The 144,179-nt window shown below is 42.0% G+C and overlaps 3 protein-coding genes across 3 annotated transcripts in view; 1 reads left to right on the forward strand and 2 right to left on the reverse strand.

The window, feature by feature from the left end:
* Positions 1 to 15,068: 15,068 nt before the first annotated feature.
* NDRG1 (N-myc downstream regulated 1) lies at positions 15,069 to 53,203 on the forward strand. The gene is made up of 16 exons (XM_079302191.1): positions 15,069 to 15,873; positions 27,994 to 28,072; positions 30,681 to 30,716; positions 37,899 to 38,004; positions 38,992 to 39,112; positions 41,320 to 41,382; positions 42,899 to 42,959; positions 43,409 to 43,495; positions 44,656 to 44,712; positions 45,674 to 45,777; positions 46,140 to 46,196; positions 46,952 to 47,003; positions 47,768 to 47,815; positions 49,338 to 49,373; positions 50,674 to 50,725; positions 51,364 to 53,203. The coding sequence occupies exons 2-16, from the start codon at positions 28,010 to 28,012 to the stop codon at positions 51,627 to 51,629; spliced, it is 1,209 nt and encodes a 402-aa protein (XP_079158317.1). The 5' UTR covers positions 15,069 to 15,873; positions 27,994 to 28,009; the 3' UTR covers positions 51,630 to 53,203.
* A 9,080-nt stretch (positions 53,204 to 62,283) lies between these two features.
* CCN4 (cellular communication network factor 4) lies at positions 62,284 to 73,344 on the reverse strand (the record flags this gene model as incomplete). Its single annotated transcript, XM_079299571.1, has 5 exons — positions 62,284 to 62,658; positions 63,498 to 63,691; positions 65,590 to 65,847; positions 69,496 to 69,842; positions 73,253 to 73,344. The coding sequence occupies 5 exons, from the start codon at positions 73,342 to 73,344 to the stop codon at positions 62,359 to 62,361; spliced, it is 1,191 nt and encodes a 396-aa protein (XP_079155697.1). The 3' UTR covers positions 62,284 to 62,358.
* A 56,760-nt stretch (positions 73,345 to 130,104) lies between these two features.
* TG (thyroglobulin) overlaps positions 130,105 to 144,179 on the reverse strand; it is a gene marked incomplete at its 5' end in the record, with an annotated part of 142,514 nt that continues 128,439 nt past the window's right edge. Inside the window, 3 exons of the mRNA XM_079299572.1 lie at positions 130,105 to 130,446; positions 135,088 to 135,278; positions 136,015 to 136,155. Of these exons, the coding sequence (XP_079155698.1) occupies positions 130,334 to 130,446; positions 135,088 to 135,278; positions 136,015 to 136,155 (445 nt within the window). The 3' untranslated portion in view covers positions 130,105 to 130,333. The remainder of the gene's footprint in view (positions 130,447 to 135,087; positions 135,279 to 136,014; positions 136,156 to 144,179) is intronic.

Genomic DNA, 144,179 nt, shown 5'->3' on the forward strand with positions numbered 1-144,179 from the left:
AAAATACATGTTCTGTTCTTTCCACTAAGAGCTTCTGGCAGCATTCTGACTTTAAGGGAAAAAAATAATATTTGGAACTGCTGTGAATTTCTTTCCAACTCTGGTTTCCTGTCAATAGACTAAAGCCTTGATTTTTACTCAAAGCCTAAAGGTTAGTAGCCTCTTTTTCAAATGTTTATACTAAGTCAGTACTTCCAGTATTGTTTCCATCTAGTATCTATTTTAATCCTTTTTTATGCAGAACTACATTGCTTTTGGTACTATTTTTTTTTTTAAGTCTTTTACTGTTTAAATGGTTACAAAAACAAGAAACTGCCTGAGCTTCCCTAATCCTCTTTCTATAGGAAACTGGATGAAAACCTTATTTTGTCCTTTACAGGGTCACATCCCATTTTCCAGCTAGTCTGAGTCTCTCTTCTCCACATGTTCAGGTGATGTTTATGCTCTTTTCCTTCTTGAAACACTTACACCATTAATAAACTGGGCACTATGCAATAATTAAACACTTGCACTGTGAGGAGGTTGAACACAAAGCAATAAGCAGGAAAAATGATATTCAGCTTCCAGAGTTATTTGTGTTTTGTTTACTCAGTGTAGTGATATATGCCCATGTCACCCAAAGCCCTTGCCAGCTGGACTATTCATTTCCTCAGTGGAGTTTCCTCCACTTAAAATCATTTAAATGCATTCAAGTTTCTAAAACCAAGCAGCTATGTCATGTGGTTATCCTGTGAGAAACAGTCTAAAGAAGATGAAGTGACTTTTACCTCAGCTACCAGATCCCTCCCATCCCCTTTTTATTCATGCTTTCTGCTACTACATCCCTCCCTCTTATAACTAGAAAAACAGGAATCCGTTCCCATTCAAAAAAAAAAAAAAAAAAAAAAAAAAAAAATTTAAAAAAAAAAAAAATTTAACAAAGAACATGCCCAAGTTTTTCTTTTAACTGAAAGCACTTTAAGTCTTTGGTCAATCAGTCAGACTGGGATAGATATGTTGTTCCTTTTCCACTTTTATAAACAAACCTCCTATATTAAGGAACTGATTTAAGCATTTAAACAGAAACCCACATCAATGGCAACAATGAATCATTAGTGTTATTTAACTGCAGGAAGGACTTCGGGTGTCATAACATAAGTGAACGTTTATGAGAGAGAGGGTGTTTTAAACTAGTGGTTTATCCTAACCTTAAATGTTTACCAGACCTGCAGACTCAGTACCAGACTCCGTGCCCTGGCTCAGCCTTTCTGCAGTGCCAGGGAACATATGAACTGGGGCCCCTGCAGATATTCCAGGGAGGTTTGACACTTGGCCAGGAAAAGTCTTGAGTACATAACATAACTGCTGGATGTTGGCAATGGGCACACAGACAATGTGGCTCTGAAAACATCTCGTTCAGTACACTTCAGCTGCTGGGGGAAAAAAAGGACACTTCCCCTTTTGGTGGAGAAAGTTCTGTTTTGACAAACTTGTAAGGAGAGGCCAGGCAGCTGCAGAGCCCAGAGCACTTCTGGTCCCAGCAGGTATCACCAGACACTGCTTGGGCTTTCTCCTGCTTTGGGTTTCAGCTGGTTCTGTGTGCTGAGCCAGGCAGAGAACACAAGTTACCCTGCAGCACTGACACAGGCTGGTCCCCAAGAGCTGGAAGCCACCTGGACATAGGTGAGGATCCATTTTCCACAACACCTTCCCTAGACCAGAAATTCTGACAACCTACTCTTGCAAATTTTCATGAAGGAGGGTCCAAACCAAGGATATGGATTGTCTCATCTAGAAAAAGCCCTGAAGGATTTTATCATGAGGCAGATAGGGTTACAAATCTTGTCCTCTGGGGACAAAACCCTCCAGATTCTTCCATCACCTGAGTGTTTATCACTCAACCTTGTCAATACCTGAGCTCTTGCCTGAGGTTATGGAGAGGTGCTAGATCAGACCTGGGTAGGATTACTGCAGGTATCCCAGGAATTCTTTGGGACCTTTCCTGGAAAACCATCATACACCCAGAGAAGGAACAGATGTGGTCTGGTTTTCATGTCTGCATCTGGAGTTTTCAGCATGGCCAAGACCAGGGTTAAGCTGAAACCTGATGAAAGCCAATCAATAATTGGTCTCAGGCAGCTCAGATCTGCTTTCAGCCCTTGTCTTGGGTTTCTGGTAGTGGCAGACAGAAAAGATCTAGAAAGTCTCCTTTCAGCATTGAGAATAAACAGCTGTAAAGCAGCTTCACAGCTGCCCAGGGATGTGGGGCAAGCACTGACCCTTCTCTCAGCCTGCATCAAATGCCACAGAGAGAACAAAAAGATTAAATTTGGCTTCTGTGGGTTTCTCTGTCCTGGAACTAATGACAGTGATAACCCAGCAGGAAGGATCAGATATGGCATATCTGGTTTTGCAGTCAAAAAATCTAGTTAAAGTTTTTTGATTATTTCCATGCTACTTTAAAAGAATTTTAAAACATGTCCCCCATTTTACAGTAATTCCCAGTTTAAAATACTGCTGCAGACAGATCTTCATGGTTTTCAAAATGCATTAATTAGTTATGGTCAAGGTTTCCTTTCTGAGTTAGCAATTGTTTTCAGGACTTATTTAGGTTTCTAACAAGATGGGTTTGAAGTTCTGTCCAAATACAGCCTGAGATAACATGTTTGAAAATTGAAAACAATAAAAACTGTAACAGATTTTTGCCCCCTTTTAAACTCTGATAATTTTTAAAGAGCTTCTTCTGAAAATTAAATAACCTATGATGTGTGGGACAAACAAAGCCATAAATGAATTCCATCAGGGAAAGCATGCTAACAGGACATCTTACATTCAGTAACAAATATTTTTAATGATTCCCTTATCAGCTTGCCCAGGATCTTTCAGAGCTGAAAGGACACCAAGGGTGGTACATGCAGTCTTTTCAGATACAGGGCCTTTAAGCATGAAATGTTTTGTTTCAGTATGTTCACTTTATCTCCCAGGGTGATGCTGTATTAATCATCCTGCTCAGATCTCTGCTCTCATTGCTCAGATGTGTCCAAGCTCCAGGATACATGGTGCTGTTTGCTGGGATGGATTCTCCCTTTTTGCAAGGCTGCCCAGTCCCACAGACCATGTGTGGGTGGATTACAACACTTAGTCCTTCACACAAAGAGTGCCTACGTGCACTCTGCTCATCCCACAACACTAATATTTGTGCTGGCTCCAAAACTTGTAATTAACAAGAACCTCAAAGTATTCAAGTCTTATATTCTGGCTTGGTTTTCAACCAGGAAAGGATAGGGAATTTCCTCACCACTTCAATAGTAATTTTTTTTTTTTTTTTTTTTTTTTTGGCCACAAAATGTCTCTCAAGATAATTTTTAGTAAAATAATCTTAACTTAGAAAATTAGCTTACTAAATTAACCATAATTTACCAAATTAGCCTCAACTTAGTAAACCAACCTTAACCTACCCTCAGTTCTACCCAGCAATGTAATACCAAAATTAATGAACAATAATTACTTTGCAAAGCTTTGCTACACACTATTAAACACCTGTGGCCTTGCACCCATGGATGCTATCTCAGCTCTGTGTGCTGAAAAGCAAATTTTAATCCTCAGCCAGGCTGGCAGACACTTAGAGAGTTCAGTGAAGTAACAGGGAGCAGCAACACTCCATGAAAATCTGCTTTTCCCATTTGGAACCATTGCAGGGGACACAGCAGCAGCAGCAGCCACAGCCTGTGCAGTGTAACTCCCTACAGACTGTGGGAGCTCCTGCCCCCGGGCTGGGACCATGCTGAAATGAGGAGAAATGATGTGTCTGAGCACTGGAACTTCCACCAGGGCCATCTGGGATACAAGCTAATAGGACTGTGCTTTGTAGAAAATAAATACAAGTAGCCCTTTAAGATGCATTTTTTCCAGCTGCTGTTAACACAGCTTTGGTTGTTCCTTCTTACTCTTGACCTCTGCTTTTTGTAAGGAAGGCAGCCCTTAGGATTTTTCTATCTCTGTTCATTGGATACCCTCCCACACAACCCTGAAATTTCCCAGTGGTTGTGACATCCTTGTCCTCAGCATTTTCACCAGAATTCCTTCCTGCTCCAGCTGGTTCTCCACAGTTTGATTTCTCTGAATCAAGTTTTATTTACAGTGAGCTCTTACCTTTACAGTGACAACTGGAACTAGAAAAATTCAGTGCAGCCACCTCCTAACAATAACTTTAATTAATGTTTTCTTATCTAAAGCCCATCCTTAGCAGCAGGTCTGCCAATGTGAACCATCTATTTGTTCAAAAAAGAAATATGTTTACAGGTTTTAAATTATATTGACCTGCTCACATCAACCCTCAGGTGTTTGCTCTATTAGATATTTGTTCTGAACATTTAAAGTGGATCAGAAATAACCATTTTTCTTCCAAAATTAACAGAGATCTTACGCTTCTTTAGTTTTTGCCTTGGGTTTTTAAAACTCTAAGCATTCCTCCCAAATCCAGAGGACATGCTGTACAGTAGAATTTCTGTTCAGAAACTGCTTATTTTTGCAAGTAGGTAGAGCCTCCAGAGTTCACCTTTTTAAGCACTCTTGGCACCCTTCACTGTTCAGTTTTATAGTGGAGATCCCAGCACTGCTGTGATCTACTCTCTGCTCTCCTGTGTTGGCTTTCCTTTGGGCCTGCTCCATCCATTGAGCAGAACTTATTTTGGTTTCCTTTAGCTTTTTGTTACTAGTTTAAAATCAGATTTATCTCAGCCTCCCAAGCCATGCTTTGTATCTGTTGCCCCATCATATCCTCTGCCACTGGCAGGAAGGGTTTGCCTTCCCCATCCTCCAGTTTCCTCTCACACAGATGCAGCTGCTCTCAGACCATCCCTGTGCCTCCTCTTGCAGGACAAACAAGCTCAGCTCCCTGACCTGCTCCTTCAAGATCATCTGCCCTACCTGAACTATCTTTGCAGCCCTTTGCTGAGCTTTCAAGAATCTTGACATCCTGAGGGGAGGAATAGAGGAGGAGTATTCATTTCCCTGAATCTGCTTCTCCTGATGTAACTCCATGTGTTTCCAGCACCTGTAATGAGACAGACTGTTGCCTCCTTACATACTTTGGCATCCAGACTCTCTTTTATAAAGCCTCATCCATTCAGTTCCCAGCCTGTGCTGATGTGTGGGGCTATTCCACCCCAAGCACAGAACCTGACACTTCTCCTTGCTGAATTTCAGGGAGTTCTTGGCACAGTTTTCACATTTCTCAAAGTCCTTCTGGGTTAAAGCTTCATCACTTGGGATCAATCATTTTCCCTTACTAAGCATCATCTGGAACCTGCTGCAGGGTGCACACCCCTTGTCTCACCATCCAAATCACTGATGAAGACATTGATAAATCCTGGACATCCTCAATGCTCCATTTGTCCCTGGCCTTCATCTGGATGTTAAACCACTGATTATGGCACACTTTAGGCCTGGCATCACAACCATTTTTCAAGCACTCATTCTCCAGTACTTTCTCAACTTGAAAATAAGAATGCTGTGGTTGAGATTGTCAAAAATATATTTTTGACAGGATATATTCTCCACTCCCTCTTTATTCACATAGCCAGTCTTTCCACCAGCAGTCCTTTCTCCAAGGACAAATGTCAGGAATTTCCCCTAAATGACATGATGCTTTGCAGGTGGAAGACATTGACCTGGCAATCACTGATCTTTGATGGTTTCACTAGCTGGAGGTTCCTACAACAAAGAACCTCTCTCCTCTTTGCCTTAGGCTGAGGAAAGCTTTCCTAGAGGTGTGATTTGGATTGCAAATATCTCTATTCTGTGGTATCTTGTGACATTCTTCATTTTACTTTTACATTTGTTTTCTGGTAAAAAATGCAGCAGTTATGTTTTATTTATGGAAATGTCTGTACTCTGTTAAAAAAACTTATCATAGTTGCTACTAAGTTAATTGAAAGCTGTTAAACATATCAAAGATTTTAGTTGCTGTGAGAAATAAGACTACTGCCTTCCTTTTGGCACCCAATTTCAGGCAGATAGGAACTAAAATACAGCTGAAATTTCCAAGTGTTCTCCACCTATCCAGAGGCTGTCAGCAGAGGTGGTGCTTCACCTGCTGCAATTCTCATTAGTGAGGAGTTTTTGAGGAGCACTGAGGGCTTGAGAGGTTTGGAGGGGCTCAGTGTTCATCTCCAGGGGATGCATGTGAAAAACCCACAGAGGAGCCTGCTCAGCCCCTCTGGATGTGTGCAGGCTAAAAGGGACAGGGTGTGAGCCTGACACTCAGACCCTTTCCTGCCCACATGCTGAATTTATTTCTGTTTTGCTCCCTGGCTCTGGTCTGTCCTCTTCCCTCCAGGCTGTATGCAGATGACCACAGTCCAGCCTGCTCTCCCATCCTCCTGCAGAGCCCCATGCATACCCTGGGGGAGGCAACACACCCCTTCAGCTTCAGGCCATAAAAACATCACTCTCATGGGTTGCAACACCACCCTTAGATTTCTCCAGGGGCTTTGTACTCAGAAACACAGCACAGAACTAAAGATAAATCTTAGGACTGAAGAGACAGCACTTGAAGCACAGAGGGAGCCAGGGCCAAATGCCACACAGCTTGTGGGGTCAGTCTGACACAGAGGCTTGCCCAAAGCCTGAAGTCAGGCCACATCACTTGGGGTCAGGGCCAGACACTGGGGTCTGGCCATTTGCTATTTAGCAGAATGGACTCAGCATCTGTTTGAGATGCAGCTTGTACAGGCCAAAACTAAACACCAAAGTGGGATTTTTTTTTGTGACTCATTTGCTTTGCTAATCTGAAACAGATTTACCATGCCTTGTTTAATAGGGAACAGCCTCTAAAGCTATTAAATGAATGAATTGCTGGTTTAGAGCTGGCTGTTTAATTCTGAGCAACTGTTTTGTTGACAAAACATCGTGGCAAAAAGAGCATGTCCAGTTTTGCTGCAAGAGCTGCAATCAGCTTACCTATTGCTCTCTTCTCCTGTCCCTACCCCCTCCATTACTTTGTCTTAAGGCTACATCCAGCCTTTGTCAAAAGAAGCCTTTTAAACAGATTACAATCAGAAACTGCTGCTTGTGTCCTATCTATGTCCCTCTCTGGCATCTTTTTTCTTGAAACTTTTGTGAGAAGCCATTCAACCCTTGTCTCCTCTACCTGGACAGAACTCAGGGAAGAAACCTGGAGTATCTGTTTCATAGGTGTTTGTGTTTTATGCCCAGGACTCCAAGAACATGAACATGGTCCCAGTCCTGATGATGTGGTCAGCTCTGAGTATAAATTGGCAACCTACAATATTGCTTTGTGTTTCCTTGATTCTGTGTTCAAAGTTCTAAGACCTGCATTTATGACCAGCAACTTCAGAAAAAAGCAGTAGCCATCTAACTGATCACAAGTGACACATTGTCATTTAGGGTCTTGAAGGACCAGACTTTATTTTAGTGAATTGCTCAGCTCTGTTACTGCTCTGTAAATGTGTTGCTCAGGGCAAAAGGACACACACTTTTCAGTGCACTTTCAAGAAGAGGGCACAAGATATTTCTTTGTGAGGAAGGTTAGACAATGATCAGACCTTTTACCAGATCTTACCAGACATCAGTGAGGACAGAGTTCTGACTTGCACTTGCTTAGCTGCTCCTTAAACCAGTAGGCACCCTTCAGCCTGCTCTGCTTGATTTTGAGCTACCTCAGCCTTGGTGGGTTCAAAAGTTCAGCTGAGATGTGAGTTGGATGTTCCTTCAGTGAGGCTGTGGAAATGGAATGGGAAGGATTCTGGTGCACACAGATGAACCCGTGTTTGTGTACAGCAGTGCCTCAGCCAGACTGAGTGGGAGGAAGGGGTGAGGGGGGAGGGAAGTACTTTCCAGATTTCTAGCCAGTAGAGGAACTTCTTTTAAAATATAACAGCTAAAGATGGGGGCTAAAGGGAGAGGGAGGAGAATTGTACTTCAGTTTTGGAGCAATTTTTTTTTCAAACAAGTAATGACCACAGAGAATCAAAAACATGCCAAATTACATTTGGTGCCTTCTGCCCTGGTCAGTATAGGAATTGCAGGCATCTTAGCCAAAATGACCTGCAGCAAAGTGCTTGAAATCAGATTTCCTGGTGGCTTCCAAATTCTATGATCTCTTGTTTCTAACAGCCTAATATATCAGAGCACAGACTCATACATAACCCCTTCTTGGCCACATTTTCCTGCTACAGGACCAGTTGCTGCAAAGTTTGTTTTACATAAATTACTTTAAAAGTCCCCTTCAAACTGCATGTGCAGCCCCCAAATGAGATGTTTGAACATCCCCAGCACTGTGCCTCCAGGGAGGATGTGAGCAGGGCTCCTGGTGCTCAAGTACATAGAACCCCTCCTTTCTAGTAAGTGAAAGCAGCTTTTAAGAAAAGACAATTACAACTTACAGGCACTTTTTTGAATTTGCTGATGAATTTGCAGCACAGGACAGTGGATGGTCAGTCAGATTCCCACTGAGCAAATCACAGAACCACAGGATACACTGACTTGAAAGGACCCACAAGGATCACTGAGTGAATGGGGATGGAGTCCTGGCACCCTAAGGTTTTGTTCAGGCAGACTCAGGGAGGATTACAGAAGCAAGAAGTTGTAGATGACCAACTGTGGGCATTAGCTGGGCTCTGTTTACACACTGGTCTGTGCAGCTCGTCTTCTTTTAGGTCATTTTGGAAAGAAAAGTTCAAGGGGAAGAAATGTCAAAGGCTAGATGTTCATACTGAAAGCATTACTTTCTAATTGGCTTTCTTCAGGCAGAGGAAACTTTCTGACAAACAAAACTTTCTCATAGGGATGGGCTAGAAAAGCCACCCATCTCTGAGACAGCTGAGAAAAACCTACCCATATTTAAAGCCTTTCAAATTCCTATTCCTCATGCCTCTGACTGCTGTGTAGTGCTAAGGAACTGCCTTTAGCTCACAGTCAAAATAGGTTTCTGTACTTCCTTGCCTGCCCATAATTGACCACAAAAAGAATCAAAATGAAAAAAAAAAAAAAATCTCATGCCAACTTGGTAAAGCTACATTTGTAAGGAACTTTTGTGTATGTCTAGTGTAGATCACTAAAGCAACAAACTCTATACAATTGTCCACACAGGTGTGTACATGTGTGTATAGCAGGTGGACAGGTCTGAAGAGTGTAACATTCCTCCAGCAGGAACAAACAAACTCATGCAAATCCAAATCTCTAATCCCCCAGCACCCCAAACAGTTTTGTTTTGGACAAAACACAGGGTAGGGGAGCAGCTGGCCACCACACACATCCTGCTGGGGCCATCAGCAAGGACAGGGAACTTCATGGCCACAGTGCATGGCACTGGTCAAGCTTCTGCACAGTGACCAGCAGGTGACAAAGAAGGTAACACAAAGAACCCATGTGAGCAGGCAAACTACATCAGTGTGCTACACTTTGGTTGTGGTGACTTCACCTGAACCTCCCAGAATCCCAGAGTCAGGATCCCAGACTGGGAAAGGCTGGAAGGGACCACAGTGGGTGATCTGGTCCAACCTCCCTGTCTGAGCAGGGTCATCCCAGAGCACAGGGCACAGGATTGCTCCAGACAGTTCTTGGATATCCCCAGTGAGGGAGACTCCACACCCTCTCTGGGCAATCTGTGCCAGTGCTCACTCACCCACACATTACACAAGTTCTTCCTCGTGTTTTATTGGAATTTGTTGGGCACAGTTTCTGCCCATTGCCTCTTGTGCTGTGGCTGGGCACCATGAGCAGAGCCTGTCCATGCTCTGACACCCCCCTACAGACACTGACAGACATTGATGAGATCTCCTCTCAGTTTTCTCTTTCCAGGGCTGAACAGGCCCAGCTCCCTCAGCCTTTCCTTGTGAGAGAGAAGCTCCAGTCCCTCAATCATCTTTGTTGTCCTCCACTGGACTCCTCCAGTGGCTCCATGTCTGTGCTGGGGAGCCCAGAACTGCACTCATCACTCCAGGGGAGCCTTGCCAGGGCTGAGCACTGGGGCAGCATCACCTCTCTGACCTGCTGGCAATGCTCCTCCTGATGCACCCCAGGACACCTTTGGCTTTCTTGGTCCCAAGGACAGCTCATTGTCACCAGGACCCCCAGGTCCTTCTCCACAGAGCAGCTTTCCAGCAGGTCAGCCCCTAACCTGAACTGATGCCCAGAGTTTATCCTCCACAGGTGCAGGACCCTGCATTTGCACTTTTAGTCTGACACCTCTAAAACCCTAGCTGGGCTGCCACCAAACCAGGATGTGTGTGAAACCACTGCCACCCTGGGAAAAGGAGTTGCTCTTGATCCTAACTGAAACCCCAGGTGGATTTCTTTCCTTTTGTCTTATCCTGCACAAGTTTCAGTGAATCCCTGCTGGCTTAAGCTTTGAACAATAGATACATCCAAAAATAAAGGCTTTCTTTGTGAGTTCTTGGTGTGAGAGACAGGTTTTCATCTAGATATTGCAACTGGAGCCTTTTCTGTTTGGAGGAGGAGTGAAAGTATGCAGCAAATCCCAATTCCCCTTCCAAGTGTAGCAGGGATATAGAGCTATCTCTCTGCCTTCACAATGACATCTGTGAGCTGCAGAGCCAAATTCTTCCTTTTTCCTGTTTGGCTTGAAGAACTTTCATTATTTTTACCAAATGCATTAACTCCTTCAGGGGGAACTGCAAGCAAAGCATTGTGCAGTGCGTTTACACCCACCCTGCTGTGGTTTTTCTCTGGTTAGCAGAAGAGCTGTGCTCAAACACAGCTGGGTAGGGGTGTGGGTACCTGACTCCAAGTCCCTGGTTTGCTGCATCCTCTCTGGCTTATGGATTCTGAGGCAGTACCAGAGAAAACTCTCAGTGACCATTTCATCTCTGAGGGAACTCACAGTCAAAAACCTTATGTGGAAATAAACATAAAATCTATTTTAGACCTTGTCTCTCTTGGCTTTTCCTCTTGGCCAGCTTTAACACTTACCAGTCATCATGTTGACTTCTCATAAACGTTCTTAGGCACTTATTTGTCCATGTGCACTGGACCAAAAGCCTGAGTGGAGAACGTGGGGCAGGGTGACTGCGTCACTCAGCAGCCAGTCCTGCTGTGACTGTCACTCTCAGACTCCACACCAGCCAACAGAGCTTCCTGCAGAAATGCTCCCCTTGGTAAAACACTCCACCAAAACCTCCTGAAGGCACAAACCCGTTCAAAGCAAAACAGACAAACCCTCCCAGACTCTCCATTCATTACAGATAAATGCAATCTTCTGAAATATATTTTTTAAAAATCCACTTCCTTTGCAAATGGCAGGAAGTTCCTAATGCAAGACCAAATAAATTACTCACCTCCCATCTATGCTTTTGCTGAAGGAGCTAAACCTGCCAAAAGTACTTTCCAAACTGGAAATAAGTACTTAAGTGGGGATATGAATAATACCAGGCAAATCTCTGACAAAGGCATGTGAATCTTCAGCCCCTGGTGTTATTTATTTATATTTTTAATTGAGGTTAATGCCCTTAGTTCAAAGCTGCATTGAATAATTTTTGGAAGGACAACCGATCTGAATGGCTGCATGTCAGCATCATCCAGTGATCTAAAGACAGCAACAAAAGGCTTTAGTAGAATAAAATTCCCAGTGGATGGGGTGTGGTATTTGATGGGTCACACAGGGAATTCTTTTAACATGAACCAGCAAACAGCAAGTATATTTTTCATAAAACATGTAGCTTAATCCAAAATTATCCCTCCTGTATTGTTGGTGAGGAGAAGGGAACACCCAGTTTCTTTTGCAGTGACTAATAATATTACCACTGCTTAAATGTAAACAGTGTGCAGAGATCTTTCTAAACAAACGCATAATATTTTTTTTGCAAAATGTAACACTGTGCTCCCACTTTATTTAACTCTTTTTTCTGTCTTTGTTGCTGCACCACAACCACCCAAATTTCCTGAATTAATGTTGGCATGGCAAGAAATTTAATGCCAAGGGATAGAGGAATAGTCTCATCATTAAAATCCGTTTCCATAGCATTGAAATTGATGGAATTGACACCCTTTGGTGGACTTTGGATCAGGTCTCTACTCTGGTAGTTCTTCATTTGCTCTACACTCTTTTCCCTGGAGCCTTGTTAGCATTGATTAGTTAATGGCTTTAAAGTGCTATTTAAATGCTGAAATATTTCAGGCAGACACTGGAACACATAGGCAGGTTTCTGCTCAGCACAGATGATTACTCTTTCACCAGCATGGAATTATGGTATTTCATTCTTTGGTTGTGTGGATACCTACAACAACCCAATTTAGTAAAATAAAATGAAACAGTAAATCAAGGATTTGTTTACTTTACTCTTAAATAACTTGAAGACCTCTGCTGTGATCTCAAGTGAAAGCACCAGCAGCACTGGAGAGGTTTCAGGCTCATTTGCACAGCCTGTTTGCTGGCAGGAGAATGGAGAGATCTGTGTCAGGGCAGCCACCCCTCCAGAGATGCTCTTCTCGAAAGGACAGGGCATGCCAGCTGCAGAGCTGGTTTATTAAACGAAATAATATTTACAGTAGAAGTACCCATTAGGGTTTCAGAGGGCCCACAGGGGTGGCAGCTTGCATTGTCTCCCCAGCACAGTGGTTCCTAAAGTACACACGTCTGTACACGTACAGCTCCTGCTACAGGAGCCACTCAGCTGCTGTGGGAATGCAGTGAGAGCAGAACTGCAGCCTGAAAACTCACTGAGGCTGTGTTGTTGCACTGTCAGCAGTGACACTGGAAAATTAAGCCTGGAAATTCCTGTTTTTCCAACCTGCCTTCTGTGCAGACTTTCAAACAGAGGGGAGTGATGTTCCCCAAGCTTTCAGCTGTGTTCATTTCTGGCACAGGTTGGAATTTGGATCTCTGAGTACAAACTTTATCAATTACATCTTCACACAGTAAAATACTTCCTGACTTGGATTTTTAGAATTACTTCATTTTCTCTAACAATACACCAATCTCTCAAAAGTGGCTGTAAATCACCATGTTATTCTCTGCCATAGCAAGGAAAATAGCTGGGAAGAGTGCATGAACTAGTGAAGGCTCTGGATGCACAGATTTCCAGGCTTTCCAAGCAAGTACTTCTTGGGACTTCTACCTGCCTGTCTTCAGCATTTTTGAAGGTCCAACACTGCATGTGATCTAAATAACAAACAAACTGCAAGGCCGAAGCAAAAGAAAACATTTCAGTTTTCCAGTCCATTCCAGACTCATGATTTGTTTTTTAACTGCAAAAGTCTGCATCTAGTGAACAGAGAATAGTTTGTTCCATCTGAATCTCTGAAGCTTTCAGCCCCTTCCCCAAAAAAGCAGCCAAGCACAGCACATTGAAAAACTGCTTGAGGATGGGCCAAATCATACAGTTCAGACACTGCCCCAGATCTGTTTTCTGAAAGACTGAAAGTTTTTGAGCTAGGATATTGTTTCATGATCAGATGAAGGAAGGATAAATCTGTTGGAAAATTAGTCAAGCCCATGTTCTCGTTCTAGCTAACATTTGCACTTGTTCCATAACTTTGGTACACTGAGCTAGACAGATCTTCCATAACAAACATAGCATGCCAGGGACCATAATTTTGAACATATGACTTCAAAATAGGCTCAGCTGCAAATTAAATTATTTGTGATGGTTTCATTGGTTTCCTGGCATCATAGTTTAAAATTATTATGAAAAAGATTAGGCCTTTTATCATTCAAAAACCAAAGCAAGCATATACAGAACAGTGCTCTCTTAGGATGACAAATACTCTCTTGTGTTGCTCAGAAATACTTTTCATCCTTGCAGACATTAACCACAGGGAAGAAAGCAAAACATTTTCTTTATTCTACACTTGGTAATACTTCAGAGTTATTGCTTCACAACATGATCTCCCATAATTGTGTGGTGAAAAAAGAACCAGACTTCCAGGGTTTTACTTCCAAAGGCAGCAGTTTCTGACTCAGGTGCAGAAGCTGACTTAGGAGGAGAGAAGCTAATATGCATTTGAACAGAGGCAAGCTTTTGTAGACTCGACTTAATAACCTTATTATATAGCTGAGAAAACAGAGGCTGAGAGTTTAACAGAGCTTCAGTTGGAGGAATTTCTGATTTCCTCTTCTCAAGGGGGAATGACAACATTTTGTGGATTTCATGTGTTTGGGTGACAGTAACACGCCATAAAAGTGAAGTTTGTTAAGTGAAACCACACACTTGGGGGAAGAGTGTTTTACAGAAAAGTCTCAGGAAAAGCAGCTCAGGCCGTGACAGTTTAACCCGCCTCTTGGCGGATGGCTACACACAGAACTGTGTATGCAGAGATACTCTCTGCTCAGCGGGCCAGGGCCTCTTTTTTGGAATAAACGATTAGCTGTGCTTCTTGCCAAAGGGCTGCTCACTGGGAAACTCACCCAGCACTTGCAGCACCCTCTGAACTTCACCAGAAATGTGCAAAGGCATTATTTCCCTCCTGCTACTGCAGTTCCTTCCTAGTGGTCATTTTAATCCGTGAGCACAAGGTTTTGCAACTCTGTAAACAGATTTTATATCTATATAGAAGTACGTCCGCAGGACTTTGACCACCTGTGCCAGGACCCCGCTGTCGCCACCCTCGGCTCAGCCTTTCCCAAACCTGCTGGCGGCCCTGGGCAAGCCCTGGCACACATTCCCTTCTCCTCGGAACCGCTGGAAGCGGCGCACCGGGGAAGCGGCCGCGGGTCCCCGCACCCGCTGCGCTCCAGCCCGCCCGGGAACGCGATCCCAGCGCCGAGCCGGGGCTCAGGAAGGGGACCCGTGTTCGCGGGTGGATATCGGGGCTCCCTGCTCGCACCAGGGTCCCGGCAGGGCCGGCACGGAGCTGTGACCGGCGGGGCGAGCGGGCGGAGCGCGGGGCGAGCGCGGCACCGCCCGAGGGCGGGGCACGGGCTATAAATGAACCGCGGCCGCAGCCGCGCTCCGAGCCAGGGCGGCGGTGCCGAGCGGGACTGCGGAGCGCGGCAGGTAAGGCGGCTCCGTCCATCCATGTATTTATCTATCCATCCATTCACCCATCTCCGCGACCCTCGCAGTCCTTGCATCCCGCTCCTCCCTTTTCTCTCCCCGTGGCTCCGCGCAGCGTTTTGCGGGTGGCTCTCGGCGGGGCAGCGCTCCCCGCTCCCTCCCGGGATCCGCCGCAGCGCTCCCGGGCAGCGCGGGATGGGATGGGATGGAGCGGGCTGGGCTGGAGGACAGCTGTGAAGCCAAGCACGTTCTTTCTCTACGGTGATCACTGGTGATCGCTCGTGTTTCTCTGCTCTCGCAGCTCTGTGCTGGGTTTGGGGCAGAGCTGTCCGCCCGGTTGTTTCAGTGAGGTTGTGTCATCGTGTGTCGCGACAGGCACAGCTCGCCTGCCACCCGTGCTCACAGGCGCTGCTGGGCTCGGAGCACTCGAGGGGAATGTTTGTGCTCTGGGCTTGATGGAATAAGGGATTTCACTTCTGCTGAGGAGGATATTTTGGTTAATGCTTTTCATCGTGGTTCAGTTTTCCTATGAAACACTTGCAAGGTGGCATTGCTCGCTGCATAATCCACTGCTTCACAAAGGCCACAGTGCTCTGTTTAGCACCCTCATACCCAGACAGAAGGATTTATCACCTACCTTATTTTGATAATTTTCTTTCTCTGGTTTAAATAGGAACTGTATTTTGAACCTAGAAAATTGTAATGACATGGAAGACAAAGACAACCTGAAGCTTTCTGTCCATGGTGTTTTGATTGTTTTGCTTTCTTCTGGCTTTTTATCGACTTTTTTTTTTTTTTTTTTTTTTTTTTTTGGTGAATGTGTATCTGTGAGTGTCAGAGATACACAGCTGCTGCAAAGCTCACTGAGGGCAAGCTGTGGAAATAACCTGTAAAGAGGAGCTGTCAAGTGCTCCAGGTAAACATGAGAAGTCTACCTTGCTGTTTTTAGCCTTGGCTGCTACAGGTATAATTTACATCCAAACTTCAGCCAGTGGTATTAAGCAGTGCACTTTGAACTTGACTCTGGGAACGTGTTTGGTGGTTGTTTTTTGTGTTTTGATTTTTTTGGTTTTGTTTGTTTTAGGTTTTTTTGTGGGGGCTTTTTTGTTTTGGTTTGTTTTTTGGTATTTTTGTTAGGGGTTTTCTTGTGTGGATTTTTTTGTAGTTTGTTTTAATTTTCTGGTCTTTTAACCAGAGTCTAATGCAGTTTGACATAGAATGACTGTGTTTTTATCACAAGTACTTGTGTAAACAGCAGGCAGCTAATACTGTATGGTGTTCTGTGCACAGCAAGAATTTAATGACTTTGGATGAAATGCTGAAGTTTGGAGTAGAGGCAGCACAAACAGTGATTCTTAAAGGCTTGTACAGTTCCCAGGGTACTAATGAGTCCCAGGCCCTCAAAGAAGAGTAACTCATTAATGTGTTCAGGAGGAGCTGGTGTTTGTTTAGATATGGAAAACACAGATGCAGTGAAAGCAGGTTTTAATGTAGTAATGATAGAATCTTTGGAGTTTGGTTTTCATACCTAGTATTTTTTCAGTGAAAATTGAACAGATGCCACAGCATAATGGTTTGGGGAACTGGAGTCCTCAGCTTCTGAATCTGAGCTCCTAGTGAAGCAGATAAGTGAATGAGTTTGATTTCAACTTTGAAAACTTTGCACAGGAATTCCTACAGTTGCTGAACTGAGAGATCATAGAATGTTTTGTTGAAAGATAAACTAGTTCAGCTCCCATGCCATGGACAAGGACACCTTCCACTAGACCAGGCTGCTCACAGCCCCATCCAGCCTGGCCTTGTGCACTTTCAGAGATGAAACCTCCACAGCTTCTCTGGATGACCTGTTCCAGTGCCTCAGCACTCTCACAGTGAAGAATTTCTTCCCAATATCTAGTTAAATGGATAAACCTTGGTTCAGTTTAAAGCCATTCCCCCTTGTCCTGTCATGGCATGCTGCTGTAAAAAGATGAGCTCTTCCCCTGAGAATGGGCACTGAAAGGTGACTGACCTTGAACCAGGCTGGGAAGGGTCTAGACAAACCAGGGATTTCATTTCTTTCCCTTAAGAAAGAAGGGTTTGTGTACTTATTTCCTGCATTCATTAGCCTCTTTACCAAGCTGACAGCAAGATAGAGTTGTCAAAGCATCAGGTGTCCACAGAATTAGGCAACAGCCAAAGAAGTGTCACTCTCTGCTGAGGGAGGGCTGCCACATGCACTGCCTGCCTCTGGGAACCAGCACCTGGGATGCCAGAACACAAGCTCTTAAGGTTTGCAGTTTGTGCCTTCCACAATGGCTTTTTTTAAATTCTTGACAAAATAAAAGGAACATTAAAACTGTGACAGACCATCTGGGTAGATGCATGAATGCTCAGTAAACCAGAGGATCCCCCTATTGTCTTTGCTCCAGTGGGAGGAACTCTGCTCTTTGGATATTTCTTTTTGGACTGTGACAACTACATGGGGAGATTACAGGGCACCTTTTGGAACGCTTTGCTAAGGGAACCTGATCCTTAGAGGTAGTTAAGGCAATTAAGTAATTTACCCTTGTATTTCAGGTGAGATTAGCAGTGAAGTGTTGGGAGAAAAAGTCTTTTATTCAGATTTTTAAGCCTAAGTGATTAATTTCTTTGACTGAGATGCAACATAAATCTTCTCATGAGCAGCTTAAGAGATTTTGACAAACTTCTAGCTTCCCACAGAAAATGTTTTTTCACTTAACCTCCTTAGAGCACAAAACATATATGTAATGAGACATTTCCTGCTTTTATTGTCCTAAAATAGACAAAAAGTAAAATAAAAGATACAGAAGGAGTGAAGCTGGCTTGAAGCTCTTCAGAATGGACATGAGCAGAAACAGCGAAACTCTCAAAAATAACACAAATTCTAATTGTGGTGGATCAGCAATGTTTGCATCATGTGCACAGCTGGCAGCTTAAGGCAGCAGAAGCCTGTTTGCTGTCAGGGAGAGCAGAGCCTGGGGAAGCAGTGGCCTGGGTCAGTTCAGACACAGCAATACTCAACAGCAGTGACTTTCTCTAACTGCTCTGGTTCCACCACTTGAAAGGAAAACCTTCCAAAATACAGGAAATGCAACTGCTTAGCATTAACAAGGATGAGATACTGGTTCTAGAGATGAAGCAAGACTTCCAGATGACTTTTTGGATCTAACTTTCATGTTTAGTCACAGCACTTAGAAATACAGAAGTATAGAAGGTGCCAGTTTTTCCTGTCACTGTTTCATTAAAAAGATCACACTGCACTTACAGACTGCCCTTGACTTCAGCTTTAGGTGTGAATTTGAATTTTTACCTAAGCAGGATGGTGCTGTCCCTGAAGCTGCCTCGTGGAGAATTTCCCTGGACAGTTAGGTGGGGGCTGATACCCACTTTCAGCAGCTCATCATAAAGGGTTGGAAGGGACCTTAAAAACCCTCTAGTTTCAACTCCCCTGCCTTGGGCAGGGATGCCACCCACTAGATCAGGTGGCTCAGGTCCAGAGCAGCAGTTACCCCTCTGCCCTCTGTCAAAACCTTTGTCCCAAAAGTTCCCAGTAAATTACTTGCTACTGTGGAAACTTGGGGGCAATATTCTGCAACTGTTTCAAAGACTGAGTTAGGCAAACCCATTTTCAGGTTCAGTGGTGTGTGTGTTCCCATGGATGACTAAAATCTGGGTTAGACATCTTGGAAATCAATGTCTGTGAATATAATGGCTATTGAACTTGGTGTTTGCATCCAATGGTGGAGCTTTTTTCCCCATCTGTGTCACTTCCAGAGCCCTGGGTGACTTCAGTGAGGGACAGCCAGTGGGAGGTAATCCCTGCTGTTAATTTCCTTTGGCTGTGGTTTTTAAGCACAGTAAGGAGCCATGCAGAGCTTTTCCTGAATATGTGTTCATGTATCATTGAAGTGTTATGACATAATAAAACCCAGTACTGCTAGTCCATGTGAATTAATATCATTATTTGGCATTTAATCCAGAACAGCAAGTGTGGAGTACTGAAAAAAAGTAAAGCCTGAAATTGTCCAAGTGTCAAACTTGAGTGTGCAAGCCCCTATGCTGGATGATGAGGATGATGAGTTTAGTTTTATTTTGTCTCAGGGCTGCTGCAGGTTCAGTCCCATTTTTGTTTCCAGTGGCTCAGGAGTGTTGCCCTTGGATAACGGCCAGAAGTTTGTCCTCAGAGGGGGTGCTGTCCATGCAGAGGTGCTTGCTGCTGCACAGCTGGGCTGCCTGTGCTGAGGAGATTTCCACAGCTGTATCTCTTTGTACTAAGCAGGATGTGTGTCAGTTTTGCTGTTCTTATTTTGTGTGGCTGATCACGCTTCCTATGTTTCTTTGGGTTTGGGGCTACTTCCTTTCAGTTAGTTGTCAAAATTTTAATATATCTTTTTTGTCTGACAAGTTGTATTTTTTTTTTTTCTATTGGAAGCTGCAAGTTAGTCAATATAGATCTTCCTTTTCAAGACCTGTTTTTAAAACTGGGTATTCACTACTTTTCCAAGCCATGACTGGCTGCTTCCTGCCTGACCTAAGTATAGCTTCAAAAGTATAGTTTTTTCAGCTTATTTTCTACCATGGATGTGCAGGGCCAGTCTGCTACACTTGCACAGATGATGCAGAAATTAGTGGAAACACCAAACATTAAGACTTAGTGCAGCATGAAAACCCAACTCACTGTGAAACAAAACTTTCCATTTGTTTTCAGTCATTCCTTGTGTTTGGTTTTGGGGTTGGTTTTTTTTTGTGTGTGTGTGTGGTTTTTCTGTCATTGCCATTTCACCACTCTTGCAACCTGACTTTAGGAAATTCTGAATTTCAGGAACCACTAACTAATAGGGATCTTATAATGCCCTCATGAAGCCTCTGTAGGTGGAGGCAATGGTATTCATAATAAAAGAAGTGGTAATATCTGGTAGTGTGTTTCCTGGCAGGCATAAGCTGTAATGGAAAAGCAATCAGCAAAGTAGGATGTAACTTCTAAATGAACTTATTGGTGAACACAGTAAACAGACATCCAGATGGGAAGTGCACTGTTAAAGGAAGGAAGAATTGCTCTTGCTGTGGGTTTTTGGGTTGCTTCCTTCAGGAAGCTTCTGTGCACCTTGTCAAACTAATGATGTAATTTTCCTGCTGCCATGGAGTGCTCTAAACATGCTTTGCATGTGCTGTAACATATCCCTGCTAAATTTTAAGATTTATTTTTATCCTTGGACAAAGTTGTGGCATTTTGGGCTAGGGGACTAATTATGCAACAGAAGCACTGCAGAATTTTATGATGACCTTTTATATTTTCTTTCCTAGATGATGCAGTTTAAGACCATCACATTTTTTTCCCATGTGAAGCATTATGAATTTTATGAATTTTTACATAAAATCCCAATCCTATATAAAAGCTTGGACATGTATAACTCCAACCTCTCTTGTAAACGGCCTGGAAAGTGATAACAAAGTTCTCTGACTGTGATAGGCACTAACCTGGAGTGTAGATGGGTAAGGCTTTGAGAAAAGTCAGCTGAGGATGGTGCATTGCCTTTTGGCCACTTTGAAGGATTTTGAAAGAGCTTGTTTTGAGAAGCAAGGAGTATTTTGGTACTGGATGGTGCTGATTTATACCCTCCCTCACCAGTGCCACCTGTTGTGGTACAGGCTGTGTGCTCAGCTCTTGGGAAAATCATGTTGAATATTTGGGAGCTGATGCTTGCAGGTGGTGAAAGGCTTTTGCCCAGATGTAGTTCCAAGTAATTCAGCTTGTGAAAATACTTAAATTTGAATAATTTTATAAAGGGACTTGCTTGGGGAGAATAAAAGATGTGTCTTAACACAATGGCCATTTGTGCAGAGTTAGAATTCAGATTAAGCTCTAGAAGGCTAAAGTTCATCCTAGAAAAAGGAACTGACCTTGCCTGGGAACAGAATAATATCCATAAATTATACTTTTCTCCTCAACAAACAAGAAAAAATCCTCATGCACTCATCATGGAAAACTTCAGCCCAGACATTTTGGCAGGGGTTGGAAAGAGAACTTGTAATAGCAGTGACCAAGCAATTTTAATAGATGGTAGAACAAGTCATCTATGTACTCAGAAGCTGCAACCTGTATAGTACAACCCTATGAATAAATGTAAATTAAGAAACATCATCAACCTTAGCTGTGATGTTTTGTAACTTAAGTCCTCATCCTTGCAACATCATTGTGAAAATGCAAAACATATAAAAATAATCCAGTATATTCTTGCAAGGATGCAACCTAGAGAGCCAGACAGCATTCCTTATCTCTGAGTACACTGTGAGCCTCTCCCTTCTGGAATAATCTCAGCGTGTTTTTGCCTCTAACTTTGACAGAGCCACCCACTTGTTGAGGCAGCTGCAGCTGGGCAGCAGCTCTGAGCTATTAAAGCATGGCAGATTGAGAATAGGAGGGGGCAGGGAGCATGTCCTGACACTGCTGGGCTGCAGGAACAATGGCTTTTTTCTTGTCTGTTTAGACCATGATCTTTGTGGCAGAAACTGCCTCTTCCATGTTGTGAAATACTCAATCCATCTCTGCCCCCTCCTAACATCTGTTATCTCCTCTGCCCCCCAAAGCCCAGCCCAGCCCCCCAGTGCAGAGCAGGTGTCAGTCCTGTATCAGTGCATCCCCTTTAATCTTGGTTCCAGAGCTTTGTGTGCCCAGGGGAAGGAGCAGGGGATGGCTGCTGGGGCAGTGGATGGAGACAGGTTGGCTGGGGGAGTGGGTGAAGGAAACAAAGCCTGGGAAAGCAGCTGATTGCTGTGCATCCTTTCCACCCTCCAGTGCTGCCACCCATGGCCTGGGGCCCTTTAAAGCTAAAGCACAACACTGGCACCAGTGTGAATGGGCAAATCTGTTTTTTAAAGATCATCTGGTTCCAGCCCTTTTTCCACTAGACCAAAGCTCAAAGCCCCATCCAGCCTGTCCTGAACACACTTACTCTGCATTATCAGTCACAACCACTTGGCACAGGGGTATCAGCTGGGGCAGTTTCAGGTGCCAGATGCTAGAGAAGCATGAAATTGTGAGAACTGCATTAGTGTTTGTAATCTATCCCTCACAGAACTGTGGTGTTACAGTGTAGGTAGTACTAGGGGTCGCTACAATAGGAAAAAGCCCTAAGGCATTGAAATATTTCAATTTCCCTGCCAGCTAGGAAGAGATAGCTGGTGATTATATTGGGAGGGGGTACACAGCAGGGGTGCCCAGCAAAGCAGGCAGTGGGGACAGCAGGCACATCCTTTGGCCAGCTCACCAGCCCTTCCCACAGCCAGCTTCTGCTCCTGTGGAACATGGGAGCAACTCAAGCTTTCTAAGGAACATTCCTCATCCCACAGAGAGAGGGTTGTGCAAGCTGGATTGCAACAGTTCCTTGCTCAACATCAGTAGGGTGGGCAGAGGGGCTGCCTCCAGCTCCCTGTGTGTTGGTGCTGCCATCCCTGAGCACTGCCAGGGTGGTTCCTGTGCGTGGGCAGTGACCAGCCCTGGCCTGAGCTGCCAGCTTCAGGCTCTGTGACCTGGAGTGGGCACAGCTGGGCTCTGGGGCCAGTGGCAGGAGTGAAAACCAGCCAGGGAGGAGGGCTGAGCAGAGCCTGGAGATCTCCCCCCTGTCTGGGAGAGGTGCCAGCTGTGCAGTGGGGCTGGGGGTGATGCTGTGCCCCCCAGCTGTGCCCTGTGCTGGCTCTGTCCCTGCAGCTGTCTCCCTGTGCCTTCACACAGCTGTCACTTGGCACAGGGCTCGAGTTCTTGGCTGAAGGGTTTTGGTTTCCTAATCAGATTGATTAGCACATAGCATAAGTGTAAACTTGAAAATGGTTAAAAACTTAAGGCTCCTCTTGGTTTTGGGCTTGGGAAAAAAAAAAATCACTGTTATGCTCCATTATCCTCCTAACAACCCACATTTGGTTTTCTTTTCTTGGATACCAGCTCTCATTTTCAACTAGAGCCTTCATGAAAACATGCTGGTGGAGCAACTCACAAAGAGGGTTGAAGGAAAATAAAAGTAAAAAGGTTAGAAGAAACTAATGAAATTGAGTATCAGCAATGTGCTGTGCTTGAACAGGGCTGGGTGACAGCAGCTCCCAGGATATCTATCAACTGGAGACCAGCAGGCAGCACAACTGTTTCAATTCCCTGATAATATTTGATTTGCTTTGATTCCTGACCTTTTCTCACATGAAACTTCAGGCTGCTTAAGGGTTCTGCTTTCCTTTGTCTCAGGTTATTAACTTTTAGTTGCAAATTGAGATAATGTGTAACCAGAGGCTAAGGAAAGCTGGAGAGTCCCAGGTAGTTCAGTGTCTTCAACTTTTGACACTTCCTGCTCAAACTGTTTATTCAGATCCTACTTAACTGTCAGAAGTAATTTGCCTTTTTTAAGGGGGAGGATCTGCTGTAAAACCTCTTTCATAATTTATTGTGTGGAACAATGTCAGAGAAAAGCAGTAACTGTACACAAAGGACCTCGTGATACCAATGCCTGTAACAAAGAGTAGTTTAAACAGGGCAGAGTGGGGGCAGATGCTTATGCATGAACTGTTTGGATGATTGCAAATGAATCATTTGGTTCACAAACAGGAAGATTAAATTTGTCAACTTTGTTAGAAAATACCTGAGATGTAAACTGCACTTAGAGATGCATAATGGCCCATAACCTCACATGGGTGCTATGAACTGTCTTGTCTTGATGTCCACTTATCTCTGTTTAGTCTCTGCTTAGTGGAGATGAGTTTTTTTTCAAGCTTCCCTCCAGTTTGCAGTAATCATGTTTATGTTAGGCCAGTCAGACAAGTTTACAGCATTTACTGTTAATGACTGGAAGATGTCTAATTGACTGTGGGAGGCTCAAAAGCTGTTTGAGCATTGCAGTAACTTTCCTTCATTGTTAGAGGCCTGAGATGCTTGTTTTGTTTTGGGGTTTTTTAATGTGGATATTTGCCAATCAACTTTTTCAGAGCTTTTGAGACATTTTTAACTCTCTCCATCCTTGTCTCATCCTTGCATAATTGTTCTGGGAGCTGCTACAGGTGCACAAACCTCTGCCACCCCTGTCCTTCCTATCTCCTTTGGTGACAGTGCTGAAGACACCTGCAGCTCTCAAGGGATAAAGTGCAGAGTGATGTGACTGGCTTGGAAACACTTTTCACCTGTGGTCCTGGGGTACAAGTTTTACATGGTCCCTCCCTCTCCACAGAGAACAACACCAGCTCTTGGGAGCTGGGGCCTCAGTGCCCACAACTGTTTCCCTATTTGCCATTAGATGTCATGAGTATTTAATCCCACATGCAAAATGATTGCTGTCCCTCCTGCCTGCTCAGCCTGCAGAGATGAAAATGCCATCAAGATGCCCTGGTTACCCTTCTGCATATCAGTACTCAAAAGGACAATCTCTGCTGCCCTGTTTAAACAATTTTGAGGAAATTGCCTATATGAAATGCTCAGGCAGGAGCCTTTTGCTGCTCTTTGTTTTCTGTGATAGCACATAAATAAAAAACAGTTGGGTGTGAGGACAGAGAAATCCTGTAGAGCTGGTAGCAGTGCCCCAAGCCCTTTATGGCTGTGAAACCATTGTGCTTGATTATGAACCCCATGGCACAAGCTTGGACAGCCCTGCATGTGCCTTCAGAAATAGGAAGTTTGAAATGGGGCTCTTGGAACTTGTTTTCCTTCTGTGCTGGAAAGAAATTTGGTCATACACGTGCACATTACCAGATGTTTGGAATTTATGATTGCAGCATTGCTGGGGTCTGAGGATGGCCTGGTGGGAGCATTCTTAGCCTCTGATGGGATCTGTTATGCAAAGCCAGGCTTCACATTTATCCTGCACCTCTTGCTACCAAAACAAGGCTGCAGCAATCATTGTCCCTCCATCAATGATACAGAGGGAGAGGTGATTTATTCTGAAATTTTGATATCAAAATGATCAGGCTCCTGGTAGAGATTCCTGTGCTACTAGACTTGGTTATGACAGGTGCTGCAGTGGGATTGGACTGGAAGGGGTACAGAAAAGCCTCTGAATGAAATCAGCACAGTATTGCACAGATGACTTCACCCTTCCCCACACCTTCCTTGTTTCATTGAGTCCAATGCCTTTCCTACTACTTGGCAAAGGCAGATCAGTTTTAAAGCATTTTGCCACCTCAGAAATGTCTTAAGTATTTAGTTTTCTCTCAAAGTATAATTATTTTTAAACCATTGAGCAGCAATTGAAACAGGTATCTGGGTATAGGGTGGTGTGGCCACTGGGTGGAAATGGCTTGTCCTGGAGAGGAGAACTTGGGACCTCTCAGCAGGCTGAACTGGCCAAGCAGAGTGAAAAAAAAAGTTGTTTTTCTCCAAGTTGGCAACTTTACACTACTGCTTGCAGATATAAATGAACTTTGTCTTTGGAAGGCATCTATGAGGCAAGTGCTTTGAAATGTGTATAAAGGGATGCTTGTATGGTTATCTGTTTAGGAGAGTTATGCAGATACATTAGCTTTGAGCTGCCCTGTCACATCACAGAGGGCAGCACAAAGCACCTATTTAGAAAGTATAAAATTTGTGCTGAACAAGGGTGGTACAAAACCACTTCCCCATCTTTCTCCTTGGAAAATAAGATGTTTTTTGCAGTGCTGTCAGATAGCAGGGCTTTGTTTGGCAGCTCTTCTGAACAAGCAGCGCGTTGTTATCCTGCCTTAACGCAAGGTTGCCGCTTGGTGGGAATGTTCCAGGTATTCCTGGTGCACAGAAGGAAAACCCAGAGCTTGGCAAGGTCTGATCTGAAAGCACTGTGGCTCCATGATGTGGTATCTTTCCAAAAGTGTGAACTTGAAGGTGTGGCTTTTGTTCAGCAGACTCGGTGGCAGTCGTGCAATCTGCTGGTCAGCACTTCCTAAAGCGGCTCTTTCGGAAACACAGAGCAACAACTTTGAACTATTGTGAAAACAGGATTGTTTTTAAGGCTATAAAAAGCATCCATCTTGTTCTTTTTTGGCACAGTTTTTTCACTCATTTGTAGTCAATGCTCTGAGTCCCTGAAAATCTGAAAGTACCCCATGTAAACATCTCTATTCCACAAACAGTGGCTGTGGCTTTGTTCCCTGAGCCACTTCTTACTGGAAAACTACAGGAGATCTGGCTTCTTGCTGTCCTCACCTATGGGCAAACCATAGAACTTCTTACCCTATTGCAGAATTAGGTGCAATATTAAGGTATTTGTCTTAACAGAGCTTGCTGAATTAAATAAAAACAAAACTCTTAGTTGCAATTGCATATGGACATTTCAACCTCCAAATATTTCAACAGCATTTATTTTTCCTCTCTGCCATGCCCAATGTTTCACTGAATTAGAGTCACTTGAGTCCCCTGACTATTTAAATACCTCTGATGTCATCTGGTAAAACTGAAGTACAAAGTACTGGCAGTGATGTTAATTTTGGTCCTCTCTTCATGCCTCAACTGGGTGGTGTAAAATACTAATGAAAAATTTCTCTAAACTTAAAATCCACAGTCTAATTTTCACCAAGAATCTCCCCAGTTGCAAGAAGAGGTCCTAAAATCCAAAGCTATTTGAATGTGAATGGACATCCTGTTTTTCCAGCATTAACTCTTCTAGTCTGATTGTATCCCTTTGTAGCTTTCTGCAGCATCCAGCTGTCCTGCAAACTGTCACCTGAGCATCTTTGCCCAGGGACAATGCATTGAGTTAACCCATGGGGCAGAGTGAAAATAATGCTGCTGCCACTGCCTGGATGCTCCTGGGGCTCCACAGCCCTTCCTGAGCCATCAGGTCATTTATGTAGACAGCATGATGGGCTTAAATCAGATTTAAGTCAGACAGGGTAATCATGCTTTAAAGAATCGATGTTTATTTTGTTCTGTAGTTCTATGCTTATCTTCAGAAAATAATTAAAATGTGTTCAGTTATATTTAATCAATAATTCCAAAATATGTTTCATGCTTTTGCCTTGCTTTGGGTACACTTACTGAGACCTAAAATTCTAAAACTTTCTTAAAATTAAATATTTATTTTGTTTCAAAATTTTGTGCATGGACAAAACTGGAAATTTATTAATGATGATCAAACCCCACATGATATGCATTTCTCCAGCAGGCTAAAGGATATGTAATAAAAAGACTTCTGTGTTTGTTGCTGCAGCAGTTCTAGGATCTCTTTTGAAAACTGTTTTTAGTCATTCATTAGATCTTGACAGAGAACAGCCCTCTGACTCTGGTACCTTATCTTCTCAAGGCAATGGGAAGATGCTGTTCTCAGCTCCCAGTGTGGACCAGTGCAAAAGGTGCTCTGCACCTGAGCTGTGACCTGTGACTCTTTGCCTTGGCAAACCTCTCCTAGGCTTTGCTGTGTCTGTTCCCAGTTAAGTTTCCTGCAGCTGAGGGCTGGACATCACAAAGCCAGTCCTGTCCAAGAGCAGGATACAGCAGTCTTGTTCCTTCCTTTGACAGTTTTGAAAATAGCATTGCATGAACCTTGTTGGTGTCCACTTAAAGCAGTATCTGATATTTATCTGTCCTGAAGAATGGAGCACATCAATGTGAAGATCAAGTGTCCAGTTTGATTTCTCACTTAAAAGTCTGGGGGGTAGTGAGGGAGCCTTGTATGCACTGGAAACAAAAAAAAGAAAAAAAGGTTTTCAGAAACAACTGTTCAAGGCAATTTCAGTAGGTAGTTGTGTAGATCTGGCTATGCTTTCTTTCACCCATGGGATGAGAGTTTCCATAGTTCTCTCTGTTGTCCCTGCCCTGTTTCCTTCAGCATTCCCTGCTTTGAAGCTGCCAAACTTCTGTTTGATCTTGCAGCCTTAATATTTCTTTAATCTCATATTGTGCAGGAGTGTGTATATATAAATAAACCAGGGAGGCATTTTACAAGAGATTTATAACCTTCTTGCAGAGGTCTTTTAAACTATAACCTGAAAGAGTGTGTCATTGTGGGGGCTGGGTGGAGCAGGATCTTTACTTGTTCCTGTATTTAGTCTTTGATGCAAGCTGAGAACAAATCTCTTTTCCTCTTTGCAGATATCAGCTACTGACCATGTCAACAGAGTTCCAGGATGCTCACCTTGCAGAGGTGAAGCCTCTGGTGGAGAAGGAGGAGGTAATTATTTTAAAGCTTTTTAGGAATTATGTGTTTTCTGTCAGCACTGCTTTTGGAGCTGCACATGTGTTCTTAGATTATTTTGAATGTATTGTATGGAAGAAGAAAAGAAAAACTGGAGATGGAATAAGAATTGTTAATTTTTTTTTTAATAATGCAAAACTGACCCTAATTATTTGCTCATTTGGTTTTGTTCTTTTAATATGATGGTGACATTTTTTTTTAATAATGGCAACTCTTTAGCTGGACCAAATTATGCCAATTGGGCAATCTCATGTACATGCTTCTATAGGTACACACTTCTCAATGTAAAGACAGACTTTGCTCTGTCAGCTGCCTCTCACAGAGAGCCTCCACATTTCCTTTGGGCACAGCTGGGTCCAGAGGCAGGGCTGAGCCCCTTCTTGTCCTCTCTGAGTGCACTGAGCCATGAGTTTGATCCAGCTGGGTGTGTACAGCCCACAGCCTCTTGCTGGAGTTGCAGCACAGAAACAGCCTAGGTTTTTTAAAAATCTTGTTATACTGCTTTCCACTTTTTATTTGACTTAAAAACAACAACACAAAACAACCTGTCAACAGCATCTGGATTCAGTGGCTATCTGACTCTTCAGTGGTAGCCATACTCTGTCCTTTGGTATGTTTGTGGCAAAAAATTCACTGTAATATGTAAAGAAACATCTCAACATTTTCTTGAAACAAAACTAGGATTTTTCTCCTGTTCTCAATGACATTTTTTCTTGACAATTATGTATATAAATATGCTGGGTTTTTTCTGGTCTTATACACTAGAATGCATTTCTCTATCTGCTACTTTCTATTTTATTCCCTCCCTCTTTTATGTAAACATTTCAGAAAATAATTTCCACTCGTGACTCCAGTGAAATGCCTAGAGAAACTTCAAACACAGCTCCTTTGCCAAGGACATTGTATGAAAGCAGAGCTTGTTTGGATACCACTGAATGCAGCACTCAAACTTTTCAGAAACTAAGCCCCTTTTTTAATGCCCATATTGTTCAGAACTACCAAAGCAAAGGAGATTCTAAGCAGAAGTCCTATTGGTACTGAAAAATCTTTCCTTCAAAGTTAAAAAATATCTTAAAATACTAATTAACTTCCTGGATTTCAGTAGCACATAGGTCAAAAGTTGGAATCTTGACAGTGAGTCCTATATGCTTTTGTTCATGATGTTACCTTAAATTTTGTCTGCATGGGGAAAACTAGGAGTTTGGTTTCCTCTGTGACCATTTTAACATAGATTAAGGATGTTAATGTATTTTGAGAGAGTGGAAAATGTTGCCCTGAGGGATGCTCAGCACATACTGAGATGAGCAGTGGAGCTGGTTTTGAGTGGGTTATTGGGTGAGGCTCTCTGGAATTGTGTCCTGGCTTGCTGTGCTTGGATTTCTTCTGCTACAGCCAAGGCTTTGTTCCTGAGTAGTGGTCACCCTTGTTTCATATGCTGTTGGTTCAGATGCCAAATGCACTTATTCCTTTCAGCTCTGGGTCCCACTGGAACAACAGTGGCTGAAATGCTGTGTTTGAAAGGTCATGAGACCAACAATACAGTAAGAGTAGTTGCACAATTGCACAGCATAGCTAAGGCTTTGCAAAATTATTTCTGCTCAATTAGATCTTAGGTAGTTGTTTGCATGTCCAAGACTGTGCCTAATTGCCTAAAAGTCACAGCTGTGAGAATTATGGGTTGTATTGCAATGCTTTGAGGGTCCCCTAAGAAGCAGCTATGGTGCTTCTGACATCTGTCCTTAATTTACCTGGGCTCCTGAGGCTGAGTGACCTCCTTGCCAGGATTCTAAGCTTCCCTTTCCATCTCAATATTATTTTTCAAGCTTTGGCCTCTTTTGTACTTTCCAGTGTAAAGTGTTTGCTTGGCTGCTCTTCCCTCTGTTTTCAGGACTGCAGTGGAAATAAGATTTGACTTTTCTCCCTTAAAAAAAGGAGGTAACTATAAGATATTTCCTCCCTTGAAGCTGTAAGCCTTGTAGGCTGTTGGAGGTGGGGAGGTTGTCACCTAACTCCTTTCCTGGCGGAGACTCTTGGCAGGTGCAGGAGATTCAGTAGCACCTATGGCAGGTCACAGGTTGGAATGGACCTCTCTGTGTTCAGCCAGCCTCCCAAACACTGAAAACACTAATTTTGGCCAGAATAAGACCCTTCCCACCTTCCACATCCTGTAACCAAGTCCCAATAATGACTGCTTAACTGAGTTGCAAGTGTTCAGTGCATTCTTGAACAGAGAATTCCCATCCTAGGCAGGCTGAGGCTGTCCCATGGACACAATAAGTGATGCAGAAAGTTCAGTTTTCCTGTGCCTTATGACTGTATTGCTCAGAGATTTAACAATAACTGGGGATGCACCAGCTTTTGTCCTTCATTCTGCTGGTCTGTAATCTAGTATTTTACTGCTTTCATTTCTCCATGAAGATTAGTGGGTTTAAAAGCTGTTGGGGGAATTTTTGCTCTCATCAGAAGAGCTTCCATTGAATGGAGAGAGCTCTCAGTTGCAGAACTGGGGGGCTAGAACACATATCCAAGCATAGATTTCCATAGCTGCAAGTTATTCCATTAATGCTTTCAAATCTCTTCACAGGCCATCACTCGCCTCCTTCCAGATTTCGATGTTCAGGCAAGTAAAGCTATTATTCTTTTTTTTTTTTTTTTCTTCTCTTTTTCTTTTTGCTTGAGGGGAGATTGAACTGACATTTGAGAAAACAGCAAGATGTGACCAGAGGGACTGCCTGCTTGCCAGGAATGCTGTTACTGTGGGAGAGGGTCTGAATGGGGCTGTGCTGTAGCCATGGGAAGGGGACCACAGGGGGCCTTTTCAGACTGGACCTGAGAAAGTTTCAGTCAAAGGGGGTGGCTGGTTTGCAAGCAGTTCTATTCTTGCTAAGAGAATGAGAATCTTCAGCAGTGGTAGTGAAAACAATATATTCCCCTCCCACATGGACACACACTTTTCCCAGTTAATTTGCTTCATTAGCAGTGTGCATGCACTTCCTCAGAGGAAATGTTCCTCTGGATGCATCCCATTATGCTGTTGAAGTTTTCCAAAATATTCCTGAAGCCTGTGGGGTGGTGGAAGGTGGTAAACAATCAGTATTGTCAGTAATAGGAGTGATGGTATTTCTATATTTTTGTTTAGACACAGAATATATGAGTTCATAGCACACCAGTAGGTCACTTGGTGGCCCTCCACTTTCCCTGGGTGTCATGCTTTTCAGAGGTGACTTGGTCATTCTCCTGGCTCCCATTATTTTATTGCTGTTTGGGCTTTTGACTGAAGTTGGTCCTTGCTGGTTCTTAGCTGGGACTGAGGGATTGCATGGCTGCAGGAGCCAGGCTGGATGGAATTGGGATGGAGATCAGGAAGGTGCACCTGCCTTGATGAGCAGTGGGAGAGGCTTTCCCACTGCTGAGGACAAGGATTATGTACTGGGAAAAGAGCCTCTGGGTGTCTCACTTTTATCAAAGTGTGTAGAAATGGAAGCAGATTGTGCAGAACTAAGGAAAGTGATTAAATTGTTCTGGTCTCTGTTCTTGAAGGAAATAAAACCCTTCTCCACTTTACTGCATATTTATTAGCACCTGTTTGTATATTTTTATTCAATGTTGTGCCAGTTGCTTAAAAAATCCAGCACAAATTCAAGTCTTTTCCTTGGAAACCAAGTGAGGCAGTATCTTGGATGTTTTTTTCTCATCTTTCAGTGGTACTTTATCCTATAGCAAATCTGTAGTTTACACTAATCCTGCATCTTCCCCCTCATTTTTTCCTAATGCAATCTGCCTGAAGTCTTGGTAAATGTAAGTTAAGATTTGTCACCACACTGATTCTTGCAGGACTGTGCACAGCATGGGAGAAGCTTTCTGTTTGGCTCCAGATTGATCACTTGGTATAAAAAAATTGAATCCCAGATTAAATCTGCTAACAAGAATATTACAGTATTTTGATTAAGAATCCAGAAGTGACCCACATTTAATTTCTATTCTTGGAATAAATTGCTTGGTTTGTAAACCATGTGTATATATAGATTTTTTTTTTTTTTTAACTTGCAAGATCAAATTCTCTAAGCCTTTTTGCTTTTTTTTCTCCATGTTTTGGATTAACTGTCACTAATCCAGACCAGTGGTTCTTGTCATTTAGCCCTGTTCTGCCAGCTCTTACTTTTTTTTAAATGATCTATCTTTGTTAAGAGTTTAATCTTTAGTTGTTCTAGTTCAGGAAAAATATGGAAGAACAGTCTCAGTGTATTTTATTAAGAATTGGAGACTTGGCTTTAGTCCTTAAAGCCACAAGTACCCTCCCTGTGTTTCTTTAAGTTCTTTTGTTATTGTTTTGTGGAAAAAGTGGTTTGGAACTGATATGAGAGATTTGATTGCTTAGTTCATTAGAGAAGTTAATGTGTGGCCCTGGAGCAGCAGGTCAGTCAGGACTGAAGCTGAAGTGTGCTCTTAGTGAGCAAACTCTACCATGAACTGCTTGGGAAGAGGATGGACCTGGCCAGGGAAAGGAGTTTTTGTGCTTGGCAGGATGGGGCTTTTTATTTATTGCCTGTGTATGGATGTGGGTATCCACCATACCCCCTGCAAGTTCCTCCATCCTTCTGGGAACAAGTTAAGCACTGTTCAGTTAATGACTTTGTTTGTGCCACTAGTGAAGAGGTGTGAGGTGTTTTCCTTCCAAGAGTAAATTTTACCTAGCTACTCAGATTTGGAAAAAAAATAGGCTCTTACTTCACATGCAGTTTTAGACAGACTGGAGTTAAACATAGCTTTCCATTTTTAAAATAAGCTACTATATAGTGGTGTATTACCTTTCTGAAGGCACATGTTGCAAGATGTGTGCATGCTTATTCTCTGGAGGAAAATCTTTGTGAAGCTAGGAAGGGATTGCCAAGACAGGAGATGAAAGAATTGAAAGCTCTGAGCTGCCTCTAGTCAGCAATTTGTCTGTTACTGTGTCTGTGGCACCCCCCTGAAAATTGAAGTAAAGGTCTCCTGTGTCTCAAGAAGGGGAGTGTTCCTGGCTGAACCTGTTTTAGGATAATTGATGATAAAGCAGTGCAGGGCTCTGTGCCCTGGGTGGCTTTGCTGACTTTGTGCCAAGCACATTTTAATTGCATTTCCAGGTTGATGTATGTGTGTTCTCTAGCTCGGTAGCTTTGGAGCCAATGAAACCCTGGCTCCTGATCACTGTGCATGTTCATCCTCCCAGCTCTGTGCTTCATCCATCAGGACTCTGCTTGCTCAGTAACTCAGCTGAGTTGGCAGCTACAGAGGGCAGAGATGAGTTTATCCCTTGCAGCTCATGGCTGGTGGCTGTCTCTCCATAGGCAGGAGAGATATTCTTTGCTTCCTTCCCCCTTTCCCTCCTGCTGGGGGAGAACCTGCCCTGCAAGGGAGGTGAATCCCTGGTTCGGGAGGGCTGGGATGCGCCAGCACTGTGGCCGTGGCTTGGGGCGGTGCTGTGAGGATTTCCTCCCCCTTTGGGAGGTGAAGGGAAGGGCTGGGGGTGGCAGTGGCTCTGCATGGGCTGAGCAGGGTGACCCGGTGCTAATCGGACTAGGAAGAATCCCCGGGCAGAGCTGGCGCAAGAGCCTGCGTCAGTTCCTGCAGCAGAGTTCTTCTTCTTGGCCTCCACCTTGGCAGGGTCACTCACATTTACCTCTGAAATCATCATCCTTATTAATGTACCTGTACTCCCAAACTGGTTTGGGGAACCTTTTTCTTAAATTGCTAAATTAGAATAGAAATATTAGGGGGGGAAAAAAAAAGTGGAAATTTGGGTATTGGGGTTTTAGGAAAAAGCAGGTATAAGATAAATTGAAATTCTGTTTTAGAGTAAAAACAGCTAGGGAGAAAATGCTAACGAACTTCAGGGCAAAGGCAGCTTGAAACTCAACATTGAAATAGCACATTAAAAGCTCCAATATTTTTGATCTCCAAGAAATTGAAAAACAAAAGTGAAAAAACAGCTTATGCAGGTATTACTATAATAAAATTCTTAAGTAATGCGAATTTAAAATATACTGTCTCCTGGAAATTTAAAAGCTATTTAAATCTTCTTTAAGAGCTCTGAAGCTTTTCCCTCAGTTCTAAGGAAAGAGAAGGGAGGTGTATCTAACAGTCATAATATTATGAATTAAAATAACAGCATGAGATTGTAATTGAGGATTAAGTATATCTGAAAGCTTTAAAATAATCTTGATGGAATGCAGTATTTTACTTAAAATATAAAACATGACGTATTTAGCACAATGTGCAGTGTGCCTGTGCAGTTTTCCTTTTCAGATATCTGAGATATTTTGGTTACCTATTCTGTACTTCACAAAACAACTTGTTCATAAACATGCTTTTTAATCCTTGTCTTACTTACCCAGTGTAGAGAGGGGAAGGAATAAATGAGCTCTCCTTGTGATAACAAACTGTCTTCCCCTTTTAACCTCATGAAAAAATAAAAAGGTTGCTTGAAGCAAAAGTAAAATTTATTTTAAAATCTATCAGTTCCTCCAAACTGAGACAGCCTCCCTTAAATTGAAAGTATTTTCATGTGTGTTTAGTGCACTGAGATAAGACTGCACCTCTGTTAAAGTGAGAGATGTGAACAGATGGTGTGTTTGTCTTTATCCTTCTATCGGATTAGTGTACCTTGGATTTTTTTTCCAAGATAGTGTTTTAATACAAATCAGTTGGTGAAGAGCCTCTTACTATAATGTTGATGTTGATTGGGATGTGCTGCCATCTGTTTTCAGTGCTCTGCATTTTGAAAACATCCATCCCTACATCACGTAGACAAATCTCTTGATCTTTAATAGGATCAATAGGGATGTGAAGTTGTTGATGTCACCAAACAAACTGGTTTGAATTGATTGTTTTTTAGAACCTTTTGTGCATTTCCCATTAAGAACCTGTGCTACAGGAAAATAGCCCAACCCTGTTGAATTAGGGAGTCTGTGGGATGATAGTGAGGAATTGAGCCAATTGTTAAACTGTGTTATACCAGTTCCTGGGAGCATGGTCACCTGTTGTCTCTGAACTATTTTTAGCTGACACTGAGTTTGAACTGGGCTCAGGTTTCCAGTTCAGGAAGAGTTAGCTGTGCCTATTAGTGGGGTGTGCAGGTTCAAGGGTTTGGTTCTGTCTACCATGAACAGACTTTTTCTTTCATGCATGAAGGAGGATGATCTCAAAGAAAACATGTTCTGGATTTTCACTGTTGTTACTGGAAAGCTCTAGCAATAGAAATCTGATTATATGAAATGCCTATTAGTCTCTAACTGAGGAGAAAATAATTTCAATATTCCACACTCAGCGGGAGGTGTTACACAATAATTCTTACTCTCATTAGAGTGCTGAGGTTGCCAAATTATTATTTTTTAATTGGCTAATAAGTGTAAGAGTAGAATGTGAAAAGTATTAATTGCCATTATTATTAAATTCAGTTATTAATAATTGCTGTGTATTGGCACTGCAAATCTCTTCAGGAGTGTTGTCTAATGACAGTACCCAAATATATATTAATGATATGGAATGTTATTGGGGCCCTGATTTAGTGGGTGGCACCCCTGCCCACAGCAGGGAGCTGGAATTATGATCTTTAGCATCCTTTCCAACCTAAGCCTTTCTATAATAATATTTTAATAGTATATGTTATTGACATACCTAATGTATGATGTAAAATACTGTATTTTCCACCAAAAGCTGAACTTAGTGACATTAATATGGTGATGTAGGAATCCTTTATCTACTTATCTACTTTGGAAATATTGAATATCAAATACTTAAAAGGCTTTCTTGGTGTTTTCTTTCAGAAACATTGTGACTTACACTAAATTTTCAGTCTTTTGCATTTACTGGAAGCTTTAATCCTGGTTTTTAGGAAAGAACTCAATTCTGATTTAATTTAGCATAAGTTTGGGGTGTTTCAGCATTTTTGGATAACAAAACATAAAATTAACCTGAAGTTCTCAAAATCTGGTGGAAACAGCAAAAGGCTGTGCTAAATCCCAGGTTTGAAATTCAGCACTTTGTACATTGTGTGGCAAGGACTTAGCTCATCTTTGATGTCTGGCCTCTGTTGAGCACGTTCTTCCCCTGGTCAAACCTGGCTCAAATCCTATTTAAGAGTGACATCCTCGTGAATTAGTCTGTTTTGGTTTCCCCACTGGGCATTATGGGAGTCATAAGCCTGTGTAGGAGAGCAGCTTGTCTATATAACCCAGTTCCCTGCTGGGACAAAGTGAAGAGCTGCCACCCGTCCTCAGCTTGACTCGCTGGATTTGTCACCCTGTTTTGCCTAAGGATGGTCCTAGATGTGGAAGATACAGCTTACCTGATAAGTAATGCAGTGAGTATGCAGAGGAATGAGTCTCCTAGGAGATAGAGAAGCTGAAAATTAGAGTTTGGGTGGAGTATGGTTCAGAGAGCTTAACTTGCCCTGTGTACAAGGAGGGGGGGTTAGATCTTCATTGACTGCCTCTGCTGTAACTTAAAACTGATGTAATTGTGTAATCAAAAGGAAAATAGATGGAATGTAAAGTGGTATTGCCTAGAATCCTTATTTGTGCAGTGTGTACTAAATGTGCAGTGCATTTCTTGTATAAAATGAAGGAGCTGAGATTTAGGTTGAATTATTACCTCAGATATTGGAACGTAATAAGAGCTTTTTGCTGAGGCTGTACACCTGAGTTCTACAGCATAGTTTTTGATTGATTTGAATTTAACTTGGACTTTGCTTCTGAGTGTTGGGACAAGTTGAGCAAGCCCTGCAGCAGCAGGCAGTGCACTGCACTGAATGGCATGGATCATATCTGTGTCCTGTGCAGTAAATAAAGGATTCTGTGAGATGCAAAGACTGACTACTGCCTATGTCATTCTTTGATTGTTACATGAGTGTAATCATACTGTAAGCAAGTGTCAGAAATAACTGTTGCTTTGTGATTCCTTTGATACATGTTGGCAAAATACCAAATTGTTTATATCTATCTGAAGTTCAAGTGGAAAAGAAACAATACAACTGTTCCATCTTAAGTCACATCTAACTTAGAGATCCAAAAGATGGTGCTCAGGGGGACTTTGGTTTGTTAATGAGGGTGTCCTTGGCATTAAGATCAGTAAGCAGTATAAACTCCTGTATGCCAAAGTGTGGCAGATTAGTTCTTAATGCTGTCTTTCTGATAGCCACCAGAATAACGTTGTGGTTATTTTGTTCTATTAGCAGACTTCAGACAGTTGAGTTTCTGTTCAGGTCTGTACATCACAAGCCATAGAACAAACACATGTGGCTGGTGATTTTATTGGAGAGGACTGCTGTAATCACAAGGCTTCACAGTAATAAATCCTTATGGCAAATAAGCATATACAACCTACTTAATGCTGCTTTCTTTGGGGAATAGTGGTTATTTTCTCAAGCTAGAGTTCTTGTCCTAGAAATCAGAAATATTTTTATCATGGTGACTTGTATTTTTGCAAATATTGAGAGGCATAGTTGTAAGCTGATATTATTCTAGATGTGATTTGAACAAAACTATTTTGTTTTCTTATCCAGCCTTTTAATGTGGCTAAAAGCTGTTTAACTATTCCATCAGTATCTGGTTAAGCTAGCAGTTTGAGTGCCTCTGTAATTCTGTGGACTGGAGGAGGTGACGGTAAAATGTAAAATACCACACAGAGCCCCCACCCTGGAGGGAGCAGGGGGTGTCAGGATGGGCTTGCAGGGCAGACGCTGGGATGGGGCAGGAGCCGTGCTGGTGGTCTGCCGGCTGTGCTGCAGCCCCTGGGCGATGCTGACAGGCAGCTCTCTCCCCAGGAGCAGGACGTGGAGACGGTGCACGGCTCGGTGCGTGTCACCATGTGCGGCACCCCCCGCGGGAACCGCCCGGCCATCCTCACCTACCACGACATCGGCCTCAACCGTGAGTACCGGCCCGGGACACCGATTTTAAACGCATTTTAGCTGTCATTCTATGAGTTAATATCCCGACCTGCTCTAGTTTTTCTTTTGTCGGTCCTATTTGTTGCACACAGTTCGTGGTTTCTTAATCAGTTATCAATTTTTAAAAACGCCTCCTGATCTTTACAGGCTGGATATTGCAAGGGGGTGAAGATTACTATTACGACCAAAAAAAAAAAAGCTTTCTTGCCCATGTTTCATGGAAGTATCTTTAATTTTGATTTCCAGTGAATCAGGGCAGAGAAAATCTGGAACTTAACTCTAAATTATATCTTTTTCTTTCCACAGTGACAAAGTTGTTCTGGACTTACATCTTTGAGCTAAAAGTATTTTATATTCTGCCAAGATTTTGCATGTGTGTGAGGACATTCAGAAATACAGTGTTGGACCATTTTCTAGGCCTCTCAAAGATGTTTTCCATGCCAGAAGGAAAACATGCTAATCCTCTCTCTGTATTAATATTGCTGAAAAATCAGAAATCAAATCCCCTCAAGCCTTCAAGCCTACAGAACTGAGTATCCCAAAAAGATGCTTTTGTCTTGAGCTGTCTGCAGCAGTGGATCACATAATGTTGAACTTGTAATATTTGGGCAAAAGCACAAGTCACAATCTTAACCTTGAGTATTTTTTCCCTTAATTTTTCTTGACTCAATTAAAGAAAAGAAAACAGACAAGGAAATAGATAATTTAATCTAAGGTAAAACCTGGGATGAATACCCTTCACTAAATTTTGTTAGTATTTTAACTTTGCATAAAGAATTTTTTGAGAAATGAGGTATACCAAGCAAATACTTCTAGTAGGTACAAAAATAAGATAGAAAAACTGAGATGACCTGATTTATTCAACTTTTCATTAACCTGCAGGACAGGTTAATAAATTATTTTTGTAGCTACAAACTTACATATTTCCTTCGACATAATTATTTCATATTTTCTTTTCCTTCCCAAGATAAAACTTGCTTCAATCCTCTCTTCAACTTTGAGGACATGCAGGAAATCACCCAGCACTTTGCAGTCTGCCACGTGGATGCCCCTGGTCAGCAGGATGGAGCACCATCCTTCCAGGCTGGGTGAGTTGCCAGGGATACAGCTCATGCTTTCATCTTGCCCTCTCTTTGGAAAAAGTCTTCATCTGCAATTTCATTAAAAAGTACTTGCACCGAGCACAGTAGTTGGCTTTTGAACTTAAATCCTGACATTATTTCTGAAGTACTGAATTTTGGGAGCTCTGTTTTGTTGTGCCAGTTCACAGTAGACTTTGGGGCTGCAATTTTGTGTTTTAGCTCTGATAATTAGATTGCTTGCAAAGCAGTTCCTTGACAGATATCTACATCTTGTAAATTTAAATATTGAGTTAGCTTGTTTTTTTTAATAGCATCCTGAATATAAATGCTAAATGACAACTAGATTTTTATTATAAAAAAGGCAGGCATTAATCTCTATATAATGTCCCTTGTAAGTCTGTGATCTTTATGAAATGGCAGCATGGTAGAGGTTAAGTTGATAACCTGCCTGGAAAATCCAGGTTTTTTGACAGTACCAAGGTGATGAAGCCCCACAGAAGGGTATAAGTAGCTGTGTGCTCCTGACTGTGCTGTAACTCTTGGAAACCTTGTGTGCCATGAGCACTGTCATTGCCAAAATGCTTTGCCTGTTTAGGTCAAGTGAGACAGGTTTACCTTGAGATGCCCCTTGGACAAGAATCAGCTTGGCTGGGGAAGGGAGCAGCCAACATGCCAAGGGGAGGATACAAGGCAAGAAGGACCAGTTGTTCTGTAAGAACTGCCTATTAAGGAGCTTATAAGTACCCTTACTGCATGAGCCAGTCTATTTCCCTGCTTAATTTTTAAGCTGGTCTGATGCTGTTGTTATCTGCAATGGCCCAGTTGTCTTTCAGAGCAGCCTACAAAGCTATTTCAGTCCCCCCTGTCTTTGCATTTGTTTAAATCATGAGCTTTTAAGTGCCTTAGCCCTCATGTCCTGAACAAGTGTTAATGCTTCTGAGTTGTCAGCTGCAGAGGGCAACCATCACAATCTGTGGCCTGATAAAATAATGATGACCATGTAAGAGGCTGTGTTATCTCTGCCTGCCCTTCAACTGGGAGACCAGCATGCCAAATTAAGTCATAGAATTATATTTTGGTTTATAAGGGAAATCTGCAGGTTACCTACTCCAACCCCTCTGCAGTGAGCAGGGACAACTTGATCAGATTGCTCAGAGCCCTGTCCAGCCTGATCTTGAATGTTTGCAGGGATGGGGCATTTACCCTCTCTGGGTTTACCACTCTCATTGTAAAACAACTTCCTCAGGTCTAATTTAAATCTACCCTCTTTTAGTTTAAAATCATTGCCCCTTTTCTTATCACAACTGGCCCTGCTGAAAAGTTTGTCTTCCTCTTTCTTATAGGTCTCCTTTAAGTACTGAAAGGCTGCAATAAGGTCTCCCAGACCAAAGCTCTTGTGGTGATATCAGCTTCTGTCATGTTGAGGTTTAATTTCCCAACAAGACAAACTAAGAAAATGTTTTGTGGTCCTTGGTGTTTTTTGTGTGTTTAGATTATGGAGGCTAAACTAGAGAACAATTAGGTCTAATTCTGATGGAAAACAGAGGTTTAAATACATTCTTAGCAGATGTTTTCTAGCTCTACTCTGGATAGATTTTTTTTTTTCCCCTCGCATGCTATGCAGTTGAGATTTTGCTCAGAATCTCCTCTGTTTTATTCCTGCTTTTAAGAAGACCAGGAGCATTAACAAACAGCTGTATTTGAGCCTTCATGAGCTTCATAGCCTTTCTTATGCCTTCATTTTCCCCATCAATATTAATGGAAAGCTGTTCTCATTTATCCTACAGTTATGTTTGTATCCCTAAAAATACACATTTAAGTTTCTTGCAAATATCTAGCACTCATTTCTGTAGTCTGATTATGCAATACTAGGAAACTTTTTTTTGTGGTGGGCTAGAAATGCAAACATAGTGAATGTGGCTGGAAACTCATCTCTCTTGTTCAAATTTTTTCATGAGTTCTGAATGTTAACTTTCCTTGGGAAAGATTTATTGTGGTCTGTTTTGTTCTTAGTCATCTATTGTTCTGTAACACATAGTATATAGATTATGCTCATATTTTTGCAAAAATGGTTTGTTTTTGCTCCTGATTTAAATTCAGCTCATGCACTGAATGATCTCATGATGACCACATTTGATAAAGTGATCTGTCTCTGAATAGAATATATTGCTGGATGTGGTGTAATAACTCCTCAAAAACATGTTGGTTTTTAGGTATGTGTATCCCTCCATGGATCAGCTGGCTGAAATGATCCCTGGAATCCTCAAACAGTTTGGGTGAGTGCAGAATTGTTTACTTTTTTCTCATTCTCTCTGGCCCACTGAAAGAGCAGGCAGTGGCTTTGGCTTGGCTGTCTGGCATTTTGTTTGCTAGAACTACACTTGAGGTTGTTTTGGATTCTTCTGTTATAGATGGATTACTTTTGCCCTGGTTTCTTAAAGAGCTTATATTTTGGCCCTTTTTGAAATGTCTGTTTATTTTTAAACAGGAAGCAACTTAGGAGAAATCCCATGTGCCTAATTTAGGGGCTTCCTCCAGTATTCTGTGCATCGCCCTCGCAGGGCAGGGCACTGACAATCTGTTCTTCCCACTAGAACAACCCACGTTTTCCTGTGTGGTGAAGCAGGAAAAAAAAAAAAGCACAGTCCCATCTGAAGACATTTACTGCTTTGCTTCTGTGGCTTGAGTGTTCTAGGGGGTCAGTCTGACCTCCCTGAGCCTGTTCTACTACCCAGTGCAGATGCCAGGTTACCAGTGTTGAAATACCTGGTGGCAGTGCTCCTGCCTTGTCTACCTGCACCACATTTGGGGATTTGTCCTGCCTTAAATCTCCAAGTGGAGAGGGAAGGTAGAGACCTCCAAAGGGGTTTAGAGCAAGCAGAGAAAACTTGGCATTCAGGGTTAAGCAGCTTTGGAAAGCTCAAGCTGAACCATCTCCCCAGTTTAGACACTGCACAGTTATAACCAGCTCTTGCACTACTGTGGAGCAGTTTACCTCACTACCCTCCTTGGGGGATGTGTGTTTTTTTGAACTGCCTAATGTCAGGCACAGGGTTTTCAGTTCTGTTGCACTGCACAAAAAAAAAGTGACCAATGACATCAGTACTCTGAAAATAAATGAAACTGGAGTGCATTTACAGTCTTGATTTAATATTGCTAATGAGGATCAAAACTATCCTCAGGTATTATCCTGAAAGGATTGAATATTGTGTTTTTCTCAGTGGTTTTGTCTAGCCTTCCCTTCCATGTATTTTCTACAACTTTGAAGGTGATGCTTTAAACTTGATTTCAGTTAATGCAAATATTTGGTTTGTCTCTGCCCTGTTTGGTTATGAAGTTTAAACTTCATCACCCCAGTGACTGGATAGCAGGAGATCTTTCCCTGCCAGCCTCCTGTCAGAGAGGAACCAGTGTCCCAGTAGGATAGCTGGGATGGGGAGGGCAGGGGGAGCCTGGGGAGGGGGAAATTCTGTATTTAGGCTGCAGGTTTCAGGTCTGTATCTTACAAGATTTTCTGGCAGAGACTAATCATTTCCTCCCAGAATCAGAACAATGCTGTGGTTGCTCAGTATATTTACTTAAAGATAAGTGAGGATAGCTGCTGCCCTGCAGTGCATGAGGACCAGGGTCCTGCAAATATTACTGGGGTCACTGATATTGCTGAGGGTCCACAGCTTGCCCAGGCTGAGCCCTCCCTTCTGCAGATACACACTGGCATGTGAAAGAGGAAGGCTCCTGGTGTCATTTTCAGCACCCTTCCTCATTTGTCTCTTCTGTTTTATTGCTGTGCAGGCTGAAGACCATCATAGGAATGGGAACTGGAGCTGGTGCTTACATTTTAACCAGATTTGCTGTAAGTTTTGTGGAGCTTTCCTAGAGCCTCAAACCTGATTTCCCTTACGTGTTTTTGTCCCCATAGCATGCATGGAGAATTCCTGTGCTGCTGTGCCCAGTATGCAAGCCAGGCTTTTAAGTGAAATACCACAATCTGCAGGATAGCTAATCCAGAAGACCTAGATTTTCCATTTTAAGGCCTGGGCTCTACCCAGTTAATTTGCAGAAGGTTTTTATAATGGGAGTTCTCTATTTGAACTGAGGGTGGAGAAAAAGTTAAATCCTAATGTTCTCCAGCTGCTCAGTTGAATTACTCTAATGATTTTTTTCCATACATATGCTTTTCTGCAAGATAAACCTAGACCTACTACTTTCTTCCCCATGACATAAATTGTTAATTTAATTTTTTTTTGCTGGCTGTTGAGCTGCAAAGGATATCTGATGAATCTTGGGTCTTCTCTTTTGCAGTTAAACCATGCAGAGATGGTGGAGGGATTAGTTCTCATTAATGTAAACCCTTGTGCTGAAGGTTGGATGGACTGGGCAGCAACTAAGGTAAACATCTTTAAGTTAGAAAAATAAATCTTACTGCACTGTGGGACATGAGGAGCTTGGCAGCCTTGTATATCAAGGCATGTAGATACTAAACACCCTGGGCTAATTCCTTTAGGGTTTATTCTTCCATTTGCCAAAAAAAAAAAAACTTCATACAGGGCTTGTGATAAAAATAAGTACTTTGAGAAAACAAGTGACACAATGGAGCTACTGGGACAATGATTAAGAGCTCATAACTGTTGGGGAGAACAGTTTACCTTGACATGGTAGTTTTGGAAGTCTTTCAAGAATACTTTAAGTGTATTGTAGCATTCAGTGCTTTCTTTTCCATGGCTTTGTTTACCAACACAGTCCAAAATATGAAGCAGAGCACAGAAATATGTCCAGAACAGCATCCTCCATGTTTCAATTATCTGTGAGTCTTAAGTGCCAAAAGGACTCGGAAAAGCACATTGGCTACACATTGTTCATACAACCAGAAAATGTTGATATAAAAGAAACTCCTAGCAGAAACTTGCAGTGCCAGGATATAACTTTCTTTAAAGGCTTAGTTACTGAATATAATCCTGTATCAAATTTATCAAAAATAAACTTACACAGAAACTTATTTAAATGAAGTGTAGTAACTTTTCTATGCTGAAGTGAACCTCCTGACCCATTTCAATTCTCACTCAATGCCTCAGTGCATTAAATTCTTCCATATCTGTGCCTCTGCCTTTCACCAACCAAGGTGGGTACTGCTCACCTCAAGAGCACAGCAGGTGCCTTATGTTCTTGTGTCCTTCCAAAGCAAGAGCATTTACTGTGGGACAGTTCCATTGCATTGCCAGGGTGGGTTGTTGGGGAGGAGAGTGGGCATGAGGTTAAATGACACCCACCCATCTGCTTTGCTTGGTGTTCCTGCAGGGAATGATTTCCTGTACACCTATGCCCCTGTATATTCTCTTATGACTGCATTAGTGAAGACATCTGATGAGAATGACTCAAACATTAACCCTTAACAGTGTTCTAGTTGGATTCAGGGGGGAAAATACCAGTTTAGGATATTGTACATGTAGGGAGCAGAAAAACACCCACCGATTTATTTATGGGTAAATGGAAGGTGTCATTTGCTCAGGGGCTGTGTTAATAGCAGATACTTAGGTAATCTTGCTGTTCAGATTTCAGGTTGGACAAATGCTTTGCCAGACATGGTCATTTCACATCTATTTGGAAAGGTAATGTTCAAAAGATTCCTCTGATGTATTCAGTCATCTGTATTTACCTCCTGGGGCTGGGAGGGAGAAGTGGAAGCTTTCAGTTAAACAACAAAAGATAAAATTCAACTGTGAGATAGGATTCATACTTACGTCCCCAAGCATTTTGGGCAGTATTCTGCCATGGGGTTTTCTGTGTCTCAAGTCTTCAAGTGCATCTCAGTTGTGACAACCCTAATAGGGGCAGCTCCCTGTCTAGGCAGCCAACACTTAAACACCAATATAAGGGTTGTATATGCTCATGTTCTGAGCTGAAAAACCCCAGGTTTTTTTATATAATATACTTGTAACTCTGTGACAGCTGGCCATTAGTATTAATGGTGCTCTTCAGTGCAAGCCTAATGCAAAGTGCTGGAATGTTTTCTGAGGCTCCTTTGCTGTGCTTGAAATTATTAGTAAATGCAATGAAAAAGTATTCCAGCAGAACAAGGAGCTAATCTATATTAGATTATTTAGACAATAAGACTTTAGAACCCAGGTGTTTGAAAGTGTTACTGATTGAAGTCCTCGAAGCTTCGTTATTTACTATTGTGAAATTGAGTTCCACATTGCGTGTTTGTAAGCTTTCAACATCTGCTTTACCCTGGAAACATTTATTAGGCTTCTTACCCTGGATCTTCCTTTTTTTTGTTTGTTTTAAAACCTCACACTTGTCTGACTGCAGCCATCTGCACTACAACATGTTTTGCAATTGTGAGATTTTAACATTACAACATATTTCAGTTTTAAAGTGAAAATTGTGTTTTTGCAATCAGAAGCTAATATTAATTCTGGGTGACTTCCCTGGGTGCTGAAAGCTGTCCCTTCCCTCAAGGTGCACTCCTGTTGTGCAGATATGAGTCTGATACACAACAACTGTGCCATGTCTTCAGATCCTTTCAGAAAATAGCCCCTGTTCTGAACAATTCTGTCTCCACTTTAGGAAGAGATTCACAGCAACCATGACCTGATCCATACTTACCGTCAGCATATCATTAATGATATGAATCAAACCAACCTTCATCTCTTTGTCAACTCTTACAACAGGTAAATACATTTACCTGATTTCTAACTGGAAACTTTCAGGAGGCTGTCCAGCTTTTAGAGACACTATTTCTTGTGTGGTGGGATTACATGTGCTCCCCCAGTATGAAGTTCTGCCTTTAGGGATCTCAGGTGGTTTGCTGACTGCAGAAGGACTTTGTGCATTTGTGGGGTGAAAGGTTGTGCACTGGGACTGAACATGATTCCTTCAATCCACGTGTGGCTCTGTCAGTTATGGAGGCCACAACATATGTCAGATTAAATTAACATGTGAGTGTCTGTGCTGTCTCCAAACTAGAAGAATACAGAAATATCTATAAAATTGCAGTTTATCAAAAGCCATTGTCCCCTCTACTGTTTTTTAGTCGGCGAGACCTGGAGATTGAGCGCCCTGTTCCTGGAGTGAATGTTGTCACCCTTCAGTAAGTATTTTATTTGAGAGCTTACTGCAAGTCAGGGACTGCCATTAGGAAAAACTTCTCTATTCAGATCTGGCAAACATACTGAGATTTAAAGTTAAGTACTTCCTGTCACTGTGCATCTGAAAATTTTGGCTTACAAAGTACTTGAAATGTTAGTGTATTTGTGCTATATATGAATTATGAAATATGTTAATGGAAACTATAGCTCTGAAGGCACTTGAACTGTGCTTTGACAACCAAAAAACTCCAGCCTAGAACCTGTTTAGAAAACCAACCAAACAGCAAAAACTTTCAGGAAGATAGAGCAGATTTGAGTGACTGACTGTCAGTTCATCTGCCTTTTGCTTATACTGCAACTTGTGCTATGTGAGTTGTCAAGTTCTTTCTAGCTTAGTTGCTGGTGGTTATACACAGGAGACTCTGTTCCTCTGACAATCTGTTTGGAATTGGGTGGTGGTAGGCATGAGACTTTAATGCTGATGCCCACATTCAATTTCTTATAAAGCAAGGAAGGAATAAGAGCACTGGCAAGGGCTGATTTTCTGCCAGCTGGGGAAAAGAACAGGCAAGGAATCAGAGCATGTCAGTAGATCTGCAGCTAATGCTGGATTTGATGTGTCTTTAAGGTGTCTGGAGTACAAACCAAATCATTTCCCCACACTTAACTGTCTCACCCTTGCAGAGACACAAAATGCAGCTCAGGGCAAGTCAGGGCTGGGTGGCAGAGATAACACCTCTCGTGTGCTTCTTTGCAGGTGTCCTGTCCTCCTGGTGGTTGGTGACAGCTCCCCAGCAGTGGATGCTGTGGTGGGTACCTCGAGCCATCTTTGGCACGCTGCTGAGGGTGGGTGGGCGAGCCAAGGGGCTGCAGGAGGCCAGCAGAGCCCCTGCCACACAGCAGCCCTGCTGCTATCAGCACAGCCCAGGGCTCTCCTCTTGCAGACCACAGGAGAGCTGCCTTCAGTTCCATGCTGTTTGTCCCCTCTGCCTGTGCACTATTGTTTAATAGCTGCCATGTTAGGAACAATCACCACGGCAGTTCCAGTGAACCACAAATATTTTCCCTTGGAGAGGAATCTGCTGCTGGTATTTTAACTTGCTGTGTGGTGCTGGAGCTGTGCCCTGGGTCACTCTGTAAGTGAAGAGCTGCTTTCTGACCATTATAACTCTCCCCAGATGACTGGATGACTTCAAATGTTGTGCCTTAATGGGCATACCCAGTCTGCTGGCCCGTGGCCACATGGCTGCTCACCACTTGGGATGCTACCAGATGACCCCAAATCACAAGATAGACAGCACTTGTTGCCATTGAAGTCCCAGAAACAGATGACAAAAAAAAAAAGTCTCCAGCTCCCAACTATGGGTTTGTACATGGAAAAAATGCAGTTAAAAATGTGAGCTGACTTGCTTGGGTTTAAAGATGTATATATGTCTACATAGAATCTTCACACGTAAGACACTCAGTTTAGTCTGCACTAAGCCAGAAATCAAGGTGTTGGATCTGTTCTGGTACAAGAGTTCATGCTTAAAATCTTGTGTGCAATGCCTTATGCTACTATTCTTTTCTATAGGTTGAATGCAACTCAAAGCTGGACCCAACAAGGACTACACTTCTGAAGGTAATTACAAAAACTGTTCTTTTAAAAATAAACATTCCTGTCACATAAAACCAGCTGGATTAGCTAAAAAAGCAGAACTAGAGTGATGTGTTGCAATACTGATAATACAGTGAGAATCCAGTTCTGATTTAAAAAGACAGTTCCTTCAGGGTGAGAGTATTTTAGTGGGATGAACAAGACTAGGGGCCTCTTGTCAGAGTTGACAGCAGGGAATTTCTCAGCTCTTCCATTTTAGAATAGTAGGGATGAGAGTTGAAATGTTCAGTATTTCACATACCCATAATGAATTTGACTAGAGCTGGCAAAGCTGATCTTGAGATATTTTGGAAGGTTTGAAAAGCTGTGAGCAAAGTAGGAGTGTGAACCAGTTCATTCTGTTCCTGTGCTTGCCTCTCAGCAGCAGTGTCAGGTGAATCAACAACTAATCTCTCAGCCACAGTTTGGTCAACCTACCTTTTATGAGGGTACAGTCCAGGACATTTTACTGCTGTTTTCCAGAAAAAAATTTGCAAAATGCTTTTACATGCAGCAGAACATCTTGCCAAGGCTTTGGCTGATATTTGGCATTCAGAGTATGAGTGCAATCTTCAGCTTATTGCTGATGAAGTAATAGCATGCAAACAATGAGACAAGTTTGGTCATGCTTTGCCAAGAGCTTCTACTGCATTTCTTTAGTGAACTAGTCAGTGAAAATTACAATACATAAAGATTTTTTTTTTTCCTCCTAACAATGAAGGGTTACACTGCTGCCCTATAATGTGGGTATGGCAGACCTGCTAAGACAGTTTGACACTTTCAGACCCTGTTTCAGTGGCCAGCCTGTGCTCAGTCCAGGGATATGGCTGATGCCAGATCCTGCTGCAGGTCTGTTTTGCTGCTAACTAATCCTAGATAGGATTTGGGGTTTCCTGTAATTTACAACTCCACTGTTTTCAGATTGTAGTGTTCCTTGGAACAGGACTGTTTTTGTTGGGTTGACTTTGAGGGGTGGAGTGGCAGGAAAAATTAAATGCTCCAAAAATATTTCATGCACTCAAGACAGCTTTTCTCATTTGGCTTTCCCTGCTTCCCTTGGCAAGTCAGGCTGATGCTTGCCATTAGCAATCTAAGCAAATCTTTTTTCCCTCTCACCTCTGAGCTTTTAGGTGTTTGTTTTCTCTACCCTGTTTGTCATCCATGTCAATACAGAGTCATGTTATTGTAATTCAAAGCTGAACTTACAAGCAGGACTAACAGGCTGGTTTCTAAGAAACTGGTAATTGCTGCCCTGCAAAAAGCATTTGTAGCTCCAGCTGATGCTTTCCCTGAGCACCAGGACACTTTGTGGTTTTCTGGGGTGCAGTTGTAGCCTTCATAAACATTTAACAGCTTGCTTTCATACGTTCATCCACGTGTATGTTACTCACACAGCAAAAGGAAGTGGTTTTTCTGCCAGATAGCTAAAAAGGTCATCTCAATATATCCTGAGCATAAGTGAATTCCTCTGGCATTATGCTAACTGGCTGTTCCTATTCCATTTCAGATGGCTGACTGTGGTGGACTCCCCCAGGTCTCCCAGGTAGGATTTGGCTGGTGGGAATCCTGCTAATCATGTTCTGCAGCGTGTCAGACTGCAACAAAGAGTGTTTTCCTGTAGGGTACTGGCTGTTCCCAAATGTCAGCCAAAAGGATGGTTATGATTTCATGAATAATGATGTCAGTGGGTCATCTGAGCTTTCTTCTTTAAAGAGCAATGAAGTGCAAAATTAAGACTGGGAGGGGAATATTGTTTTCACTAATAAAGTCCTAACCAAGTGAAGAACTGAGGTGGGAAGGCAGAGGTATTATTTTATGCTTATTTACTAAGATAAAGTGGATTAAGGCTTGAGCCACTGGCATTTTAACAACATTCTTACTTGGACTATTTATAGTATACATCAGGAAAGTGGGAGACAGGAAATAATGCTAGGTTTTTGCATACAGTGGCTCAGCTTGACTGTGGATGAACTGGACTTTCAAACACATTTAGGCATAAATTCCCAGCTGCTAATAAAGCCAGGTTGGCCAAGTTAAAATTTACCTATGCCCTTGTATTGCCTCACTAAAAGAGCTGATTTGTAAATCAGCTTTGGAATGTGATCTAACATTTAAACAGATTTCTAAGCTATATAAAGTGGTGTTTGTGAACTTCAGGGAAAGCTAAATTTGTAGCTGCCTGCAGCTGAAGTTCCTATGCAGGCAGTGTATGCTTCAACAGTGGGAGTTGGGAAAGAGCTCTTTTAAAGCCACACAGTAGTTTGAGCATTGCTTCTTTTATAGAGTCTGTTCTTTGCAGTGGTTCAGAGAATTACCCAAAAAATATTTTCATGTGAAATAATTGACTGTGGTGTTTGTGGCCACTGTTAGCAGAGGAGGAAAAGAGGGGGTGCCTCATTGCAAGAATGTTGGTTGTAGGCAGTTGTCCTTGTGTATTCCTGGTGATCTTTCTTGCCCTATAAACACAGCTATCAGCTCTGAATAGCTGAATTTGTTCTCTGATGATTAGGAATAATTCAATTACCAGTCTTGTATGAACTGCCTCGTATATTTTGTGAAGCCAGTTGTTTTACTTTGGCTCACCTGCCTCAGTAACTGCACAAGTCAAGTTTTGATCCAGATTTAGACCACTTGTGTTCCCAGGACCTCAAATGTATCCATTTTGTAAAATAATGGGGAGATAACTAGGAAGGGGAATAGTGGAATTTTCTTATAAATGAACTTTTCTTACTGTCAGTAGAACCCAGAGAATATTTAATATGTCCCTGTTAAGATGGGGCATCTATGGAATCTGTAATGTTATAATATAACCTACCTACAATAACTCTCTCTCTCCTTTGCAGCCTGCCAAGCTTGCTGAAGCTTTCAAATACTTTGTTCAGGGAATGGGATACAGTAAGTATTTGTTTTTTTGAATGGCTGATCTTGCTGCTGAAGTTAATTGGGCATCTAAACACCCAGAAAGGCTCTGATCCCAGATGTGTCACCTTTTCCCTTTTGGATATGCATTTGCAGGAGGAAAAAAGCATAAGCTATATCTGGGCAAAGGGTTTTCAAACAAGGTGATGGTATTAAATAGTAGAGAGCTTTGTGAACAGCTTATACCCACAAATAGCTCTTTTACTTTATCTCAGTGTTTTTAAGGTGGTTATTTGTAATAGTGTCCCCTTGTGGCATCAAAGGATATGGTTCATCTGCACACAACAATTAGAACCTCATTGGCTCAGACTTTTTTGAGTTGTAGCTATTTTTCACGTATTTGCTTCTGGCAGCTGCTTGAGGCTGCACTATGAGCCTGGGCTGCCAGCAGAGGTTGAAAACTGGAAAGTAATGGGAGGGTTGATGAGTCTCTTCAGTTTCCCTCTGGATTCCTGCAGCCACAGCAGCGTGCCCTGAAGTTTCTCGGATCCCTGAGCCCTGGCACTAATTCCAGTGCAGTAATTTGCTCCTAATTGCATGCCTGGAGCGGGGGAGGCGGTTCTGCGTGCGGGATGTTTTCTCTCGGGAAGGCGCTGACGCCGCTCTCCCCGCAGTGCCCTCCGCCAGCATGACCCGGCTGATGCGCTCCCGCACGGCTTCGGGCTCCAGCGTCACCTCCCTGGAAGGACAGAGGAGCCGCTCCCACACCGGGGAAGGCACCAGGAGCCGCTCCCACACCGGGGAGGGGACGAGGAGCCGCTCCCACACCGGGGACGGCTCCAGGAACCGCTCCCACACAGACACGCGGATCGAGCTGACGCCCAACTCGGCCAGCAGCGCTGAACAATCCAGCCCCAAGTCCATGGAAGTGTCCTGTTAGGTGGCTCTGGGAGGTTTTCAACTGGTCACAGTGCGGAGAAGTAATGGATGCCCCCTGTGTATCGCAAAACCATAACTGGTATTAATCTCTAGCTATTCTGTAGGATGAACTCTGCTCACCGGGGTCTGAGAGGGACCAAAGAAAAGAAGCATCTCATTTGCTCTGTCATCATTCTTGTATCTCAGACAGCTGCTGCTATTGTGCCCTCCTTCAGTGGATGCCAAATTCTAAAGGATACTTGCCAAAAGCTGATGTGGTTGTAAACACTTCAGAGTCAAACCAGAATTGCTCATACCCTCCTTTAAAATCAAAGCTGTTACAGGCCCCTTTATCTCTTATTCTCTTGAAGTAAACTGGCACAATTTGAGATGAGTTTCAAAGTGGGGGAGAAATAAAAAAAGAACTTTTAAGGATGACTTTGAGAAAAGGAAATGAAACTAATGTGCTATGGCCTCATGTTGAAGCTGGAGTTGAATTCATTGTATATAGCTTGACTTCAAATGATAGAAAAGTTAACGTATCGTGCATTTATAGGCCTTCTAATTCATTAGTATGCAAGCCTGTTTTCCTATGTACAATAATATACTACTAAAATAGGCAATTTTAATGTGACTTTGAGATGAACTAAATCTTTAAGGTTTTTCATTTCACTTTTTTGAGATTTAGTTCCAGTCTTCCTTTCCTTCCCCCCTCCTAGACCCTAAAACCTGCTTAGCCAAATGAGGACGGGATTTAAATTTGGTAAGCAAGGTAGAATTTCCTCTTTGGGAGCTTGGGCCAAAGGGTTTACCAAACTGCAGAAATTGGTGTAGTTGTAACATGTAGGGTAGCTGTACATGCCAGCTAAGCAGAAACAGCTTGATATTTCCTTCCAAAAATTTATCTTTGCAGCTCAAGTTTTTTGTGTCCGGCACAATTGTGATAAATTTGGAATTCTGTAAGCAAAGACAGATCCAGCTGTCAGGAGAGATGAATAAGTGTGAGATGGGCATGTAATTAGATACTGTACATTCAACTGCCACTAATTACTAGATTGGAAACTGATGAGATCTCCCTGGTGCTGAAAAGTGTATTCCACTAAGTGGTGGAGCAGCAACACTGTATCTCTGGAATACAGTGTCTAATGACTTTGTAAATGTCATGATCTGCTGGTTGTGCATCTTTTACATAGCCTTGGGTTGCTTTCTTTGAATCTAGTGGCTTGATACCTTTCTGCCACTCGGAATGTCACAGTTGGGTGTTCTTAAGTTTGTCCTTCCATAGCTAGTGGGACAGGATTTCCAGAGCTCCAGTGCATACCTGCTGAATTGCAGTGCTCACACAGACAAAAAGCTCAAAGGGTGAGTGGTTAAATAGCAAATGTTAATACTTTGGGATTGCTTGTTCTGAAGAACACCATCTAGGTTACTTTATATTGACTAACTTCAGCTCTTGTGTAGAATATCCATAACATTTTGTGGGAAGAACAGACAATTTCCAGAAAGAATAAAGCTATTGTGTAAAGTCTATCAAGAAAAGTTTCTTAATGAAGTATTTGTATTTATTTCAAAACAAATAAATTTGTAACTTTGCAATGTCTGGTGTCTTCATATTTTACCAGGAGTACAATACCCTTTCTCAGTTGAAATATATTCTTGTCATCCCTTTGAAATCTTGATTTTGCTCAGATCTGTCATCCCCTACTTTTGTGCTCAGAGCTTTCCCTCCTCCAGCTTAATAGTCTAAGAAAACACCACACACTTCAGCATAGTTGCTGACTGTTTCAGTGCTAAAGGATATAGAAATATAGAAAAATACTGAGCCATGATACAGAGTACTATTTGCTGTTTGAACTTTGTCTCCCTTGATAAAGTACTGTATAGTGCACATATCTGGAGCCTGACTTCCTCACTGGAGTTGGTGCCACACTCATTGCATCCTTTCTGGTCTTTAAATCCATTCATGGGATGAGTTCCCCTTCAATATCTGGAGTTAATCAGACCTCTGGACTGCACTTGCAGATGCCACTTGGATTTTCTAATGGTGCTCTTTTTGAAGATCTTGCAAGAATGTAACTTCAGGGAAGTAAAGATTAACCTAGTGCCTTACTTAACATACTGGAGTTTTCAGGGACAGGTGCTTTGATGATTTTGCTGGGACTATTTTGGGCTGCTCATTCCTCCTGTATCTCAAAAACTCCTGTGTCAGGAAGATGCAAAAGCAAATATTTGTCATGTCTGAGCCAAGGCTCTACTAGATGTGATGATTCAGCAGTCAGGACTGGACTGATCCCAGCAAAGGGTTTGACAGCCAGTGCCAGTGAAAACAGGAGCAACCTGTGCCAGCTCATCTTACAAAAGAAGGGCAAAGTTATGTTCTTTGCTGAGCTTTTCTGGGAATGGCTAATCATTCCTTCCACAAGGACACCATGGTGTGCCTGTCAAGCCTAGGCAGTTTATTTTGGTTTAATGGGGAGGAATGCATCCAAGCCTTATTGCAGCACAAAGGGCTCTGCAAGCACTGCTGAGCTGCAAGGAGTTGCTAGGATCACTGTAAATGTCAGCTTTGCAATCAAAAGTGTTCATTTGGCAAAGAATGCTGTGTTCCTGTGCATAAAAGCTGGAGGGCAGCACAGAGGAGTGGTGTCTTACCTTTTACAAGGAGTTATGGCTCCTCTTTCCATGAAGTACTGGTCTCCTGGCATCTTTAGCTTGTGTTGTAACTGAAGAGATGTAAGTGGCTTGCAGATTTATTAAAATTTTTTATAAAAATCCCTTCCCAGACTTGCGAAAACTGACTTATGCTTTATTGTTGGAGGCAAAATTAGCCTGAATAGTGTAGTCCTGGAAAGCAGGAGCTGGGGTTTCACTTTTTTTCTAAGTGTGCATGGCCACTAGGGAGCAAGAAGCCTCTGTGGCATAGAGAAAATTCTGATTGGGTAACAAGAGGCTTCCAGAAAATAACCAATTTTCCCCTGACAGTGCTTTTGGGGCTATAAAGAAAGAAAACAGGATGGGCTCCCTGGGACCATGAGGTTTCCTGATTGCAGTAGTGGATCTCAATGACACATCTTTGCTGCAGTGCTACTCTTCAAACCACTAATAGAAAGGATATCATTGCTGAAATCCAAGAGATTTCCACCTCTGCCTGGGCCTCTATGTCTACTGTATAAAAATCTGGCTAAACTTCGTGTTATCTTTCCCATTCCCTGTCCTTGCAGAGGGGGAGTGGGAGAGGATGTGCCAATACCATGTCGTGGCAGCAGGACTTTTGTGCTGAAGGATGCTGCTGCTTCTTTAAAAGTCTCTATTGAATGAACAGCTGGAAACTTTAACCTAGATGTGTTTTCGAGGTTTATGATTAATGTCATGTGTTGTGAGTGATGGACTGAGCTGGAGTGAAAATTGTTTATAGTAAAGCTGCTTATTTTTTCTCTCCAGTGCTGGAATCCTCTCCTGCTTTTGCATCTTGGGCAGAGTATCTGCTGCAATCCTCAATGTGCCTGCAATGGGGTTTGTTGCATCCACTAATACAACAGAATGAGCAGGCTGCTTGCAGCTTGGCCCTCCCCTTCCCACGTGCTGCCTGCTTGTTTTTTCTCTTTGCACTGTTTTGCACTATTTCACACTCACAAGCACAGAAAGCCTCTCCCTGTCTATATGAACAGCTGTTTTGATGTGTGTGGATTTAGCGTTTCCACTGAGCCAAATATAGACTTTATGTTGGTAGCCGATCACTGCCGTGCCTAATGTTTAAATAACTGACAGAAAGGATGTCAGGGTATTTTAAGAGCTCAACCCTTCCCCCTCAGCCTTTTGTAACAGACAGACACAGCCTCTCTGTTTCTATCTATTGCTTCATTAAGAGCTCCATTCATTTTATAAACAACACAGCTGCTGACCAGTGTTGGGGGGGGGGGGGGGGGGGGAGAAAAAGAAAAAAAAGGCTTCTGATTGCAACTGCCAGACAGTTCAATGTCTGTTCTCTGCAGCTCAGCGTGGGGATCATTTGCTTACCCAGCACTCCTACAGGCTGAGGAGAGTTATTGTTTGGACGGCATCAAAGAGGCAGCCCCACATCCCATGCACCCTTACATATCTTGGCACTGGTGGGATGTGCATCAAATGCTGGATGCCCATCACTGGGCATGTCCAGAGGAGCCCAAGGGCTGGGAAAGGGGATAGCAGGTAGTTTTCCTTCACAAGCAGCTGCACCATAGTGAGCTCTGTCCTGCATTAGAGCTGCAAAAAGTATCCTTGGGTGACCTGCCACTCTCTGCAATTGCTTTTGGCTGGAGTGGATTATGGTATTGAGGTCAAGGTCAGTGCGTGGAGGGGGTTGGGGGAGGGCAGGGCTGCTTGCTGGGCAGCAGTACTGACCATGGGCTGGGGCAGCTGCAGGCAAAGCCTAAACCAGCCAGGGCACTTAGAAAAGAGGACATGGGACATGCCACCAGGCTGAGCTTTTCACCCCCTGGCTCTGTGTGTGTGTGTACCTGTGTGTGTGCACAAGTCCCCACGAGGCTCAGCACCCCACATGCACCATGATGGGCAGGGATGATGGGGCTGCTGAGCTGAGGGTCTGCACCATCACTGGACCTGGCAGTGGCACAGGAAATTGCCAATCTGCTTGTAGGTTTGGCAAGCCTGCCCTGTGCAAAGGTGCCACCATCCCTGCATACAGTGGTGAGATGCACACTGTGCAACCAACCTGCTGGACCCCAGACCCCCACAGATCTCTCCAGCTAGGAAATTGCTGTTTACTGAATGACTGCAATATGTTTTCATTTATTTTTAATGATAATCTGACCAAATAAAAAAAAATTGTAGTTCTTTATCACCAGCTGCCAGTGCTAAACATTAATCTGATCCTGCAGTGACTCCCTCTCTGCTGCTCATGTTTGGGGCAGAGGACATCCTATAGAAATAGAGCCTTGCAAAAGATCAGCAGTTCATTTAAAAAGTGCAAAGTACTGAGGAGATGATGGTGTTCCCAGACTAATGAAAGCAGCAGGAAGCCTTCATGCAAGATCATGTGCTGGGCAGCTGCTCATGGGTGAGCAGAGTTTGCAGAGGCCAGATGGGACTTCAGGGAAATGTGGTACTTTTATTGAAAGCTGTTGCCAGTGGCACAGTTGGTTGGAAAATGCTTAAAAATGTAGAGGACTGCCCTTCCTGGGGGAAAAAAACAATAAAGTACCCTGAAGGAGAAGGCTTGGGAGAATGAGAAGGTGCCTTCTCACCATAAGCAAGCCCAAGCCACCCACCTCAGTCCAGGAGAGGAGGGCACTCGAAGTGTTTAAGTTCCTATCAAGGCAAGTAGCATACTTCAGGCTGGAAGGCAAGCTCAATTTATTGCAAAACGCTACAGGTATTTTTTTTCTAAAATTAAAAGGAAGAATCCTTACTGGAGTTAGCTCTGGGAGATGTGAATGAAAGGATAAAAACCAGCAATTCTTTAATTTAAATGCTTTTCCCTATGTCTTTTATAACCTTGTTTGAACAATTTCAGTATGCATGGCTGTTGCAAACAGGTTACTCCTGCCACTTCTCAAGAGAGCCAATAATGCAGACATTCTTAGGCAGGTTGAGTAATACACTCTACTTTGCTAAAAGACTCTAGACCTCTGTCCCAAGCTCAATAACAGTCTTGCAGAAATAAAAACAAAAAAACCCTCAAATGTTGAGCCAGAAACAGACCAGCACAGATATGCAAGTTGGGAAACAACTGGCTTTTCCAACCTGCCAAAATATTAAAAATGAAGGAAATGCTCTTGGACCATCCTTTTTACTACATTACAATACACGTTCTTTACTTTTATGTATCCTCCAGTTCATGGCTTTGTCACAGATTGCAAATGCCCACTTGGACATTGGCCAGGCAAGAGGATGGGAAAAGGAACAGAAATGCCAGTCACAGATATATTTCAACTTCAGTTGCTTGCCTAAATTTCTAAATGAGGAGTCAGTCATGGATTCATTAACCATTTGCCACTTACTTAATATCTTTGAACCACAGAAGCAATGTCCTATCTTAAAAAACCTCTTCATGATGCATTACAAACAAGCAATGTGTTATATAGCTGGAGTAACTCAGACTGTCAAACCAATCTGGTTTTCCTTTTAATTTTTCATATATTTCAGTGTATGAAGCTTACAGAAATAACTCTATGGAAATGTTAAAACTGAAAAGTCAGAATTTGAGAAGGTAAATATATGGAGATGTGCCTTTAGAAATTCTAGATTGTGCTTTTAGATTGTCTCTATCAGTTTAATAAACTGTTTGTATCAAATTTTCTTCAAGAAAGCTGGGACAAAAAAAAGTATTCCCAGGGTTTAATTTACAAGATGAAAAAGTCTTTCTAAACATTGTGGTTTTCCTGAAATATTACATATACACAGCACAACCCTAGTGAGCCCATAAAAAACTGCACTATACCCTGTTTTCATTTGCATGCACACCAAAATGGAGTTTTAAATTCCAGCCAACACTACATGGAAAAGCATTTTAATAAGCTTCATGTCAGCATGATCAAACCCTCAAAATCACACCCTTCATGCTTGACCCAGCCTGCAGAAGCAACAGGATGATTGCCATGACCTGAATGTGTGTCAAACTCTCTTGGCAATAATTGTTTTTTCTTGGATGGTGGCATCCCTTTCAGGTCCCAGCAGAGACCTGGGCTCACTGCACAAATGTACAATGAGCATCAGTTCCTGCAGAGGAATTTTCGCTCTCAGCAGAGGCAATGAACAGTAGGGTCTTGTTGTTCTGTCTCTGAAATCCTGAGGAAAAGTGAAGTAAAGGGCTGGATCCATGAAAGCCTTGGGGGATCTAGGTCTTCAATGAATTAAAAGTAACCACAAAAACACTTTTGTAAAAGATACATGATTTGCCCAGACACAGAGGGAGCCAGGAACTGACTAAAGCTGGACTGTTGCCTTAGTCCTAGGGCTAATCTGCTTGTAAGCACCCATTAAAACAAAGGATCTCGAATGCACCACAGACTGCAGATCAAATTAATTGTCTACAAGTGATGCTCTTCCCCATTCAGGGCCACTGGACAGCCAGCCAGTGGCACAAGCAGAGTAGTAGAGCTAACAGTGCTTGGTTTCCTACAGATTTGTGCCCAATGTTGCCACAAAACCCCTTTACAGCAGTGTAATAACCACTATTCCCCACCTGTGATCTGCCTCTTCCATGGCTACTCATTTCCAGCTGGCAGATCTGTTTGGAGCCCCTTTGTGCCTCTGCTGGGGTGGCTGGGTCAGGCTGCAGGTGTGCTGGGTGCAGTCACTGCCTGCCAGGTGTGCTGGGGCTTGACAGGGACAATGTGCTCAGGCTCTTCCCTGCCCTGCTCTCTGATTTCATGTTCTATTGCAGGAATTGCAATGCTTCTGAGATCTTTTACACTCCTGCCTGCTTTGTTTGACATTTCCCACAAAGGGACTGCCTGACAGACACACAGATGAACAGTGTGGCTGCATACACCCAGTTTCCTTAGGAAACCAGGCTAGAGACAGAAACATCCTGGGCATGTTGGGCAAGATCTGTGGTTTCCAGGCATTCACTTCACCAAAACTGACACCACTGGAGCTGCTGGTCATGCATTAGCTCTCAATAGCTTCTTTTATCTCCCACTGAAAGCCTTGTGTTACAGCCACTGCAGAATTTGATTGCTGTGGTTACAGCATTAACTAATTGCGAAGCAGAGCAAGCCAGTTAAGGGTCACAGTTTTTTATACATGATTTGGTCCTGTTTTCTTGCTTCCTTATCTGTACATGTAAGACAAACTGACTGTGTATATAACACACATTATACTGTTTTTTATGCACCATAGGAATATATATATGTAAATGTACACATATATATTCATGGGCATGTTTCCATATGATTTTATATATGATATCATATACAACTTTATACAGATGCCTGCACATAATATTTTATAGATGTGTATGCATCTACATAAAAATGTGTATATATGTATTTATTTTTGTATGTGCACATACATGCATGTATATACACACATGCATATGGCACACATGCAACACATGGCACTCTAAGATGGGCAAGAATTAGAACACAGGATTCTAAGTCATAATTAGGGAATCTGATTGAGAAAGAGGCCCTAGTATGTCTTCCCTATAACTTCTTAATACAAACCATTTTGCCTTTTGGAAAACATTGTCAAATTCTTGGCCACAGCTTCTTTTTGGTGTGTTCACATGGAACTTTTTCACCAAGGGGTGGAGTTTGAAATGCGACATTCTCAGCCTTGCAGATGCTGAGGTTTGGTTTGACTGGAGGGAAATAAGTCAGGTATGACCTCTGCTGTCACATCATCCAGGCCATGGCAGTCATGGGGCTGAATCTTGCAAAATGCTGGTAGCCTCAGGTTGCTTATCACCAGAGAAACAAAGCTCATCCTCTCCAACAAAGAGGGGCTTTGCATCTGCACTGGAACATATGAGTAGGGATCACCTTTCCTTTCTGTCACTAAAGATTTCATGGAAATTTCAAAAAAGAAATAAGGTTTTAAATTCAGGAATGACCAATAATATATGGGCCAAATCCTTGTATACAAATTAAAATGCTATTGGTGTTAACAGCATTTGAAGATATAAAGTATTTTTTTCCTAATTGTTTTTACATAGACATGGCATTATTTTCAGCCCACTCACAAGAACTTTTTATTCATCATAGCCAGAAAAATTTATGTCTCCCAGAAACTAATCAAGCTTCTGCTGGGTTATCAAGATGAAGACAGACAATTTGCCAGCTGAAAGTAAAGCAAGATAAACAGCTGCACCATCCCAAGATCAGCCCTGTACTGGTCAGATCTCCAGTCATGTGTCACTCAGTAATTCTACTGTGTCACCAGGGATTTTTGAAGTAGATACTACACTTTTCTTGTTCATGCAGAAATACTATTCTGCTCTCCCAAGTGAAGCAACAGCAAATATGCCATGGGGCATGGCTGCTGTAATAACAATTTATTGGAGAAAAAACTGGCTCCAACATCCTTCAGTGATGATAAATTTCTTACCTGGAAAGGTAATGACAAAGTTTATTTTTTTCTCTTAGCTGACATTTGCATGTGAAAACCCTTCTGTAGAAAATGTTTACATTGATGTTTACTCTAAGCATCAGCCTAGCTGGAATTAATGCATCAGAAGCTATGCCTCTCCTTAGCATCCACAGATTCTCAGAGCTGATGTGAAGCCTGATATCTCTTTTCTCATTTAACACATCTTTCCTCTATCCCAGTCATGTAAAACAATGATTTGTGTTGCTGGCAAGGTGGCAGTGGGAAGAGGCACCTGGTGCTGGTAACACCATGAGGAGCAGGAGGTGGTAGTGGTCCCCAAGCACAGGCCACACCATTTCTATTTCTAATAATAATAATAATAAATGGATACATGAAATCTTGTCCTTCAGCTCTTATCTGGCTCTCTACATTTCATCTGCAGAGATGCCTAGGAGCAATACATAAGCTGAAGATTAGATGACCCATCCTGAAAACATGAACTCTGGGGTGGCTGTTTTAGATTCAGTCAGGCTATTCAAGATCAGAGAAGGTAAAGAACTATGAAAATATTCCTGGCACAAGACACTTCAAGAGCTTGAGATGAGTCCAAGGAGAGCAGGGCACAGGAGTTCTTGGGCCCAGCCTATTGCAGTGAGAGACAGAAACATCACACAGAGATTTCAGGAGAAACATTTTTCTCCCAAGGCTTTTCCCATGAAATTCACTATGGAGGAGAATCTGACTGAGAATAACAGAGGGGTGGGTGATTCTAGGACTGATCTCAGTGTGACAGATGCTAGATTTTAGCTGCAAGGGCCAGACCATCAAATCCTGGTGTCTAATGCTGAACATAAAACATAGATGTCAGTTTTCCAACTTAGACAATAACATTCAAGAGATGACAATAAGGATGTCTGAATCTCATGTATAAGCTAATGACAGCCACACTTTTGCTGTGATACTAGTGTGCTGTTCTTTCCTATGGGCAATTAAACTGCTGGCCTAGTAAATGACAGTGCCAACAGAACAGCCATTTAAGTCCCAGAGTCAGTGCATAAAGGAATTTCTGGCTACTGTTAATGGATGAAGATCTATTAGACTTAAAAATCTGGTTTGTTCAAGGCCTCTTCAGAAACAGTGTGGCAAAACAAAGAGATTAAACAGTGATGCCTTAAGTTTTCGCTTTCATATTTTCCAGATTCTGTACTGCATTAGTATATAGCTCTGAACTTCATGTAAAGTGAGTTAGCAAGTTCTCTTCACAGTTTAGTTAAACAAAACAATCCTTTTCCAGCCTGAAAACCAAGGACACTGTTGCAGCTTCAGGCCCAAAAAGTATGAACAACAGCAAATTAAGGAGAGCAACCTGAAAGGATGGGACTGCATAACCTGGAGCTGTAATTGGACAATGAACCCCAATGTGTAAATGGACCAAAACTTCTAAAAGTGTGAAAACTTGTGACCTGTTGTCCATCTTGAGTGTAGCCTTGGCTGGCCTCTTGTACTGCCCAAGGTGTGTCCTTTAAGGCCTTTTTAATAAATACCTACTTTATTCCTTTAACACTGTCTAGACCCTTTTCTTGAGAGGAAGCCTCTCAAGGCATCACCATCCTAACTTGGGGAAAAAAATTGCACATTAGCAGTGGATGAAGATTCTCCTTTTATTTTAAAACCTCTGTAAAATCAGAGCAAAGGGTCAATTCCAGCATTCAGCCACTTTAATTAGCGATTTCAGAGTAATCATAGTAATGAGCCAAGTCAGCAAAGATGTCATTGGGGTTCCTGCAGTTCAGGTTGCAAAAACAAGCATTGATCCACATAATTTTCCAGGAAAACTCAGTTCCATCTGGGCACTGAAACATCACTTCAATAGTCTTGGACTTGTAGGGTGTGCAGCACCTGTTGTCTGTGCAGACACCACAGTATTTGGGTCTGTATGGAATTTTGCTCACACATCCAGAGATGGTGTAGTTCATGGGTTCATTCGCCCTGTAGACAGCCAAGCATTTCTTCCCAGGCTAAATCAGAGAAGAAAATAAAAAAAAAAAGGTTAATATTCAGTGATGATACATAAAAACCCACCTTGCTCATTACAACTACCTGAAAGGAGGCTGTGGCAAGGAAGGGGAGACTGGGGGGACAGGGGGCTCAGCCTCTTCTACCAGGTAAACAGTGATAGGAAAAAGAGAAATGGCCTCAAATTGTGCCATGAGAGGTTCAGGTTGGATATCAGGGAAAATTTCTTCACTGAAAGAGTGCTTAAGCATTTGAAAAAGCTGCCCAGAGAAGTGATGGAGTCATCACCTCTGGAAGTATTGAAAAAACAAATAGACATGGCACTTTGTAGTGTGGTTTGTCAAGCATGGTGGTATTCAGTCAAAGGTTGGGCTTACTGATCTTGGACATCCTTTCCAACTTTAGGATTCTATTATTCTATCCTAAGATTCCTCTGTTTAAAGGGATTTGTAGCTGTTAGGAAGACTTTTACAGCCCTGACCTAGGCGGTGTGAAAGATTGGCACGTTTAGACGTATGAACCCAAAAGCTGCAAGTAGGATCCTTGCACAATAGAGCTCACAGCCATGGCCAGACGTGCAGCACTGCTTCCTGCCAGCTGAGCACAGGGCTGTCCCAGCCAGCATGGAGCACAGCAGGCCTGCTTGGCTTGCCTTGCAAGGACCTTTTGGCTGCAGCTAAAACTCTCAGGGCAAGGTTTTCACACCAGCAGAGGCAGGACACATGTTGGAACTCTGTGCAGCACAGCAAGTCCATGTACGAGTGCTGCCTCAGGAGACGCTGGCTGCAAACAAAGCTGGCTCACGTCCAGCTGAAGGGGTGCCCAGGGGAACAGCCCCCACCTTGATGTGCTGGGCTATATCCAGCTCGCAGGGCCTCAGGTTGCACAGGCGGCTCTCCCTCAGCAGCCGGCACTGCTGGTTGTCGTTGGAGATGCGGCTGGAGACGCCCAGCCCGCAGCTCCTGGAGCAGGGGCTCCAGGCCGAGGTGTGCACGATGCAGTTCTTCTGCCAGGCCTCGGCCTCTGCCTCGTACGCTGCGGACACAGATTAACCCCAGCTCAGCCCCGGCAGCTTTACATATTAAACACCCTCTCCCCAGCTCATTGCACATTCAGGCCGCTCACCCAAACAACTGAACCGCAGCATTCCTGTGAACTCCCTCATCCCTCTCCTTTGTGCTGACCTACTTGTGTCAGACCCTCCATCGCTGCGAGAGCCGGCCCGGGGCTCGTTCCTTTATTCCCCTTCACAGCCTCACACAAGGGGGTCCTTGTCTGGGACCCCCAGGTGCTGCCACAGCATAAACAATTACAGCAGCCTGAGCCAGCGGGTGGAGAAAGGGGATGAGCTCTGATCTCACCATGAAGGTTTATTTCTGAGCCCATTCAATTGGTTCCCTGCCGCAGAAAGTGGTCAGCAGTCTCTGCTGGATGGCAGAGGGCTTGGGAAGCAGCCACGGCCTTTCAGTGGGAGGAAGAACAGCTTCAATAGCTCTCAGAGAGCTCAGCAGCATCTGAAGAAAGGCTGGGCTCTGCTTTGAAACCAGTCAACAACCCCAGTTATGGTTCTGTCCCAGCTTCAGCCAAAGTCCCCCAGCTTTACAGCTTACAGGACAGTCCACAGGCAGAACTCTGATAGAAACTGCTGCACTGAGCTTGCTCACTGTTTATCATTACATAATATTTTATATTATTATATTAAATGTAATAAATTTTCTTGTGACTTCTGGAAGACTTCTCCCTACAGGAGAAAAGTCAGGAAAGCAAAGCTGTGTTTTGTCCATTTTGGGACACAGGCCATGAGGACACAAGGCCAGTTTCAGTAATAGATATTTTGGATTTGAACCCACCCCACATTTCAGAGCTGTCAGGGACAGAGAAGTGAGGGCTAAACTCTGGGGGTTTAAACTCATTCATGAGGACCAAGGCTTTGTTTTGTGCAACAAAAGTACAGACCAAAGTTTGGGATAAAACTCTTACCATCAAGGAGCCAAAATCTTTGTTTACAACAATCCTGTATCTCCTTGATTTTGTGAGATGGTCTAAAACATGGAGCTAATGTGCCTAAAGTCACTACAGTGTGTCACAGGGCATTTTGACAATAAATTCAAGACATATGGTGAGCTGAGTCCATCTTAAGCATTTGGGGCCATGTTTGAGACAAATGATACAACCTCTGTGCAGTGGGCAATGTGATTGTTACTATAAATGTGGGTGTGAGGACAGAATGTTTAATGATGTCATCAGTTCAGAACTGATGAAAAGTTGTACTATCTCAAAGACAACTTAGCCCAACTCACAGTGAAATTTCCACACAATAACTGCCTTCAAGGTGTTGTGAAAGTCTGAGACTCCTAAGATACAAGGGCTTTAAAATTGGACTACAATAGCAATATAACCTGGACAGAAAGCCTCAGTCCCAAATTAAACTGAGTCCATTCTCTTTCCCAGAGGGTCCAGACTGAGGAAAAAAAAGAAAATGATGAATCAAAAAGGACTTTTGATATCTTCAAAGTTCCAGCAGATGTGTCCTTCAAAGGGAGCTTTGGCACACAGAATTCCAGAATGGTTGCACAAGAATGTTTGATGAATATCATGTTCACAGTATCATGGAATGGTTTGGGATGGAAAGGACCTTAAAGATCATCTCAATTAAACTCCCCTGCTATGGGCAGACATAGCACCCACTAGTTCAGATTGCTCAGGGCCCCATCCAGCCTGGCCTTGAACACCTCCAGGGATGGGGCATCCAAATCCATATTGCTGCTGGCGAGTTCCACTAGTGTTTGCCTGTCCTGTCCTCCAGCACGTGGGGCAGGCTCTGTGTCCCTCACAAAGGTTAGACAGCTGCCAGGTCTGGCACTGCAAGCTGGTACTTGGCCTGTGGACTCTGCCAGATGGCAAAGGACAGATCTGCCTCCTTCCCACCATACCTGCAGAGGAGATGTGACGTGGAGATGTCTTCCTGATTTTCCTGGAGTCATCACAAATCCACTGCTCGCAGCACTTCCCTGCCATCTTAATCAGCTTTGGGTTTGGGCACCAGACAAGTGGGGGCCGTGAGTTTGTGCACATGGGAACACAGCCCACAGCCCCATTAATGCACGTGCAGTTGTATTTGCAGTTGGGCTGAAATGTCTCCCCGTTCTTATACCTGACTCCATTGAGGACACATCCTACACCAACAATCTCTGAAAAGAAAGAAAAAGAGACAAAACACACAGACAGCCATTAAATAATGCTGGCAACAAACAGCTCTGATATGTTCCTTTACCAAGCTGATCCCTGGGCTGGCAGTGCTGCAGAGTGATGTGTTCAGCCTGCTGCTGAGCCAAGTGCAGCCACACCACCTAGAAAACTGTTTCCATTCTAAATCACAGCAAAAAAAGAGCACCTTTTCATGATTCAAGGAAAAAATAAGTTAGAAAATAAAACAAGCTTTATCCATAAATTCTTATTTTAAAAAACACAAAATTATTTCATAGCATGGTAGTGGGAAATACTTGCAGGAGGAGAAATCAAAGTAATTAAAAAAGATAGTGAAATTTGAGGTTTTCAGAGACATAGAGGGGACTTCATGGAGTCGCATATATGGCACAGCTGTTCACAAAACCTATGTATATCTGAATCAAAAGGGGAGAAAAAACAAGGTAGCAAAAGTAGCACCTAAATGGCACTGGATTTCTATATTTAGGAGCTTGGATCTTACCCAGTTTATCACAGAGCAGTTTTCTTGGAAAATGAACTTTATAAAGCCATGAAAATAAGTATTTGATGTATATTTTACATACAAAATCACTTTTAAAAGTCAAGCCTTTTGATTACCCTTGAACAGGAATCACAGAGCAGAATTTTTTGTTTGTTTCCAATTATAGGCAGTTTTTTGGAAGCCATGGTTTCCAATGGAAAATTCGAACTTCAGTTTCTTGTTTAGTCACATGGAGGCACTGCACACACACTGCTGGGCTGCTTATGTTTTGAGTCTGGTCAGAAATGGAGCTGCATCAGGAAAACACAAATTGAAACGCTGGATTAAAATTCTGCAAAGGCTTCCTATTTTTAGAATAAGCTGAATGAAAACATCAAGCACAAATCCCTTCTTCTGCACAAAAATGAGAGCTGTTGGAATTTCAAGCACAGAGCTAGATCTCCAGTTCATGGTCAGCTCCAATTTTTGTAATGCTTATGCCTTTGTACTGAAAAAGCAATCACTCAGTGCTGGAGCTGGGCCTGAGAATTCAGAGAGACTTCTAGGTATGCACACAAATTATGACAGTTCAAAAAAATGCTGTATCTCCTGGTGTTTTCCTATGAGCATATTCCTCCTGGATTATGTTAACCTGCAGGTCTCATAAACCAAGTGGTTCACCATGAGAACATCCATGAAAAAAGGGGATGCTGAATGCCCTCGTGAAGAACCTTGCTCAGTCTGCATCAAAATAAAGCAATTTGGAGGCACACCCCTATTCCAGCCCCACATGCACAACACCTGCCTCACCCCCTGGGCCTGTGCTCAGCACCCCAGTGCCTCTGCTTTGCTGCAGAGAAAAGCCAACACCCAAAGGAGAGCTGCAGTGACTCCCAGCAGGATCCCATGTGATGTCTGTGAGGTTAGATCCTGGGACACATCTCAGCATGGCAGGGTACATACAGCCTGAATTTCCCCCAGTTTCACCCCATTCCCTTTCCCAACACATATTCCTAACTCTTTTAGGGTCTTTAGTTTCCATTTGTATTGTTTCTGTAGCCCTTCACACCCTTGATTCTCTAGATCTAGCTGAAAGTACCCATATGCAAAGGCAATTCCACACAGCAGTCAGTGCCCAACACCCAGCACAGGATTCCCACTCACAGGAGCTTTCAGTCACCAGGTCAGGACAGAAGTTGGTGGGCTCAGAGTGTGGTGATGCAGCCTATCTGAGAGCTAAAAGAACACATCAGCAAACCCTGTCCTTACCTCTACCTGGGTGCTGAAAACAAGGAAAAGGCACAGGATTCTCTGGCAGTCAGAGACAATCTCACATTCTATCCATAGAAACACCTTCCTTCTGTTCCCTTCAGCACACCATAATGCCCCTCACCAAATACCCATAATAACACATAACAGGGGTATATGATCATGGCAGTGGGGAAGTGAAAGCCCTCCAGAAGCTTTCCAGAAGCCTGGGAATCCCTCCAGACCTCACTGGAAAAGCTGGGGGTCAGTCTTCCTTCAGCACAGTGCTCCTGGCACAGGCACACAAGTGCCTGTGGTGTGTGGGAGGATGCAAAAACCAAAAAATATCCAACGAAGAAAGCAACCATTTAAATAAATAAACAAATGCAAAGCAACATGAGGGCTTTTAAAGAGGCCTAGGAAGGCTGATAGCTTTGGGACAACATCCAGCCTGTTTTCCAGCACAGGGCCAGCTGTAACCATGTCATTCGTGACAATGTTAGTTTAAATTTATTGTCTGGAGTGTGTGTAGAACATTCATGAGAGGTCTGCAAGAGCAGGTTAGACAATCTCATATCCTCTTTTCTTAACATTAATCTTTTCTAATCTTGAAAATCACTGTTCAGTCTTACAGCTCCTAGCACGTAACTTCTCTTGTTATTTTGCCTGTATCCTACAAAAATCTGGTTAGACTGCACATTTTTTTTTTTTAACTTTTTTTTTTTTCTCCCTGAGCCAGTGCAAAGCCAAGGTCATTTCTTAGTAGACTTCCCACCTTTCTGCTGAGGAAGAGCAACGCCCAGTATGACTTCTGTGAGAATCTGCCAGCTTACCCTGAACTTCTTAACTCATCAGACCTGCCCCTTGTGTAATCTCTGCTCATATTCTAAGTTTATGGAAGCCCATAGTTTGTGAGCTTTTTCCTCTTCTATGGATCAGTTCTTCTATCAGTCCATCTCTCAGTCAGCTCTTCTCTAGGTTATCTTTCACCTTTACATTTTCTCTTGGATCATTTGTTTTTATGTTCTAGCCCAGAAGCCCCTCCATTTAAAAGGCCTTTTCCTGTTTATGACCCTAAATCCATGACCATATGCTCCAATAACTTAGTAAGCAGCAGCAGCCTTTCCAATCAGCAGTCTGTGTGATTGTGCTGATGATCCTTTTGCTTTTAATCATTTCCAGAGTCATGATTTTCAATAATTTCTGACTTTTATGAGAGGATTAGATTCACCCTCATGGTCTGGAACTCAAGTGAATATACTCTTAATTCATAAAACACTGCCTAATTTATTTTTGTGCTTCTTCATGAAAAGCATTCCAGTGTTGTGGAACCAAGAGTTTGTTACGAGAGGTGAGAAGAAATCCTTCTGCCTCACACAGCTAATGTGACTGTAACCATCGTAAAATTAAAGCTTTGACCTGAATTTGTAACTGACAAGCTCTGATAGGAGGGGATTCATTCACTTCTGACCATCTTGACAGGGTATTCTACAGACCACATTCTATCCTTCCAAGGCATCTGCCGTAGGGAATGAGCAAAATGTGTCCCCTTAATGTCATGATTTTCATGTGGAGGTCCATATTACTTGTGTTTAAATCATCTGCCTTCCTTTCCTTCCTTCATCCTCAACCCACTACAGCACCTCCTCCTTGTTTTTTTTTGGTTTTTTTTAAACACATATGGAGACTTTCAAGTGCTGGTTGGTCTTTGTTCTTGGCTGCAGCCAAACCAAAGATGCCATTTCTCATCCTGCCAGAACAAAGACAGCTACAAGGGACGGGCAGGTGATGCCCAGAGGAGCTGCTAAGCGTGCGGCCAAAACGACACCAACCTCACCCCCTGCTGAGACTGACGGGAGCCGCCAGCGCCTATCTAAGTCAAAAATATATGTACATGACTTACGTGCACACACTCCTATTTCGTACCTAGGTGTGTCTCCGCTGTAGTCGCAGTAGAGGCCCCGGTGCGGGTCGCAGGTGTCGGCCTCGGTGCAGCGCTGGCCGCGCTGGCGGGCGCAGCTCCTGCAGCAGCCGCAGCCGTCCGTCACCAGGCTGACGCCGGGCGCGCAGCGCGGCGGCCGCCGCGGGCACTGGCACGGCCACCTGCAGAACGGCGCCGCCGTGCTGCTCAGGCTCGGGGGGCTCGGGGCGGTGGCCTGCAAGCAGAGAAACACGGCTTGGAGAGCGGCACGGGGAAACGGGGGCTGCGAAACCTCTGCTGGTTGGGCCTCTGGTAAAGTCCTGTCGGGTCTAATGAGTTAAAAAGGCTTCAGCGAATCAGTTTGAAATTTGATCATCAGATAAAAGACTTGATCGGGGTTAATCAAGGTAGAAAAGGGATTATATATAACGCAGAACTGTGATTCTAGGTCACTGTTACTGAGTTCATGGAGCACCGGGATGCTGTAGTTGATACCAAAACCCACAGAAGGTAGAGGCTCATTGCATTCTGAGCTCTCAAATCCCTAGACAACAAACTCTGGATGACATTTAACAGCACCAGCCGTGCCTGTGGTGCAAGAGGGGTGCAAATTGGGCAAGAGACAAAGCTTCATTTTTCTAAGAGGATCACTGCACTCAAAACCTGTGCTGTATATGGGGTCAAGCAGGGCACAGTATCTCAGGCACAGAAACCAATGGAGTTATTCACATGGTATCAGCAGCAGGAGCATGGCACTGCCTGGGTACATCTGGTCTAGAAGCCCCAGTGCTGCAAAAAATAAATGTATAACCCTAAAAACTGCAAACAAGGAAAGTCAGACTCTAGAAATTGCTAAGGCAATTCCATCCATTGCTGCCTTCCCTGAACTGTACTTTATATCCCCAGAGTTTTGGCCTCTTTGCAGTTTGAGATGTCTCAAACAAAAGGATTTCTAAAAACTCTCCATGAAGAAAATGCCTCACCCAAGAGTTTTTGAGAAAAGGAACAGGACCCTGCAGCTGTTGAGCTATCCATTAGCTCTCTGCAAAGACTCTCTAATGTCTTCTACAATTTCTTTGTTAGCAGGCTCAGATTTTTTTAAAGTTCACTCCTAGGTCTGCTACTGCTGTATCTGAAGGTGTATTTAAATATCTTGGAAACTGGTTATTCTATATTTAGAACACTAAATTGTGAACACATAGATAATCACTGCCAAATAGACAACGTGTTTGCTCTGGGCATAATTCCCAATTCCATTAAGGCTTCCTTTGCAAACAGTTGGCCTTAAAGTTGGCTTAAAAACACCTTTAAACTCTTGTTTAAACTAAAGCATACCGATATAATTTACTCCCACTTTAAGGCTCCTTGATGCTGTCAGAGTTGTTAAAAGAGGAACGTTCAGATCAATGAAAAGCCCTGGCCTTTTAATCATAGGATTTTTCATTCCACTCACAATCATTTGAGTAGGTACAATAATCTGCCACTTGAGAAGAGAGGCCTCCTCAAGAGCAATAAACCTATTTACTTAGTTGCTGATCATTTTAAAAAGTGCTTAATAATCAGATCCAGATACACAGACAAAAGTCACACAGCTATTTAAAGAGCCCATTGCCACAGCCCAACCCTGTAAGTAAATCCCTCCAGCACCCCTTGTGTCTATTGTCAACATGAGCAAGCAAAGAGCTTCTCCCTGTGCAGATATGAAAGTGTCTGTGAGCCAGCACACGTAGCAAAGAGCAGCCTCATACTCCTGTGGGTTTAGTTAATGTGTGAAGGGCTGAGGCTGAATTCCTGTCAAGCACAAAATAGCTGGGAGACATTTGATGGCTTGTGAAATGCAGGAGTTTAGAATGAATTATTCCACAGCCCGTCCTCTGGGTCTGAGGTGGTTCTTGGATGTGCTGGCTGAATTGTCCAGTGGTGTGGCTGAGTCCATTGGATGGACACACGTGAGCATCTTCAGATAATCACTGGGGACAGGCATCAAAGTACTGTCACTCCTGGGTTTTACAAACAGGCAAGGCATGGGGTGATGGAGCTGGCATCATGTCCTAGGCTCCATCACCACCTAAGCAAAACCCAGCCTGTGGAAACTGCTGTCCACTGGAGTTTTTAAAAGTGCACAACCTGCACATCCTTGCAGGCTCTCTTTCTCTCCCCTCCTAAGTCCCTCAGACCTTCACTGTGGGAAAAACCATTCTGTAGATTTATAAAATTATTGAATTCCCCGTTTCCATGGTCATCTGTTGTCACTGGAATACCTAAGTCTTTTGGAAAAGTCATTGAGCCCTACTAGTTCAATGTCCCAGAACATTTTAGAAAATAGATCCTTCCATTTCAATGAGTATGTTGGTTAAATCATCATGACTAATGCTTTCCACAAGTGCTATCAACAGGAAATCACACTGTAAGTGCCTTCCCCATTGGCCATCCTTCACTGGGAAAAAAACACCAAACAAAAAACTAACAAAAATAGCTGCCCAGGTAATTTAAGATTTCAGGAATCATCTATTTAGAGTCAACATAATGCATGGGAGGACAATGATTTTGTAAGAAATCTGAAATAAGAGCAAAGAGAAAAGGAACACCAAAAGCCACGGTAGTGGGGATTTGACAAGCTTATTTTAAAATGTCAGAAAGAATATGCCTGTTAGGAAATTAATTTTCCCAAGTACTGGTAATTAACCTGTTTCATTTAATTATTCTTCAATCTTGGAGTCTGAAGATTTGTTATCTTGTGTGCCAAGGAGAAAATATTCCAGCAAAATTATTAATGAGTTTTAATTTTTCTGCTTTTGGAAATACAAGCTCATTCTCATTAAAACAAGATGAAGCTTTTCTCACCTTGCTATGCCTGATAACTCCCTATTAAAGTCATTCCTAATTTATGCTTGGCAAGCTCCAAAATTACTTTCCTTTTGCATCTGCAGGGCAGATTGCTAGCAACAATTCCCAGCTAATTTCTGTCTTCATATTCAAGAGAAGAGAAGGAGAAAAAAAATAAAAATTACTCACTGTCTGCCATAGCCACAAACTCAGTGTTTTTAGTACCCAAGTGTTTTACTACCAAGTTGCAAGATACAAAATGGATAGCAGCATTTTGCACCCCATTCTTCCTGTTAGCAGCAAGTATTTTCAATCTACGCTGCAATTGTAAGTATGTTATAGTTTTGAAAACTGGAAGAGCTAAGCTATGGTGTTGAAACAGTGCAAATAGTCCAAATTAAAAGCTAGGCAGATTTATTGCATCACTTTTACCTAACACATGAGAAGCATCTACCTTTGCTTTGAAGCAGCAAACTGTCACAATATACTCCTTTAGTTCCAGCTTTTACAGATGTTTAAAAATATATTCATGTGTATTGATTTTACTGTTTCACTGCTGCATGATCTTACTCTTAAAACCTTTTTCTTTCAAGTATTTTTCTCATCAGCTGGGTGAAGCTATCCCTGTTCTTCCCTTCCAGATTATTGATGGGAAATGTTCAGACAGCATAGTGACTTCTAAATTGGATTCCTCTGGCTGCCAAGAGAGCTGGAGAAGTGGTTCCACAGTAGCAGAAACTTCAGTACTTTATCAGCTTCCACTGTTCTCCCCTTGGTGGTAATTTAGTCTCAAAGGAGAACTTGTAATTTCAGTCAGAGCTGCCCAAGCTGTGTGTTGCAGGATACATGTTGTTGGGTGGACTACATTTAATTTCTCACAGTAGAACACACTAAAGAAATATTTTTAACCTACATTTCTGGTACTGCCTTCCTGAGCAAATGCCAGATGTTGTTGATGGAAGGATACAATGTGATCTGGATTATCCCATTCTCTGTCTCTGACATATTCACAAGTGAAAATGATTTGTGAGGAAATTTTATTAAAACATTCTCTGTACTACAAGGTCTGACAACGTCATCATGTCACTGTTTAGAAGTAACTCCAGATTTGGAGTCTGACTGTTCTAAACAAGAACACTGAAGTTAAAACCACAATTTTATGCAGAGACTTAAGGATGCATCTCCTAGGAAAGGGCTGAGCATTTGTACATAACACACATCTGCTTTCCCTTGGTTCCACCTACTGGCTGAACTATTGAGGCAGCACAAGCAGAAATGCCTGTAGAGTCAATTCCAGTTCCAAGAACCACCCTAAGTATTCCCATTATCTAAAATTATTTTTAAAGGCACCCCAGAAGATTCATGCACATTCCCAGTGTTTCTAACACTGACCTGATGTAGCACATTCCCAGGGGAGCACAACATCTGGAGCTCAATAAGTAAGTAAAAAAAGGAAACACAAAATGAAATGCAAACAATCCATTAAATAAAGCCACATACCCTTCTATCCTTCAGCTGTATTTCTGGGCAAGCATAGAGATTGCTTCATTTCATCCCAGAACTGACAGAAGTTGAAAACTCATAATGCATGTTGGGGAGATGGCAATGTAAAACAGGACCTGGCTTACATCAGTGGGCTTAAATCAGGCCTTCAGGGTAGAAGCTTGTTCTTGATTTTGCTCAGCTGAAACTCCTGTGCTGAATACTTCTGAATATTTGCATGATTATTATATCCAAAACAGATGGGTTAACAGAGAGCCAGTTCTTACAGGGAGATCAGCAGTAATCACAGTACCATCAGGACTTCCTCGCTGTTAAACTCTTGCAACAAATCCCTAAGTCCCCTTGAATGCTCATAAACTGTCACAAGCTAAAGCTAGGGACAAGCAGCATCAGGACAGGGATATAAATCAGGTTCTGCAGGACACATAATTTAATGGTCAGAGAAAAATATGATTATGCAGGACTCAGCTACTCCATGCTTGAGGTTCTAGATACAACATAAAAATTGATCCCAGACATGAAATCTCCTGGACATATTGTGAAATAACTGACTCTGAACCCAGAAAATATAAGACAGTTTTAAAAATGTCAGGTGCCAGCTGGATTTATTCTTGCTGTGCATGGTAGGTTGAGCAGAAAGGAACATTCTGCATGAAGCAAAACATTCAATAGCCTAAGAAAATAAAATATCCCCAGTGAGCCAGCCATTAGATGTCTGTGGATCCATGAATGATGAGCAATTGGCTTCCCATAACTTTATTTTGGGAAATGTATCTGTGGGAAGAATGTAGACAGATGTTTGGAATGGTCTTTTCTAACTCAGTTTAGACAATTACAGAGTAAAGATTACATACATTCATCTCTTTGCCAAAAAAATTGTTTATACTGGCAAACTTAGTGTGACCTCCCATTTTCTTCATATTTTTCTGTGGAGTATTCAGAGGGAAAAAACTTCCCTGTTAGAAAGCAACTTGATGTTTTATGACTATTGCATCAGTAGAAGCACTTAGAGTGACCTGAAAATGTTTGGGCATCATTAACAAATTGACACTGTCACCACTGACTCCACAAATAAAGATATTAAACAGCACAATTTCTGTGCTCTAAGAGCTTTTTAATGTCTTGTGCTGCAATGAGCTCATCCCATGAAACAAGCTTGAACTGGAGTTTGAATAGTAACAGGGAACATCTGGAAGAGCAGTGAGAAAAGTCTCCAGAAGGTACAAGCAAACAGAGTTCAGTTTTAGGAAAGGGAAAATGCATGTGGACCATACAAGATCATAGAGTTTGAAAGCATCCTAAAACTCTACAGTGCAAGACATCAGCCAGAAGCTGGGTAGTAAAACCAGAATCAGTTCCAGCTCCAGACAAAAGCATTCTGCTTTGCAGAGGTTTTACTTTGCAAGTGGCCTTGCTCTGCATTTGCTTATTCCCTTTTCAGTCATGGCTTTGAAATCAAAAGGAAGATACCTTTCATATTCTTACCCTCTTGGGGACATTCTTCCATGCTGTGCATAAAAAGGAAGAAAAATTTAAAAGCTCCACTTATTTGTTTAGTTGTGGTGCTTTTCTGCATGGTAAGAACAGTGCAAATTTCATTAAATTCTTCAATTTTTTCTTGGGGTTTTTAAAATAAAAATATAAATCTACATTTTCAAGTATCCTGAATTTTCTGTTTGTATTCTAACACAGAGAATTTTGACTTAAAACAACTTTTCATTTTAAAATTTCAATGTTATTAAAATTCTCTAATCTGAAACAATTTACTTGACCTAATATCTGCTCTTCCCTGAAGTTGCTAATTAATTAATGAAGTAATGTATCCCTATTTCCCTTAAATAGTAATTTTCCCATCATATCAAGTTTCCACAACTATTTCTCTCTAGCTGTGAACTTCAGAGTTGGTCACTTTATTTTCCAACTATCAAAGTTTCTTCCTCCTTGAAATCCATATTAAGTGCTCACATTTTTTGTAATTGTTATAAGTTTATTTAGATCCAATATGAAAAAGAATATGGTCTTGGTGAGATATCAATAGATCAATTAATTTTCTGGAACTTAATTAATTAAGTTCCTTGAACCCCAAATGGAGTATCTGGGAATTTGCAGTCTAGAGCATGGCAAGCAAGATGGTCAGAGACCAAAAGGGGCAGACACTGAGGGAGCTGGGCTGCTCTCAGCCCACTCTTGCCAGTGGTAGCAGAGGGTAAAACAAAGGGCAAAGCTGTAAAATACATCTGGGGAGGTTCTGAACACAATTCCTTTACTGGCAGAGCAATGCACCACCAGGAGAGGCCATCAGGAGCTCTGGATTCTCCCTCCCCACTCAGACCTCCCGAGGGCACAGACAGCTCACCCTCCTGGCAGCCTGTGCCAAATCCACGTGTGGAAAATGCCTGCAAACCCAAACCACCTTCAAGGCATCTTCCCCAGTTCAGTTCTGCATTGTGCCACCTAAAGTGTCCTCCTGGATCAGGAAATAAAAACTGATCTCATTGTTAAATGGTGCATAAAATGCAGACAAAATAATTCTATTATTCAGGATCATCCCATCTCCTATAATAAACCCAGCCAAACAAAAACTATTTGACAGATTATTATTATTATTTTATTTGATAGCAGGAAACATACCATAAATCTTTTTTTGTAGCTGGAAGATTTCAAGATAACAGAAGAAAAAAGAAGCTGCTGCTACTGCTACTTAAATGGTCCCTTTGGAACACATGGCATGCATGGCTTCATCCAAAAAACATAGCTCCCATTTAATACAGTGTTGTACCATTATATCAAAGCCACCTCAGGACTCTCAATGAAAGATGAGCAGTCTTTGCACTGCTACATCCCTGTGGTTAAGTTAAAAACAGATGGAGCCTACTACTTGTCTGAATAAACAGCAACATTTCCAGATATAGAGTCCCATCATGAAAGGATATTTTGTGCCAAGTGTGGCATATTTTGGTAACTGTGGCTCATAGTATGTTATGAGATCTGCTAGACAGAGAATACAGATGGAAGACATAGGCCAGCAACATCCTTAGGGCCAATAGAAGGTGCCAGACTTCTCCTTGAGGAGAACCTGAAACTAACCCAGAGTCTGATTGCAGAACATTATGATCCAGCTTGAAGTGATATGTGTTATCTCACCCTTTGCCAGGTAAAAGTCTCTTGCAGCACCTGAAGTGAGCTGGTTCTGGATGTACAAAAGGATCACTAAAGCAGCATTTGTACATTTGAAGCAAAGGCATCCACAGCCCAGTGGATGGTCGCCTGGTCTGGGTGAAGTCTGGCCATCCTTCTGTGAGGAAATCAGCCTCTCTTCACAGAATCATGGAATCCAAATGTCCAACCACACTTTAGCTAGTGCCTTTCTAGAAAACCAAATCAGGAAAGCAGAAACATGGAGTGGGAGAAGGGTATCATTAGATTTTATCTTACACCAAGCAGGGGAAAGGAATAATGCAAGAGTGCAGTTCTAAGCACCAGCAATGACAAACTCCATCCACATGATTGCTGTGTTGTACTTGCAAGGACAAGACTTGCACCTTGGTCTCCACCACAGCTCAGCTCAGTTTGTGATACTTTCACATTTGTATTGTGAAAAATTCAGCTGATATCCTCCATCTGAGTTCCTCTCAGAAAAAACCAGATTAAATTCCAAAGATAAAATGGAATAGCATTTGAATTAAAGAAGGGAATCACAACTTGAAGATGCATCCAGACAGCAAGAGGTTTGACTGATGTTCTGAACAAGCACCAGGCATCTGGAAATCCCTGAAAACAACCATGGCAGTGCTAGGACATCTGGGAAGTGAATGAGTGTTATCATCACACTGAGGATGCAGAGGAAAAAGAGACACACAAGACAAACCACAAAACCTCTCTGTGAGTTAAAGTTATATGACATGGTTAAGGAGGGTGAGGGACAAACTATGAACATGAGGTAACTCGTGTGCCCAGGTTATCATAAAGAGGAAAAGGGGAACTGAGCACCTTTTATCTTTTCCCCCATCACCCTCTGGGACATCTGATCACCCTGCCAGCAGGATAGAAACAGGTCCATGGCCTGGGCTACTTCCAGGGACTACATTTTCTGCCTTCACTGTTGTATAAATCACAGAATCACAGAAGATAAGGGGCTAATGTGGATATCTCAAACACCAACAGGCAAATAGCTGTGGTGCCAACAAAGGGTGTTGGTAAAAACACACAGTGAGAAAGAACTGGATGTGGCTGGAGAAGGGATCATAGGCAGGTAGAGCAAGTACATTTCTGGGATGAATGTCCTTGTTCTGGCTCCTGGAGATCAGCACAATGCAGTACAGCCCCAGGAAAGGGATGAGGCTGAGGAACAGGCATGGACTGTAGGGGGAAACAAGACCACTAAACACCCCCACTAAAAAACCCATTTCCAGAAAAGTCAAGAAGAACAGACTAACTGTGCATACTACATAATTTCCATAGGAAATGAGGAACTTCTCTCCAGGGCAGGGAAAATTTATCAATAAAATAGCAGCCCATGAAGCCCTGGTGCGTGTGCTCCCCAGGAACCTGGGCACACCATCAGATGGATCACCAGGACTGGTGATGTCTCTCTTCCCTTTTCTCTTCCTTTTCCTCTCTCTCCCCTCCTTTAATCCAATCCATCTCTCTTTCTTTTCTCTGTCACTCTATCCCTTTACCCAAACCCCACTGCCATGTGCTTACACTAGGAGAACAGGGACCAACTTACACCAATTTCTGTGCAGAGTGAGTAATTTACAAATAAAACTTTGTCTTGGGTGTTCTTTCTTTGAAGGGTGGGCACCATGTAAATCCCTTCTGCCTCTTTCAAAATCCCAGGCAGTATTCCCATGACATTTCTCTGTACATAGTGTGAAGTTCATTAGGACACACATCTAAACAATCTTCAGTTCAGGGATCTGAAAGAAAGTATAAAACTACACAGAGCACAGAGCAGATGCTGCTTTAAATCACATCCTTGAGGAACTGAAGTAGAGAATTCCCAGGGGAGACATTATCTTCCTAATCTGTTTTCTTCCTAAAGCTGGTATCAAGCTTTTATCCTTATCACAGGGTACCAGTGTCAAACAACTGCCTCTTAAAATCTCCCTGACAGATTTAATTATGTATTTTGTCACTCTGCTTTAGAACATGCAGAAAAGAAATCTTGCAGAAACGTTCTCCAAGAAACCTGAAGTCCTTTGCAGCAGTGACACCTGATGCCTGAAAAGAGGAGCAAGCAGCAGAATGCTAACACAAGCCTTCTGAGCATTTTTCTTCTGACTTGAAAAGCAAAAATCTACAAAACAACAACAACACACACACACATACAAAAATAGACTTAAGAGTTTTAAATAAAGCCAGTAAATTCAGTATAAATGTAGCTGCAAGAGCTGCACGAGATCCAATGTACAGAAGACCATGGTTGGAAGAGAATCTGTGCCTATGCACAGCAGGTAGGCAGCAAGCCAGACACTGGGTGGTCCATAAGCTAGAGAAATGATGAATGGCTGTAAGCTCATTTTAGAAGTTAAACTGAGATCAGCACAAACAACCTTGCCAATTTTATGGTGAGATCATTTAGCAGGAGCACAGTGATTAGCTAGAGGCCTGCTTTTCCCAAGCTTTGCTGAGCTTATCTGCCTAATTCCCTGGAACAAGCCCAGCCCATCTGAAGAAATTTACTAGCTCAACATGTGGAGCAGAGACATCATGTGCCAAAAACATGCACACAATGACCCTTCCCAATGATGATATCAAAGAGCATTAGGCTAAAGCTACGAGGATGGAAAGGAACACTAAAGAAATCTGTAATTTAACTTTTCTAGATGGTAGTTGAGACACTGAAATAAACTGGAGTACATGTTTGTAAGCAGAAAGGAGGAGACTGTAAATTTCAGATACTCAATGTACACATCACCAGATGTACCAGGTCCAGGACAACCCTGTGCTGGTTTTTTATGATCTGTTAAAAGTGACAAGCCTGCACAGGTAGTTTGTAGCCTATCAAAACAGACAATGTCCTCTTTATTTGAAATCTAGGAAAACAGATCTAGTGATATTCTTACCCAGCTGCTCAGCTCAGTCTCAGCGCTGTGAAATGCTGCACAGTACCAGAATTAAGAGGTCTGCAAAAGGACATCAGAAGCCCACAGACTGAATGTCATCTAGAAAAACCTTATTCCTTAAAGCTGGCACCAATCTGAGACAGATGAGTTCTTCATAGCAGACTTTAACCAATCTGGGGATCATGCTAGAAATCAACATCAGCAATACATTTCCAAGACAGTATCTAATAAGACATGTAAAAACATGAGTTGTTTATATATATTATAATTTTCTTAATACTGTCATAAACTTCATGTAAGCTACAAGTCCAACCTCCACTTTTTCTTTAAGAAAATAAAAGAAAAATTGCTTTCAAGATAAGCCCATCAGGAGGGAAAAGTTTTGGGTCACACAGTCATTTGATGGTCTTAACTGTAGAAAATAAACATTTTTCTTCTTTGTGAATGTAGAAGCTACTAATTTTTTGCACATCCAAGAAAATATCTGACCAGATTTTCCCCAGAAAAGGCAAGAATTCACTAGATCAGGTTATTCAGAGCCCCCTCTAGCCTGGCCTTGAGCACTTCCAGAGACAGTGCAACTTCTCTGTGCAAGGGTCAGTGTCTTACCACCCTCACATTAAAGGATTTCTTCCTGATATCTAAAATAAATGTCTTCTCTTCTGGTTAAAACTGTTTCCTCTTGTCCTGTCACTATCTGCCCATGTAAAAAGTCTCTGTCTCTCTTTTTATAAGCTGTTTTTATAATGGAAGGCCACAATGACTCCACTCTGAAGCTTTCTCTTTTCCAGGCTGAACAACCCAAAATCTTTCAGCAGGAGAGACAGAGCTGGAGAGAGGAGGAGAAAGGGAGGAAATCAGTTTTGATTGGGACCTGGAAATGCCCATGCAGTAATACCTAGTTATAAATAAGGTTACAAAGGAGAAGTTCTTTTTCTAATGTAGACCACAGAGCCACATGGTTATTGCACATGGATGCATCTTGTTCACTTCTCACAGACACTGCAAGGGGTAAATGACAGGCAGAACAGCATGACTACAACATCAATGCCTTAAAAGAATATTTATATTTATTTATATTTATATGTTAATAAAAGTCAGATAATTTGAATAGACAAATTAATTTGATTTATTACACAAATAAATCCCCCTGGCAGTCAAATGTATGACCATTTTGGCTCCAAAAATTTGCTGGTACAAGTAATCAGCTCTCTGTGCAGTGCTGTAGAAGATTTCAGATTTGGTGATAAGCAGTAACCACACTGGTGAGACACTCAGTAGATCACAGTATCTCTGGCACTGGTGAAATTGTATATCAAAACCCACCCACTCTCCTCAGCTTCTCTGAGCAAGGAGCTGCATTCACAGCTGCTGGGTGCAACCCTGGGCTCCTCTCTGCTAACTGCAAATCTCTATCCACTCACCCATAGAAATACCCTTCTTCAGCCTTTAGCATATGAATTTTTCTGAATATGACTTTCAGATGTGTCAGGAAGAGTTCAAATATGATTGAACACCACAGTTGAGCACCTTCAAGAATCTACTTTAGAAAATAAAAAGATTTCTCCATTTTGTTCACATAAGGGGAACAATGATCTGGCAGCCAGCATATTTCTCAGGCTGGATATGCCTGTAGCTCCAGTGGCAGAGAGGTTTCTCTCAGGATGGCACAGTCAGACACAGGTGAAGATTTAGTTCTGGTATGAAAAGCTGAAACAGCCCTGGAATGTAATTTATCCCAAACTGAGGTCTACCAGACACTTTCTCACCTCATGTACTAAAAATTCTCTTTACAGAATTCTGGTACATTGTTTTTTTCTGCTGGTGCTCTTGCCAGGGAATTGAAGTATTTCAATTACTGTGGATTAAACTTAGAAGATGCAATTATTTCCCCTCCACTAAAACAACATGACAAAGTGGGAATTGTGAAGGACAGAAGTGTTTTCACCAACAGCAAGAGGAAATCCTGTTCCTTTTGAATGAACAGTTAAGCTGCAGCAGGATATGTAATGTATAAGGATGTGCAAAAAGAAGGAGATAAAAAAGGATGCTCTGGACAGACAAGGTAGGAAATTTCTTTTAAGGAGAGAAACTGGTGATGCTGAAGTAACATTACTGTAAAATCTGAAGGGTTAAACTGTGTGTTTATAGAGCATCCAGTAAGAAACACAGCTGTATCAACAGGAAGAGGAATCTGGAGTCAGAAGTGCATTTTTAAACACGTCCTTTTCTTTCTCAAACCTACCAAGGAGATTAACAGTGGAGATTTAACACAAAAAAGAAAGTCCTCAAGGGTGCAAACTCTGCATCAACAAAGGACAGGGAGGGCAGAGGGCAGGTTCCATGTGCTGGCACAGTCCTTATCTGCAGTGCATCCACTTTCCAGCCCACCATGGGACATAAAGCCTTTCCAAGGCTCAGGGAAGTCTCTCATGATGGGAATGTACTGACAGGAGCATGACTGACAGGCTTTTTGGGTTGAGCTGAGCCAGAAGCAGCCAAAGTGCTGTGGACCAGACCTCTGTGACTGTCCATCTCTCAGCATACACCCCCACATGGTCTCCAGGCCACTTTTCTCCTCTCTCCCCTACTCTCCGTGGTTGAATAGCCTTAAGAAGTCATAATTTCAATTTTCTTATTTCTCAATTCCTTCAGCCAAGCTCCCAGCCCCAGAGGAGTGTCCTACTCCCATAGGTTTCAATATAAAACTCAGACACAAAGTAGAGAAAAACAAAGATGTTAGAATGTAGCTGTGGGTCTGTCTCAGGTTCCTGACCCTACACAGAGCTCCCATTACCTTTCCAAGAAAACAGTTGAATTCAGCATTTCAACTGCAATACAAAAGGATTTTTCTTCCTGTTCCCCCTCTTCCCCCACCCCCCATTTCTTATACAGTTCATCAGAACTCTACAAAAATTACAGGAAGTGCATTTACATTTTGATCAGAAGGCAAATTTTGTTACATGGCACTTGGAGTGTCCTTCCTACTCAGTCGCTTTTATTAGAAAAAAACAAATCACAGACACACAACAAGGCAACCTGTTACAAAAAGACTGATGCAAATTGAGAAGGAACATTTTATTTTTCCAAATACACTAATTTTGCTAGCAAATAACTAATAATTTAAAGTCTGCTACAAACTGCATGGTGGCTGGGGGGAGTTTAGGACTGACCTTTAGGGACCAGAGTCTCACCCCCCATGTTCACAGAGCCCACAACCATTTAACCCCCCAGGTCAGAAGAGAAAACAGATTCTGCCTGCTTGGTAGTGGCCATGGAGAGAGGATGCCTGGGTTTCACATTCACTCTGCTACATTTTTATCTTATTTTCAATCATTAAGAGGGACTCAGATCCTTATCCTGTTTGTTTGGGGGTTTTATTTCAGGTAATTACTCAACTCAGGGTAAATGGTGACGTATCATTTCAAGCCACAGATTTTAAGAGCATCAAATGCTCCACATAGATTGACCAAAAAAAAAGAAAAAAAAAAAAAACCTAAAACAAACAAGCAAACAAAAAAAATCTAACCCCCCCAACCCCCCCCCCCAAAAAAAAACATTAAAAAAACCCATCACTGTCTTACACTTTAATAGCATCAAAGGGAAATAAGATGATCACAAAATATTATGAGATTTTAAAAATACCGAAAAGCACTGGGGGTTTCCACTGACAGAGGCTGAAAATCCAGGGCAACTGCCAGGAGGCAGCAGGTATGTTCATGACATTAAGATCATTCAGAATGTCTGCTATTCAAATACCTCAGAAAGATTTATTCAAGGTTCATGAGAAGAGAATAAAAGAATGGTTTTGTTCCAAAACAGAGTTTCCTCAGCAGTGAACTGGGCTTTCTGAGGAAGTTCCCATCAACAGATGTTCTGAGATTGTCTCTGCATCTCAGGTTTAAGGGAAATCTCTTTTTAATAGTTTGGCTACTTGATAACATTCTTTAAAGAAAACCTTGAATTCAGGTTCAAAATTATCACCTTGATGTTCTCTCAGATTTGTAAATTTTCCTTACCTTGTCATGGGCAATTTCTCCACATCTGGTCCGCGTTGGTCTGGATTTCCACAGGGCTTACATTTAAAATTCAACAGACCTGGCAAGGGAAAGTTCCTTCTCTTGGCTGCTAGCTCATGGCCAGAAAAAGAATTCTTTCCCTTTCTGAAAATCAGCAGCACTTGGCTGAGAATATTTGGCATGCAAGGCTTGGATAAAGCTGGTTCAGCCCTGGTGTCAGCTCAGGATCATTGCATTGTGACAGCTCTGAATCAGGTGTTGCTCTACCCTGGAGGCCACATCAAGGTGAGGCCACCTGTGGGTGCCCAGAGGTCTCAAATTGGGGTTGATCTGCCTTGGCAGCCCCACACTGTGCCCTGGGAGGTAAAGAGCCCCTGGTGCTGACAGGACAACACCACAGGGCTCTCTCAGCCACCTTCTGGATGCCCAGAGCAGCAGCTGAGCAGAGCATCAGGGATGAGAAGCCAGCAGGGACACACAGCCAAAGGGAGCTTGGAGAAAAGATCACCTGGATGAGGCTCCATGAGACACCTGGGAGATGGGCTGGTCCAAACAATTTTTCTAAGGGATATTTTTTTCTTTTTACTGAGAACTGCCCTGGAGGATCAGCAGAGTGGTGGCTATGGACAGCATCTTGTCCCATGTGCTGTGAAGAAGGAAGTGGGGTGATGAGTCCCTGAACAGAACAGGCTGTGCCTGAAGATCTGGCCTGGAAATAGCAAAATGAGCAAATCTGAGCAGTGGGAATGAAGGGGCTTGAAAGAAATCAGAGCCAGCTCTTGAGCCAGCTTGGACTTTGCACTACAGACTTTATTCCAGAAATCCTTGAAGCTCAGATCCTCTTTTAATGCACAGCAGAAAGTCTCAAAAAGCAGCTGTACCTTCCCTACCCCCCTAACAAAAGCTGACACATTGCAAATGTGAAAGAAAGAAAATAGAGAGATGCCTTGACTTTTACAAGACTTTGGGGGCAAAATCATAGCTTTTGAATTAAATACAGTGGAAACTACAAGTAAGGAAAAGAGAACACTTCCTGGCACAAATTCACTAAGAAAAAAAAAAAAAGGAAAATATGTGAAATTATAAGTATAGAAAGAGGATTAATTGAGCTGGAGAAGTAATCCCGTGGATCCCAAGAGCAGTGGAAACAGAATTGAAATTCAGATCTTTGGTAAAAAAATATACCAGAGAATGAACTAAAAAACTGGTGCAGGAATTAAATATAAGGGCTGATATAATTAAAGGTATCAGCTCTCCAACTTGGAATTCACATATCACATGCACAAGCAAGAAGAGTGTGTCACATTCTGTTTCTAGTAGGGATCACTCATGGTGAAAAGAAGCAACTTTCATGAAGGTGATATTCTTGAATGATCCTGTTTTAATCTGGGACCCCAGAGGTGAAGTGACTGTCCCAAAGGCAGACAATATATTTGTGGCAGAGCCAGAAGGAGCAGTTAGATTTCTTGTTCCTACCCTGTAACCATACCATGATCCCTCCTCCTACACACAGCTAATAAGCCAAGTCACTGAGTTCTTGCTGGATGCAGAGAAGAAATCATTGCACTGAGCTGCCTCTCAGGTGCTGTCAGCTCTGCAGAGCCAGTTTCTTAGTGTGGCTTTCAAGCCTCACATGCACCTGATCTTGCCAAAGGGCAGAACTCTTTCACCTCTCTAGCACCTTCAAATCCCACACATCAGTGGTGATCAGCAGTTTGTGGCTTGATGGACCTGTGCAAAGTGATGAAATGGGTCTTCACACGATTCCCTCTTGCTTGCAGGCACTGCTGGGCCCCAGGGCTAAACCAAGCAGGTGACAAAATCCCTGTTTGTGATCCAGAGACCTGCTGACACTATGAATGGCATAACACAGGACAAAACAAAACAAAATAGAACTTTGCTCAGGCCAGGGTATTGCTGCCCATCCCAAACAATGCCAGCCTGGAAAGTGGCAACACCTCAGCCCTGAAAAAGTTAATGCTGCTGCTTCCATGGACAGAGGAGACACCAGCTGTGTGGTTTGGAGGATAAAGGTGAATTGCTAATGATGTGGGTACTGACATTTTGGTGTCCCACACCCCCGACACGCGAGGGCAGTGTTGGTGCACAAATGATGCACAGAGCTCTGCTTCTCCCGAGCATCCCCAGCCCAGGCTGCTCCAGGGACACCACTGGCACCAGAAAAAACACATTTGGGAGGCGTGTGGGGAGGGGTGGGAGGTGTTGAGCCAGGATATTTATACCCTGTCAGCTCCCACTGCAGAGACAGCTTTCTTGAGGAAATTTCCCTTGTAAGTTAGAGGGTGAACAATGAAACCACAATCAATCCCTTTATAGTCCTATAGTCACATAGGAAGGGCAAAAAAACCCAGTTATTTAATAATTGCTCTGTAAAATGTTACAGTAATCGAGGGTGCAGATGGTTTAAAGGAATCTCAGCTCTGCTGGTGTAGTATCCATTTACTCCTCTAATCAAATACTCCAGCCTCCCAGATGACAATCTGGCAAGCATTTTAATATAGCTGGGGCAGGGAGAGACAGTGAAAAATATGGCACAAACGTCTCCTCAAGTGCAAGCAGACTTTGTATGAAACGTATGGAAAAACTGACACAAACCAAAGGGAGTGGGGGGGGAGCATATGCATATATGCACTAGATATATATATATATATATATATATATATATATACACACACACACACACATAAACACATGTAAACCACACAGAATTAAGCATATCATCTTTAAAAGCAGAAACATATTATTTGATCCTGTACTAGGCATGTAATACATTGTTCCACCACAAACCTAGGAGCTCACCCACACCCAGGCAGCTTTGATGGGCAAGGAATTCACCAGCCTTCCAAAGCAGGATCACACCACCTCTGTGGGGAACCTCAGTGCACTGAGCAAAACAGGTTCTGATGCAAAATCTGGAAATGTAAGTCAAGCAGCCTCCAGAATTCCACTACCCATGACCCCTTTGTCAGGCTTACAGACTGCTGTGCCTCACCGAAATGTTCAAGTAAATGCAATTTTAAAAATGTGCCCTTGGGACTCTACTAGAGCAGTGAAAATTAATAGTGAACAGTCTCCATAAATGAACTGCAGTGTTAAATAGCAGAGATGTCATTTTATATTTATATTTATATTTTATAAAACTCAGAGAAAGGAGCCAAATGAATTTGTCCTCATTCTCTTACATCAATGTTTATCAGCCCACACAGATGCTGTGGGTCTGATCCAGTCCTGTAAGTCCAAGATCCAGCAGGAAATATTGCCAGCAGTACTTATCAATAAATCACCTGCTGAATGGCTAAACTAATTAATGAAATGTGGATATTTTCCTAATTATTGTTTTCCATCCTTTTTTTCCCCTCTCATTAAAATGTAACCATAGAGTTTTATAGTGGAATCCACTTGCAGATTCTTAGCACTGGCTGCAGTTTTTGTGGTTTGGTGCTTCCTTGCTGAACAGCTAAAATGACCCAGCTGTTAGTCTAAACCCAGGGAACTGGTAGCCTGGGGGCAGCCAGGAACATGTGCCAGCCATTCAGAGGAGAACTTAATTCTCCCTGCATGGATTTCAGTATCTTTGCCTCCTGATCAGCCCAGATCCAGAGTTCCCTGTATCACAGCTGATTCAAGTTGGTGATCATGTGAGCTATAGTCTGCTTGGTCATACACACATACACACAGGAATATACTGATTTACTTGAAAAAGACATGAAAGAGGATTTGCAAGTCCAAAAACCCTCAGATACAGAGTGACCTCATGTACCCACAGCTGTGAATGCCCAGCACACACCAGGCATGGCAGTGACAATGGCACAGGGCTGTAGAGTACAGCCAGGAGATGCTGTAGGATAGTCATGGCACTTTTTGTGAAGTTCCCAGCCTCTCTGCAGAGCCCTGGTATATTATTCTTCACCCAGGGCAAGAAGGCTGGTCCCTACATGGCTAAAACAAGTTCACCAGAGTCATTGCTTTGGGTGATGGGTGCTGTCCCCAAAAGGCACCAAAATATATTTCATTAAAGCTGTGCTCTATTTTTTGCTCCATATTCTTCTTTTTACAGGCCAAGGATATGTGTGTGGAGAAGAGGAAACTTCAGCAAGAGAAAAAAAAACCAAAAAACAACTCCCTATGCATCTGCCATCACTTGTAACTCAAAAAGCTTCCCCAAGAAAACAACAAAAAGAAAAGCCTGGTCGTAGTGTGGAAAACTGGTGGAGCATGGAAAGAATCAAAACTTTTAAGCCACTCAGAAATTAAAGTGTGAGTTGCATTCACAAATTCTAGAAAAGGGAAAGTTCAGCAGTTCATGCAACTATAAATTACTGCTGCCTTCTAATGAAAATAAAAAAGAAATGTTTAATAATGATAGTCTGTGAGTCATTCAGAGCAGTTTTGGTCAAAGCTGTGAAGCCTGTGTGGGCTGCACTGCTCCTGATGGCAATAGCTAATCTTCTGTCAGGTTCTGTACAGAATTATGAAGGTGGTTAGCACTCCTGACTTTACTGTGTTCTTTTCCATATATCCAGATACTGCAAGGATGCAAGGGGCAATGGTTTTAAACTGAAGGAGGGTCAATTTGAATTAGACATAATGAAGATTTTTTGAAGGGTGGTTGAACAATGGCACTGGTTGCCCAGAAAGTCATGGGTGCTCCTTCCCTGAACCACTGAAGGTCAGGTTGGAGAGCTCTGAGAAATTTGTTTGAATTGAAGATGCCTCTGCTCATTGCAGCAGGGTTGGACAGTATGACCTTTAAAAGTCTTGTCCAACCCCAACCATTCTATAATTTTATGACTACACATGATATTTACATATTTCTGAATCTAATGTGAATACTCACTGAGGAAAGCTACACAGTTGCATGTTAGAGATGTAATAATAAAACTAATCCATTATATCTACCTGGAAGCCTTTCACCGGAGATTATTTCAATATGTTTGGAAGGGAAAGGACAAGTTTACTTTGAGTAGGAGGAATTTGTTCCAGCTCTAAGCAAAAGGTTTAAAAGCAGCCAAACACTACAGGTATTGTGAGTTCTGTACATCTGAGTGCCAATGGAATGCTGGACCAAGAGATCTTGTTGCACCTTGCCATCACAAGGATGAGATTTTTAATTTTTTTTCTAGAAAATCCTGTGAATTTGCAAGGCAAGCTCATAGGATAAAGTCCTTTCACACTGCTGGAATTGCTCTGTGACAGCAAAGACTTAACTGTGCAGGTGTCCAGCAAGATCAGCATCCAGGTGACTCATAACCCTCTGGATGAGCCCACAATCATTTCTGCAAATACCTCTCAGGTTTCCTTTTGGGCTCATTGCACACCATCCTGGATTTCATGAAACTTGGCCTTCCAACTTGCTCATCTCTCACTTGCTTTATAGGTTAAGTAGAATGACAGACCCAGACTAATAAAACAGAAGAACAACGTGGGAGCTATTGAGAAAGAGAAGAGGAGCTGAGATGACCACACAGTCCTGGAATGCATTACCAACCAAAGTATTAGAAACTCATTATTTGAGTTGTGCCACAAAGCTCAGCTTAAGTGCAATCTTCTTCCACAGCTGTTTCAGCCTAAAGGCTCTCCTTTCCTTCCTCAACCATGAGAATATTTACTTGTGGGACAGAGCCAGTTGCTGGCACCCACAGAGGTAAAAATGCCCTTTCTCCCTTTTATTTTCCCACACCTAGCCCAGATGCAAGGATTACAAAGCCCAGCAGCAGTCTGTGAGAAGATACAAGGGATTGAAAGGACTCCAGAAGCTTCACCCAGGATGCCAGAGCACACATAAGGTTTCAGTATGGATCCAATAAATAACAGAGCACCAGAAGAGGTACATCCCAAAGCTGGGAAACTACCAGGCTCTAGGACAACCCATGATCCTCATCCACAGCTAGAAAACTCAGAGAATACCTGCACAGAGCTCCTAAAGCAGCAGGCAGTCCCTTGAGCCTTCTTTCTGATCTGAAAAAATCAGATCTGTGATCTCCTGCCAACCTGCAGCTATGGGAAGCTGAAGATGACTCACCCCAGGATGCAGCAAACCCTGGGTGGAACATGTGGAGAGGGAATGATGGGGAAATTGGGTGCTGGAAGACCTGTCCAGCTTGGTGGGCATCAGAACAAAGAAAGGAAACAAATGGATAGAATTTCTTTGGGCCTATCAAGTACCAGTCAATGTTTCTACTCAATAGAAAGGGAAAATTGTTCTTTTAAGATGAGAACTGTAAGAATGAGGATGCTTGAACTTTATCATGTGAAAGCAAAGGGGGAAGCAGGAGGAACAACTTAATCCAGGATACCTACCCAAAGCTCCTACTGACAAATCTGAAAGGCTTTAATCTCACTCTGCATTCTGGCCCACACCATGAGACACTATCAGGTTCAATATTCAAATGTATCTTCAGCTGAAGCTGTGGGTGTCCAGTTTTTGCCAGGACACAGCTGCCAAGGTTCACACACATTATATTATTGCTTGGGTTTCTAAACAGCTTCAAATCCTCTCATGCATGAGAGCCAGGGCTGTCCAGACAGGAATGCTCAAGACCCCTCTGGGACACTGAGACATCCAAAAAGAGCAGCTCTCAGTAAGCTGAGCCCTGGAAAGATGCTAAAGAAACTCTTAACATCCTAACATGGGAGCACAGAGCTTCTGAAGAAAGAAGACAAATGTCCCATGTGGGTATAGAGGACTTCTGAAATTTTTTATTTTTTTTGATTTTGATATCTGGGGAAGGCAGGAGAAACTGAACATGCAGGAGTCTTTGAAAGGACAGACACACAGAATCATGATATAAATCTCACACTTCTGATAAAATCCATAGCTACCACTTTTAATAATGCCTTGTCCTGGAGAAGCCTCACCTGAGGGCAGTGTGGAATGGGGACAGGACCTGCCCAGGGGACATAAACAGGCAGTGGCACAACTGTGAGGAGGGTGAGGAAGCCAATCCCTGTCCACAGCTGTTGTGGCTGATGCTGGAAAAGACATTGTTTCACACTACCAAAGCCAATTCAGACACTTACAGGAGAGATTATGAAAGAAAAAGCATCAATCCTGCTTTTCTCAACAGAAACTCTCTGTGTGTATTTCTGTGTGTGTGTGTGCTTAGGAAGCATCTTCTTCAGAAACAGACTTGGGTGTGGGCCTCTGATCCATGTGGAGAACATTCAGTGCTACCTTCAGGATGTTGCCCTAGCAGTGATTTCATTCAGCCAGTGGATGTGTAGGGGGATTGCCAAATGAGAGATCAGCTTTGGGAAGGCCCTGTGCACAATGAAACCATACCCATGGGAGCTGTGCCTGCCAGCAAGCCTCAAGATGTTAATTTTTGTAGCTGAATCTTCAACTGCTATAACCAGAGCAATTTTGATTATCATCTACAATTTATGGAAGTGTAGGATAAGAGCCCTTCTACAGAAAAGTGTATCCAGTCTATCTCTGGTAACCAGATGTTGTCAAGCAAGAGGGAGTAGTGGGAAGGTTAGAAGGACAAGGCACAGCAACTTTGAACCTGTGATGCCTGAGATTATCTGTACCCATTAATCATGGTGCAAAACAGGAGCCTTCTAGTAAGAAGCACTTAACAGGTAAACCCTCCCAGGAGAGCACTGGGATTTTTGCAGGGAAGAATAAATTTGTCACTTTTTATCTTCTTTGTGTTTTTGTTTTGCTTTGTTTTGTTTTTTTGTTTATGTTTGGTCAGAATATGTTTTTTCCTGGAGGAGCCTGAAGAAATTTAATATATTTTCCCTGCTATCAAATCCAAATATTTTAAAGATTAAATCCTTGGCTTTATATCTGTAAGATAAATGTCATAAAAGAAGGGAAAAGAGCACATTGTGGTTCTTAACACACAGCAGGCCTGAGCCTGGATCATTATCAGTTGCTATGTAGTGAAATAGGTGTCCACAAAGGAGATGGTGTCAAATAAAACCAAATTTGGGCATCTCTCTTCCTTCCCACCCATCAAAGCCAAAAGCACTGTGTTTGTGTACCCTGACTACCATCACATCAGATTAATCAATCTACTGGTAGATGTGATGAACAACTTGATTCTTTGCTTTCTTTCTGTATTTTAGAAGTCTGTAGGTTTGCATTCATCCTATTATTTTTTATTTATTTTAGTTTGTCAGATCCACACACCACCCTGTCCTCCACTTCAAATGTTTTAGAAACCTCCAATGCTGTTTTCCCTAATAAACTCCTTTACTACTTTTCTACAAAGTGCAGACTAGTTTCTTTAATCATCACCCTGGTTTAGGACATTATGCCCTTTCTGAATAAGTGGTCTCACATTTCTGAGTCATCAGGACTAGAAACTGAAGATGCTGGCTCTGACTCCTCAATGTGCAACACTGAAAGGAGCCAACACATCCAGTTTTAAAGTCCTTGCTGCAAAAATGACTCAGGCACTGAGGAATCTCAGCCTGGTTGAAGGGATTTAGGCTCCCATGGTCTCTGTCCTTATATCTGTGTTAAAAAAAAAAACAAAAAAAAAAAGTATTTAAAGAATTTTTTTTTAAAACTTATGCCTAAAATTCCAGCTGTGTTCAGTTATCTTTTCTTCACAAGCCCACCAACTGGGCAGTTTTTCCCTAATAAAAACTTCTGTTGATAAAACTCTAAGAACTTAATAACTGTTTGTAGTTTTAAACAGTACTAGGAGATGCAGAACCTGAGAGTTGCCTTCTGAAATGCCTTTGAGACCTTCCTATATTATCTCCTCTGTCCTTCTCCCTGGAACAATATCATATCTAACCCAGAGGGTCAACCCTCTTCTTTCCCAGTGGAACATCTTTTTCTGTCCAGAGTTCTTCCTATACCTTAAGAGTGACAAGTCTCCAGGGAGACCACAGGGCTCCTGCTGTGACCTGCCTGCTGCTCCCACTCCATGGGTGTCTGCAGAGTTAGAAAGATCTTTATCACTGTTGTGATTGTGCCTGCAAGGACAAAGACTATGGATGATGAGGTGGGGCAGTGTTGGAGCTTTATTAGGACTCATCTGTTATGACTCTCATGACTTAAATATCTCATGAGCAGGGTGGACATGCCAGCCAAGTATTCACAATATTCCCTAATAATTGCAATATTCCTTGCTTCTTCATACGCTTAATCAGATCAAACTAAGACTTCTCTGCTCCCAAGAGTCCTTTAAACACTACCAAGGCTAACAGTCCTTCCCAGATGCTCTTCCTACCCCTTCTCACTGATATGCTGTACACCTTTTTCACCCTTGTTTCCCCACTCCCTTGTATATGACAAACAGAAACCTGCTTTTCATCAGCCTACCAATCCCCCATCACATCCCAGCTCAGGCAGGGAGAGGCCCCAGAGAGCCAGTTCATTACTGGGGAGAAATTATCCCCACTCAGTGGTTTCTAAGCACAGCTTGATTCCAACCCCATGGGTGTGTTCAGGAGGTGACAGTGCCCCTGAATGCTCAGGGAGCTTCACCTGCTCTGCTCAATGGAGAGCCTGAGCTGGAACTGTTGAAACCCAGGAGATTTTTAGGCTATTTTTATACTATTTTGAACTCTTTTTAGATACTCTTTAGACCAAACATACTGCAAGCAATATCTGGATTGCACTCACTTGCCTATCCCCTCAGCAAGAGCATGTGCCTGCATGCACTCACACACTCACAAAGATTTTCATGCCACAGCAGGTTCTTTACAAAAATCTTTGATACCAAGGAAGCCCAGGACAGCCACTGCACAATTTACAAGGTTTGCACAGATCTCCTCTAGTGACAGTGTTTGGGGGGTGGGGGGGCACCGCCCTCCCTCTGTTTGATTTTTTCCTTGCTGAACCAAAATCAGCTGTAGTAAGAACCAACTTCCCGCAGGAGCACGAGAGGTGCAGTCTGTTTGTTTGTTGTCAGTTTTGTGGTGTGTTTTATGTTACAGAAGAGGCCCTGTTATCAGCATCCACGCTTATCTCTGTGCCATCCAGGGTCACACAGGTGTGCCTGGGGTGCTGCTCCTTTCCTGTTTGAAGAGTATCTCACAAAACGTGAGCCAGCCCCTGATGCCAGCAGCCCTGCCATGCAAAATGCCCTGTGCAGCAGCTGATGTCACCCTGCTCCGAGCACAGGGATGCTCAGACACAGCTCACACGTGTCTGGCTCCAGGAACACCCCACCTCAAGCTGGGCAACCCAAAGGGTCTGACATCCCGCTCAGTCCCAGGGTCCCCAGGGACCCCTGAACCCCGAGAGCAGCGCTGGCTCCGGGATGGGGACAGGGGACAGCTCATCCTCCCTCAGGGATGGAGACAGGGAACAGCTCATCCTCTCTCAGGGATGGGGGACGGGACAGGGGTCGGCTCATCCTCTCTCAGGAATGGGGACAGGGGACAAGGGACAGGGACCGCTCATCCTCCCTCAGGGATGGGGACAGGGGACAGGAGACTGCTCACCTTCCCCTCAGGGATGGGGACAGGGAACAGCTCATCCTCCGTCAGGGATGGGGACAGAGGACAGCTCACCCTCCCAGGACGGGCGCTGCTTTTCACCGCCTCCCAGGGCTGCTCTCAATCCCGCATTCTCCCCCGGGAATTCCACCCAAGCTGCGGGCACGCTCCGGGAAAAGCGAACCCAAGCTCCGGCACCTTTGGGGAATCAGCGGCTTCCCCGGACCGGCTTTTGCAAAGGGGAGGGGGAGGAAAGCGGCCGCTGCTGCGGGAGCTCGGGAGGGAGATGGAGCCCTGCTCCCGCCGGCCCGGGGCAGAGCGGGACCGGCTCCACCTGCGGGAGCGCCCGGCGCCACCTCCGGACCGGCCCCGGCCCCGGTTCCGTCACGGCTGCGCCCCCGGTACCGGCACGGGGCCGGTTCCGGCACCCCGGGCACCCCGGGAGCTCCTTCTCCTCCACACGGGTCTCCTGAGAGCCCCAGGCTGCTCCTTCAGGCAGCGCCGGGGGATCGCCTCATCCTTTTTTTGCTCCATTGCACAAATAGCAACAATACAAAGAAATAAAAACCCTGCAGTTTTCTGTGCTGATCCACCTGGATGCTGAGAAGAGCTCAACTCAGAGACACTTCTGCATCCCCTTTCCTTTCCTTTCCCTTTCCCTTTCCCCAGCTCACCTTTCCCTTCCTGCTTTTCCACCTCCCCAAATTTTTCCCGTGCCCACCTTCCACACTCCCGCACTCGGCTCTCCCAGCCCACCCTGCATTAAACCCCAGTGTGTTTGCAGCAGACAGGTCTCCCCGGCAGTTCCCAAACTCACCTGCAAAATGCTGCTTGCTGCTAGAATCCAGGGCAAAAGCCACCTCATCCCTGGAAGCCGGGATTAAATACATTTGATTGAACCCAGATTTAGAGCCGTTTTGAACAAAAACACCACTTTGGGGAATGCAGAGCAATCCTGAACTGGCAACCTATCCTAGGCACTCTGCCTTTTTCTCTTGGCTCTTTGGGGATTTTATTAAAGACAGATCTGACGTCACAGTGAAGGACAAGCCCTGCATTTTTCCTCTGGAGAAACTTTTCCTGCCTTCACTTCATTTTTGTGTGTGGTATTGTCCCACCTCCTGCATTTCAGTGCATCGCCGTGAGCCAAGGGCTCTTAAAGGGAAAGCTGCAGCGGGGTCCGGCTGTGCGATTTCAGCGCAGCTCCGAGCGCTCAGGCTCATCCTCGCACTGCCGGACGCGTCCAGGCTCTTGCAGCGTAGCCAGGACATCACGAAACGTTCGATCCGGCTTTACTGGTTACAATCAACGGCGTGACACGTATGCAATTATTCACAGATGTTTGATTTAGTTGATTGTTAAACAGTGACTTCATTTGAAGAGAAAAAGGACATTTGTCCTGCACACTCTGTGGGAAGCAGGCTGACAACTCCTTTGGGACTGCCCTCTTTACAGAGCAGCCCTTTATCACACAATCCCCTGCCATGCCACACATCCCTTCCATGATTTCAGAGTTTAGGAGCGTGCATCAGCCCTGGGCCAGTCACACTTCTATCCTGTGCCAGCAGTGGGCATGACAAATACTGTCCAGGCACATGGGAGTGCAAACCCCACCCTGAACTCAAACCTCACCCCAAACTCCCTGACCACCTGTATCCTGCTAATCTATGCCTTGATTTTAGCTGAGAAATGTCTCATGCATTTTTTTTCCTTTGACTTAGGTACAGGTATAGGTTTCCCCCCAACCATTCTAAATCTGAATTTGAAAGAATTTAAAGTCTCTTTCATCCTTAAACTGAAATAGAATATTATAAGGAAAATGAGTGCTAGCAAAGGGAAGGAAAACCCTGTCAAACAGCTTCACAGGTCTTAAATGCAAAAGTTTATTCACAGGCTAAAATAAGTGTCAAGGTAAATTTAAAAGAAGCAAACCTTTCTTCTTGATGTGACAGGCTGGGCAGTGATGGGTGGGTGAATCACTCTGATAGCCAAAGTAGAACTGGGATGTTTCCTTAACTTCTGCTCAGCTTTGTTACCACCTGGAACTCAGGTGTGCCAGGTTGGGTTGGGATGAGCCACTTGCAGCCCCTCACCCTAAGCAGCCATCCAGCATAAGAGAGACATGGAGCTGTTGGAGTGAGTCCAGTGGAGGCCACTAAGATGATCAGAGGGATGGGATTCCTCTTCTCTGAGGAAGGGCTGAGAGAGTTGGAGGTGTTCAAACTGGAGAAGGCACCAAGAACACCTTTAAGAACCTTAAAGAACCTTCCAGTAAGCAGAGGGGCTCCAAGAGAGCAGGGAGGGTCCTTTGGCCTTCATGGAGTGACTGGACAGGGAGAAATATCTCTATGCTGAAAGAGGTTAGATTTAGTTGAGATATAAGGAAGAAATCCTTCCCTGTGAGAATTGTGAAAGACTGGAACAAGTTCTCTTGAGAAACTGTGAATTCTTCATCTCTGGAATGTCTTCAAGAACAAGGACTCTGGTCTTGGATAGGGCTCTGAGCAACCTAGTCTTGTGGAAGATGTCCCTGCCCACAGAAGGGGGGTTGGAATTAGCTAATCTTTAAAGTCCCTTCCTACCCAAGGTGTTCTATGATTCTGTCCCAGCTCCCCTGGGTATCTGGTGCTCTGTGGGGTTTGCTCCACAGACTTGGCACAGCTGAATGCTCAAGGCTGGGGCTGACAGTGTATGGGGTGAGAAATCTGCCCCACTAACTTCTGATCATATAGCAGCTTCTATCCCTTCATGCTGTGTGACATGACACGAGCAGTTTAATGGGTCACTCCAGCTGGACCAGGGAGCTCTGAAAGGATCAGCTTGTTTGTGTGACAGTCTGGACAGACAGCTGCTCTGGGAGATGTTCAAACAGAATTAAATGCAAGCTGAAGGAAGTTCCATGAGCTATCTTCCTCCTTTAGCACCTTCACCCCTACCACAGCCCCTCCCCAGAACTCACAACCCTGTAGACCAGTCTCAGAATTTTTTCTGTCCAGGTTCCTCCAGAATTCTGTCTATTTTCCCTCCTCCATATCCTCCCCCTTTTCCTCATTTCCTCCTCTGTTTGTTTATTCCAGCTTTTTCTATTTCAATATTTCTCCCTCACCCTGCTCACTAGCACATCCCTCCTTGGACACTGTTGATATTCTGCTGGGGAATGTAGAACAAACTCTGCTATCTTCTTGTCACCCAGCTGGTGTTCATCTGCATGTGCATGCTACTGAGTGCCAGCTTTGGGCTCCAAACTTCCAATACTTTGTGAAATGAAAGCAGCATTTTGAGAGTTCAATTCCCCTGACCCAGGTGAAATGGCCTTTTTTTTTAATAAAAATGTGAAACTATTTGGGTTAGCATAGGGTAAAAGGCTCAGCTGTAAATCTGATAGCTAATATTTCATATAAATTGTGATTGCTGGCTTGGAGATGGAGCCATGATAGCAGGTCTGGCAAAAATAACTTTCAAAATGAAGGAGGAACAAAAGTTCAAAGCTCCTGAGGTCTCAGACTACAACATCAAGGGAAAGAGCACTTTAGAAATGACATAAAAATGGCATTGTGTTGGTTTGGATTTTTCCCAAAGAACATTTGTTTATCTCCCTCTCTTTGACTATTTCCTCAGCTTATTTCATGGCCTCAGTGAATTCCTTAGCAAATGCTGTGGTCAAGTGTGTCAGCAAGGATGAAGTCATGGAGATGTGGACATCTGGCTGTTTGAAGCTCCAGAGCCCACCTCAGCTGGCTGGTGAGAGTTTGCCATGAGATCATCAACCAGAACTGTCTCAGCTTGGATGAGACAGGGCTCAAGGGCTGCAGCCCCAGGCAGGATGCTGAGATATGCAGGTGCCTGAGCAGCCTTTCTGATAGTGATTGCTGTGTGGATATGGCACACTGGGCACTTACAGGTGTGGCTGGGTGTAATGTTATGTCATTAAATCCCAAACTACAGGGATATTTCAGCTCTTGTTGAACTCTTTGGTAGCAGCAGCCCAAACCTTCTATGAGCTCTCAGGTCCCTCAAAGGATGACAATGCTGAAAGAGATCACTGCAATCCTCTGTCACCCTGGCTTGATCATGGGGAGTCCTGTACTCACCCCAGTAGATGAAGGCTCTAAAGACACTTCTCTGTCTAATTCAAAGACTTCAATTTAAGATCTTTGAATGATGGAAAATCCACTTCATGTTTTGATGAGTTCAGTTACACTCACTATTAAACATTTGTGCCATATTTCAGTCTGAGTTTGCTGGTTTCATCTTCCTGCCAATGTCTGTTTGGCTGATGAGAATTCAGCACCTTCTTCCAACATATAAATATTCAAAAGTTCCATAAATCACTGCTGACTCTTCTCTTTAATAAAATAAGAAAGCCACATTGCTTTTAATTCCCAGTGTCAAATTGGGTTTTTTGGGAACTTAAATGTAATAGTTTTATTTCTTTTATCTCTTTCCCTTTCCCTTTCCATGGACATAGTATTTGTGAATGCCACTATCCATCACTCTAATCCCAGCTCAAGCTAACTCTGATTCTGTCAGGCTACTTCTCTAATATCACTTCTTCCTCAATACATCCCTTATGCCTCTCAGCCACATAAACAGGTCTCTCAATATGACTTAATTTACAGTCTTCTTAGAACAAATAAACTGGGAAATATATTGATTTATTTTATGCTGCTTTATTTGTCTGACAGTTTTACTGAAGGCTGTAGCCAGCCAAAGAATACAGGGACTACTAAGAACAGAAAGAGAGCTCAGGAAGGATGGGTGCTATTTTCTCTTGCAAATACATGGCAGGAATAGCTCCTTGCCTGTAGGTGATTTCCTCTGTAAATAAGTGAGATCAGAGTTTACCTACAAGTCCAAGGAAAAAAGAAGAAGAACACCTTGGACTTTCCTGACTTATAAAAGGTAAAGGCTAATTCATTAACCTGACTTTTAAATGAGCCAAACCACTAGCTGTGTTAGTTTCCTATCAGGGAGCTTTTCTTTCTGCTTTTCTCCATGATGAAGGTGACACCCCTTTGAATCAGCACAAAGGCTGGGATTCAGGAAGCACATACTGGCATGGAAAGGGAGGTGGAGAAGTCAAATTGCACCATCAATTATTGTCTTTTTTATTGACACTTATTAGGTAATAGGAAGGAGAGTTACATCAGCCTGGGCCTTTGAAATATCATAGAAGATTTACAAACAGGAGTATAAAAACATCTGTTTTAGCTGACTCTGATAACATCAAGCATCTGAACACTCAGCACAGGTGAAGGTCTCATTTTCAGAGTTGCTGCCCTGTGCAGATGAGAGCTTACACCTGAGTGAAAGTAGTTGTAATACTAGAGGAGACTCACTCTTTTGCTGTCTAAAGAGTCTTCTCAAAGAAGAAGGTGAACAGGAATCACACTGTGGATAGAGAGCCAAACACTCCTTTGCTCCTGTTCAGCCTCGTGTCCCCCTGATGCAGTATCAGGAGCTAAGGTGGCAAATCCAGCACTGAATTCCCTCAGTCCTTTAGAAAATGCCAGATGGAGGGATTTACCTTGGAATGTTACTCAGCCCAGGTTTCCATTACTGAGTATGTTTGCACCATGCTGTGTGGCTTGAACTCCTTGTGCCAGAATATTTGTGAGGCTGATCATCCACCCAGCTGCTAAGCAGAAAATCAGCTGGTGCAGGTAAACCAGCCTGACTGTCAGCACTCCAGGACCAACTGGTCCTTTCTCCAAAGAGCTGCTGTAAATCAGCTCCACTGATTTAGGTGAGGCAGAAGCCAAGTCTGGAAAATGAAACATTCAATATTTAATTCATTCATGCAGCCAAAAAGATTTATTCCCACCATTGGAGCAGGACTATTGCCTTTGAGGAGACATGACTGTGGTTTCATTCCCCATAAATAAAGTCAGATTTATTGGGACAGGTTTTCAGCTGGTGTCAATCTGTGTGACTCCTTTGATTTCAGCTGTACTAATCTGGCTGACAGCATCTGAGCTGTTCCACTGTGAGCAAAAATGTACACACACCAATGACAGTAGCTAAGAAACAAGTCATTAAAATACTGTTTTCTGTAGTTTCCCATATAAAATATTATAGAATTTTGTACCAATTTTTAAATCTGTGTTACATTAGATTTTCAGTTACTGATGACAGCAGCATTGTATTTTCTTCACTGCCCTCAGTAGCAGTGGCCTCACTACTTTGTTCATCTTCATCCATTCTTAAATTCTCAAATTTCCTGATGGACATTTATGTGGGCAAAACACATACTTGGATGGCTTTGAATCACTAACAGGCATTTGTAACAACAACAACAATACCCTAGGGTATCCAGTGTTTTCCTGAGTAATTATCTGTCTTAATATCTGCACTCAAACCCTCACCAATTAATTAAAGCTTTCAAATGGAACTTTGAATAAAAATTAATAACAATATTATTTTAAAAAATCAAACACAAAACCATCACACAAGTAAGACACCAAGGTCTAAAAAAAATTAACGACCAAAATGGACAGGCCATAAAGAATGAGGAAACTGCCAGAAATATGATCAAACTCTTAATAATTTCTTCCTGTAGAAAAGTAGTCTTCTATAAATGTTTACATAATATTTACTAACCATTAAAAGAAGCTGGCTTAGTAATACATATTGAGTCTGAGCCTCAGCTGGTTAAAGTATGAAGTACTTGGAGTTGCATTGATTTGTGGCATTCATGGGTGCAATGCATTATTCATAAATATTAGTTCAACTGTTTGAACAAATGCAGGAAGTGCAGGGGAGGAATCAATCTTTGGGCTTGCCTCCTGCAGATGTTTTTCTTTATGCCCATTAAAAGAGAGCAAAATACATTGGCTAGGAAACTATGAAAGGTTGAAGAATCCTAAAAAACATTGCACCCATTCCTGAAATGGCACAGCTTGCTCCCTTTTTAGGTTTTTCATCTTCATATCATGGTCTCCTGCACAAGTAATTTTATGGCATGCTCCAAAAAAATGATGTCACCCATTGCAGATAATGTCCAAATGCTGACAATTCTGTTCTCTAGATCAGCAATCACAGAACTGCAAAATCATACATTAATCTTGCCCTTTATTTTATTTCCACTGTAATATTGCAGTAATATGGAATAGTGCTGCAATATTCTGCAGTCTCTGGGATGGAGTTGGCTACGTGAGGAGGGAAATCTCCTCTGTTCTCCTGGAATTTCTATTCTAGGGAAGACTAGACTCAGATGTGAACTTTTCAGTCACACACTGAGGCTTCCAAGCAGTGTAGATATGTCTGTGAATTTCCAAGACTGGGTCAGATTACACATATATTTGATTGGAAGAAAAACCCAACCAAACAAACCCATGAAATTGCCTTAAATTTACAAGAAGTAAATGAAGTCTATAAAACAGAACCATCTCCTCTCAGAAATGGCCTTGTTTTTTTGTTGGAAAGTAGGTCTGCTCTTCTAGCAAAAGTGTTGCTTTAAAAATATTTTTAATAAATGCAGACAAATCATATACTGTTTTCTTATTAAAGAAAATAAAAATGAAACTTTGTGAGATGCTTGGGAAAGTTATGAATAAATTCCCAAGTGATCAAACCTATTTGAAACATGAAATATGTGAGGACTAAATATTTTCCCTCCATGGCCCAAATATCCAAATTCTGCATTCTAACTCTGGTAACATTTTATTCAAAGTTTCCTGTGGTATTTGGTTAGTAAACGTTTCCCTTTCAACAGTGCTGCTTTCAGCCTGTGTTTCCTGGGGAAATGGAGCTTATGCAATCACTTTGTACATTTTCATGACTGTCTGTCTGTGTGCCTTTGCAGTAATTTTGAGCCTTTTTGGGCAAAACCAAGCCAAATTTTGTCAGAAAGATGAGTATCTCACTGGTGATGGCATTCCTGCACTTTGTGAAAGGAGGCACGGAGGCAGATAAGAGAGGCCACTGGAGTATCTCCCTTCTGGGAAAAGTGAGGTGTTTATTCACACACTATTAGAGCCAGAGAAGCTACACAGCTGAGACCTGTCAGACTGCAGGAAAACAGCTTCAGCTGGAGTTTGGAGTCAGCCACCAGACACAAATCTGTGGGGAAGGTGGCTTTTATTGATGTAATGCTCACAAAAATACTGCTGCTTTAGGCACAAATGGTCCACATGCTCTCCAGTTCTCATATTTTTATTTTTTATTTCTTGCAAGCAGAAATTTACACTTCCTCTTCTCCCACCCCGTGCCAATAGTTGTTCTTAATTTGATCTTGGTTATAAAAGCAAAAGAGTTGAAAACAAAGGTATCCATTTTCACACTACCACCTTAGGAAGTAAAATATTAAGTCCATTCCAAATTCCTGCCTGGATGCTTTCAAAGTGCAAAGATACAGTCACTTTCCAGTAGAGAGTGGTTCTGTCTAAAGAAGAGGAATAAATTGAGAGTCTGATGATATGAGTTCTTTCAGACCTCTTCTCAGCAGAAGGAAGAGGAAAATGTGAGGGAGAGGGAGGTAAGGGAATACATCTGAGTACACAGTCAGAGATCTGGAAGATTCAAAAAGGTTCCTCTCATGTCTCCCCTGTCCCAAGCACAGCCTGCATTAACTAAACCCTTACTGACAGATGTTTGTCTAACCTTGTCTGTGGTGAGCACAGTTCCTTCCCTCTATTTTCTCTGCAGTGACTTGTTTCAAGTCTTTCCTAACCTCAGAGTTAAGCCCAATCTCTGCCTGGAATCTCTCTTGCTGCAGTGTAGGTCCACTGCTTCTTGGGCACACTGGGGAAAAAAATCTTTTCTTTGATCTTTATTGCAGAATTTCATGAGTTTGAAGACAACATACATATACCCACTGCAGCCTTCTGTCTTTTCCTTTGAGGTACCCCAAACAGGGCTAGCACTGGGACTAGACAGAGAACCACTCTTTATTTTCCTAGTGCTCATTTCCCATTCCTTCTTCATGACTTAGACTATTGCTGCAGGAAGGCACCTATTCCCTCTTGTAGTGGTTGCTCCCTCTGAGATCAGTGACCACCAAGCCAAAACAGGCCTCACCTGCACAGCCACAACCCTGTTGTCCAAATCTGGGAGAGCCAGTCTGGTCACCACTGCAGTGAAGAGAGAGGATGTCACCACTTAAAACACCACTTAAACCCGCTGGGATAAAATGATAACAAGAGCAACACCTCAGCATCAGCAGCCATCTTCAGATATGCCCTGGCAGAATGAGCAACCTGCAGAGCTTTACTTCTTCCCCTGTGCTAGATTTCATGTGATAAATATGAATCCTGTCAATGCATCCTTGGAGAAAACAACTGTCAGTGTGGTTGATACAGCTGAGGAGCCTGAGGCAACTCCATGCCTGCTGTTGTCCTGAATGCCTTTATGAAATAATTATTTCAAAGGATGTCCATGGGATCTTTCATTTTCAAACCTTGCATCATCAGCAAATGTAACCCTTATGCACTGCTGTTCAAGACAGAAAGATTTTGAAAGACCCCAGGCTACATTCCAAAGCCCACTCCAGCTTTTCCTCTAGGACAAGAGGCAGCACAGATAACCCCTGCTGAGCAAAGCTCTCCTATTAGATAGCTATCCACACTACAGGATAGAATTTGGGTTGGATTCCAAATTCACTTGAGCAAATTTCATGTGAAATAGTGGTAAAAACCTTCCTACAGTCAAGGTGAAATCACACCACAGCAACTTCATCCTCTTCTACAGTACATCCTCTGTCTCCCACACCTTCTAGATCTGTCAAGTCTGGTGTTCTTTTAATCATGACTTGATTTTCATATTGTTTCAAAATGTTCCACTTGTTTCAAGATTCCTTCTAGGTGTTGACAGTATGCAGATTGGTTGATAATTCCCTAGCTCTTCCCTTTCCTTCAGAACATCAGACCCATATCTGCCCTTTTCTCTCCCTCCTAGGTCTCACATGGCTAGCCAGTTTTGCAATTTGAACCAAAAAAAATAAAAAAAAAAAAAAATCCATGTTTTAAATGAAATCCCTTATCTTGCCTTTTGCCTGCTGTCAGTTGAATTGCTCCTCCCCACTCACTGGTATTACCACATTAGTTACAGGCTCATTGCAATTTTAGTGAAGGCTGAAAGGCATTAACCACTCCAGCATGATCAGCTTTCCTTCCTCACTAAGTGAAAGATCAGCTTCTTCCTTCATCTTCCTCCTTCTGCTGAAATATTCATAGGAAGCTCTTTGCCACCTTTCACATTCCTTGCTAGCTGTGTTTCGTTTTGTGCTTTGGCCTTTATGATTTTGTCCCTACATGCTCCAGCAATTTTATTTTTTTAATAGGCTTCTTTAATAAACTGACCTAGTTTTCACTTCTTGTGTTCTCATAGAGCATTTGTCTGATGGCTGGAATTGCCAGTCCATACCACTGTAGGCTGTGATTCACCTCCAAGCTGGAGACTGGGGGAAGCCACAGTCCTCTACCAAATCCTTTCCACCAGGATGAGGTTGTTAAGAAGAAATATTCTAGGATCATCTCTTCTATGAGCAGAGAGAAACCACAGCATTGCACTGGACTGACAAGCAGATGTCTAACAAAGAGCTGTGCCATCAAATGACCAAAGTATCAACCTTCTGTATTCAATTATGGATGTCTCATTTTTACATTCTCCTTGGAAACTGAGGCATGGGAATTTTGAAGAGAAATAGGATTTTGAATGGTCTCAAATTCGCATCCCTGTGCATGTTTTCTTAAAATTTTGCTCTTCTGCTCTAGAAAAAGTCAGAATGGCAACATATCCTCACCACCAAGCCCAAATCTGGCATTTCTTGTGTCATCTCCCCTGGGAGCTGCAAGTCCTTGCTGAGGGATTGCTGTTTCCACTGTGCGTTCCTGTGGAGGTGTGGTGAAGAAAGTGCTGGAGTAAATTATCTGCTGTTTGAGTTATTGTCATGAATGATAAAACAGATGTTTCTCATGCATGAACTTGTCATGATCTTGGGCTGAAGGCTGGTGGGATAATCAAATATTACAGCATGGAACAAGGAGTTGTAATGGGCATATAAATCCCAAATCTAGCTCCCAGTGATACAGTTTTTTCCACAGCTTATCCCTTAAACCACACACGTGCTAGTTCTTGCACATCCAGCAGCATTTTCTGTACCAATTCTTAGCTGGAAGTGAGACTTTTGGCAAATCATTTGGAAAACTCCACAAGATGTATATTCCTGCTTCCTCAGCTAACGTTAAGCTCAGTGGCCTTCAGTGTGCTCGAGGTCTCTGGAAGGTTCTTGGACATAATTGTTTCTTTTGCCTTTTCCCAGGTGAGAATGTCTATTCTTACACCTACCATTAGCACGCCCTGGCTTTGCAGGAGAAAATGCATCAAAGCCCTTTGCAGTCCTCAGGGACACAAAGCAGCTATAAAGCAAGCTCAAGCAGTTAATTGCTCTGCTTCCCTAATGCAGCATAAGGGAGCTGGAGCTCCCTGGAGGATCCAGCATTTAGAGAGTAGTTTCTGTTGTACGAAAGGCACAACTCCTAAAATCATAGACATAATGCTCAGAGGGATTTTAGATCACACAGTCCAACTTTTCCCACTGAGGTGGGCTCAAGGTTAGAGGCAGGTTACAGCTGATGATGTTTGCTTACACCTTTTTATGAACTGAAGGTGTTTATACAATATGTGTCTGGAGACAGCTTTGTGCCTGCCCATGCAGAATGGCTGAGCCCTCAGAAGAGATTTGCTGACAGGAACCAGCACTGGGCACAGCAGCAGAATTCTCTTCTTCCAGTAGCACTGGCACTTGAGCCTGCACTCAAGCTTGTCACCATAAGGTGACTCTGCATTTGGGACCCAGGCCAAGCCTTCCTCCTGCTGAACTGCTGGCAGACAGCAGTGCCCTGTTGAGAGCTGCCTTTCCAATGAGCTTTGAGTACATGCAGCAGAGATGAATCTCCCTGACACTCTTCACATTGATCTGAGGTCATCTCTATATTATGTGACTGACACATTCTTTTATTGTAAACAGGAAAAAAATTTTTAAAAAGGACATTTTGTATAGATTACTCTCAGCTTCAGCAATTCCTTGCAGCACTTCCTAGCGCTCACCCTACTAACCATGAGGTTAAGGAAATACTGCTTGAAAGATGTGGTAATGATTTGGAACCCAGCACAAGCAGTAAAAAATTGCACTGCTTTAGGAAATATTGTCATTATCTTATAAATACACTATATCTGCATAAGCTGTCTTAGCACATATGGACCACAGAGAGGAAATTATATTACATCATCACATTATCATGTGCAGTTGGCCATAATTTTGGGAGCTGTTTCTTAACTCCAGGATCAGATGAGAGAAAAAAGGAGAAAGAAACAAATGACAGATAGAGCTGCATCAAGGTAGAATGTTCAATGTCTTAAAATAATTTTTTATCTGAAACAGTTTGACAGTGGTAGAGGTATAAACCCATCTTCCCCCAATTTGGTCAAAGTTTCTATGGAATGAAGTTATTTTTATGTAGTTTATTCATGTGTTGAAGTAATTTTCTTGGCTGTATCCTAAAATAGCAGAGACATCTATTTTCCTTTACCATATGAAATAAGAGTAACTGCAACACAGGCCAAAGCAATGCACTCCGTTTGGCCCTGTATGGTGCTCATATCAAACCCTCAGCAATAGGGAGGACCTATAAGACAAATAAAAGTGTATTCATAACATCTGCCATGGCAGGAGGCACACCTGAGCTGCCTGGTCTGCAGTCACAGCCAGCTGAGCCAGCTGAGTTCATGGGTCAGTTTATCCACCCACACACAGGTGTGTACTTCTGAAGGTGAACCATCCCCTCCACCCCACTTTACTGCTTGGTTGCCCATGGAATCACAGTTGTAGAATCACAGGATGGTTTGGGTTGGAAGGCAGCTCAAAGATCATCAAGTTCCAGCCCCTCTGCTGTGGGCAGGGTCATCTTCCACTAGAGCAGGTGGCTCGAAGTTTGAACACACAGGGACCTGCATTGGTTTGGTCACTCATAGAGATGTGCACTATTAGATCTCAGAACTACTCACTGACTTCTGTGGGAATCTGCAGAAGTCACCCTTCCATGGGATTGAATGGTTTGAAGGTTTGGATTTGTTTGGTTTTTTCCATGAGGAAATTGGCTACATGGTGGAAATGACTCCTTGATGGATATGCATTGCCATACCTGGGAGTCTGAGCTAGCAGCCAGATTTGACAGGCTTGATTTCTACCAAAAATGAAGAAAAATAGGTCAAAAAGAATAGAGGAAAAATTTGGGGAACTCATATATCCTCCCTCATAATCCTTTGTTAAAAACCAAGATATGCCTACACATATGAATAAAGTGGGCTCTGAAATCTCTCTACAGAAATACACAGAGATACCTGCTCAGAGCAGGGCCATTTTTACAGGATTTAAAGTGCACCTTTCTTGCATCCTGTGAATTGTAAGTCACAGAATATTTCCCAGTTGCCTGCAATCAGATCATGCTAAAAGATTATCTTGAAAAACCTCCAGCCATGGCTGGAAACAGCAGGAGACTGAGCAGCCACCACTCCTCTTGCTGATCTGTTTCAGCAATCTGATCAGTCTGCCTTTGCAGAGACTGGGAGATCCTGCCTTGAGCCTAAGTTTCTCTCATGTTACCTGACAGTTTTTACATTCTGCACAACTTCTGTTGGTGTTTTCTCCATGCCTCCAAGAAGGATCTCCTATAGTTTTTTTTCTATGGCTTTTCTCTGCTTCCTCTGCAATTTTTCAGCATCCCTTAAAAATAGAGTTTTCAGGCCAAGGTGTAGTACTCCAGTACAGACTGCTGCTACAAAACCAGGCAGAAATCACATCCCTTCTCTTACTCACTTTTCTCCCCTGTGTAAGTCTGATGATCACATCAATCATATAATTTTCCCCAGCATCATTCTTAAGGTTCAAATTCATCTGTGCATCCAGTACCATCTTTAGGTCTGCACTTTTAGGACTCAGCTGCCACCTTTATTCACTCTCATTTACTTCGAATGGCCCTAATTTACAAAATGTTTCATCATCTCTATATTATTGCCTAACCATGGGAAAAAATTAGGAGTCTGACAAGATTTATGCCATTGGGAAGATCTAGTTTCTACCCCAAAGCTGCTGATAAAAACTTGGGTATGGACCAATTTCTGTGAAATCCATTGAGAAACTTACTCCTTGATAAAATCTACTGACTAAAAAAAAAAGTAAATAAATTGATAACAGCCACTTAAGTGGTTCTTTAATCCATTAATATTTGTGCTTAAGTGTTGTACAGGGCATATGTTATTGTAATTTATTTAGAAAATTATGTGATACTAAAATCCTAAAATATCTACAGCATGTTCAAGATATGCAGCCTCCTTATTCAATTTACTCCCACATACAAAGTACTAGTTTTGTTAAATGAGATCCATTTTCACATTAACATGTCATTAACAGCTGTTAATTGCAGTCCTAGCCTTGAGCCTTATTGTTGATGCATGAACATGTCTCTTTTTAATACAAACAGCTCGTTGGCTTCAAGCCTATCTTTGCATTGTCTTGTTTGTCTTCAACAAACATTGGCAGAGAATTAACATTTTTCCAGTCATTTGTATTTTCCCCAGTACTGTGAGATTAAAAGGAAACATCAGGGAACCAGACACGACAATAGCTTCACTTTAAGATGCCCGAGTCAAAGCTACCCAGAGCTGCTGCTGTTCCTTCCTCTCTGAACCACTGCAGGCTCACAGGGCAGTTCATCCCTTTGTCCCCTCATGTGGTCTCACTTTATCACCCTTCTTGCCCCCAAATACACACTAGAAGCAAACTTCATTGTTACTGGCATTGGAGCTCTTCCTGATATCTTAAAAAAACCCTTTCTTCTTGCCTTTGGTCTCTTTAACTCTGGATAGTGTCCAGCTTCTCTTATCAATCACCTAATCAGAGATAAATCCTATAACATATTCCCAACCTTTTCATTTGTAATATTGGTTTATTTTTTAATTTCTTGCATTTATTGCTCTTGCTTGCCAATTGTACTTCTAATGTGAGGTTGTTTTTCTTTTCTGATGTTTTTGACACCTTTTTTATCAATAAAGTCCAACTGCTTTCATGATAACTCTTGCCTTTCTACCTTTTAGTGAATTTTAGTGAATTTTTAGTTGTGATACTTACGGGCAAACTTCACAAACTTCACACTTCTGCTATGAGAAATGTTGAACAAGTGATAAAAAGAGTTTGAAACATCAGGAGCAGACTCTCAGCAATCAGACAAAAGCATCCAAAAATAACAACTAAAAGGTATAAATCGGTGCAAGCAATCTATTGGTGGTTTTGTTAAAGCATCTACCAGAAAGTATTGGTTTGGTTATTGGGATAATTAGGTTGAGTTCTGACATCACCTGGTTGTGTGACCACTTTCAACTTTTTCTCTGCATTTTTGAAAATAAACAGATAACATTAAATAAATTTTATAATAAATATCTATTTTAGAAGAGTTCAGTGAAGACTGCAGATGCAACCATAAATCCGATACTCTTAACTGCTGGCAATGAAGAAGTTTTCATCTGCATATTTCCACTTGTTTGTTTGCTTTTTTAATATGCACTTTCCCAGGAATTTGGGGCTTTTTTCACTGAAGGAAGAAAGCAGCTTTCTTTTCATACACTGCTGTTTGTTTGCTTGGTTTTCTAATATGCTGCTCCCATATATTTTTATTTTTTTTCCCTGTGGTAAGGGAAGAATCCCACAGTGTTTTTGTATCTTCTCCACACTCAGCAGTGCAGCACAGCTCCAGAGCAGAGGCAGAGCTGGTCTGAAGCCCTTGCAGGAAACCTCTGAGCCACAGCCTGCAGGTGTTGAGCAGAGCTGTGCTGCTGAGCCTGATGTGGTGGGCACAGGTGAGTTCACACAGAGATCTTGTCTTTTTTTGCCTCCTGATTTTATGTCTCTGTACTCCTGTCAGTGGGGTTTTACTGACATAGGCCATGTGTGTAAAATATGAATGTATAGAACCACACATTCATGCTGCAGCATTGTTAACAGGCTTACAGATTTTTCCTGAGAATCACCTGTGACAAAAAATGTCTGGCTTTATTACTAAGGTGCAGTTCAGGTGAATACATCTGAAATTCCACAAAAGCAAAAGGCAATCTCTTAACCCTAGCCTCCCTTGCAGTGAAACTTTTAAGGTCAGCATACAGAAGGGCTCTTGCATTTCTCAGAAAGATTAGAACAGTGCAGGAAGTCTGACATATATCTCTATAACTCTCTCTGTGCTATGACAATGTTAAGTTAAATATTTGTGTTGCTCAAATCTTATGCTGCATCACCACTGAGGCTGTTGCTGAGCATGTTGTGACTGACCAGCTGTGAAGGCAGTGCAGGAGACACAGGGAGCAGAAGAGGCTACTGAAATCTGTGGAGGATTTCTTTGCAGATGATGGGATTACTCCTGGCAGGGGATGTTCCTCTCCATAAAGCTATTACTGGCTGATCCTTTAAGGGCTGAGTGCCACCAGCTGTGATCTTCTAATCTGGAACACTTTTTAGGAAACAACTAGAAAATGTGATTTCTCTAGTCATTCAAATTAACTACAGATTGAACATTTGTATAGGAAGTTGAAAGTCATGGCTGTATTTCTTTACTGCCTTCGCAATTTTTTTAACAGGTCTTGTTCTGAAGATGCTGGAAAATATGTTTTATTGGAAATTCTCTTGAAGAGTTGCAAACAACACGTTATCAACCCAAAGTTCTGTGTTTTTCTCTCTGATTTTTTTTGCTTAGGCCACTTACTAGTCCCACACTTAGGTTTTTGTTTTTATGATTTCAGCTTACACAGTGCAAAATATGAATGACACCAGCAAGAGCCACATGCCCAATCTGAGTGAGGTATTGTCTGTTTCCACTCTTCTTTACTGAATATTGGGAGATACATTACCTCTGTCAGATAACACCACCCAAAATATACTCCCCTTGATCATTCACTTGGACTTAATACTGATTGTAACTTGTACTTTCTTTTGGAGTGAACTATCTCTTCCTGAAAAACAAAACCTGTCATGGGGCACAATTCAGTTAAAGGTCCTTCCCACTAAACAGAACAAATAAGTCTGCAATGCACACAGCTCCAACTCTCACACCAGCCCTCCAGCCCTGCATCAAAACAAACATTCCTCCAAGTCTGATGTCCACTCCATCAGAACATCCCTGCCCCACACAGTGCTCCACAAACTGCTTCACACAGCTGAAGCACAACTAAAGCACATAAGTTGGCAAGGATATCTCAGAGGCACAGAGCAGTGATGCCAGGACAACACCAGTGTGACAACCAGAGAGTGCCAGCGCTGAATGATTTGGGCACAAGGCTTCTGCACCATTTGGCTCTGTGCCCACATTCACCTTTGAATGGCTATAATAGAGGCATTTGATATACCTGCAGCCTGAAATGTCCTTGCTAATTCAACTTAGGAAGTCTTCCCATTTGAGTCTTCTGTGTCTACTTCTCCAGGCTTAGGAGAGATTTAATCTTTCCATGCTTCATAAATTATTCATGGTAAACATTTTAACAGTTGAGATAACCAAACAACATATTTTAATCCATGTCTAACACACATGAATAACCTGCTTGATCTTTCTCTAAGCAGCCACCTCCAGTAGTTAGAATATACCAGTATCCATAAATGGTGAAAGAACCCTGGAATACCCAATAGTCATCCAAACAACAACAACAAAAAAAAGACTGTTATTTTCACAAGATGTAATGGGAAAGCTATTTGAGATGCATCATACTCTTTACACACTGCAAGAAGCATTCTCTGTTACTTGAATCCCATCATTTCCCTTGGAAAAGGGTCATGGAAATGAAACCCACAAACCTCATGTTTAAATAACATTGTAGGCCTGGCTGCAACCCATGACCGTAATGAAAATGCCTAATTAAGGTTTGCAGTTCACCCTTAATTCACTCCACATTGCTCAAATATTAGAGCACATGTCTCACACTGCTTCCAGTGAGATCCTTCAGGGAATGAAGAGTCCCTCCACACCCAGGCAGTCTGGGTCAATCAGAACATATTTCATTAGCTCTGAGTGATCTTAAATGTTATTTGAATACTGCAGTCTGGGTGGTAGACTCCAGCTTTAACAATAACATTCAAATAATTCAAGGGCAGCCTAAATATGGCAATGTTATTAGCAAAGTTACTAAAGGTTACTGTTTGATTTTTTCCTTCTAACACTACAAAATACAAAGATAAAGCACTAAACAAAGATCTTAGGAGACAGGACTTTCTAACAAGGTTTCTAGATGACTTGGAACTATCACTTAGGTCCACATTTAACCCAACTAACTTTGATTTGAGGCTACCTACGTTGTCAAAGCAGGAGAAAGACAGAGAGAAAGTTAAAAATTATTAGAAGCATTCAGAAAGAAGCTCATTACACATTAATGAGGATTGTCCAGGTGACTGACCTTCTTTGAAAGTTGCAGGAACTTTGGCCATGTGTTTTTCTGCTTGAGGATGTTCATCCAGGAAGCAAACTAAATAAAAGATATTTGGGCATATGTCTCCAGGAAGCAGATCTATAACTGGTAAACATTTGCCTTTGTGTAATGGGGAGCATTGCAAAAAATATTCCCTAGAGATCAAGAGACGCTGCATTCACAGTAGCTCAGTGCTCCAATGCAGTCCTGTAAGTGGGACATGATGTGCATATGATCCTGAAACTCACACATTTCCCTGGCATGTGTGCATTACCTTCATAGGATGAGAGCTCAGACCAGTTTAAATTGAAAGAGGGTAAATTTAGGTTAGATATTAGGAAGAAACTCTTTACTGTGAGAGTAGTGAGGTCCCTCCAGGCTGGATGCCCCAGCCCTGGAGGTGTTCAACACCAGATTGCACAACCTGGTCTGGTGGGAGTTGTCCCTGCCCAAGGTGGGAGGGATTGGATCAAGGACATCCTTCTGTTCCCTTCCACCCCAAACTTCTCCATGATTCCATGATGGCAGCCTGGCTCTGGCAGCTCTGGTGAACAGCACATCCCAGAGCAGCACAGCAGAACAGCTGATGAAGAGCTGAAGCTTTGTTCTTGCTGTTCTTGTTAGTCCCTGCTTCATCTGGCCTTGCCCAAGATTATCCACTGACATCCTGCTGCTCAGTGTATATAGTGTGGTATTTACCACACACACACTTCTTTTAGAGGAACCCAAGTTTAAAGCAAATTGAATACCATCTAAATATGAAATGTTTGGATTTGTAATTTTTCCCTTACTATTTATGCTTTTATTGACAATAGTATTTATTTTTACAGAGACAGGGCTTTTCTTTTCCCATGTCTTGCAACGTGACTAAGAGAGACACAGAAGATTAACCTCCAGACCACTAAAACCCAAAGCACACCCAGCCAAGCTGCAGAGCTGCAGGCAGACTGCTCAGGGGAAAACCACTATACCTGTGAGGGTTCCCAAAACCAAGGGCATCTTCATACAGAGAGTACACATTTTGCTAGAAGTTTGTGTCATCAGTGAACCCAATATAATAAGCTATTATTATAACCAAAGTATGATATCTTGATTCTGACAAGTTCCTCAGTGAGTGACTTTTCCTGCCACAGACCTACTGAGTCTAGAAACTAATTTCAATTTTGAAGCTACTTTCAATTTTGAAAGGGTCTGTAAACTATGTCTACATCAAGTGACAACCACATAGTCTGTAGTTACTCATATATGCTTTAAACTGACTAGGACAAGGAGCAACAACCCAGAGCTTTAATGTGGATTTGTTTCCTGAGGAAGATAAACCAGCCTACCCCTAGGCCATCAACAGGCTGCTACTAACACCTGAAGAGGAGTGGTGGTTGGCATGGGACAAAACTGGAATAGCTTTGGTGCTGGCAATTAAACTTTAGTATGACCATGGCACAGTCAGGTCTATTCCCCTATTTTAACACTACAGCTGTAGCCACACAAACAAGTCTGATTCCAGCTTGATGTTCCTAATCCTGATGAATGCCTGCAAGTTAGCATAAACATTAAAATTCCAGAGGGTAGTACTTTATTAAGACCTCCTGTTATTTCATGAGGCAATGTTATTTCATGGCAGTTGAGGCTCACATTTTTACAGGACATAAGACAAAGAGAGGTTGGTTTGCCAGGAAAGGATGTGTTCATTCCCCCTCATATATGTATCACAGATGTCTCACAAGGCAAAAAAGCTAAGACTGTTCTGCAGCAGCACAGATAATTTATGTTCCCCTTCCACAGCTAACTGTCCTTCCATGATTACAAAATATTTCCCTCTCTTTCCTCCTAAAAAAAAAGTTTAAAAAGCACTGGTTGGGATGCTTGGTGGGATGATGGAATGTCTGTTACACTGAAGCAGGGGACTGTGCTGGCTAAATATTGATGTGTGGAGTGTAACTTTTATGTAAGTTGCCGTCTTTGAACGTTCAGCATCTGCTCCTCACATAAGGTGCCCTCTGTCCCTGCAGAGTGAACACACAACAGAGACCGTGATGCTGAAATATTTTGTGTTCTGGGATTTAAAATGTCTCTTCTCTTAGGGCAGGATGTAATAATAAATTAACCTGTGGATGATTAGGAAGTATTTAACAAGGATGGGAAGGCAGGCAATGTTTTCTTACTCAACTGAAGCCCCATGATGGATAAAATAAGCTTTCATCCTGAAATGAAATACAGACTTGAAGTTCAAAAGTAGAACCTGTGTTGCCAACTTGCAATTCTGAGACAATATTATGGGGGTTTACTGGAACTAAAGCAGCTCATGTCTTCCAAAATAAAGCACAAGCCCAGTCATGGGATGAGAAGTCCATCACAGATGGAAACCATGAAAGATCTAACCATCAGATGTGATGACAAGGGGAAACATCCAAGGGTCAATCTCTTCTTTAGTAAAAGTTTCTCTTTTTTTTTCTCATTATAAGACTACCTAAGGTCAAACCTTCTTTGTCCTCTTTGTATTTTTGTTTTTGGATCACTGTTTATAGCGAATAGGATGGAGAGGTTTTATATATGATTCTATGATTTATTGTTCTTGGATTTGAATTTATTTGGGCAAATTATTCATCTGTGACTAATTATATTTGCTTTAATGTCATAAACACGTTGTTCTAGAATAGATTTTCTGTATTTCTTTTGTCTTCTTTACTATGTAGTGTATATAATTTTTTCCTAAAGAAAACATCTCCAGAATCTCATAGTTACTGTTACTGAATATTTATTAACCCCGAAAATTTGCTCAAGAACTAGATTTAAAATCACCCTTAGCTAATTATCACATAAAGCCAGAAAACAAAAGAAGATATGAGCAATCTGCAATCTGCATTGTTGTCCATGCTCCAAGTGCTGTTCTTTAATAACACAGTATCTGTAATAACACACTATCTCAATCATGGCATGGAGGATGAGTATGTTACTGTAAACAGATTCATCTTCTGCTAGTTCTTCCCCAGTAATCCCAGTTCCATCACTGGATTCAAAAGCTACAGCACAAGGCTAACATTAATATTGCTCCACACTGAGAATTTGGAATTATTTTCATTTGCCTGCCACATTTCTGCACAAATAAATTTGCCTTTTCAACTGAACTATGAGGGTTATAAATGTACTTTTATTTAAAAGAACAGGCAAAGCCTTTCAAAATCACATGACCTCAAAGCTGGCTTTTGAAGAAAAAAAAAATTATGGGTCTATCAATGATATCATTGTTTTTCAAGGTCTACTCTTACCAGTTTGACAGTCTGGTGCTGCCACTCTTGCTAAGTATGACAATGGATGGAGATCAAGGCAGAGTTCATCAATCTAGCTATATAAAAGTTAAGATGTCTGAGCTAAGATAATCATCCTGTGTCAACATTCCAGAGTCACCAGAAGAAGATAAGGATTGGGGATTGAGCCAATTTATTTTAAACACCTATTTTAGTATGATTTAGTATGATAATTTTTCTCTGAGATTGACTGAAGAGGGCATGTAGCTCACCATTTGGAATACAGGCATAACAGATGCACAATCTAATTATTGTAGGTGACCTTAATTATATTCTATATGCCCTCAACAGAGCCCCCACAAGTCGTGGAGTGCCTTTCAACATAAAAATGTTCTGAGAAAATACCAACCTTTGCTAAGGCCAGAGCAGACACCACACATGAAAGAGTGCTCCAAAATAGCACTGAGCTGGACATAAACAATGTGTGTCCTCTGTGCAAGGACAAATTCCACCATCTCATTCCTGTCCCGTGCCTGAACTTTGGCTGTTAAGGCCCTCTGGGATCTGATAATGAGGTTTAAATATTTCACTTATAAAATTAGCTCTTATAACACACATGGACATCTTAAAAGAGTCCGTGCTGGAGCAGTACTGGAAGGGCAGTATATCCACAATGGAAACACCTCCTAAAACTGAGGATTTGTTTTTTTGCCCCAGTGATTGCTACTTGAAGTACATATATATGCCAATATCTTTGGAAAAGATAAACCCCCTAAAAATCTTCACCACAGTCTCCCCTGGTCTGATGCTGAGGTATAAATAGAACATGTGCTTTCTTTCCTCATGCCAAGCCACAACAATACACAGTAATGGGTCTTTCCTATGTTATTCTTGCTGTGGGACAGACAGAGTCTAGCTCAGAAGCACCATGGTGAGAAAGCACAACCCTAATTGCCTTGAAATTGGGTCTAGAGGGAGCAGTTTCCCGTCTAAACCTGATGTGCTAATTATAGTCCTGCAAAATGAACATGAACTCTGCCCCATGTTTGCAGGCAGAGCCCAAAGACAGACCCTGGACCAGGATCCAGTGGCAATCTCCAGGCAGTGGGTCCCCGAGCTCATGAATCACCAGGAAAGCAGATCCTCCATGTGTACATTGACAGAGGAGAAAAAAATGTTGGCTGGACAAAGAGATTATAAACAAAATCTGTAACAAAAACAAGCTGGGTGGAAATTGAAGCAGAGTTAAGATGGCAAATGAACCTTGTGAAGTGTATTTGTCTAAGCACAGCCTGGAAAATAAAGATTGTTTTACAATTGAGATATGAAATTGAAGGGAGTCCAAGTTCAGACCCTGGTTCCTGTAGACACTTGTTTCGTATTTTTCATCATGTCACTGATTCTATGCTTCAGAACTCAGAAAAGGCTTTGAAGAACAATGTGCCAGGTGCCCTTCTCTCTGCAAATGGGAACTTGTAATTCCTTTCTACATGTCTCATTTTATTGCAGGAGCCCTTCCCCCTCCTCCTCATGAAGGGTAGTTCAAAGATGCAGACATAGCTACAGAATTCACATTCATAACTTGTAAACAGAGATTGCAAAAACATCCAGGTTCTGAAGGAAAGAAAATGTATGAATGATAACTTTAAGAAGTCATTTAAATGTGTCCAAAGTTCAATTTCCTGGGGTTTTTTCAGCATTGGCAAGCAAGCTGAGCCCTCTTGGATCCTTGATAATTACCAGGCAACCTGAAACCATAGTTTGCTTGATGATTTAGATCTTATACCTGAGATCCAGTATTTGACATAAAAATGGAAATAATGTTGTTTAAAAATTTTTGAATGCAAAAAATGATATCTTAGAGATCATAAATGAATGAGTGTCTGTCAGTCCATAAGAAATGTGCATTTCCACATGGGTCAGCAGTGGTATGTAAACTATCCTCTGCAGGTTTTCCTGGAAAGCCATAGTGGAGAAATAAATCATTGGACCTGCTCACTAGGACCTTGGGGAGTGGAAGCACGTCTCATAGAACCATAGGATCATATCTTGACTTGGAAGGGACCCACAAGGGCCAATAAAGTCCTGGCCCTGCACAGAACATCCTGTCAATCCCATCATGTGCCTGAGAACATCATCCAAACATTTCTTGAACTCTTTAATATATGATTGAAGTGAGGCTGTGACCACTTACCTGAGCCTGTTGCAGTGCCCAAGCACTCTCTGGGAGAAAAAACTGTTCCTGATATCCAAAATAACATTCTCTGATACTTTTTTTCAGGCCATTCCCTCGAGTTTTGTCACTGGTCACCAGAGAGAAGAGATCAGTGTCTGCCTCTCTGCTTCCCCTCCTGAGGAAGCTGCAGACTGCAATGAGGTCCCCCCTAAGTCTCATTCAGGCTGAACAAACCAAGACCTCAGCTGCTCTTCCTTCCCCTCCACACCCTTTACCATTCTCTTGGACACTCTCTAATAGCCCTATATCCTTCCTACATTGCAGCACCCAGAACTGCACACTTTTCAAAGAGACCATTTTTAAGCAAGTCAATTAATCCACTTCAGTCAGTTACAAATCCCATTTAATTTTCCTTCTAAGCCTGGAAGAAGGCATTGTAGCCAAGGTTGTATGATTAGACATTAAGTGTTTTAGGACAATAGGCTTTTCATTAGGAGGGTTTTCAAAAGCATCCAATTTCAAAAGTGTTGTTGAGCCTCCTAGCCAAATCTAAAATGCCTAAAACATGTGTAGGATCATGCTTTATTGATTAATTGATTTCACACAGAAGTAACAAAATGGAACATGCTAAATCAAAATGAGAACCTGGCCTAAAATCCTTTAGTCTCTAGTAAGGAGGGTTGTTGATTTTGTCTTCAGCTTCAAAAGGGTAATTGTTACTCAGTTCAAAAACGCTTTGCCCTGACAAATCAGAGCATTGTTTATCAATTGACTCAACTAAACACATCTGACAGTGGCACGAGGCTCTGAAAGCTTTTGCAGCCAGGATGGGATTACTGGTGTCTCGCCTGTTACCAAAGGTAACTGGGTACAGCCATCAACACTGTGACGTGATGACAAGGGGATATATCCAAGAGTCCACTGCTTTTTCTGCTAAAAATTTCTCTGAACTTGGCTGTGTGAAAAATTGGAGTAAAGGGAATGTTCAGCTTCCAGGTTTCCACGTTATGTTAGTCACACTGGAATTAATAACACTTAGAAACAAAATGCCTTCTTGCTAAGTTAACTCTGGTAGAAATGAAAATCTTTTCATTAATGCAGGCACTGAACATAATTGAGAATACATCTGTTTTTATCACATGAGAAGCCCACAAAGCATCCAGAATTTTCAGGATTAGGAACAAAAGGAATATATGGCCATAGCACGATGGAATTTCCATCACAGCAGACAAGAAACCCATGTTTTCACATCTCAACACGAAAGAAAAAATGAACACATGCCTTGGAATTATGAAACTGTGGTTGAATTTCCAAGAAATCTTAGCAGCTGCGATTGAGCCAAATGCCTCAAGCCAGGAATCCTGATGTGAGCACATTAGATGAGGAGAGAATGTTTGGGATGCTTGTGGCAAGGAACGTCTTCAGGATGAGAGGTCAGAGGAGCTGCTCAGAGAGCAGGTCAGGATACTGTGCTGCTGAGAACAATGTGGAGCCAGGGCTCCTCTCAAAGGGACTGCAAAGGGACTGTAGAAAACAGCCAGAGATTAACTAAAGAAAACAAGAACTTGATATCATGCATCCATACCTGGGTGATGTTTCTGAACTCTAGGGTAGTCAGGTAATAGAGAATTTTCATTCTGAAGAAGAGGCTCCAAAACTGATCTTCAAGAGAAACCCTGAATAGAAAATTTATCTTTCAGCTGTGCTTTCTGCAATTCCTTGCCCCTTTATTAGCTCTTTGTCTGTCTCAAACACAAAGATACAGCTCAAAGGAAAAATATTTTTTCATGCTAAAAAAATACAAAGATGAAAAAATCAAATCTTGATAAACCTGTCACTTCACATTTTTATTCAATATGTATTCAAATCTCAGTCTTCAGGAGTATGAAGCTGCTGAGCTAGAGGCACATCCTCTGCCAACACCTGTGGGCAGTCATCCCCTTCAAAAGGCTCCAGAAAAACTTACTCCTGACATTTTCTAAATTATAGGGGGGGGGGGGGGGGGGGGGGTGGAAATGAGATGCCATTAGAAAATGTCGTTTTCTGTAGTTACTTCTTTCCATTATCTACAGTGGCTACAACCATATTAGTGAATTAAATAAAGCTGGAACTTACCTCTGACTTCCTAGCCCGATGAATTCTCTGTGCAAGACAAGCAATTTATCCCATCTCATCTGGCCCTGGATTGCCACCATCACTTCCCATCATCCTCCCTTTCAGAATGGTTAGTTCTGAGGGACAAGAAATAATATCAGGGAACACAGGAAGAGACAACATAAATATTTTTTGGTCATGATAAAACATTACAAATTACTCTGTTGATGAAGATCAAAAAGGATTGAAGTCCAGACATTTGGAGCTGTAGTGAAACACCTGGCCCCAGACTGATGGTGATTTCTTGAGGGATGGTGAAATGAGGACCTCTGAGTAGCTTGCAAAACCAAAGGATACAAGGAGTCCTGTTTGCTGGAGAGACATTTTTCCCCAATCGATTAAAGAGAGAAAAAAAAGGAACTCACATTTTCTATTATGCTTTTTGCTCTTTGGAATTGAATGCAGAAAATACTCTACTATATCAAATTAATAGTCTGAAGACTGAAAATTTCTGCCTTGGTCTTTGTGGTGAAAGACTGACTGCATCCTCTACAACAAAATCTCCCCAAGCAGCCAAGGCCTTATGCAAGAAGGAATACATTGCCATATCCTTCCTCTTTTTTCTCTTCTCTGCATTTTGTGCAGCAGTTGATTCTCTCAACACTTCATTTTTCTTTATTGAAAATCAGCCTTTCATCCCAAAGGAACCCTGAATGGTAGCCTGAGCCTTTTCAGAGTTTTGAATGTTTTGATTCCTTCAGCAGAGAAGAAAAATGAAAGAAAGCTTCAACTCTTCATCTGAAGGCTGTGTCTGACTCACCAGCTACTGGATGACAATTTGGAAAGTTTTCAACTCTCCTGACACTTTTGGCCATTAACAACTGAGATGATACATGCTTTTTTGAGACTGCCAAAAACCTCATCTGTCCATGCCTCAGTCACGACTCTGTTGATTATTTTTATGTCACTTAACACATTCATTTAATAAAGTTGTTCACAAAAATACTCTGGAAGGTAATAAGAAAACTCAGCAGATGTCTGTGCAAGGATATCTGGCTCCATAACCCTTAGCAGCTCACCCTCACTGGTGCAGAGCCTCCCAGTTCCTTCACTAGGATTTTGCTGTGGATCCATGAATCTCTGTGGCTTCTGCAATTTCCACAGGCATAAGCTGGTAGAGTAGTGTTGTCTAGAAGATGACACAGAAACCTGACACTGGTAAATGCTTTTAAAGCTTCTCTCCAGCTACCAATGGTACTCTGTACAGGAACTTAAGATAAGAGGCCTCAATGCAGCTCTCAGCATCTGCAACTTATTTCTATGTTCATCATATTTGCTGCCTGTCTGCAGGGATTGACCCAGAGCTGTAATAAGAATTAATGTTCCTCACATGTCACCAACTTTACAGGTTCAGACAACAGCCACAAAGAACAGTGCTCAGTGAAGGCTGCAGCAACAGGGGGAAGCAAATACATGGGAGTAAATTTGTTGATCTGACATTGTGAAAGATGAGGAGATGATGATGATGCACAAATGAAAGCCTTCAGATTGTTTCTGAGTTGTTAGCTGGGCATTTAAAAGTGGAGTAAAGACTTCATAGTCATGGGGATCAATTAACAACGTATCTTAATAAGTGACAAAATATTGTGGGTATGCATGTATGTATAAAATGTACTGTTTCCTAACAGAGGCTAGCATACTGTTCCTGCCCAAGAATTGCTGATAATGGTCTGCCTTGGGCTTTTGTTTAAAAGTTACTGACAAGTAGCATGGAACACGCCTGTTGCACATTGCATTTGGGGGAAGACTTGGCATGTAGCTAATTATTCACATCTTGTGTAATCATAGCAATTTCAGTTGCATTAAGTCAGTGAAGACACATTTGAAGCCAGAGAACCTGTGGGCTTCAGTGGGAGAAGACCTCAGCTTGTTGTATGTAGAAATACAGCTGGAGAGCAGAGCTCAGAGCCCTGCTCAACTCACGGCTGAAGAGGATGCACTGAGTTTAGTAGGCCACAAGCCTTGGGAAGCTGAGGTAGAATCTTGAATGGAAAAGCAAAAGATGTGCTTGGTGTGCTTTATTTTCGATAAATCATGCAAGACCATATGGGCCTGTGCTGGTCTGTACAGGTCTATGCAGATCAATTAATGTTACCTACAAACACCAATCGTGTGCCTGTGCTATTTTTAGCTATAGTTGACAAGGTATATATATTGATGGTGAAATTAATAAATCAGCCTCATGCTTGCACCAAACAGGGGTCTCATCTCTTCATTATGCAAGTGGGGGTTCCGTTTCTTTGTTGATCTCTGCCAGTTACAGATGTGTGACGTGATAAATTGACTCTCGCAATTAAGGAATGAATATTGTGTGCGTAAGAGAAATTTTTTGATGTATGGTTGTGTTTTTATGGTTTTGTTTAGGCATCCTCTGCTCTCCCATTGCCCTCCTCCCCCTCGGCACTGGTGCCGCCGGGCAGCCTGGGCTGTGACAGGCCCCCGGAGCGAGGGAAGCCATGATGGGGCAGCTTTAGGGGCGTGGCATGGCACCACCTGTCCTCCAATCACAGTGCAGGAAAGTGATTCCCACCAATGGACAGCGAAAGCAGAATTGATTGACAGGCTCTGGGCAGGGTCAGAATTGGCTGACACCGCCCCCAGGGGTATAAAAGGTGGAGCAGCCATTTTGTGAATGAGCACATAGTGGCAGGTGACATACACCGAGGGCTCTGCCTTTTTCCTTGTTCAGTCCTTGGCTATATTGCAAAGGTTTACTTTGAAATTTTAAGAGTGAGAGGTTGTTTCTCACAAACTATTTGATTTTCTGCTTTCTTTCAAAGTGCTAAGAACTTCAGGCTTCTTCCAGGGCCAGATGCTTTCTTGGCCTGTTGCAGGAAGCGTTCCTGATCTGGCTGCTGTACAAGCAGCCAGGATTTCACTTGGATGAATTGTTGTTGCTGGAAACAACGACTCCAATGTATTAGGCAGAAAAAAAAAAGGTTTTTCGTTTGATGTCAGCTGTTATGCAGGTTCTTTTATCTCAGCAGTCTTTCATTCACAGACCTATTTACTGTGGTGGTTGAATGAAAATGCTGAATGGGAAATAAAGATGTTGTGTCTGAGGCCTGAACTGCAGTTTAAATTTGTTCATTTTTTTCTTTATACTATTACCATTATATTTTATCTACTAGCCCTAAATGTTGGTGTTAGGGGCTGTGAATCACCTGCTTTCTACAGACCTCCATTCCTTCAATCAGCACTAAACTAAGTTCCCAAGCACCTTATACATTAAAAACATTCTATCCATTTAAATTTTCTTCCTCCTTTTATTTTATTTTTTATTCACAATCATCATGAAATGTGAAGTAAACCTCAGGAAAAGTGGAAGTAGAATAGGTCCGAGCTCCCCACAGCAGAAGCACAACAAGCTCCTGCTCACAGCAGGTAAAAAAAATTGTGTTAGGGTTTGCTGCAGTTAAGGATGGAATCACAGCACAGGAGCCAGAACGGGCAGGAACTGGAGTCCTTGCAAAGTGAGGACTCTCCCCTGGAGAGCAGAGGGATACCTTGCTGGAACACTGCTGAGCATCCCAGCTGTTGGCTTTGCCTCAGAGGCTCAGCTTGAAGGTGAGGGAGAAGAGTTGCCTGAAATCAGTATAGACAGTGAGAAGAAGTGAACAGAGTGGAAGTAAATCATTAGGGGTTAAAGAGAAGAGCAAAAGCAGCTGCAGAGGGCAGGAGAAAGAGCAAGCAGGGAAGAGGCTGAGTGCTGGCAAGCTCAGGCTCAGCAGCCCAGGAAGGGCTGTGGATATGGAGCAGGACTCTTCCAGGACAGCATTTCCTGTTGGCTCAGGGGCTGTGATGACCAAAATCAGCTGGGGAATGTGGATTTCTTGATACACTTCTGTGCTGGCAAAAGCGTTACCATTATAGATGAAAAGTGCTCCTTTTTTGGTGTTTCACAAGCAATAGGACTGCTCCTCCACTGGTGTAAATGTAACTGGGGGCTGACATTTCAACAGCCAGCCCTTCATTGGTGCTGAAAGGAAACCAAACCACTGTCACCAGCTTTGGGTCACTGACAGGCACACACAAAGGGGAGCATGAGATCCTTCACCAGAACCAGCCTTATCAGCTGTGGAGAACTGCATGCAATGGGAAGGAAAGAGAAAGGCAGATTTCACTCAAAATAAAAGGGGGTGGATTAAAGGAATATGTTAGATTTTTCTGGGCAGATCCCAGATCCTGGGAATCGTACTCAAAATTCAGCTTTCTTGTGCTCCACCAAGTTTCATTGAGCTCCAGTCTGTGAGACAATGGCCTTACTGAGAGCTAAGGGATCTATTTTTAGCTTGCTAAAATATTCCAAAAAAGGTGATAAAAAGGGTGTAAATCTGCAGCTGGACTCCAGGGTGGAAGGTTGTGGGGAGGGGGTTGATGAAAAATGGCTTCTCAGAGAGACTGCTCCTTGTGGAGCACTTGTGGCACCTTGGCAAAGGAATAATCCATTCCCTCATAAACAGTCACCACTCTGAGTGCCACTGCTCTGAATCAGTGCAGCTTGCAGCCTCTGCCTCTGATGACATTCTTGACTTCAGCTGAAGGGCAGGCCCATGGCTTTTGAGAGAATGATTGCTGCCAAATTCTAGAGCCTCAGCTCTTGTTGAGGTGTTTATTACCAGGCATGAAAGGAGCAAACTGCCATGTAAGTGATCTGAAGCAAACACTTCTGTCAGAGTTTGCCTTCTCTCCTGCCAGCCAACTGCTGTCTTTGAAAGCAGTCAGGCTAGTGATGGGGTTTTTGACTCTTAGCTGGGCCAGAAAACATATTTTCAGGATGATGTTTTAACAGATATGGGTGCCTGTCTCCTGAGAGTGCTTGTCTTTGAGCATTCCCTCGGGTGGGCATGCAGCCCTGCATCATCTTGTCCAAGTGATTCAACCTTCTCACAGCCACAAGTTCTGACAGCCCAGGAGGCTGCAACAAAAACTGTGAAAAAACAGCTTTGGAGTCACAGAAAGCAGGCTGGCAGACACAACTCTGGCTGTTCTTGAAAGTCTTATTTCATACCTGCATCTTGTAGGAGTTAGAGGCTGTGATGGAGGATAGGACAGCAGGTGTTAGGTGTTAGGTCCCAACATCCTAAACTAGGTGCCTAATTAACTTTGTGAATTTGGACAAAGTGGGGAGATGACATGGGGCTCTCTTCAGCATGTGGTTGGAAGTGACTGCTTCCTTTTGGGATGAAAGGAAGAGTCAGGCTGAGGTCCATCCTTCCCCTGTGGTGAACATTGCTGCAAACACTTCTGCTACTTCTGAACAAAGTGCTGTTGGTCACCACCCCAGATGATCAGGAAACAGGATCTGACTTGTGTAACTGTCCTATACCTTACTCTACTACAAGGCAGCACTTTGAATGAACCCCCCTCACAAAATTTTTTGCACTTTAGGCTGGTCTGAAATCCTGGATTGAAATGATGCTGCTTTGACCTCTTATTATGATAAACCAAGCAGTTGGTTGTTAGTTAACTGAGCAATGATCTTTAACATGGGCTTTACCTCAGAGTTGAGTGTCCAAGGAGCCAGCATCTAGCCATTAACTTTTGGATTGCCACTACAAAGTGCAGCTGTCAATTCACACTTGTATTTCCTGTGTTTTAGAATGTAAGTACTGAGTAAATGTTTCAGAGCCAGAATACATCCTTGACTTACCTAGTGTCCAGTTTTTCAGGTGTCCAGACAAAATCTTTTAAGCAAAAGACTTTTTGTTGAAAAATCATCATTCTATTATGGAAAAATTTGCATATTTGAGCAACTGTGATTGCATAATGTAGAACATCAAGTCTCTTTGCTCTTGAACTTGGGTTCTCATTTCACTTAATCTGACACATGCAGAGCAGATCACTGCTTTCAGTGGTACATATGAAATGCCTGAATTTAAACCAGGGATATGTGGGTCCCTTTGGAGGTGTGCATTACTTCTTTGTGTAAGAGAGTACCTGTATGCTAATAATGGTCATGAAAATGCTGGATGCCCCATTGGAAAACTGGCCACTGTTATATTCACATGAAACAAAATAAAAGCTTTTTTGGTCTGTCTTGCTGAAGGTCTCAGTCTGAACCAGGAAAGGTAAACAACAAGCTAAATTCTCCCCTTGTGAGTCAAGGAACTGCTGCCAATTGCAGTGGTGCTTTTGTCTGTGGCCATCTGCTCATCATGAAAGGGAAAAGCTCCTCAATGGGCACTGACCATTGCACAGATGTTGGGTGGGGTTTGCAAAGCCATAATGAGAACCGGGCATCCAAATTCCCTACAGGTTAGCGGGATCTGACTTAAAAAGTTCCTTAGTCAGCTTTGAAAAACAGCTGTAATTTTTAAAAATATCCAGTCCCATCTGACTTCGATCAGAGGATAGAAGATACTATCAGTTAGATTGGCTTGTGGTCACCAGACTGTCTGTGGAGTGATTGTGTAAGAAGCAGGAAAGATAAACTCCTGAGGCATTGCCTCTCATGCCATGATAGCAGAATACTTAAGAAATAACAAGAAGGAAAAGAAGGTCTCCTTAAAAAAAGAAAATAGCAGCTTTTGTAATGATCTAAAACCTGTGCTGTGAAACACAGAATTCTCCATCCCAGTCATACATCAGTCTCTCAAAGAGTGAGTACATTTTTCAGGAATACTGATGCAAATTGTCTTGATTGTCCTTGAGGGCACATGGGCCCACAACTGAAGCTCACTGAGTTTTAGCCAGTGCTGGAAACAAAAGGCTGTTCTCTGGGCAGCTGAAAAACTAGGAGAAGAAGCAAACATCATCCTGACCAAAGGCCATGTTAGAGGATCCACATCTGCAGGGGCAGGAAGTAGCAGCCCTCAGCTTTGGGCCAAATCAGCCTCATATAAAACCAGAAAAAAAAATAGAAAAAGTTGAAAGCCCTGGCTATCACACTTCTGATTAACCAAGTTATCTTGCACCTGAAACACATATAAAATTCCAGCCAGGCCTGTGTCTGTGTTTCAAGGACCAAATGGGAACCATGTGGAGGATCTTTGGCTTTAATTTTTTTTTAAGCCTCACATAGGGAGGAGCAATGGCCTATAAATATCTAATTACTACTATATAAGCCACTGCTATAGAGTGTAGCTGGAGCAAGTTAGAGAGAATGTGAGTATTTAAGTAATACAGAACATTGACTGTGATGCTGCTATGGTGAAAGGCTGACTCCTCAATTTTAGCCAAGGGAATTATATGATGTGGGTAATAGCAGGATGACAACTGTTATGTTCCAGCTCTATGTGTCAAGCACTTATGAAAACAATCAACGTTCCAGCATTGCCATTTAGTCAGTTGTTTTCTTTCCAATTCTGCATGGTAAAATATTTCTAATACTCCACATTTTTTCTCTGTTGCCTAATATCTCCTGTGTGAAAGAATCACACAAAGTGCTGTAGGTTAGATATTCAAGTATTAAAAGCAATGCATACAGAAAAGTTCTGATGACTTGTCTTTCAAAAAGTTCATATTAAATAACTCAAATGGCATTAACTTGAGTTGTCTGTGTATGTACTCAGAGGAAGTTTTAAAGAATGCTTCACTTTTAAATAATTATAGCCATTTCCAGTAGGAAGAAGGAAAGCATGGCTCTAGTTGTGCTTCTGTGCATTGCTTCAGTACCAGATCACTGCAGTCTTTGGTATTTCAGTTTAAAGCACAATGACCTAAACAGTCTGGGAATGTATTTTTCTTACTAGGAATTATATGTGGGAGCAGACTTGGCCTCTCAGTATCACCAGGGCTAAAGTTTCCTGACCTCTGTCAGTCCACATGTGTGTTTTTCTAATTAAATCTCCTGTAGGATTTGACCAGGATATTTCTAACAGTGTGGTTCCCCATAAGAAAGAGGAGTAAAGTCAGGAAGGTGATGAGAGTCACAGCCAAAAAGACTGAACCACTTGTGCTGATGCAAAAGTTGTCTCAGAATTCAGAGATGTTTGAGCTGAAGGATATGGGACAGAAGATATGGGAAGATGAGAAAATGTGGAATTACAGGAACAGAAGGGATTATGAGACTGCATTTGTCTGCATCAAAATGTGCCTTGTCAGAAGCAATTTTAAAGGAGCATGGAGATTGAGCAAGACAAGCATAAGAGAAGATGGTGCAGAGAACTGGGGAAGAATATATTCATGCTTTTTTAAAGAAAGAAACCAACACTGGGCTATAGAAAAGAGGCTTCTAGGAAACCTGGAGAGAGACAGAATAGTCTAAAGAGCTGAATCCACTGTAACAGGATGTGTGGGGGGCAGCCAGTTGTGAAATAAAAATGTTTACAAAAAATCCATACTTAGAGTCTCTTACCAAACTGGCAGTCGAGCTGGATATCCCAGGAGGGGTGACTGAAAATCCCAGTCAGACCTGCCTATCTACCAGTCCTACCAGATAGCCAAGACTGTAATTAGGAGCCAAGGCTAAGCTGCTGCATTCCTAGCTCAAAATAAAGATCTTTTCTCAAATTCCTCAGACATCTCTGGGCTCAAGGTGGAGCTGAATAGTGAGTGGGAAAAGATTATATATTTGGCTATTATTAACATGAGTCAATACTGAATCCTTTTAAATCTATCCTCTGTTTACCAGTTCCATGGGCAGCAGAAGAATACTGAGTTGCTGTGACCAACAATCAGCTCTCAAATAGGGCAAAAATAAGCCCAATCTTGCCCAAGGAATTAGAGCTGCTGTATCTATAGTTACTGCAAAGAAAGTATCCTTTGTTGAGATACATGTTTAAGATCCAGGCTTTTTAAAAAGCTCTTAAATAGTTTTGGTTGTTTGTTTTTTTTTTTTTTCCTTTACCAGTTAGCTAGTTTGGGTATAGCTAATGATGGAAAACAGAGTTTAAGTTCTCCATCTTTACTCCTTCTTATTTAGCCAGTTAACAAGCTTCTTGGTTCTTCCAATCTTTTACTGTTTATTGAACAGGATGTAAGTATAAAACTAGGAATGTTACATAGTTTTTGTTTTTGTTTTTTTATCTTGGTAAAACCTTTGGAATCCTGGGTAATGGCAGACAGCTCATGTAACAGCTCATGTGCTGTCAAAGGGCTCAAGCCAGAAACAAAACCTTGTGAGTTATTCTACTAAATAATTACAGCACTGAAGAAGAAATTTGTGTCTTACTGGGCAACCTTGATTTATTTTTTGTGAAGTCTCATGGACATGTGTGTGATATACTGTCAACTGAAGGTTATCTGTTGCCAAAGGGTCCCAGCAATAAATTAGCAGCCTAATCCAAAATATCTTCAGAGGCATTAGAGATATCCTATGATTTTCCTTAAGCTTCCAAAACTATTGCTCACCTTCTTCTTAAAAAAGATAGCTTAGATGGCATGATCTAAGTTTTAACTAATATATTCTTTGCATTATCTTTTCTGTGTACTCTGCCTTATCCAAATGGTCTTATACATAATTTCACAGGGGATCATGAATATAGCATGTGCATGACTTCATGTGAACACAATGCATACTCTTGATTCCCTTCTTAAATTGTTCTTCCTTCCCATTTTAGAGTTCTTTAGTTTTCTCCAGAATGCCAAACCAGGCTCTCTCTCCTATCAGCAGCTAGTGATAGGATGAGTAATAAAAAAGGACAAGACAGATACGACATTTAACAAATTTGAGCCTTGTCAGTGTGGGGCTTCTGAGTGTTTTGATCTATGTCCTTTTCTGGCTGGTGGTACTAGAATTTGTGTAGTTGCAAGAAATAAAGACCAAGTGTGTTTGTTTTGGTTTTGCAGTTTTTATTGATACTTTATTTTTATTTTCAAATTACAGTCTCTTTTGACTTAAAACAATAGCTGTAGTGCTTATTTCATGCCATATTAATCCATTTTCTTGAAAACTACTTTATTGAGAGGTCTACTTTACTAGTTGAGAAAGATAACTAAAGGCAGTGTTGTTTATCTGGTGTGAGACAGTTATATGGATGTACAATTGTGTGACAAAGCCACCCCCAGCCCTGTGATTCCCTATCTGCTGTAAGACACCTCATCCCCCACAGGCTGGTTCTCCAGGGAGGCAACTTCACTTGGAGTTTCACCAGAGCTGATTTCTGCAGATGGCTCTCCACCACTTGCACTTCCTGAAAAGACAACACAATTAAGATTAAAATGGTTATCATATCCTGGAGGCAGCAAGCTACAAGGTACACATTTTGTCAATCACACCTAAAAACCTTTTATGCAGCTATGAAGATTCAGAAAACTGGTTTTCTCAGTTGGCAATCCATTTGCTTTAGAGTAATGGCAGATCACCTCATGGTAATTAAGTATTACCCTTTAAATAACTGCCACTGGAATACATAATAGGTTTTTCTCCACTCATGCAAGATTTTATTTTTCTCCTGAAAATTCCCTGCCAGGTAAGAAGTGTGAGAAACATTAATTTTTGGTCTGTAATATAAAGAGCCCCAAGCACCCACTTCCAACAGATTTTTTTCTTTGTTATATTTTACCTTCTATGATTTTAGTCTTCAACCCTATTTCAGTAGTGCAGTTGCCTCAACATCACCAAGGTAGGTCAAGAAAGTGTACTGAGAGTGTTTATTTAGTATCTCATAGCTAGAGTGCTCTCATTGCTGCACAGATGTCCCTCATACTAAAGGAATGTTTTCTACTTGAGATTTTCAAAAAGAAGGTGTGACTAGAAATGATAAAAGATGAATGTTAACCACAACATTCCTGATTCAGTTTTGATTTAAGTCTGAACCCTGAACAATCTTACTTTGTTTGGACTCTTGTTTGGCTACCCTTGGCATCCCAGAGCTCATGGAGAAGGTTCCAGGTTTTCTACCTGATGGCCAGATAAAGTCCAATCTGGCCAACCTGGGCATGGAAAATATGCCTAAAGGTTGAAATTTAGGCACATGAGTTGGGCAGACAAGACTTCACTGTGAGACACTAAAGGCATCTCTTTTTCTCCAGCTGCAAGACTCCTTACAGAAGCACTTTAGGAAGATTGGTTCTGTTTAGATACCAGCTAGAGGAGTAAGAGATGTAGACTGGATCCAACTCCACCTGTTTGGGATGCAGTGAGAGGCTCCTTATAAAGGGACTCACTGTTGGGCACACAGTCCACCCCACTATGTAAGGGGAATGTTAGCATCCAGACATCTGTCTGAATATACATAAACATTCAGGAGCTCCTGTTTTTAACTGGATTTCTAACTGAATTTCAAGTTATTAACACATTCCCTGGAAAAAGCCATCCACAGCTTCTTTTTTCCACAATTGCTACTCTTCTTGTTTCTCATGTTGATGTTTCTCATGGTAACCGTCATAATTCAAAATATTAAGCACGTCTTTGAAATGCAACCATGGGAACTCCCAACCTCTTCAAGCACCATCACTTTCATAATTCCCCAAGCAAACTGCTCCCTAAATTGTTAACTTTACAAACTGGTCTCAAACAATACTTCAAGAGATGATGAATTCATCTGCAGTGAAACAGATTCCTAGTTCCCTCCATAGCTTGTAAAGGCATTGCCAGCAACCATTATGATGAGTCATTGCATTTATTACATGAAGTTTTAAAAATTATCTTCAAATACAGCAGCATACATTCCAATTATGTGCCAGGGACAAATGATATGTTCTTTCATTAAATATTTTGGTCTGATCACAAAATGGAACACCAGCTTGGACAATTTTTTTCACTGAATGGGTAGAAAATTACAGGTAACAGTAAGTTAGATAAACAACAGCTTCTAGATCCAGCAGTGAATAACCTAAAAGACATCTCAGATTTTTAATATTAGAAGTTTTATTCCAGAAGCTGAAATTTATGAGTTTAGCTTAAACCACAGCAAGGAATACCTCAGTTTACTGTTGGATGGAGATATTGAGCTTTGAGCCTTTAGTCATCCCTAATTTGACATTTCCAAGTCAAGACATTTCCCATGGCAGTATACAAAGGATTGAGAAAAATCTTTACAATGCCAGTTCCAGATATATTTTATGATCATTGCTTTGTCCAGTTCTTCTCCATTTTGTTGAAATATATTGGGTATTTTTTGATTATAGATTCCAGATGGCATATGAAGCTGGGAAAATACTGATTTCAAGGAAAAGATGAGATGGACTAAATGGGATTCATCACAGCTAGTTGAGATTGCATCATACTCGACCCTGTACACCTTTGTACTTAGATGTGAAGACTGAAATGTTTTTTTATCTGTTCTTCTCACTGGCACACTTGTAAATTCCATCTGCTTGGCATGAGGCCACAAATTGCAACCCACAACAAAAACCCAAGAACACTATCATGAACACTGATTATTTTTGAAAGGCAGAAAGGTGTTAGATTTGATCTCAGGGTAGCTGACAGACAAATAGATCCCCCTCAAGAAGAAGTACAAAGTACAACATCCAAAAATGTTTTGCAGCAGTGTTCTCTCAAATCTGGTATTCAGCATAGGCCAAGGTCCCACAGGTCAGCCTGACAACACCCCAGGGACAGCAGCTGGAGCAGGCAGGGAACAACAGAGGTGCAGGGCTTCAGTTCTGAGGGGAGCTGCAGCAAACTACCTCAGGTGCAAGGACACATGTCAACTAGATAGCAGCATGGTGCATAGGATTCAGTTCTTGCAGAATTTAATTTTTGGGAGCAATGCAAGTGATGAACTGGTTGTACTGGTGGACTGACACTGCTTTGGCATGAATTTCAGCACGACATGCTCTCAAAAATAAATTAAGGGTTCTCAGCCATCACCATCTGAGTTCTATGTAGTCTTTCTAACTGCACTGATGAACCTTAGAACCTCTTTTTATAAGAACCTGGGCCCAGATTGTTATCAAGAGACTCACGGGATCTATAAGTTACCATCCCAGGATAAGGGATCTGTAGCAGAAAAGGGTTTGATGTGATGCCTGTTTGAATCATATGATAAAGTTTAGTATTCAAGAAAGAGAACAGGTTAAAAAAGTCAAAGTCAAGTGTCAAGGCAATTCTGTGAGACGGAATTTAGCAGAAATCAGCTGTGAAATCATGCATTACCATGGTGCTGAGTCCAAGCAAATACTGGCTTAAAGAGCCAGCTGGGTGTTCTCAGTTCTGCTTGAAGATTAACATGTACTTTTGATATGTACTTTTTAAACCTTTCCTTGACAATCCATAAGCCATAAATTTCACATTTTATGGCTTATTTTCAAAAATTTTACTCAACTTTGTGAACTCTTTAAGTGTGTTTTTCTCTCCCTCCCTGTATTTTTGTTTAACATTCAAGTATTTGGCTTTGGCCATGAATAAGAGCAGGATATTGAGCTAGACAGATTGTTGGACTAACCCATACATGAATTTTGTGTTCCTGTGCCAGTTTGGATAGTTTTAAATCATGTCTATGTCAAAAACAATATGCCCTGGTGGATATTTTCCTACTTTTTGGGGGAATTTCCATAGGTGCTAGGAACAGTCTCTGTCCGTGGTGCTTGGTCAGCAGTCATTGTACCAGAGCTGTGACTTCAGCCCAGGCTGGCATTACACAGCCACAGTGCTGTGAGATGAGGTCCAAAAAGATCTAGAGGTTATTGCCAGGACTGTTTATCAGAATAAAGCTGTGAAAATTAGCAATATCTCGATTAGCACAAAGCCATTGGAGAGATCAAAGTATCCCCTCTGAACTTGAAAGACGTTGACAGATAACAGAAAACTGATGAAAAGGCTGACAACAAAATCTTGACTCCACTTTGGAAGAAAGACCATGAGAAAAGATTGAGGATGTGTATTGAGTGAGAGAACTGATGTTCTGTGTTTGCATCAGAGCAATCAGCTTGATGGCTCTAAGACATTTTAGTTTTGCATCACTCAAACATCAGCTTCAGCCCATTTGTGTCAGGCATAGATAGCCTAGGTAGCTTGGTGTCTTGGAAAGTACATTTTGTTCTCAAAAATTCAACTGAACAAATCAGAGAGAGCCTGAATTGTGTTCACTATGAAGATGAATCTTTAGGACATAAAAAACACATGCAAGCTTGCAGGCCTCCAAGAACAATTCCAAACATCTCTGCCTGCCAGAAAGGGATGGTTTTGTTTGCTTTCCTTGAGGCTATCCATATTTATTTACAAGATACACAGATATGAAGGGCAGTTTATTTACTAGAATAAATTCAAGACAGGCAGCAGATTGAAATCTAAGCAGGGTTGGTTTTACTGTCCTAAGCAGTAAGAAAAAATGGAAGGCCTCTCATAACTACACTGAAATTTATGGCAAATATAGAAGGAGACATGCAAGGGACATAATCACCACAGATATTAAAAAAGTCAAAGAAACTAATTTAGTGCTAAGTCGAAGCATGCAGGAGCCATTGCAACATATAAAGACTCAGCTGCAACTTTACACTGGATGATTTGTGCTCTTCCTAAACCATCTCAACATTCTCATGTTAGGTGCTTCCAGTAGACAAAAGAGGCTGTATGCACAGTTTACCCAGTCTGTGTTATGACTGTAAATAGGGAGCAAGCTCTCTACATGGCTTTGGCACATCTGTCATCATAGCAAGAAGATTTCTCTGGTTAGTTAAACTTCAGGACAACTAAACTTTATTACACAATATATGCTATAAAGTAAATTTGTTTAGTGTTACATTCTTAACTATATACCCTGGACATTGCAAGATGTTTAATTTGTGAAAGTGCTTTTCCACAGTGATGTAACGTGCTGCAGTCAGACAAAAACATTTAACAGAGAATTTAGGCTTTATTTAAAGTCAGAAAACTCTATTCTCACCTGTGGATGCTTTCAGCCTTCTGATATAATCAGACCAAAAGGAGCAGTCTGCTTTTTTCAGTCCTTTAAGAGTCGGCAAAGAAACAGTGAATTCCTTGTAGTTATCACCATCATCGCTTGGTAGATACATAGGCCAGGCAGGCATCACCCCCAACATTCTTCTGGAGAAACTGTGGTGGTAGTTTGGATTTCTGAGGGAGTGAGAGACATCATCATTAGAAAATAATGACATGAACAGTAAAATAAGAAGATTGGCTAGGTCAGGGAAAGGTGTATCCAGTCCCTCTAACCAGCAGAGTTAAAATTCATTCCAGGCTGCTGAATCATTCACGGTGCCTCATCTGACAATACCTAAGGAACAGGTGCACAGAACCTGTATAGACACAGGCTTATGGACACCCTCAACAGCCCCCAATCCCAGCCCAACCCAAGATACTGTAAAAAGCACATTAAATCACTGTTCCCACCATTCCCATACTAGGTTTCCAGAGATACTCCTCATTCTTAAGCATGGCCACATTACAGTAGCACAGAGTGATGTTCACAGAGTAGTTGGTGAAGGGTGCACTGTGTCTTCTTATGCTTTTCCTTTTTTTAATGGAAAAAGAGAGCTCTTAACTAATAGGTTTCAGAATTGGGGTCCTAGAACTAAGCTCTGGAAACAACACTAAGGCCTTGAAGCCTGCATTTACTTTAGCAGCTGGTCAAGAGAGATAAAATATCAGTTCCTCCTAGCTAAGTCTATAAACCTTTGGTGGCTGCTCTTGGTAACTTGGCCATGGCTTTCCAACAGTATGGACCAAATCCCACTGTAGGCTTAGAGACTGTAGAGGAAATGGAGAATGATTAAGTGAGCACAGGGTCTACACTCCCTCTACTTCTCACCATCTCCCCACTCACAGCAATTCTTAAACATCCCACACTTACCCAGAGTTTATGAAATTGGAGATATACTGCATAATTTGCAAGGAAAGGCCCTTCTCTTCCTCAGTAAATTGTCCTTCATATTTTGGGTAAAAGGGTAGACCAAATGCATACTGAACGTCCAGCAGGAACTCCTGACCTGAGCTAAACCAAATATTTATAGAAAGATAATTAAAACCATCATTTATTTATTTGTGGGAGAAAGGGAAATAAATTAATTCAGAGAATAAAGCAAGTTTGTAAATAATTAATGACCATTAATTAGAATGTGGTGAGCTGTGGGACTTTTTCAATCCAAAATATAAAAGAACAAGCAATAACAAGGAGAATTTTCCATTATGTTAGTGCAGGGTCTTTAACATTTGTTACAAAAGAAAATTGTGGAAGGTGTTAGGGCACATTTTCTAAATTAATTGGGTGTATAAGAGAGAGTGATAGAGGGAGAAAGTCACTTGGCTATTCCTCAAATGCCTCTTAAGTTTTGGACAGATTTTCACTAAAATTAAATTCAGAAACTGGAAGCAAGTGGTGACATGGATGCTGGCAGCCACAATGGAAGGTTAATTATGGCTTATTTCACAGACTTGGAATAAAATTCTGGCCTTTCTTAGCAGCAACTGGAGTTTTTCCATTGACTTCATTGTGGCCAGGATTCTGGATAAGAAAAGATGTAACAGGAGATATTTATGAAGATTTCTCTTAGACATAATTTTAATTTAATTTCTCTGCTGGCTGGGTGGTTTTGGTTCATACACTCTGTTCTCCTCAAGTTTTATATGGCAGACAAGTCAAAACAGCTTGAGATAATCACCTATATCAGATTTAAGAAAGAACAACTGCTGGCTAGTTTCACATAATACTTATAACTTATTACAAGGAATATTTCAACAATTCAGAGCCAACACTGGCCAGGTAAGACTTGCAGGACCCAACTGCAAAGGTTACACACCTCAACATTGTCAGGTCCAGAAAAACAGGTCAACTTCTAGTAATAAAATTATAACTAAACTATGTTCTACACATAGCTTTGAACCACAGCTCAGGAGGAGATATTTCAGGCCTATCCAATTGCATTTTCCATATCCCCATTTGGACAAAGGTCTTATTGACTTGGTTTAATGCTGCATGAAGGCAGACAGCATCAGGGCACCTGGGACAAGGAACAGATGTCTGTGAGGCAAGAATAAACAAATCCCAGATCCACTCAACAAGATTTCATCTGCAGTGGCATTTGTCAAAAGGCAGCACAACTGAAACTATTTTATTTTGGACATGAAATGCAGCAGCACTGTATGACCCTGATACTGCCTCCAGTGGAACAAGGAGTGCTCCACCACCACTATGGGCAGGTGGTCTAAAAGCAAGATGACTGCTTTACATTTTATGAGTGGTGGCACCAAAGCCTCTATTTTGGAAAGCACACAGCCCTCTAAATGAAATACATCTTTGGTTGTGTTTTCCTTAGTCTTATCATAATATCTCAGTAATACTTTGCATCTGGAAAGTGAATTATTCACAGATTATCCACCAAAAAAATGTAGAACTGAAACAACATTAAAGCATATTTTTCTTCCCCAAATATTTATAAAAGGATTAAGCAAGATCATAGTTTAATAATTTTGCCTTAAAAATAATTTGCTTGGCCCAGTACATAACAGCAATTCCTAGTGTCAGTATTGCAGCAAAGCTATGATATTCTTAAAGAGGCAATTTTCTTGGCAAAGAAGACTCACTTTTGGTTAGATTAGAGGACATGAAATTAGTTGAGATGTTATGAAGAGACAAATGTACTCATTTAGGGACTGCATAGCAGAGGTGAACTTAGCTGTGAAAATAAAATAAGTAAGCTATGACTGAGGGTTTCCCCCAAAATGTTCTTAGCCCTCTTGTTTCTAGAGGTGCAAACTGTTAAGGTCACAGCCCAGACCAAAAATTCAGCAATCTCATAAATAGACAATTTATTTAATTTGAACTTATTTGTATGACTGCACTTGATTTGATACAGACATAAAGTGGTACAAAAACCTACAATTTCACAGGCTGCTTTCAATATTTCTGATTGATGAGAAAGAAAACATGAGGATGAGAAAAAAACTCACTAAGCTTGAGAGGGAAAAGAGGCACATATATAAATGCACAAAAGAGCAGGAAAGACAACTGGGAAACATCCAGATGGCAGCTGGATGGAAAATATCAAGAGAAAATTTCTGCCTACTTCCTCAAACTCTGATCATAGAATCACAGAATCATAGCAGACCAGAACCATAAAATGGTTTGGGTCAGAAGGGACCAGAGGAAAGTGTGAAATGCCCAGAAATACCCAAACAAGGATTTTGGAGTCTTGTAGGAGCTCTGAGCATACCTAAGGTAACACCAGGTAGTGACACTGTTTATACTGGAAGTAGAGTGAGAGAGAGAAAGGAGATACAAATAAATATTTATTGCTTTGCTGTTGTAAACTGCCAGCTCTGAAGGGAGGGTTTTATTTCCTGAGCTGCTCCAAAGTGCACTCCCAGGGTATCAAACATGCTCAAGAGCAGCAGCTCTGCATGGGGATAAGAAGCCCCACAAGTGTTGGACTTGAGAGAACAATTTGACAAAAGGGCAGACTGCAGAAACAAGGGCAAAGGGGGTTTTTAAGGAAACCAAATAGCAACTAGCTTTCACTACAGAAGTCCCTTTTCACGAAGACATCTGTTATTTTAATGACAGCAGTGAATGTAATTATGTGTAAGGATGAAATCTTGGCTTTGGTGACTTTATAGGAGTAGCACTTTGTGTAAAGGTGGTTCTTCAGATCTTCTCTGTATAGCTTTCCTTTTTAAGATGTCAGTATTTTTAAAAACAGATTCACAGCTCTTTTTATTTGGCAGACCAGCAAACTAAGCCATGGGGAAGAGAGAACCCAGATCTTACAACTTTGTTCACAGTAAAATGAGCTCTCCATGGGGAATTCTTACTTCTCCTCAGAAGGACATTCTACTGGAGTCCAGTTTACAGAAAAATAGATGGTAAAATCAGAAACTTTGTGACATTCATAACCAATGATTTAACAGCAGACCCTGAAATATCATTTACTGGGAATTTTTATTATGCAGTGCCAAGCCATTCAGTTGGGAAGGTATAGGTTCAGAGAAAATTTTCCTTAAACCTAAGATGGATTTTCAATTTAAATTTCCAAATAGGAAAGACAGGAGATTACTCAGCCATCAGATACTCCACTTCTCACTCCACAGAGCTGTGGCTACTTTCACACAAAGGACAGCTTCAACACAAAAGAGTAAAAGATGAGTATATCAGAATTTAGAACAAAACCACTCTGGCTGTGGTTGATTTGCTTTAAATTCTGGTTCCAAATCAAACAGAGCACAGATATAAGCTCCCAAGTCCAAGAGCTGAAGTTAACATTTTAATCACAAGCTTTTGGAACAGAAATAATCCCAAGCCAAATCAACAACTAACAAATAAAACCAGACAAAAGACCCCCAAACCAAACTGCTTCACCACCTACACCCTAATTAAAAAATCCTCAAAAATTTTATTTGCAAAACAGAATTGCCATGACTGGCAATCCATAATCAGGGCAGTCAGAACAGAAGAATATGATCTGGCAGACTACTGTGCTGTGTTAGGACTGAATGCACAGAGCTGGGGCTGCAGTGACCTCACAATGCAATCCATAGTAAATTAGGACATGGATCTCATTTTGAACCTTGTCCTTGTTCTAGGTCTAATTATTTCATACTGGAAACTCATTTTGATGATTAATGACTTACTCTGGTCTAATATTTCTCCATTTCCTTTCATTTAAAAATAGTCCTTACAGTCTGTTCCAACTAATATCAATTAATCTCAAAGCATTTTGAGTCACAGCTTCTATTCTTAGTTGCCTTAATGTAATTTTTGGTTCTTTTTTAAACTTTTACACACAGACAGAAGCCAACTTAAATGAGCTCAAGATTCTAATGATATCCTATATTATACCAAAGCACCAAACTTCCCTCTGCTATTCAATCATTTAAATTTTAAAATAACAAGATAAATATAAGTAGCTAGAGTTCAGCCAGAATTACCAGTGATCATCTGAGAAATGCAGAAGAAATAATTGTACTCAAACTCAAGTCAGTCACCAAATAAAGCCCATGTTGGCAATCTGTGACAGATTGGTAAGATAAGAAAACCATTTATCCTTTAGTGCAAACTTTTGTGAGAATAACTCATTCTAACAATTCTGTGAAAGATTTTGTGTTAGGGAAGAGATCATGGCTTTGACTTCCCAGCCTCACAATCAAGGCTCTATTCAGTGTCCCATTGGGACAGGGGAAAGTAAAAACCTCTTCAGTGTCACTTGGCTTTGCTGAGAACAGGTTATTTACATGCTTTTTACATGAGTGAGATGAAACCCAGATTCTTAGGTTGCTCATACATCTCCTGATTTGAGGTTGAAACAGGATTTCATAACAACTCTGTCCCAGGAGAAGATATGATTTACATTAAATGTGCCTGTGTGCTCCTCTGTCCCCATTCTGTGTTTATTTCCACTAAACTGATTTAAAGTTATTTTTTGTGAGAATTATCGGCAATATTAAATGTGCTTATTTGCATCAATCTGCATTATCTTTACATTGATACCAGCAGATTTTTCCAGAGTATATTTGGATATCCAGTATCCTGAAGAGCCATCCATGTCGTGGGAGAGGAGCAGCCTACCAACCCTGCACTTTGCCTGAACTGAAATATTCATTTGTATGCCAAGCAAAAGTAATTTTAAAAATTATATACAGCCACACATTTTATGAAAGGAAATGGTATATGATTGCAGGGAGAAAAAAATAATCAAAGAATAGTTGGATATTTATAGAAATTCAGTGAGCCAAAGTGAGGCCTGGTGTGACCTCTGCAGTTCTAGGGATGCATTTGGCTCACTGTGTCTCCTCTCATTATGAGCTCCTGCCAAACAAATGAGGAAAAGGATGTAAAAAACAGATGAACATTTTGCTTTCTTCTTTTCAGGAAAATCAGAACATATGGAAAAAGCTTAACTCCTAACAGGATTAAACTGCCAAGTTTATCCACCTTTGTACCAAAAAAGCCATACAGATATATGGGACTTGCAAAAGTATTCTAGAGTTCTCTGTGTCTTTTCCATTTGAATTACTCCCAATACACACAATGTTCCACTTTGCATTATAGCTGTTCCAATTAAAAAAAATAAAACTGAAATAGCAGATAGTAAATTCAAGAGCCTGAAAGCTCACACTAATTGAAAAAAAATCTTAGATCCTAAGGCAGGAAGAAAGAAAAAAGCACTTTTATCAACTTGTCAGAACTTCTAAAGAATATAGATCACACAAATCTGTCAGGGAATTACTGTGTTTAAGATCTAGTAATAGGCATGCTGACACTTGATTGGACTTTTAGGAGACAGAAATTCATGTGTTTGTTCAGTATGGCTGCTTTTAAGCTGAATGGATGCATGAATTTCCAGAAACAGGTGATGTGTGCATCTAAAAACCCCAGAGCACCAAAGAAAACATGGTGCTCAGTATGCATTGACTTTGTGCTTATCTTGTAGATTACATTTGATGGGAACTGCCAGTGCAGCACATGCAGCTCTAAAATTACTTTGTCCTTTCCTGTGTTTTTCATCTGAATTTTGATTAATTTAAAGATGTTTTCTGTTGGTTCTGAGCTGGCTGCTTTGCCTTTGCATATTTATTGCTAATTTAAAAGATCTGGAAAAATTTACTGTATTACAAAGGCCTCTAAACTACTTCATGGGAAGAAAAAACCAAATTGTCCAGACCCCAAGTTTTTAGAAAAAGAAGTTTTGCAAAGAATTGAGAATGGCATGATGTGGCTGTATCAGTGGGACAGTGTTTTCATAGCTGCAGCAGGCACAAAGCAATGGATAAGGCCAAAGGAATGAGAGGCACTTCCAAAACAACAACTTTTAGGAGATGCCTGGGAGTAGAGACCAGGATATAGAGCACAATGACAAGTGGACAGAACTACCTAAGGCAATTGTGGTGTTTGCCCAGCTATGGAGCAACATTCATCTTGTCATCACACCACTGGTAATTTATTTGCCTTCTGTTTTTAGATCATTTATTTGATCTAAAGCACAGCACCCAGTTTAGACTGTGTCTCCAATCTGTGGGGTGTTGGTACTCATGGAATAACAGCTGCAGATGAAGGACAGCATCAAGTGGACTGCAAGTTGTGTATGGATTAAAGGACAGGGATATGATATAATTATTGTGAAATGAAAAGAGTAGAAAAATCTCCTTTAATTAATGAGATATTAAGTATAGCCCGAATTCCTGCAGCATCCATAATAAATAGAAACCAAGAATACTTCACATAGTTGAAAGGGTTTATACACAAACATTTTTTGTTTTATCAGTCAGGAGTTCTCGCCTTCAGTTACAGGAATCTTAATAAGTGTCACCAAAACCCAGCCAACTATGTGAGCCTTGGCACACAGCAGCCTTTTAACAGCTCACACCAACATGCACCAGAGTGCACAGTCAGGAGGTGAAAATAGCCCCAACCAAAATTATTCAAAAAAGACAGCAGCTCATTAACCTTGGGTAAACTAAGAAAAGGTTTTATGATGATTATTATGGTTGTGTTAATGACTGGAAGATAAAACCTCATTAAGTCTCAGTTTGATGCTTTTCCATCCTGCTGCTGATGATGATCAGCCCCCCTCATTGGGCAGAGCACTGGATTTTAACCACTATGTTTAAGACAGAACATTGAGCACCACAATGTGACTTGGATACTGGGCTGGCATGCCAAGCAGTGCTTCTTCAATATAATATGCAAAAATCACCCAGAAACCTCTTGAAGGGTTAAGGAGGCAAATCTTTGTACAGTTAACAATATTATCCTTGTCAAAACATACTTGTCCTATCACACATTTTTTTACCATACCTAAAGCTACTCTCCAGTCCTCCCTGCTAATCCTAGGCAATGCTGAGCAGCCACATTCCTCCTGCATTGTTTAGAATAAATGTTTACTCCAAGGCCTAAGTGTTCTCAAAGAGGGAGTGAGAAAATGGCAGCTGGGTCATGTATATATTTTTACCACAGATTATTAATGTGGGAGTTGGCTCCTCATTCAAATGGGAGCTGAAGACCAAAGCAGACATGCTGTCATGCCAAGCTCAGGAGAATGCTACCACGTGGAAGGAGATATTATTCTGCTCTCTGCAAGATCCATTCATCTATACAAAAACTGTTTTATGTGATTTTCCACATGTCATAGACATCAAGTTAGAGAAGGCTTTTTAACCCTACCCTTGTATCCACATATGTTTGAATGTGTGTGTGTGTGTGTGTGTATACATTTTAGAAACATCCAGCCAAGAGAAAAACTTCAGCTAATTGACTTTTGCTGGCAAAAATTCCTCCCTGTTTAATAATTTTTTTTTGTCTACTTTGCATCATTGTGGTTAAGTCTTTCTTTACTAGCTGACTTCTTCTTCCCTCTTGTTTATCTTGCTGTTAGTTATTAAGTGAAACAAGAGGAAATACCAGTATGTTTTCATCCCTGCATTTTAACTCTCTTTTGTGTTATGCATTTTGGGAGACACATAAAGTAGCAGAGAGGTTACAAAGTAGAAGTTGAAGAATGTGTTGCTATAGGGTGCCTGATCTAATTAGTGAATGGCTATTTCCCCAGACAGAATATTTTGTCCAAGAGTAAATAGTCTTCCACTGTTGTAATTATCTGAACATTATTTTAATGTACTCTTTCCAACACTCCTGTGAGGCAGCCATTTGCAATTATTATATATTATATATAATTATATTATTATCATCTTTATGATACAGATTGCAAACACAAAGAGAGAAGGTCCATGTCCTGTGTAAACTGACTTCTTAGGAACAATTTAAGCACCAAAGTAAAAAAAAAAACCCACATAATTTTGTCCTCTCTGTTATTTATGTTATGGACATAGTATAAAAATATCCATTTTTACAAGTGAAGGTTTATATCTCAGCAAGCTGGTTGAGAAATCATTTTTCTATCAAAACCTATGAGTGATCAGGAATGTCTAATGAGGTTTTCCTCCACTACAAAGCACGAGGGGGATCAGATTTAGTGTGTGCATTCACAGAATACCCTGTACATGACTACTGTGCACAAATCATACTTT

The sequence above is a fragment of the Erithacus rubecula genome, assembly GCF_903797595.1.
Source record: "Erithacus rubecula genome assembly, chromosome: 3".
Lineage (NCBI taxonomy): Eukaryota > Metazoa > Chordata > Aves > Passeriformes > Muscicapidae > Erithacus > Erithacus rubecula.

Coding starts and splice junctions, on each gene's coding strand:
- NDRG1 (XM_079302191.1), top strand. CDS start 28,010: ATGTCAACAGAGTTCCAGGATGCTCACCTTGCAGAGGTGAAGCCTCTG. Junction 42,960..43,408: donor ACATTTTAACCAGATTTGCT/GTAAGTTTTGTG, acceptor TCTCTTTTGCAG/TTAAACCATGCAGAGATGGT. Junction 43,496..44,655: donor TGGACTGGGCAGCAACTAAG/GTAAACATCTTT, acceptor CTTGCTGTTCAG/ATTTCAGGTTGGACAAATGC.